At 45.2% G+C, this 144,179-nt stretch overlaps 1 protein-coding gene across 1 annotated transcript; it reads left to right on the forward strand.

The window, feature by feature from the left end:
- The first annotated feature begins 10,610 nt into the window (after positions 1-10,610).
- GPR78 (G protein-coupled receptor 78) lies at positions 10,611-100,784 on the forward strand. The gene is made up of 3 exons (XM_073574559.1): positions 10,611-12,198; positions 23,609-23,722; positions 87,770-100,784. Exons 1-3 carry the CDS (start codon positions 11,531-11,533, stop codon positions 88,005-88,007), a joined length of 1,020 nt encoding a protein of 339 aa, XP_073430660.1. The 5' UTR covers positions 10,611-11,530; the 3' UTR covers positions 88,008-100,784.
- The last annotated feature ends 43,395 nt before the right edge of the window (positions 100,785-144,179 follow it).

The following is a 144,179-nucleotide window of genomic DNA, read 5'->3' on the forward strand; positions in this document are numbered from 1 at the left end:
CAACGTTAGTGATGGGGATCACTGATTACAATTATTACCCGCGAACAATGATTTCTCAGTAAGTGCAGGTCAACCGCAGTTCCAGAATTAGGCCTAACCGTCATTCCTGAAAAAATGAAAAACTTACGTGTGCAAACCACAGGTGCTGTAGCTTGCTTAACAGCTCGCCAGCCGTTCTCACGCCCAGTATGAATTACACGTGATTGCACAAAGGTGAGAAAGGGTACCGTATCCCCAGATAACATGTATGGATAGCGTACACATTCAAAATATATGTCTATACATCAGGAGGCAGGCTCAGACGGTGTTAGGCCCAGTATGGATTGCACGTGATTGCACAAAGGTTAGAAAGGGTACCGTATCCCCAGATAACATGTATGGATAGCGTACACATTCAAAATATATGTCTATACATCAGGAGGCAGGCTCAGACGGTGTTAGGCCCAGTATGGATTGCACGTGATTGCACAAAGGTTAGAAAGGGTACCGTATCCCCAGATAACATGTATGGATAGCGTACACATTCAAAATATATGTCTATACATCAGGAGGCAGGCTCAGACGGTGTTAGGCCCAGTATGGATTGCACGTGATTGCACAAAGGTTAGAAAGGGTACCGTATCCCCAGATAACATGTATGGATAGCGTACACATTCAAAATATATGTCTATACATCAGGAGGCAGGCTCAAATGGTGTCAGGCACAGTATGGATTTGACGACCCAGACTACACAGCGGAGGAGCAGGGAGAGGTAAAGATTGAAAATGCTGGGGCCCTGCCCAAGCAAGGGGGACCCACTCGTGGGCGTCGGTACTGGCACTGGGCCCCTCATAGTACGGCGGTGTGTCTGACGGCGGGTGTGCACCACCACCGTCAGAGACACTTGATTGCACTGTGAGGGACCCTGTGCCAGTGCCCGCGCCCAAGAGTCGGCCTACCCACTTGTCCAGGGCAATGGCACTCGGTGTCGTGCGCTAGGTGGTGACCCCGGCCATGGGGGGGGAGGCAGCACAGTTAGGGAGTTTTTGAAAGTGGCATATGTTGATGTTGGACATTCAGCTGATGCAAAAGGCGAAATAGGTCAAGTCCCAGGAAGAGGTGGACCAAAGCAAGCCATTTTTCTGTCACCCTATGTGTCATCAGGGGAAGGTGGGACAAAATCCTTGGAAACCCATGCATGGTTCATTTTAATGAAGGTTAGATCATCCACATTTTGGGTTGACAGACGGGTCCTTTTTTCTGTCAGGATTGATCCAGCTGCACTGAAGACTCTTTCCGATAGCACACTTGCAGCTGGGCAAGCGAGCTCCTGTAAGGCATATTGTGCCAATTCAGGCCAGGTGTCCAGTTTAGCGGCCCAATAGTCAAAGGGGAATGACCTATGTGGGAGAACATCGATATGGGAGGAAAAGTAGTTTGTAACCATAGTTGACAACTGCTGTCTCCTGTCACTTTCCATCGATGCAGTATTACCAGTTGTGTGAGCGGTACTTGAAAAATCAGTCCACAACATTGTCATGAAACCCCTGTCTCCAACGCCACTTCTGCTGTGTGCACCACGAACACCTCTGCCAAGCTGCCCCCGGCCCGTACGGCTCTTGTGAGAACCATCACCGCTGCTGTGTGCTGGGAATGCCTCAAGCAACCGATTTACCAGAGTTGCTTGTTTATTAGCCAATATTATGTCAAGGTTCTCCTGTGGCATGATGTTTTGTAATTTGCCTTTATAGCGTGGATCCAGGATGCTGGCCAACCAGTAGTCGTCATCGTTCATCATTTTGGCAATGCGGGGGTCCCTTTTTAGGATCTGCAAGGCATAATCTGACATGTGGACCAATGTTCCCGGTGTCAATGATGCACTGCGAGTGCTGGTTGGAAGAGCACTTTCTGGCAAATCCACATCCCTCCAGTCACGCACAAACCCTGTACCAGACCTTGCCACGCCAACATTTTCACTTGCCCCACGAGATGCATCCTCCTCCCCTAAGTAATCATCCCCATCATCCTCCTCCTCCTCCTCCTCCTCTTTTTCCTCCACCTCGTCCAGGAGAAGTCCCTGAGCAGACAATGGCTGAATGTCATCAAGGATTCCCTCCTCCTCTTCCTCCTCATCAACATTGGCTGCAGAAGCCTGCTCCTTAAGGTGCGTCAAAGTTTGCATGAGCAGACGCATAAGTGGGATGCTCATGCTTAGGATGGCGTCGTCTGCGCTTACCAGCCGTGTGCATTCCTCAAAACACTGAAGGACTTTACAGAGGTCTTTCAGCTTCGACCACTGCACACCTGTCAACTCCATGTCTGCTCTCAAAGTGCCTGGCCATGTATCCTCCCACAAATGCATTATGGCCTGCCTCTGCTCGCACAGCCGCTCCACCATGTGCAGGGTGGAGTTCCACCTTGTTGCAATGTCGATAATGAGGCGGTGGTTGGGAAGGTGGAGCAATCGCTGCTGCTTCTGTATACGAACGGAGTGTACAGGCAACCGGCGGATGTGCGCGCACAGTATTCACACCTTCTGGAGCAGGGCTGTTAACTCCGGATAATTTTTGAGGAAGCACTGCACCACCAGGTTCGAGGTGTGAGCCAAGCAAGGTATGTGGCTGAGTTTTGAAAGGGCTATGGCTGCCACAAAATTACGCCCGTTATCACTAACTACCTTGCCTGCCTCAAGATGTACACTGCCCAGCCATGACTCAGTTTGTCGCTTCAAGTACTCGGCCAGCACCTCGGCGGTGTGTCTGTTGCCCAAACACATCATCTGCAACACAGCCTGCTGACGCTTTCCACTAGCTGCTCGATAGGGGGACACCTCGTGTGCAACAGTGGCAGCTGCAGATGGAGTGCTCGTACGACTGCGCTCTGTGGACGAGCTTTCGCTTCTGGAGGAGGAGCAGGAGGAGGAGGGTCGAACGCCTACAGCCAACTGTTCCCTATACCGTGGGCTAGACAGCACTGTCCCACCACCGCTGTCCCCTGTGGACCCTGCATCCACCACATTAACCCAGTGCGCAGTGATGGACACGTAACGGCCCTGGCCATGCCGACTGGTCCATGCATCAGTTGTGAGGTGCACCTTTCCGCTCACTGACTGCTTGAGTGCATGGACAATGCGGTCTTTCACATGATGGTGGAGGGCTGGGATGGCTTTGCGAGAGAAGAAGTGGCGACTGGGTAGGTCATAGCGTGGTACTGCATAGGCCATGAGTTCCCGGAAAGCTGCGCTTTCCACCAACCGAAAGGGCATCATCTCAAACGAGATTAGTTTGGCAATGTGGGCGTTCAAACCCAGTGTACGCGGATGAGAGACTGAGTACTTTCTTGACCTACTCATAGTGTCTGGGAGGGTGAGCTGGACTTGAGAGCTGCATATGGTGGAAGTAGCGGTGGACAGGGCGGACTGAGAGAGGGTTGATGATGGTGATGGAGTTGGTGTTCTTTCTGATGGCCTAGAATCAGTCTTTCGTTGATATAACAGTGGGATTCCCTGACTGCTGTGGCCTTGCAACGACACCTCAACATTTGCTGCTGTGCTAACCGGTGGGCTTACAGTGGGGGAAACAATGTTGCGTTGCTGACTACCTTCGTTGTGATCAGTTGCACATGTGGCACTTGAGGTTTGGTGTTGTGTCCACGCTTGCAAGTGCATGCTGGTTAAATGTCTAAGCATGCAACTGGTATTCAAATTTTTCAGATTTTTCCCTCGGCTAAAGGTCTTTGCGCACTTCTTACAGGTAACCTTGGCCTGATCATGAGGATTTTGTTCAAAAAAGTGCCACACTGCACTCTTCCTACTTTGGCAGACATTTTGCGGCCTAGCACGCTGTGATGTTTTGACCCTCTGGACAAGCTGTCCAGCAACTCTTTTGATTTTTGGAACCTGTCTTTGGAGTGCTCCGGGCCTGCCAGATAACAGCTGTTGCGATGTCGATGTCTGCTGTGGATGCTCCTCATCTGAGCTATTGGAAGCAGCACCCTCTTCCCCCAATGGATGCCAATCTGGGTCAACAACTGGGTCATCCATCACCTACTCTTCTATGTCATGTGCACCTTCCTCTGTGTCACCGTGTATGGTGGTATAGTGTGCGGGAAGGGGCACCTGAGTCTCATCAGGGTCAGAATCTGGCTCTGTACACTGCGAGGACAATGTAGTGCTCTGAGTGAATGTACCAGCAGAATCATCCATCAGCGGCTGTGCATCAGTGCACTCCATGTCAGATTCATCTTGGCCTGGGTAATTCACCATTTCACTTGATAATCCAGGCATGGTATGTGAAAACAGCTCCATGGAGTAATCAGTAGTATGGCCTGCGTCATCCTTCAATCTTGGTTGGGGTGAAGGACACAAGGAAAGTTGTGGTTCATGAACATGAGCCTCCAATGACGACTCAGTGCTTTTACTTTTTACAACTGAAGAAGAGGAGGCGATAGAGCTGGAGGCTGAGTCAGCAATGTAAGACAAAACTTTTTCCTGATGCTCTGGCTTTAAAAGCAGTTTGCCAACTCCTAGAAAACTAAGCCTTCGAAGCCTTATGGAGCCAGACGATGGCGCAGGCTCAACACCTCCTGCATTCGGTCCTATTTTGCTCTTGCCACTACCATCAGATCCACCACCAACACCATCATTACCAGCTGCCAACCCCCGCCCAATTCCACGGCCTCCTCCACCAGCCTTCCTCATTTTTGGTAGAAATGTAGACAAAATCCAACAAACTATATAGTAATGTAAAACAAGGTACAAGGTGTCTATAGGACAGGGGAGATTTTGAATTTCTGCTCACACTACTGGACACTGGACACTTTTGGATTGTGTGAGGCCCACTGAATATCTGAGCGCTATGTCACAGGCTCGATGGCACAGCTGTGACCAAAGTGACTAGAGGATAAGTGAGATTTTGAATTTCTGCAGACACTGGACACTTTTGGATTGTGTGAGGCCCACTGAATATCTGAGCGCTATGTCACAGGCTCGATGGCACAGCTGTGACCAAAGTGACTAGAGGATAAGTGAGATTTTGAATTTCTGCAGACACTGGACACTTTTGGATTGTGTGAGGCCCACTGAATATCTGAGCGCTATGTCACAGGCTCGATGGCACAGCTGTGACCAAAGTGACTAGAGGATAAGTGAGATTTTGAATTTCTGCAGACACTTGTGGACACTGGACACTTTTGGATTGTGTGAGGCCCACTGAATATCTGTGCTATGTCACAGGCTCGATGGCACAGCTGTGACCAAAGTGACTAGAGGATAAGTGAGATTTTGAATTTCTGCAGACACTGGACACTTTTGGATTGTGTGAGGCCCACTGAATATCTGAGCGCTATGTCACAGGCTCGATGGCACAGCTGTGACCAAAGTGACTAGAGGATAAGTGAGATTTTGAATTTCTGCAGACACTTGTGGACACTGGACACTTTTGGATTGTGTGAGGCCCACTGAATATCTGAGTGCTATGTCACAGGCTCGATGGCACAGCTGTGACCAAAGTGACTAGAGGATAAGTGAGATTTTGAATTTCTGCAGACACTGGACACTTTTGGATTGTGTGAGGCCCACTGAATATCTGAGCGCTATGTCACAGGCTCGATGGCACAGCTGTGACCAAAGTGACTAGAGGATAAGTGAGATTTTGAATTTCTGCAGACACTTGTGGACACTTTTGGATTGTGTGAGGCCCACTGAATATCTGAGCGCTATGTCACAGGCTCAATGGCACAGCTGTGACCAAAGTGACTAGAGGATAAGTGAGATTTTGAATTTCTGCAGACACTTGTGGACACTGGACACTTTTGGATTGTGTGAGGCCCACTGAATATCTGAGCGCTATGTCACAGGCTCGATGGCACAGCTGTGACAAAAGTGACTAGAGGACAAGGGAGATTTTGAATTTCTGCAGACACTTGTGGACACTGGACACTTTTGGATTGTGTGAGGCCCACTGAATATCTGAGCGCTATGTCACAGGCAGAAATTGGCTAGTGTATCACAAACTACAAGGTGTATGTAGAATTGGGCAGAATAGGAATCTCCCTAGAGTGCAGGTCTGTAAGAACGGAACATGTCCTCGACTTATTCTCACAGAGTGACACAGATAGCTTCACTGTGGCTGTGATAACAGCCGTTACACGGTACTGTGTGAGGAGCGTACACCGCTGTATGGTGTGAAAAAATGCACGCTCAGTACCTCAGCAGGACAAAAAAAAAAATATGGATTGCTTTTAAAAAAGCAGTTTGCAGAACAGTGGGTAAACAGCAATGCAGCTGTCAGGAAGCCTTAGAAGGCAGCCCAACAACCAACCCCACTGATACACCACAATATAGCCTCCCCTTGCACTGCACACACAGTGACTGGTGTGTTGTACAGGCACAATCGCTAGCAGCAGAAGCAGTTTTTTTTTCTTCTTCCCTGCCTAACGCTCTCCCTACAGAATCAGCAGCAACCTCTCCCTATGCTAAGATCGGCAGAAGTAAGATGGCGGTCGGCGTGCACGCCCTTTTATACCCCCTGTGACGCCCACCAAAGCAAGCCAATCACTTGCATGCCCTTCTGAAAGATGGTGGTGACCCGTGCCTATGTCATCACGTTGCCCACAGTGTCCGTGGATCCTGATTGGCTGAAAAAGAGCGCAAAACAAACTTTTGAAACGCGACTTTGGCGCGTACATCGCTGACCTCGTGGCCGACCTCATCCTAGGGTCGGGTTTTGTTTCATGAAACCCGACTTTGCCAAAAGTCGGCGACTTTTGAAATTGACCGACCCGTTTCGCTCAACTCTACTGATCGCCATTTGCAATCAGCTGGGAGCATTGCCATTGGCTTTATAGTAATTTTCCTCTGCAGTGGTCATTGAGATGATACAGGTGATGGTACCTTAATGTGATATTTGGATGAGTTAAGTCCTCAAGAGTGAGAGTTGCTGATTGTTATCATTTCTTCAATTAACAGCCAATAGTTTCCATATTTCCTATTAATGCAGATGAATAATGACTCTCTTTGTCCAACCGCTTTAGGGAAGTGCACCCTTGAATATTTATTAAAGGTGAACCTGTCCTGTCCTGACCATGTAAGAAAAAGCTATTAACCAGTGGGTTAAACTGGAGGTTAATAGTGTTCTGAAGCTGCCTGATGCCCACACTGAGAGCACCGATGCCAGGAACAAATTAACTTTATTCCTCCCAGGAGCTTCCGGTTTTTAGTCATTGAGGTGTAGCTTCAGTAATCACTCAGTTCATAGGAGCAGTGGCTCTGACTAATAACCAGCTCTACAATGAATCACTGCTGAGCTGACTGTCAGTCAGTGTCAGGGGCATAGTTACAGCCACTTCTCACTATGAACTGAGCTGTGACTGAAGACGGCCTCAATGACTGAAAGCTGGAGACTGTCAGGTGGGAATAAAGTTAATTTCTTTCGGGTAGCGGGGCTTTCAGTACTGGCGCCAGGCGGCTTCAGAGCGCTATTAGCCTGCAGATTAATCTCAGATCTGCAGGGTAATAGCATTTTTTCACAGGATAGGTTCCCTTTAAAGGGAATCTGTCACCGGAAGTTGGCGGCCTATGTAAATGGCCTGTGTCCGGTCCGATGTGCGGTGTTTCTTCTTTTTTTCTCCACCCCATCTGTGGCCCCAGTCCGTGATCTTTTCCGGAATTCTAGTAGTTCTACTCCATAGTTCGCGCGTGCGCAAAGCAATCTTGCTTCGCGCACGTGCGGTATGCTTTGCCCAACTGCGGGCAAAGCCGAAAATCATTACTGCGCATGCGCCGGTACACTATGTCCTGGAACACAGCAAAATACTTCTGGGACATAGTGAACCGGCACATGCGCAGTAATGATTTTCGGCTTTGTTCGCAGTTGGGCAAAGCATACTGCGTGTGCGCGAAGCAAGATTGCTTTGTGCACGCGTGAACTATGGAGTAGAACTACTAGAATTCCAGAAAAGACCATCGGAATGAACACAGGCCATTTCCGGTGACAGATTCCCTTTAAATCTGTGTATATGAGCATGTAGTTTCGTGTCTTAATATATGCACCTACCACCATTCTCTTTGGAATCCAGCACCGTTTTGCTCCACTTTTGAGAGACGTCAATGCTCTTCAGACTCTCTGGGTCACATTGAGCACGTGACTGGGAAGTGACTTTTACAATATAAGCCTATGAAGCATCAGAAAAGTATAGTACTCACATTATATAAGAGACTTCCGGCTCACGCATAGAGCAGGGAGTGATCTGGAGAGTCTGAAGAGCAGTGATGTTACTGAGAAGAGGAGCGGAATGGAGCTGGGCATCAGATAGACCAGCAGTCGGTGAGGATTTTAATCCCTTCACAACATGTGCCATACATGTACTGTGCATGTCGTGTCCCTCCCTTTAATATGGGCTTCAGCGTTGGGGCCCACATCTTTCCTGGCACATGTCAGCTGTTTTGAACTGCTGATATGTGCCCCTAACAGCCGCGGGTAGAATTGTGATCCACTCGTGGCTGTTAACCCAATAAATGCCGCTGTCAATCTCTGATAGCGGCATTTAATGTGATCGCGACGGAAGCGTGTCAATAATCACGCCCATCGACACCCGTGTCACATGACCGTGGGTCGTTGATGGGTTGGCATGACATCCCGGGGTATGCAGGAGACCCCTGTGGTTGTCAGTGCCGGATTGATATGAGTGCCGCCCAGCTGTCGGCGCTCATAGCAAGTGAGCATTTCTCCAAGACACAGGCGATCTGATCATCGCCAGTGTGTAGCAGAGGCGATCAGACTATTGAAGCATGCAAAAAGTGAAAGAAAAGTTTTTAAAAAAATAAAAAACAAAAGTTCAAATCACTCCCCCATTCACCCCATTCAAAATTAAACAATAAAAAAACACATATTTCGTATAGCCACTTAAAGAATCGCCCAATCTATCAATATATAAAGCAAATTAATCCTAGCGGTAAATGGCGTAGCAAAAAAAGGTCAAAATTACAGAATTACGCTTTTTTGGTTGCCGCAACATTGCGTTAAAATGCAATAAAGGGCAATCAAAAGATCGTATCCACACCAAAATGATATCATCAAAAACATCAGCTCGGTATGAAAAAAATAAGCCCCCACCCAACCTGAGATCACGAAAAATGGAGACGCTATGGGTCTCGGAAAATGACACAATTTCTCTTTCTTTTTTTTGTTAACAAACTTTGGATTTTTTTTTCACCATTTAAATAAAAAACCTATAGATGTTTGGTATCTACGAACTTGTAATGACTCGGAGAATCATAATGGCGGGTCAGTTTTAGCATTTGGTTGATATGGCAAAAAAACAAATCCAAAAACTGTTGCGCATTTGCACTTTATTTGTAATTTCACCGAACTTGGAATTTTTTTTCTCGTTTTCGAGTACACGATATGGTAAAACCAATGGTGTCGTTCAAAAGTACAACTTGTCCTGCAAAAAAACAAACCCTGATATAGCCATATTAATGGAAAAATAAAAAAAGTTACAGCTCTGGGAAGAAGGGGAGGGAAAAAGAGAAATGCAAAAACGAAAAAGGGCTGTGGCGTGAAGGGGTTAATACACTCACACTACATTACATGCACATATACACAGATTTAATGCTTCTTGAGTGGGATCCTTCAAAGGTGAAGAAAATTAAGATAACTCAGCAACTATTTATTATAGAGTGTTGACTAGTAAATCACAGATTTTAATTGTTAAAAGAGTGGTCTCCAATAGTGACGAGTGTGCTCGTTACTCGAGTTTCCCGAGCATGCTCGGGTGTCCTCCGAGTATTTTGGCGTGCTCGGAGATTATGTTTTAGTCCCTGCGGCTGAATGATTTGCGGCTGCTAGACAGCCTGAATACATGTGGAGATTCCCTAACAAACAGGCATTACTTGCATGTATTCAGGCTGTCTAGCAGCTGCAAATCATGCAGTTGCGAGAACTGAAACATAATCTCCGAGCACGCCCGAAATAGTCGGAGGGCACCAGAGCATGATCGGAAAACTCGAGTAACGAGCACACTTGCTCATCACTAGTCTCCAACATGTGACCCTCCGGCTGATGCCAAATTAGGGTATGTGCACACGTTGCGGATTACCCTGCGGATTTTTCCGTGCGGATTTGGCCAAATCTGCAGGTAAATCCGCAGGTCAAATGACTTGCGTTTTACCTGCAGATTTAGCGCAGATTTTGTGCGGATTTCCTCTTCGTTTTGACACCTGTGGATTCCTATAAAGGAGCAGGTCTCAAAATGCGGTGGATCCGCACAAAGAATTGACATGCTGTGGATATAAATCTGCAGAAAATCCGCAGTATGTGCACAGCGTTTTTGGTTGTAGATAGACTTTACTGGTGCTGTACAACGCAGCAGAATCTTCAACGTGTGCACAGACCCTTACAACCGTCAGCATTAGAGAAGAACGAATCCTTTTGAAATTTGAAATTGCTGACTTTGCAATACTGGAAAACTTTTTTTTTTTTTTTGGAAAATACATATGTGATATTCTTATTTGTTTGGAGGTGGATAGTTTTTATTTTGGGATCCTCCAAAATCGAAACGCAAAGTGTTCCAATTCCGGTGGAACAGCGAATTTCAGGAAATTTGACTCAAATTCGATCCTCTGCAGATCGCTAGCTAGCATGATGGGGGTTGTAGTTTTGCAACAGTTACAGGCTGAAAACCTGATCTTCTTTATGACATCGGTGCTGACATTGAGCTGTGGAACGAGTTCACACGAAATGACTGAGGACGACGATCCTATCTTTTATATATGAATCTTTCCATTTGATCAGCCCTACACAAGCACCAACCCTTTAACGAGCGGCTAATGAGTCCGCACTGAGACTTGTATTTATAACGAGGAGTGAAATAAATACTTAACGGGATCTGACTTATTACAGTATTCAGATGTCCTTAATTACAATCCCTGTTAAAACACTAGAAAATGTGCCAGCTATTGAAGAATGAATGAGGTGCAGTATTCTTTCGGTTACATTGCAGCAGGGTTAGTGTCATCCATTGTGTCAGCATTATGACTAAGTAGCAGTGATCCTGCAGACAAGGAGTGAGTGGTGATGTGCTTGTCTTGCCTTTGTCAGCTCTGCTGTCCTGCGCATGAGTCAGGCTTTGTAGGCAGAGAGAGGAGAAGGTGTGCCACTCACTCACAACTGCTTGCCTGCTTTCTTGCAAAGACCATTTAAGAAACAACTGCTTTTTTATTATTATTATTATTATTATTATTATTATTATTATTATTATTATTTCCAGGGTGATCTATGGAATGATTGCACTCACTTGGATTTCAGGAGCAGCAGCAGGAAGCAGCCACTTGCTTGCACTGAAATGGGACCTGGGCTTCTTGGCATCTTCAGGACCTTGGACAGCAGCAGCAGAAGCAGCACCATCATAAAGAACAGAACCTGGGGGAGTCAGATCATCCTGTCCTAACCCCACAGAGGAAGCATGTAGAGAAGCCAGCCTACTAATTCATCCTGCTAATTCAATGAGTGCTGTTAAAAAAAAATCAGGCTAATGGATAGATGCTAAGAAATGCTCTTGGCAGAGATTCTGCTGGCTGGTTTACTCCTAGTGGTCTTCATCGTCTCCCTGCTGGCTAACCTCCTGGTGCTGGTATGCTTCTTGTACAGTGCAGAGATAAGGAAGCAGGTCTCTGGGATATTTCTGGTCAACCTCTCACTCTGCAACCTCCTTCTGACTACCCTCAACATGCCCTCCACTTTCCTGGCTATCTTACATCATCAACAGCCATTCAGTGACTGCATCTGTAAAGCACTGGGATTTTTGGAAACTTTTTTGACTTCTAACACCATGCTCAGCATGGCAGCTCTCAGCATAGACAAATGGATCGCTGTGGTTTTCCCCTTAAGTTACACCAGCAAGATGAGGTATAAGGATGCAGTGATCATGATGGGGTACACCTGGCTGCACTCACTCACCTTCCCCCTGGTCTCTCTCTTCCTATCCTGGTTAGACTACAGTAGCATGTACGCCTCCTGTACCTTGCATGTCCAAGACGCCCCCGAGACAAGGCGCTTTATGGCGTTCACCATCGTGTTCCATGCCGCCAGTTTCATGCTCTCACTGGTTATATTATGTTTCACTTATTTAAAGGTGCTGAAAGTGGCACGGTTCCACTGCAGGAGGATAGACATTATTACCATGCAAACCCTTGTACTGCTTGTAGACATCCACCCCAGGTAACTCCATTTTTCTCATACCTTTACAGATATTGTATATATGATGCATGCCGGTTATATAGCTTACCTTAAGTTGTCTATAAAGTTGGCCAACAGCAAGAATGGAACAAGGAACGTGCAAAAAACCCTACAGGAATGGACATCCTCCCACACCCATAGGATCCCAGTACCCGAAATATATCCATTTATCTGCTATATGGCTGTGAATGATGCCTCTCCAGGTGCTATCTGTCAAAGGTTCCTATGATTAAAATATATATATATATAAATTAAATTTAACTTGTTGTTAAACTTGTTGGCAACTTAAAGGTTAAAAAACTATAGACGTCAATTTTTCTACTATTATGGCTGTGCACGATGCCATCTGTCACCCAAAGGTTGCCATGATAAAAACAAAAATTATATATATTAAATATACCCTTTTTTACTATAAGAATGCCCCCTGCTAGGAGCCCGGTGTCCCCTAAAGGTGAAAAGACTATGTACATGAAATATGGCAGTGAATGATGCCTCTGCCAGGTGCCATGTGTCACCCAGGGGTTCCCATGATAATATACAGTGTATATAGATATATATATATATTCTAAACTATAATGGCTGTGCACGATGCCTCAATGCCTCTGCCATTGCCATCTGTCATCTACAAAAACTATATATATGAAATACGGTATATCTTTTTTTTTTTTTTTTTCCTCTATGGCTGTGATTTATGCCTCTGCCAGGTGACATATGTCACCCAAACGGTCCCATGATAATATATATATATATATACATATATATACTGTATATTTATATTAAATATACACTTTTGTATTAGAAGGAGTCACCCAAAGGTTCCCATGTAAAAAAAATATATATACATTAAACATACTATTTTAAACGAAGGATGCCTCCACCCTGTGTCATCATCTACCCATAGGCGCCCATGTTTTAATTTTTTTTAAAAATAAAATTAGCATCCATTTTTATGTACAGTATGGCACCTGACTGTATTAAATTGTTATAAGAGAAACTGTGTAACTCAACACTAATGAATACAGACACATCTGTAATGCTGGATTATTCTCTATACAGAGAAGAAAATCACCATACAGTCCACACAAATCGATACATTAGAACAGTCTGTATACTTCTGGTAATGATGGGGCTCTGTATAGTTTCCTGTATATGCTGCTGGTAATGATGGGGCTCTGTATAGTTTCCTGTATATGCTGCTGGTAATGATGGGGCTCTGTATAGTTTTCTGTATACACTGCTGGTAATGATAGTTTTCAGTATACACTGCTGGTAATGATGGGGCTCTGTATGGTTTCCTGTATATGCTGCTGGTAATGATGGGGCTCTGTATAGTTTTCTGTATACACTGCTGGTAATGATGGGGCTCTGTATAGTTTTCTGTATACACTGCTGGTAATGATAGTTTTCAGTATACACTGCTGGTAATGATGGGGCTCTGTATGGTTTCCTGTATACACTGCTGGTAATGATTGGGCTCTGTATGGTTTTCTGTATACACTGCATGTAATGATGGGGCTCTGTATAGTTTTATGTATACACTGCTGGTAATGATGGGGCTCTGTATAGTTTTCTGTATACACTGCTGATATTGATGGGGCTCTGTATAGTTTTCTGTATACACTGCTGGTAATGATGGGGCTTAGTATAGTTTTCTGTATACACTGCTGGTAATGATGGAGCTCTGTATAGTTTCCTGTATACTGTTTGCTGCTGGTAATGATTAGGCTCTGTATGGTTTCCTGTATACACTCCTGGTAATGATGGGGCTCTGTATAGTTTTCTGTATACACTGCATGTAATGATGGGGCTCTGTATAGTTTTATGTATACACTGCTGATAATGATGGGGCTCTGTATAGTTTTCTGTATACACTGCTGGTAATGATGGGGCTTTGTATAGTTTTCTGTATACACTGCTGGTAATGATGGAGCTCTGTATAGTTTCCTGTATATGCTGCTGGCAATGATGGGGCTCTGTATGGTTTCCTGTATATGCTGCTGGTAATGATGGGGCTCTGTATGGTTTCCTGTATGTGCTGCTGGTAATGATGGGGCTCTGTATAGTTTTTTGAATACACTGCTGGTAATGATGGGGCTCTGTATGGTTTTCTGTATACACTGCAGGTAATGATGGGGCTCCGTATAGTTTTCTGCATACACTGCTGTTATGATGGGGCTCTGTATAGTTTTCTGTATACACTGCTGGTAATGATGGGGCTCTGTATAGTTTTCTGTATAAACTGCAGGTAATAATGGGGCTCTGTATAGTTTTCTGTATACACTGCTGGTAATGATGGGGCTCTGTATAGTTTTCTGTATACACTGCTGGTAATGATGGAGCTCTGTATAGTTTTATGTATACACTGCTGGTAATGATGGAGCTCTGTATAGTTTTCTGTATACACTGCATGTAATGATGGGGCTCTGTATAGTTTTCTGTATACACTGCTGGTAATGATGCAGCTCTGTATAGTTTTCTGTATACTCTGCTGGTAATGATGGAGCTCTGTATAGTTTTCTGTATACACTGCTGGTAATGATGGGGCTCTGTATAGTTTTCTGTATACACTGCTGGTAATGATGGGGCTCTGTATGGTTTCCTGTATACACTGCTGGTAATGATTGGGCTCTGTATGGTTTTCTGTATACACTGCATGTAATGATGGGGCTCTGTATAGTTTTATGTATACACTGCTGGTAATGATGGGGCTCTGTATAGTTTTCTGTATACACTGCTGATAATGATGGGGCTCTGTATAGTTTTCTGTATACACTGCTGGTAATGATGGGGCTTAGTATAGTTTTCTGTATACACTGCTGGTAATGATGGAGCTCTGTATAGTTTCCTGTATACTGTTTGCTGCTGGTAATGATTGGGCTCTGTATGGTTTCCTGTATACACTCCTGGTAATGATGGGGCTCTGTATAGTTTTTTGTATACACTGCATGTAAAGATGGGGCTCTGTATAGTTTTATGTATACACTGCTGATAATGATGGGGCTCTGTATAGTTTTCTGTATACACTGCTGGTAATGATGGGGCTTTGTATAGTTTTCTGTATACACTGCTGGTAATGATGGAGCTCTGTATAGTTTCCTGTATATGCTGCTGGCAATGATGGGGCTCTGTATGGTTTCCTGTATATGCTGCTGGTAATGATGGGGCTCTGTATGGTTTCCTGTATGTGCTGCTGGTAATGATGGGGCTCTGTATAGTTTTTTGTATACACTGCTGGTAATGATGGGGCTCTGTATGGTTTTCTGTATACACTGCAGGTAATGATGGGGCTCCGTATAGTTTTCTGCATACACTGCTGTTATGATGGGGCTCTGTATAGTTTTCTGTATACACTGCTGGTAATGATGGGGCTCTGTATAGTTTTCTGTATAAACTGCAGGTAATAATGGGGCTCTGTATAGTTTTCTGTATACACTGCTGGTAATGATGGGGCTCTGTATAGTTTTCTGTATACACTGCTGGTAATGATGGAGCTCTGTATAGTTTTATGTATACACTGCTGGTAATGATGGAGCTCTGTATAGTTTTCTGTATACACTGCTGGTAATGATGGGGCTCTGTATAGTTTTCTGTATACACTGCTGGTAATGATGGAGCTCTGTATAGTTTTCTGTATACTCTGCTGGTAATGATGGAGCTCTGTATAGTTTTCTGTATACACTGCTGGTAATGATGGGGCTCCGTATGGTTTTCTGTATACACTGCAGGTAATGATGGGGCTCCGTATAGTTTTCTGCATACACTGCTGTTATGATGGGGCTCTGTATAGTTTTCTGTATACACTGCTGGTAATGATGGGGCTCTGTATAGTTTTCTGTATAAACTGCAGGTAATAATGGGGCTCTGTATAGTTTTCTGTATACACTGCTGGTAATGATGGGGCTCTGTATAGTTTTCTGTATACACTGCTGGTAATGATGGAGCTCTGTATAGTTTTATGTATACACTGCTGGTAATGATGGAGCTCTGTATAGTTTTCTGTATACTCTGCTGGTAATGATGGAGCTCTGTATAGTTTTCTGTATACACTGCTGGTAATGATGGGGCTCTGTATGGTTTCCTGTATACACTGCTGGTAATGATTGGGCTCTGTATGGTTTCCTGTATACACTCCTGGTAATGATTGGGCTCTGTATAGTTTTCTGTATACACTGCATGTAATGATGTGGCTCTGTATAGTTTTCTGTATACACTGCTGGTAATGATGGGGCTCTGTATAGTTTTCTGTATACACTGCTGGTAATGATGGGGCTCTGTATAGTTTTCTGTATACACTGCTGATAATGATGGGGCTCTGTATAGTTTTCTGTATACACTGCTGGTAATGATGGGGCTTTGTATAGTTTTCTGTATACACTGCTGGTAATGATGGAGCTCTGTATAGTTTCCTGTATATGCTGCTGGCAATGATGGGGCTCTGTATGGTTTCCTGTATATGCTGCTGGTAATGATGGGGCTCTGTATGGTTTCCTGTATGTGCTGCTGGTAATGATGGGGCTCTGTATAGTTTTCTGTATACACTGCTGGTAATGATGGGGCTCTGTATGGTTTTCTGTATACACTGCAGGTAATGATGGGGCTCCGTATAGTTTTCTGCATACACTGCTGTTATGATGGGGCTCTGTATAGTTTTCTGTATACACTGCTGGTAATGATGGGGCTCTGTATAGTTTTCTGTATAAACTGCAGGTAATAATGGGGCTCTGTATAGTTTTCTGTATACACTGCTGGTAATGATGGGGCTCTGTATAGTTTTCTGTATACACTGCTGGTAATGATGGAGCTCTGTATAGTTTTATGTATACACTGCTGGTAATGATGGAGCTCTGTATAGTTTTCTGTATACACTGCTGGTAATGATGGGGCTCTGTATAGTTTTCTGTATACACTGCTGGTAATGATGGAGCTCTGTATAGTTTTCTGTATACTCTGCTGGTAATGATGGAGCTCTGTATAGTTTTCTGTATACACTGCTGGTAATGATGGGGCTCTGTATAGTTTTCTGTATACACTGCTGGTAATGATGGGGCTCTGTATAGTTTTCTGTATACTCTGCTGGTAATGATGGAGCTCTGTATAGTTTTCTGTATACACTGCTGGTAATGATGGGGCTCTGTATAGTTTTCTGTATACACTGCTGGTAATGATGGAGCTCTGTATAGTTTTCTGTATACACTGCTGGTAATGATGGGGCTCTGTATAGTTTTCTGTATACACTGCTGGAAATGATGGAGCTCTGTATAGTTTTCTGTATACACTGCTGGTAATGATGGGGCTCTGTATAGTTTTCTGTATAAACTGCAGGTAATGATGGGGCTCTGTATAGTTTTCTGTATACACTGCTGGTAATGATGGGGCTCTGTATAGTTTTCTGTATACACTGCTGGTAATGATGGAGCTCTGTATAGTTTTCTGTATACACTGCTGGTAATGATGGAGCTCTGTATAGTTTTCTGTATACACTGCTGGTAATGATGGGGCTCTGTATAGCTTTCTGTATACACTGCTGGTAATGATGGGGCTCTGTATAATTTTCTGTATAGTCTCCACAAATAGATAGAGGTAGCAGAGCTGAAATACTTTCCAAGAACTCTTTGGGGCTGCCCGTCTTAGTTTTGCTCTCAGCTGTGAGTTTACTTTGAGCCCAATGTAAAATACAGAGAAAATGAAGACACCTTGGCAATATCAGCTCTGCTACCTCTGTGTGTGTGAATGAGGCTGAACTTTTTAGTTACCAGATGTAATTGAGGATCAGTATTAAGAATAAATATGACACAGTTATAATTAAGATACATGGAAATCCATTCATTCTATGAAAAGCAAGAGAAAAAACATCATATTTATTTATTATGATTTATTATATTATATTGAAAGTGTTGCATTATGTTCAATATTAATATATTACAATTTCTATTTGTTATGGTCCTATTTTAGTATATTTATGTTATATTTCTGTATTAGGACATAAATATTGTTAAAGCGTTTCCTTTATTATTTCTGTTCAAACTGCTACATGTATAAAAGTGTAAACCCTACATCCACCTCCTCAGCAGAGTAGCAGAGCTGAATTTGTCCTTGAACTGCTTCCTTTATGAAGTGAGTTAAGGTAATGTCAAAGCTTCGCTGCAGTCCTGTGTGAAACCATAATATTGTACTGAGGTCACATAGTGCCATACAGCACAGTGTGATTCTGATGAATGATAGGGCAGTCTTATTAAGTCAATTACTTTATACAACTATTCATTTTAATCCCCTATCTTTCAATATTATCTATCTATCTATTTGTCTCCTAGCTATCTATCTGTCTCCTAGCTATCTGTTTCCTATCTATCTGTCTGTTAAGTTGTATGGTCTCTGTGGATGATTGGCTGAATAGCCTCCAGTCCACAGCCATGGCCCCGGTTGGAACCCGAGATTCGGCATCAGTGCCCCAACCCTCGCCTCGCTTGGGAAAGCCGCCCAGGTACAGTGACGATCCCAAACTTTGCAGGGGATTTTTGAACTAATGCCACCTCCACTTTAAACTACTACCTCAGCAATATCCCACCGATCGGGCTTAAGTGGCGTTTGTTGTTTCTCACCTAGAGGCGGATGCTTTGGCATGGATAAATCTGTTGTTGAATGAGATGATCCTGTGGTGTCATAGTTATCTCTATTTTTGGAGACCTTTAATAGAGTATTCGACAAGCCGGGTCATTTGGCTTCTACCACTGAGTCTCTCTTTAATCTCCATCAAGGCTCGCTCACTGTAGGTCAATATGTCATGCGCTTTCGCATGTTGGCTTCTGAGCTGGGCTGGAATAACGAGGCACTAGTATTTCAGCCTTTTGGCGGGGACTGTTGGGACGCATTAAGGACAAGCTTGCAGGATGAGATACTCTAGTTTCTCTGGAGGATTTAATTTCTCTCGCTACTCGCATCGACCTGCGGTTCCAGGAGCATTCTCGTGAAGCCATTCGTGAGAGGAGATCTGGTCGCCCATCTTTTGATTTAAGGCCATTTTGTCCACGTTCCGTGGAGTCATCGCCCTCCACTGCTACAGAACTGATGCAAGTGCATCGGCGAAAAGTGGCGGAGCAATGATGCAAGGAAAGACGTGCACAGGGTCTCTGTTTCTATTGCGGGGGTGCTTCATATTTGCTTCGTTCCTGTCCTGAGCGTCTGGGAAACTCCATCTAGGACAGGTAAGGGAGGCCTCCCTACGTGTAAATGATTCCTCTCTACCCCTAATTTTGTCAGTTCAACTTTCTTTAGGTTCCAAACACTACTCTATGGAGGGTTATGTGTATTTGGGCACTGCAGGTAACTTCATTAAGCAAGAAGAAGTCAAGAAGTACCGTTTTCCTGTCAGGACCTTGGAGAACCCTCTATTAATTTCTTCGGTGGACAGCAGACCTTTACCAGAGACTTTCATGAAGGTTACCGAAGAGGTGGAGTTACAAGTGGGCCTCCTGCATCAGGAAAGGATAGCCTTTTATGTTCTCTCTAACTTGTCCCACACTCTTCTTCTTGGACTCCCGTGGTTAAGGGCACATGAGCTGACTCTTGACTGGCGCTCGGGGGGACGTACTTTCTTGGGGCCTGTCCTGCCAGAAGTGTCTACTGCTGGTTCGACCACTTCGCCTCTCACGTCCTCTTTCCGCTTCCACGGGGTTACCAGCCGCATACTGGTCCTTCACAGACGTCTTCAGCAAAAAGGAGGCAGAAAGTCTTCCTCCACATCGACCGTATGTCTGCCAGATTGAGCTCATTCCTGGCGCCACCCCTCCTAGGGGCATAACATATCTGCTGTCCCCAACTGAGACCCAGGCGATGTCGGACTATGTCCAGGAGAATTTGGCCAGGGCTTTATTCAGAAATCCTCTTCGCCCGCCGGGGCCCGATTCTTTTTCGTCAAAAAGAAATATGGCTCTCTTCGTCCCTGTATTAACTACAGAGGCCTGAATGACGTCACAGTGAAGAACAAGTATCCACTACCGCTGATCCCAGAGCTTTTTGATCATTTGAGAGAAGCACACATCTTCACTAAACTTGATCTTCGTGGAGCCTATAATTTGATTCGTATTCGCTCCGGGGAAGAGTGGAAGACGGCGTTCAATACTCGTGATGGGCACAACAAGTATTTGGTCATGCCCTTTGGACTCTGTAATGCTTCCGCAGTCTTCCAGGAGTTTGTCACTGATATTTTTCATGACCTTTTGTACTCCTGTGATGTGGAATATTTGGATGAAAACCTCGTATTACCTCTGGACCTATCGTCCCATAGACGGAATATTCGATAAGTGTTGCTACGTTTGAGAGAGAACCGTCTCTATGCCAAATTTGAAAAATGTATTTTCGAACAGACGTCTTTACCATTTTTGGGATACATCATCTCCAACGCGGGGTTAAGGATGATTCCCTTGAAAGTGTCCGCCATCCTCAACTTGTCGCTACCTCTCGGAGTTAGGGCCATTCAACGATTCCTCTGTTTTGCAAACTATTACCAGCAGTTCATAGCTCATTTCTTCTCTCTGACCACACCAATCTCAGCACTAATATTCAAAGGAGCCAACCCCAACGTTTGGTCTACAGAGGCTAAGGATGCCTTTCTGTCCTTGAAACAGGCGTTTGCAACCGCCCCTGTGCTCCATCTCACTGAAGCGAGCAGGCCATTCGTCCTCGAGGTGGACGCTTCCTCTACTGGAGCTGGGCCAGTGCTGTCTCAGAAGTCTCCGTCTGGTCACCTAGTCACCTGCGCTTTTTTCTCCAAGGCGTTCACTACAGCTGAGCGCAATTACTCCATCGGTGACAAAGAACTGTTGGCCTTTAAGTTAGCTCTATAGGAGTGGCGGTATCTGCTCGAGGGGGCGGTTCATCCCTTTGTAATTTTTTCCGACAGAGGCTCAATCCCCGAAAAGCTAGGTGGTCCATGTTTTTCTCTCACTTCGACTTTGAGCTTCACTTTCGGCCAGGCAACAAGAACATCAAGGCGGATGCTCTGCCCAGCCGGCTGACACTGAAGAGGACCCATCTAAAATCATTGATCCTTCCTGGATTATCTCTTTGGTTCCTCTAAGTCCTGCTGCCCTACCCCCAGGAAAGAAGCTTGTCGCCGAAGGAGACAAAACGAGGGTGTTACTCTGCGGTCATTCCTCTAAGTTTTCTGGTCCGGTTGGAGTGAAGAAGACTCTCTCCTTCTTATCTCTCGCCATTATTGGTGGCCCTCCATCAAGATGTGAAAGACTTCATCTCTTCCTGTCCTTCCTGTGCTAAAAACAAGATTCCAAGGCAATTGCCTGTTGGGTCCCCTGCAGCCTTTTCTGATACCATCTACTCCATAGCAACATATAGCGATGGACTTCATCACAGACCTTCCTCGCTCCTCGGGGTGTATGGTCATTCTAGTGGTTGTGGACCAGTTTTCCAAGATGGCTCACTTTGTCCCTCTGCCTGGTTTACCCTCGGCACACGAGTTGGCCAGAACTTTTATTAGTCATATTTTCAAAATCCATGGGTTCCCGCAACACATCCTGTCTGACAGAGGAATATAATTTACTTTCCAGTTCTGGAGAGCCCTCTGTAAGCTTATAGATGCAATGTTGGACTTCTCCTCTGCCTATCAACCACAGACCAATGGCCAGGTGGAACGTATCAACCAGATCCTGACGTCTTACCTTCGACATTTTTCCAATGCCCACCAGGACAATTGGGTCAATCTTCCTTAGGGAGAGTTTGTGTACAACAATCACCCCAGCGAGGCATCCACCAAGTCTCCTTTTTTTGCTGTTTCTGGACTACATCCTAATATGCCTTTACCAGTTCATCCAGTCTCTAGTATGCCTGCAGCCGACTCTCTGTCCATAGAGTTCTCGAAGATTTGGGAAGAGACCAAAAGAGCCCTGGTTAATGCGGGAGATAGGATGAAGAGATATGCTGACAAACGGCGCCTGGACTCTCCTCCTTATCGTCCCGGTGATAAAGTCTGGCTCGCTACCAAGTATGTCAGACTCAAGATACCTTTGTACAAGCTGGGTCCCCGATACATTGGTCCTTTCGAGATTCTGGCTCGAATTAATGACACGGCCTACAAATTGAGGTTGCCTGCCTTACTTCGGATTCATAATTCCTTCCATACCTCCCTCTTCAAGTCGGCGGTGTTCAACCATTTCCACTCCTCGTCCAGTAGCACTTCTCGCCCTTTTTGCATTGGGGATGTTTTTGAGGTGAAGGTTATACTTGCCATGAAGAAAGTAAGAGGGAGAACATATTTCTTAATTAACTCGAAGGGTTTTGGTCCTGAGGAGGGGTCGTGGGAACCCCAGGAGAGCATCTCTGCACCCCGTATCCTTGGGAGGTTTCTTTCCAGCCTTAAGAAGGGGGGAGTAGAGAGGGGGGTACTGTTCCATCCACCCGGCCCCACGATACTTATCTGGGCTCCTGCAGTACCGTTGGATGGGGTCTGTGCCGTGCCTCACTGGTATCTTCGGGATTCCGTTATCCGCGCATGTACAGAGGGTCCCGGTGGCTCATTCCTTCTGCTCGGCATTCTGGAGGAGGATCGTGACTTGGAAGCTCTGCCCTGTCATGGCGGCCTCCACCGGGTATATCAGACTGCCTTCTGTCCAGGGTAAGCACCTGAGTATCACCTGTGTGTCCTGGTGGTACCATTTGGTATCGCCTCTGACATTCCTGCACTCTGGTCTCCTCTGCCCTGTACACTTCCCAGCGTGTGCTGTGCCCTGACCTCAGCCCTGTACGCTTCACAGCATGATCTCTGCCCTGTCCTCGGCTTTGTACGCTTCCCAGTGTGCGCTCTGCCCTGTCCCCAGCCCATTGCATCTACCAGTGTGCGCTCTGTCCTGCCCTGATCTCGGAACATCTTCAGCCTATGCTCTGCCCAGTCCTGGTCCTGTTGCCAGAGATCCTAGTTCTGTTCCTGCCCCGTGTCCTCGGCTTTCCTGGTCTTGCTCTACCGCTCTTGCTACCAGTCCCTTACGCGCTCCCAGTCCTATCTATCTATCTCTCTATCATCTATCTCCTATCTATCTATCTATCTATCTATCTATCTATCTATCTATCTATCTATCTACTATCTGTCCATCTATCTCCTATCTATTATCTTTTTATCTATCTGTCTATTATCTATCTATCTATCTATCTATCTATTTATCTTTCTATCTATCTATCTATCATCGATCTGTCTATTATCTATTATATTAGACATTTAATTGTATTACTAAATGACTGGGTAACTTTGTACATGTCCATGTTCTTCTGTAATACTGTCACAATGGTGACTTATTATTTTCTCCTAATATGTGACACGTAGTGTATGTCCCCCTGTATTTTGGCTGATGTTCCTGTGTAATCATACAGCGCCTCTACCTTGCAGCGTGAAGCAGAGATGTCTAAGTGAGCAAAAAAGAAGAAGGCAACGGGCTACAAAGAAAATCAGCATTTTTATAGGCTCTTTTGTGGTGTGCTTTGCGCCCTACGTTTTCACAAGGTCAGTATGACTTTTCATGTCTGCAATAAATGAGTAGATAGCATGTAACTAAAAGGAGCATTGAATGCATGCAGTCTTAGAAATGATGGGTTGGCCTCTTCTGAAAATGTCAGTTTTTCCTTTATAGCAGTTGTTTCTACATGTTGTAGGGAATCATGGCCAAGGTGCCTAGAAGAATGACCAACAAGTCTAAATTTATTCCAACACTTTTATATACTGAAGATGGAAAGACAGAAAAAAAACAATAGCTTTACAAAATTCTTCTTCCAAATTTTCTCTTGTAGATTTCCAGCTTCCCAACTTTCCTTCCCCAACCCCCCTACGAAAATTTTCAAAACAAAGAATAATTTGTGAAGTGCGGGAAGTGTGCAGCTGGCTACAGAGGCACAGTGACTGCCGAAATGAGCGGTGAACATGTGCGAGGTTTAGGCTAGTTTCACACTTGCGTTAGGAGGCACAGCGCACGACCGCCGTGCAGCTCCGCCCCCTGCTGCACCCCCTCCGGTCAGCTCCTCCTATCGGCGCACGATGCTGCATGCGACCTGCATACCCTATCGTTAGCATTGGGTATGCAGGCCGTGCGCTGGAAAGATTTTGACAGCACATTCGCCCTTTTGACGGTACGCTGAGCACACAAAAATGCAACATGGTGTGTTTGGCACACGTCAGCGCACCGTCAAAAGGGCACATGCGCCGTCAAAATCATACCAGCACATGGCCTGCGTACCCAATGCTAACGATAGAGTACACAGGTTGCATGCTGCGTCATGTGCCCATAGGAGGAGCCGACCGGAGGGGGCATGGCAGGGGGCGGAGCTGCACGGTGGCCATGCGCTGCACCTCCTAACGCAAGTGTGAAACTAGCCTTACGTGAACTGGCAATAGCATGGCAAGGGCATGATAACATGGAAAGAGAGCCGACTTCTTACCATAAAAGTACTTTTGCCGAATGGAAAAGCTGGACATTTGAAGCTGGACCTGTATTTTGTAGTATTAGTGCCCGAAAGTCAACGCCAGTTGTGGTGCTGCTTGTGGCCTCCCCTTTCTTATTGCCAGATGCCATAATAAGGTGGTATATATATTTTTTTTACATTACAGCATCCATTACCACTGTCACCTTTTTTCCCATACATTGTCATTGTTTTCAACCACAATTCCCCCTTTCCCAAAGACCACTGAATAAGAAGTGCTACGTATTTCTTTTGCATATTTTAACACAATTAATCCCAAAAAGGACTGAACAAGAAATGCCCAAAAAGTCTCAAAAACGCAGTACAGTAGCTTGTGAGAGGCACACTTATTTAGATTTGTTTTCCCCAGCAGAAATGCACTAATAATGCATGTAATTGACACATGAAGTTTTGTCAATGCCAAATACTAGGAAGAATCAAAAGCAAAGCAGCTTTATATAAAACATGACACACTAACAAGACACAAAAAACTCAGTTTCAAAACGAGATAAAAACACGTGAAAAAAAAAATAATTAACCTAATTGACTTAATAGATGCAGAAGTGCTACAGAAAATCAGCAACATCAAAAACTCACTAAAAGCTCATCGTGGGAATGGAGCCTAAAAGTGTGGCACAAATTCAATTTGCATCAAATCAATTTGCTCTTCTCTAGCAATATATAACACTAGCTGAAGAGCGCGGCGTTGCCTGGGCATAGTAACCAACTGTGGTTAGTTATAACAAATTATAATGATTATATTGCACATAAAAACATTTCACATCATATATTCAACACTACAGATTTGCAACACAAATTAACTAAACGATTACCCAAGTATTGATAGTATTTTATTTTCAACTCATTCAAGAGCCTTTTGATAAACAACATTTTTGGTTTTTCCTTTCGGTGCAAAGATGAACAGATTTTTGGCAGTTCCAACTCTTGAACTGATCACTTAAAGTTGACCCTGAGAAAGGCATGGAGATTGCAAATCGATCCCTACTACTTTCAAGGACTGTCCCTGAGCATTGCTAATAGACATTGCAAATAGCAGTTGAACTTGAAACTGGAGGCATTTAAAATCAAAAAGCAAAACAGATGGAATGAGTGGAATTCTTGGAATGAAAATGTCCTCTCCTTTGGCAAATCCTGTTTCTGAGCTGTGTATCTAACTCTATACTGTGTGATAATGTCTGCTGAGCTGTGTACCTAGTCCTCTCCTGTGTGATATTTTCTGCTGAGCCGTGTATCTAATCCTATCGTGTGTGTTACTGACTGCTCAGCCATGTATCTAATCCTATCCTGTGTGATACTGACTGCTGAGCCATGTATCTGTTCCTATCCTGTGTGATACTGACTGCTGAGCTGTGTATCTAATCCTCTCCTGTGTGATACTGACTGCTGAGCTGTGTATCTAATCCTATCCTGTGTGATATTGTCTGCTGAGCCGTGTATCTAATACTATTCTGTGTGATACTGTGTGCTGAGCTGCGTATCTAATCCTATCCTGTGTGATACTGTCTGCTGAGCCGTGTATCTATTCCTATCCTGTGTGATACTGACTGCTGAGCTGTGTATCTAATCCTATCCTGTGTGATACTGACTTCTGAGCTGTGTATCTAATCCTATCCTGTGTGATACTGACTGCTGAGCCGTGTACCTAATCCTATCCTGTGTGATACTGGGCTCCCCCTGCAGTCTGTGTCAGAGGGTGGTCTGTGTTGGTAATAAATTGTGCTATTTCCAGCTTTACAGAAGGACGATAACACCATAGAAATGATAAGAATAAGAGGCCTCAGTTATCACAACTGTCTACAAAGAAAACTGTTGCTGATAGCAACCAATCACAGCTCATTTTTGATCTTTTAAACAGCTCTGGGACAGCGTGGCGAGTTTTGAGTGGTGACTTTTGTGTTTCGACTTTTATGTGGCGAGGTTGGTGTATGTGTGGTGAAATGTGTGCTGAGGGTGGTATATGTGTTGAAGCACGTGGTAGTGTGTGGCGCATTTTGTGTGTGTGTTCATATCCCCGTGTGTGGTGAGTATCCCATGTCAGGGCCCCACCTTAGCAACTGTACGGTATATACTTTTTGGCGCCTTCACCTTAGCAACTGTACGGTATATACTCTTTGACGCCATCGCTCTTATTCTTTAAGTCCCCCTTGCTCACATCTGGCAGCTGTCAATTTGCCTCCAACACTTTTCCTTTCACTTTTTCCCAATTATGTAGATAGGGGCAAAATTGTTTGGTGATTTGGAATGCGTGGGGTTAAAATTTCACCTCACAACATAGCCTATGACGCTCTCGGGGTCCAGACGTGTGACTGTGCAAAATTTTGTGGCTGTAGCTATGACGGTGCAGATGCCAATCCCGGACATACACACATACATACACACACACATTGAGCTTTATATATTAGATTATATTAATGTATTATAAATAGGTTTTCAGGTTGGATATGGAAGTTAATTTAATGTTTTTATATTTTTTAATAACACTATTATTATTACTCACTGTTTATTCTTCACAATCAGATCACTTTGATGCTAATGTTATCTGCATTAAACGCTGGCGCTCCACACAAAGATAGGAAACTGGGAAATAATTGAATGATGGATGATGGCATGAATTTGTTGTTGTCTCTGGCTAAATTAGTACAACACTGTGATTGATCTAAATGTTGTGACATTCCCAGTGACCACGGTCCAGCAGATCTACGACTACAATGCTCATAACCTGTCAGGGCTGTGAATAGTATCTTCTTCACAATAGGTCTACTGACAAACCAAGACTTTATTAGTTCCCTCTTCGATAAAACCATGATGAGTGTTCAATTCAGAGATTAAACATGCGTAGATGAGAAAATCTGTGAAAATTCACATTGCCGAGCATTCCCCTATTAGCCAGGTGTCATGATTCAGGTTGGATCTCACAGATTAAATGCACAAAGTAACCTTTTTTTTCCTTTGGATGTGTGCCAAAGGTGGTTTTACCCCCGGTGGCCATTAGGGTCATTGCACTGTGGTGGTTTCACTTGTAGTTTTCCCCCCAGTGGCCATTAGGGTCATTGCACTCTGGTTACCTTAGTTTGTGCACGTGATTATGTAACAGGTGTGATTGCTCTATAAAAGAGTGTCAGGTGTGTCAATCACTGTTGGTGATAGTTCCTCATTTGCAAGCAAGTCTGGGTGAAGAATGGAGCTGAAGGAGAGTCATGGGCAGCCCAGTCAGAGTGCTGGAGTAGCAGCTATGGTGTCTGCAAGGAGGGCTGGCATGGCTTGGTGGAGTGTCATCTATGGTGTCTGCAAGGAGGGCTGGCATTGCTTGGTGGAGTGGCAGCTATGGTGTAGAGCTGCACTCAGGATGCTGGACTCAGCTGCTGGAAAGCTGGACTCAAAATGTTGGACTCTTTGGCAGAAAAGCAGGACTCATTTGCTGGACTCTGTTTCTGGACAGCTGCACACAGGTGGTGGACTCTGTTTGCTCCATGGCTGCACTATGGTGTTAGATCCAGTCGGAGGAAAAGATGCACGCAGGTGGTGGGCTCTGTTGCTGGGAGCGTAAGCAACAGAGCAAAGCTAAGTGGTGTTTCCCCTGTTTTGTCTCTTTTCCTTTTCCTTATGTGTGTTTAGTGCAGTGGTGGGATTAGTTTCCGCACTGACCATTTCTATAGTGAGGGTTTAGGTGCAGGGCAAGTCAGCGTTTTTAGGTTCCTGATCATCGCCCTGTGCGGAACCGGCCTAGAGAACGTTAGGAGTGTAGAGACACTGACTCAGGGGAGTGCAGGAGGTCTCCACTTCCCCATTCCCTATCGCAGGGCCACCATTGTTATTGTTACCCAGGTTTTCCCTATTCCCTTTGTCTTATTGTATTAGTTACCGGCCTGCGGGCCGCGTCACATAGGACAATTACACGTGCCGCGTCCTGTTGTATTAGTTACCGGCCTGCCGGCCATGTCACTCAGGAAAGGGCACGTGACATCAGGATTCCTATTATGGAGCCACATAACCTACATATAAGATCATAAAGGCTGATATAAGGTTCAAAATTTTAGTTTCCTTCTGATCACATGGATAAAATGTAGATTGATAGTAGAAAGGTCGTCAGTCAACTAAAGTGAATGAAATGTTAAAAGGACATGAAAAAAATGGGACACAACAAAAATTCTGAGTAATTGATATCAAACTGACCCGTGAGAGATAAATATCACTAAAATTGAAGGATTAGCCCTACCTATGAATACTGAGTAGTAATATGTATGTTCTATTGTTTCTACTATCAGAAACTGAGCGAGTATACGCGTTACACAAGTTTTCCCGAGCATGCTCCGGTGATCTCCGAGTATTTTGGCGTGCTCGGAGATTTAGTTTGTGTTGCCGCAGCTGCATGATTTACGGCTGCTAGACAGCCTGAATACATGTGGGGTTGCCTGTTTGTTAGGAAATCCTCACATGTATTCAGGCTGTCTAGCAGCCGCAAATCATGCAGCTGTGTTGACTGAAACTAAATCTCCGAGCACGCCAAAATAATCGGAGATCACCCCAGCATGCTCGGAAAACTCGAGTAACGAGCATACTCGCTCATCACTATCCCTGATGCAAAATTTGGTAATGGTCCCCCATTAACATGTGGGTCAGATGTACAGACCCCTATAGCATTCTAGATATTTTAAAGCCATATGTTTTCGTACCCACTTTCCATAAAAAAGGACTAGAGATAACATAAATCTCATGGAAAACACAGCAATACACAGTAGTCATACAGTTAGAAAATAACAAATATCACCATATTGTTTATTTAACAGGTCCGCTATACCAAGGCCACTATACCAATAACAAACCACATAAAGGGGATAAATACCGACCCATATTGACCAAATATTATCACCCATAGTGTCTTATAGCCACCATCATAATTCTGAACAAAATCTTCTATATCAAGAATAATATGCCAAAAATGCCATATACAGTGTCATGTAAAAGTTTGGCCACCCCTGGTCAAAATTACTGTTATTGTGAACAGTTAAGCAAGTTAAAGATGAAATGATCTCTAAAACAACTAAAGTTAAAGATGACACATTTCCTTTGCATTTTAGGAAAAAAAAAGTATCATTTAATATATTTTAAAAATTACAAAAAGGAAAATGGTCCTATATAAAAGTTTGTGCACTCTTGGAGATTTGTGTGTCCAGATAACTTTTTACCAATGTTTCACACCCTAATTAGCATGTTAGAGTTATGGCTTGTTCACTATCATCATTAGGAAAGAGCAGGAGATTCAAATTTCCCAGCTTTATTAAAACCCAGCCTCCTCTAACCTTGTGCAAAAAAATAGCAGTAATGGGTTCTTCTAAGCAGCTGACTAGCACTCTGAAAATAAAAATGGAGGAGGCCCACAAAGCAGGAGAAGACTATAAGAAGATAGAAAAGCGTTTTCAAGTTGCACTTTCCTCAATTTGAAATGTAATTAAGAAATGGCAGCTATCAGGAACAGTGGTGGTCAAGATAAGTTCTGGAACACCAAGCAAAATTTCAGTGAGAGCTGCTCATAGGATTGCTAGAAAGGCAAGTCAGAATCCCCGCTTGACTGAAAAAGACATTCAGAAAGATTTCGCAGACTCTGGATTTGTGGTACATTGTTCTACTGTTCAGAGACACCTGCACAAACATGACATTCATGGAAGAGTCATCAGAAGGAAACCTCTCCTGCATCCTCACCATAAATGTCAGTGTTCGAAGTATGCAAGAGAACAATGATCAAAGGTATATGAGAAGAAAAAAGTGCACAGAATTTCAGGAAAGGAACATCTCGCCAACCAATAAGCATGGGTGTAGATCAATCATGCTTTGGGGTTGTGTTGCAGCCAATGGCAATGTTAACATTTCACGAGTAGAGGGAAGAATGGATTCAATGAAATTTCAACAAATTCATGATGCAAACATAACACCATCTGTAAAAAAAGTAATAATGTCACCCTTTCTGGCTCCGTTATTTAATAATGTCCATTGTAGAGAACAGCAAAACCAAACTTAAAAATTAAAAGTTAGTGTCCAATGCTAAACACCAAACACAGATTTCTCCCAGAAGTCAAGAGAGAGAAAGATTTCTTCTAGCTGTAAAGTTCGGGTCCCTTGTTCTGATGCTCTTCTCCAACACGTTTAGAAAAAAGCAAAAACACTATTCTTTTCACCAGTCCTTGCTCCCAGGTGTTGGCATTGGCGGGCCACCTTCCTACCCGGACCCATTACACCCTTGCTTTCATGAGGCCACCACTCATTGTTGAATATATAGTACATATTGTGAACATTTACAGAACTCTGCGCTACATTCACTGTACGACACTAAGGGGATGAAGGGTAGAAAAAACGGTGATATATGATAAGAATTAGGAAGTGAAAAATGCAAGTGGAAGATACTGTAGAAGATGTCTCCTGCATATTACTGATAATTTATGATATTTTATGATCTTTAAAACCGGCAAACGGATATGACTGGGATGTACAGAATGCAACCGAAGGCTGAATTGTTAGAGGGGTATTACCTTTACAAGAACTGACAGATATTTCTAGACTATGCTATCTCTTCATAATTAGTGGGAGTCTTATGAAACCCCATCTGATCCTCTGAAAGAGGAGAAGTCACTGTCCACTCGTTGTGTTGTTTTCCATCTTCTTTTTGTAAGGGAACAGTGATATTATTATAAGTTGAACAAAAAAATTAGCACCGAATCCATGGCAAATCTACATCTGCATCTGTTCCATGTGGATTTATGGCAGATTTTGATGCAGATCTGCACTGTCTATAAGGTCTTTTTCACATGTCTGATTTTCTTGTATGAATGCTGTCATCCGTGGTTTTCATGGATAGCACCCGTACCTATGACATTCTGTGTGGTTATGCACATGTCCATTTTTTTTCTCAGACAGAGTGTGGTCTGATTTTCACGGACTGACAGAAAGGAGAAGGTGGAGAACCTTTCTTTTCTCCACATTCGAGAAAAACTGATGCCACTCTGAGCAAACTCTAACCAGAATAATTGGACCATTTTTCTTGTATGTGTAGAAAACGGTCATGTGATCCTTCACAATGCCATTGTGAAATACCCTAGCATTCATTGACATACTGCAGATTTAAATCCTCATTAGTGTTGAGCATTCCGATACTGCAAATATCGGGTTTCGGCCGATATTCGCTGTATCGGAATTCTGATACCGAGTACCGATATTTTTACAATGTCGGATACCGGAATTCGAAGTTCCCATAATGCAATGAGCCAGTGTAGTGGCTGTGATTGGCTGCTGAAATGATGTCATCATGATGCACGGTCTGTGCGCATCATGATGCGCGGTCTGTGCGGGCCTGCCGGGGGTCTGTGCGGGCCTGCCGGGGGTCTGTGCGGGCTGCTGGGGGTCTGTGCGGGCTGCCGGGGGTTTGTGCGGGCCTGCCGTGGGGTCTGTACGGGCCTGCCTGGGGTCTGTGCGGACTGCCTGGGGTCTGTGCGGGCCTGCCGGGGGTCTGTACGGGCCTGCCGGGGGTCTGTGCAGGCTGCCGGGGGTCTGTGTGGGCTGCCAGGGGGTCTGTGCGGGCCTGCCGGGGGTCTGTGCGGGCTGCCGGGGGTCTGTGCGGGCCTGCCGGGGGTTGTGTGTGTGTGCAGGCATCGTCCGATGGGACTACAAGTCCCATCGGGCGATGCCTGCTACAATGACAGTGATTGACACATTAGCCAATGATGGGACAGTAGTAGTCCCATCATCCGGCTAATGTGTTGAATGTAAAAAAAAAAAAACATACATACTACATACATACTACATATATGCAACATTCATACAACATACATACATACTACATATATACTACATTCATACAACATACATTCATACTACATACATACTACATTCATACAACATACATACTACATATATACTACATACATACTACATACTACATACTTACTACATACATACAGCTTGCTACATACATACAACATACATACTACATACAATACATTCATGCAATACATACATATAGACATACAGTACATATAACATAGAGTACATACTCACCATCACTTGTCACTTTGATCCCTGAAGCCAGTGTCATCTTTAAAAAATATTAAACAAACAACCGATATACTCCCTGATCCACAGAAATCCACGAGTGTCCCACGACGATCTCCTGCAGTGCATCACTGAGAGGCTACTATAGTTCACTGGTCTCACTTTATGGCAAAAGCTGCGTGGGAAGTTTCTCACACAGCAATGCCAAAAGTGAGACTAGGGACTACTTTTTTCACAGTGGCGGAGGAATACAGTGCGGAAGGATACCTACCACCCATCATTGTATTCCTGGGGCCCCTAGAGAGTGGTGGCATCAGCTGATGCTGCTGTTCTCCACGGGAGATCGTCGTGGAGCACTCGTGGATTTCTGTGGATCAGGGAGTATATTGCTTGTTTGTTATTTTAATATTTTTTAAAGATGACACTGGCTTCGGGGATCAAAGTGACAAGTGATGGTGAGTATGTACTCTATGTTATATGTACTGTATGTCTATATGTATGTATTGTATGAATGTATTGTATGTAGTATGTAGTATGTATGTAGTATGTATGTTGTATGTCTGTTTCATGTTTTATGTATGTAGTATGTATGTAGTATGTACTATGTATGTATGTATGTTGTATGAATGTATTATATATGTAGTATGTATGCAGTATGTATGTATGTTGTATGAATGAAGTATATATGTAGTATGTATATAGTATGTAGTATGTATGTATGTTGTATGAATGTAGTATATATGTAGTATGTATGTAGTATGTTTGTTGTATGAATGTAGTATATATGAAGTATGTATGTAGTATGTATGTATGTTGTATGAATGTAGTATATATGTAGTATGTATGTAGTATGTATGTATGTTGTATGAATGTAGTATATATGAAGTATGTATGTAGTATGTATGTATGTTGTATGAATGAAGTATATATGTAGTATGTATGTAGTATGTATGTATGTTGTATGAATGTTGTATATATGTAGTATGTATGTAGTATGTATGTTTTTTTTTTTACATTCAACACATTAGCCGGATGATGGGACTACTACTATTCCATCATTGGCTAATGTGTCAATCACTGTCATTGTAGCAGGCATAGCCCGATGGGACTTGCAGTCCCATCGTACGATGCCTGCACACACACAACCCTTGGCAGGCCCGCACAGACCCCCGACAGCCCGCACAGACCCTCGGCAGCCTGCACAGACCCCCGGTAGGCCCGCACAGACCCCCAGTAGCCCACACAGACCCTGGCAGGCCCGCACAGACCCCCGGCAGCCCGCACAGACCCCCGGCAGGCCCGCACAGACCCCCGGCAGGCCCGCACAGACCCCCGAGAGGCCCGTACAGACCCCGCCCGCACACGCAGACACACACAGTGTCCGCCCACGCACCGCCCACACTCTTCCCCCCCTCCCGAACTGGATGTGCAAGTAAAGAAAGGGTTTTTTAATTCCGATATTTCTGTCCCATTGACTTGCATGGGGTTTCCGATATCGGAATCGGCGATACCCGATACTTTTTGGGTATCGGTCCGAACCAATCCTATCCGATATTTCTCAATATCGGAAAGTATCGCTTAACACTAATCCTCATTCAAACATTCATGATTTTTTGCGGGTACGCAAATAGCAGTCCAAGTGTCATCAGTATTTTGGATCTGAGCTCCATCAATGTTTGGTCAGGTTTTATCATCTCATCAGAGTTTCATCAGTGATTTGGTGCATTTTTGATGTTGCAGATTTTTTTGCAGCATTTCTGCACTAGTCATCTAAATTAGGTTACTTGCGTTTTTACGTGCTTTTTTTAACATGCGTTTTTATGGCTTTTTTCTGCTTCGCTTTTCTATAAGTCCCGTGCACTTTCCACTTTGCTGGAACTGTAGGGTGCTGTATTTTGTAAGCATGCAAAAATACACAGCATCGAGTACTCACCAAAAATTCATCATGGGAACTTAACCTTAGACTATGTGTACACTAGGGGGACCGCAAAAAATCGATGTCGGAATTTTGTCCGTCTGGACCCCACAAAACGATTCCCCTTTCCAGATATTGAGATAGCCAAAATTTGATCTCGATCAAACGACGTTAACCCGTGCCGCTCGTCGCTCAAAGTTTGAAAAAATCCAAATTGAGGTATTTTAAGATTTAGGTATTTTGCATAGTCTGTTAGACTATAAAGAATGTGACAACAACATTGCAGAAATAGCCCTGACCAAATTTTCGAACCATTTGTGGTATTTGAATGCAGAGTTGGTGGGATTATCATTTTTTGATCCCACCATTACAGACAATGAAAAGTTGTTAATGGCTAATAAATTGCTCAGTAGCACAGATGAACCATCAGAGCACGCTAGGGTTGTAAATCCAAAAGTTAGGAAAGAAAAATTAAGAGGTAGGAAGTAACCGACTTTAACGACCTTCTGACAAAAGATGAAGAACAAAAGCAATATGTCCTGCAAGTTGTAAGCAAATGCCGAGCATTATATTCTGACGTTTCAAAAACTACTTTAACAAAAGCTCTAGAATAGATTAGATAACTATGTAAAGTTATCAACTCATGTAGGTTAGCGTGCTCTGATGGTTCATCTGTGCTACTGAGCAATTTAATTGGTGGGATCAAAAAACGATAATCCCACCAACTCTGCATTCAAATACCAGAAATGGTTCGAAAATTTGGTCAGGGCTATTTCTGCAATGTTGTTGTCACATTCTTTATAGTCTAACAGACTATGCAAAATACCTAAATCTTAAAATACCTCAATTTGGATTTTTTCAAACTTTGAGCGACGAGCGGCACGGGTTAACGTCCTTTGATCGAGCTCAAATTTTGGCTATCTCAATATCTGGAAAAGGGAATAGTTTTGTGGGGTCCAGACGAACAAGATTCTGACATTTTTTCACCCCCATATGAGATCCGGTCACCCTAGTGCACACGGTGTCTTTTTCGGCTTTTTCAGGCCAGTTGGAATCCACCTAAACAAAGTGTAGTAAAAGCGCCCCATAGAATGGGCATAGCGCACAGCAACGTAAAAATGACATTTCAGAGCACATGCTCCATTTCATGTCATATATTTTAACTACTTCAGAGTTTGGAAATACTGAAGTTCTTCCTTCTTTCCTTCTTTTCATAGTATAAAGTAATAGATGCCAGCAAAACTGTTGGTGAAGCTTCAGGAAAATGATTGTCAGTGGCAAGGTACCCGCACAAATGACAAAAATGCACCAAAGAAGATGCTTCAGGAAAAACATTGCTGACATTTTCTTTGAGTCTCTTCTGCCACAAAAACTATGCGGGTACTCCGGCATCCATAAGACTACATGTGCTCATATGATTGGAGATCATGCAGACGGCCATATTTTTGGTTTGAGTGCAATTCGACAAAACATTTGATTGCACCTGGGCCAGTGTTAAACTATGGGGCCATGCACGATTTTCTTCTCCGTAAACGCTAAGCTCTGCTATGTAAAGCACATGTGATCGGATGATCGCAGCTTTAAGCCTCTAAGGATACGTTTCCACTTACCGGATTATCGGCGCTTTGGACGGAGCGCTAACCCCGCTCTGCCCAAAGCCCCACCCCTTCTGTATGCGTGGTGATTCCGGATGTGCTCATTGAACACATCCGGAATCGCCGCAGCGTATCCATAGTGTAAGCTATTTACCTGGCGGAAACTGAGCATCTCCGCAAGGTAAACAGACATGCTGCGGTCTAAAAAGATGCACCACATGTCCAGTTTAGCGGGTGTGTCACCCACGTAATCGGACAAATAGTTTCATAAAATCCCCTCCACTATGCTGGAACATCTGGCTGCTGTTGATTAAACGCTGCGGCAGGACACAGCGTTCAATCCACAGCAAATACTGAATGTTTCCTCTACGTAGAAACATGCCCTTAAGGGGACTATTGAAAACAGAAAAAAAGATAATTTTTTAAAAAAAATATGTAAATAAAAATAAAAGTTCAAATCACCCTCTTTTTGCCGTATTGAAAATAAAACAATAAAAGAATACAAATATTTGATATCTTTGTGTTCATAAATGTCCGATCTATCAAAATATAAAATAAATTAATCTGATTTAGTAAACGGCATAACGAGAAAAATAAATCAAAACGACATAATATCGGTTTCTTTTGCCAAGGAAACATTGCAATAAAATGCAATTACAGGTGATCAAAACATCATATCCAATTCAGAATGGTATCAATAAAAACTGCAGCTCAGGGCATAAAAAATAATCCCTCACCCAGACCCAGATCCCCAAAAATGGAAACTCGGCAAATGGCAACATAAACATTTTTACAAATTTCGATACATTTTTTCACCACTTAATCCCTTAGTGACAGAGCCAATTTGGTACCGTATTTTTCGTACCATAAGACGCACTTTTTCCCCAAAAATTTTTTGGGCAAGTGGGGGGTGCGTCTTATGGTCGCAATATACTTACATCCGTCCATGGCTGGTGGCTGGTGCGGGTGCCGCGGGGCTCTTTGGTGCGGTAATGGCAGCGGGCTGTTCTCTGGTGCAGGGGTAGCGGCTCTCTGTGCTCCGTGAGGGGCTCCACCGGCATTTCCTCGACGCCTGGAGGCCCCCGCACATCCATTGCTGGCTGCTGCCATGTTGCGGTGGCCTCCGGGAACATGGACGCCGGGAAGATGGCCGCCGGTCCGGGGACGGTGCATGCGCAGGTTCAGATCTCGTCCCGAGATCTCAGGGGATGAGATCTCATTGCCGAGATTTGAATCCCATCTCCCGATATCTCGGGATGAGATCTGAACCTGTGCATGCGCCGTCCCCGGACTGGCGGCCATCTTCCCGGCGTCCATGTTCCCGGAGGCCACCGCAACATGGCAGCAGCCAGCAACGGATGTGCGGGGGCCTCCGGGCTTAGAGGAAATGCCGGCAGAGCAGCTGCCACTGCACCAGAGCACAGCCCGCCGCCACTCTCACCCCACAGAGCCCACGTGCCCCAGCTGCCCCAGCCCAGCACAGCTGCCCCAGCCCAGCACAGCCCACCTGCCCCAGCACAGCCCACTTGCCCCAGCCCAGCACAGCCCACTTGCCCCAGCACAGCCCACCTGCCCCAGCACAACCATCCTGCCCCAGCACAGCCCACCTGCCCCAGCACAGAGCCGCCGCCACCGCACCAGCCTGGACCACTGAATGACCCCTGTGACCACTCCTCCACCTGTGCCAGATCCCTTCCCCGGTAAACTGAATTCAGACTGTAAGATGGACCCCCATTTGACACATTATTATTTTTTTCCCTATTTTCCTTCTGAAAATTGGGGTGCGTCTTATGGTCCGGTGCATCTTATAGTCCGAAAAATACGGTACTTAATGACAAAGCCAATTTTTACAATTATGACCACTGTCAGTTTGTGAGATTCTATCTCTGGAATGCTTCATCATAGCCCACTGATTCTGATTTTTTTTTATTGACATATTGTACTTCATGTTAGTGGTAAAATTTCTTCAATATAACTTGTGTTTATTTATGAAAAAAACGGAAATTTGGCAAAAATTTTAAAAATGTTTTTATTTTTTTTATTTTTGAACACTTAAATCAGAGAGTGATATCACACAAAATAGCTAATATATAACATTTCCTACATGTCTGCTTTACATGTGGATAATTTTGGAAACATTTTTTTTTGTTAGGGTTAAAAGTTGACTAGCGATTTCTTATTTTTTCAAAAAATTTACAAAACCATTTTTTTAGGGACCACCTCACATTTGAAGTCAGTTTGAGGGGGTCAATATAACAGAAAATACCCCAAAGTGACACCATTCTAAAAAGTACACCCCTCAAGGTGCGCAAAACCGCATTCAAGAAGATTATTAACCCTTCAGGTGCTTCACGAGAACTAAAGCAATGTGGAAGGAAAAATTGAACATATTATTTACTTTTTTCACAAAAAATTTATTTTGGAAACATTTTTTTTATTTTCACAAAGGTATCGGGAGAAAATGGACTATAAAATTTCTTGTGCAATTTCTCCACAGTAGGCCGATACCCATAATGTGGGAAAAAGCCACTGTTTGGGTGCATGGCAGGGCTCAGAAGGGAGGGAGCACTGTTGTTTGAGTTTTTGAATGCAAAATTGGCTGGAATCAATGGTGGCGCCCTGTCGCGTTTGGAGACCCCCCTGATGTAGCTAAATAGTGTAAACCCCAATTCTAACTCCAGCCCTAACCCCAACACACCCCTAACCCTAATCCCAACCCTAGCCATAACCCTAACTACAACCCCAACACACCTCTAACCCTAATCCCAACCCTAACCATAACCCTAACCACAAACCTAACCCTATCCCAAATCCCAACCCTAACCATAATCCCAACACTAGCCCCAACCCTAACCCTAACTTTAGCCCCAACTCTAACCCTAACTTTAGCCCCACCCCAACCCTAACTTTAGCCCCAACTCAAACCTTAACTTTAGCCCCAACCCTAACTGTTGTGAATTCTCTCTCTGGCTTCCCTCTGGTGATTACTGAAGGTAGTGGAGCTGGTCAGATTGACAGAGGGGTTGCGAGTTCTCTTTCTGGGCTCCCTCTGGTGGTTACTGGAGGTAGTGGAGCTGATCTGATTGACACAGGCTTGCCACCTGATAATGAGGAAGACAATTCGAGATCTGGGGTTTCTGATTGGGATTTAAGACAGCTGACTCGTTCTATCCCTGCTGATGAGTTTCTTCCTGTGCCTTCTGAGGTCTGATGTCTCCTGCTCTTTCCCTGCATGGTTCAGCTAAGTGGTTCATTTGCTATTCTGTTTGCATTTGATCTGGTTTTGTCTATCTCTGCTTTGTGCGGGTCAGGCAGCTCCGGATGGGGCTGTGCTGAATCACTGCCCATATGTTACTGCATGTGCCAGTTTGTTTTGTCCCCTGTTATATTGGTCTCTTTTTGCTTTGCTTTCAGAATATACCAGAGTGCTGATATAGTGGGGGCAAAGTCGTGCGACTTCAGTGTTTTTGTGCATCAGATGTGTTGGACTTTTTGCAGGGTTTTTTGCGTGATTGCAGACAGTGTCTTTCCTTTCCTATCCTGTCTAGCCAGTGTGGGCCCCATTGTTTGCTCAGTCTATTTTTCTGCCTGCGTTTGTGTTTTCATCTTGTCTCACCGACAATATATGTTTTGGGGCTATCTATTCCTTTGGGGTCTGCTCCGGGGCAGTTTAGATTTCCCCTTTCTTGCTTTAGGCTTAGTTAGCTCGCCGGCTGTGCCGAGGTGTCTAGGATCATCGTAGGTACGCTCCATGGCTACTGCTAGTTGTGTGGACAGGATCAGGGGTCTGCAATCTGCTTAGTTACCAACCTCTCTGGTTTTCTGTGGCTTAGCCTGGGCCTGCTATCCTCCTCGGTGTCCCAATCATGACACCTAACCCTAACTTTAGCCCAGCTCACTTTAGCCCAACTTACTTTAGCCCATCCCTAACCCTAATAGTAAAATGCATATGCGCCCACCATTTTCTCCCAGAACAAGATGCCGGGAGACTTCAAAGGGGGTTGCATGGACAACGGAGGTACCAGGCGGGAGCGGGAGAAGAATTAAATGGAAAATTGGACTTTTTTTTCCGGTCGCTGTTATACCGTTAATACTGGCGATCACATCACTAAGATTTGTAAAAACTGAGCTGAATCATGTTCTATGGGGTCTCAGCTACCCCTGGTAGCCGAGACTCTTTAGAAATTCCGACTCTGGGGGGTGCTATACACTTATTTCTCAACGCTGTTAAAAAGCAGCGCTGTGGCATAAGTACTCCTAACTGCCGCCACTAAAAGGTGTATCAACGGTTGTTAAGGGGTTAAATGGAAAAAAAATATACATATTTGGTATCTGCATAATCATACTGACCTGGGGAATCATGTTGCCAGGTTAGTTTTACCATAAATTGAACATGTTAAATAAAAAACTCAAAAAGCAATTGTGGAATTGCACTTTTTTTTTCTGTTTTCCAGTACACTATATGGTAAAGTCAATGGTGTTGTCCAAAAGTACAACTCGTCCTGCAAAAAACAAGCGCTTATATGGCCATATTGACAGAAAAATAAAAAAATCATGGCACTTGGAAGAAAGGGAGCGAGAAACCAGAAATTACAAAGTCATGAAGGAGTTAAAAAACGATGCAGGTTCAAGTATATATATATATATATATATATATATAGGTTTCCTATATACAGTATATACAGTGGGTAAAAAAGTATTTAGTCAGCCACCAATTGTGCAATTCTCCCACTTAAAAAGATGAGAGAGGTCTGTAATTGACATCATAGGTAGACCGCAACTATGAGAGTCAAAATGGGAAAACAAATCCAGAAAATCACCTTGTCTGATTTGGCAAGATTTATTTTGCAAATTATGGTGAAAATAAGTATTTGGTCAAGATTTCTGGCTCTCACAGATCTGTAACTTCTTCTTTAAGAGGCTCCTCTGTCCTCCACTCATTACCTGTAGGAATGGCACCTGTTTGAACTTGTTATCAGTATAAAAGACACCTGTCCACAACCTCAAACAATCACACTCCAAACTCCACTATGGTGAAGACCAAAGAGATGTCGAACGACACCAGAAACAAAATTGTAGGCCTGCACCAGGGTGGGAAGACTGAATCTGCAATAGGCAAGCAGCTTGGTGTGATGAAATCAACTGTGGGAGCAATAATAAGAAAATGGAAGACATACAAGACCACTGATGATCTCCCTCGATCTGGGGCCCCACGCAAGATCTCACCCTGTGAGGTCAGAATGATCACAAGAACAGTGAGCAAAAATCCCAGAACCACACAGGAGGACCTAGTGGATGACCTGCATAGAGCTGGGGCCACTGTAACAAAGGTTACCATCAGTAACACACTACACTGCCAGGGACTCAGATCCTGCAGTGCCAGACCTGTCCCCCTGCTTAAGCCAGTACATGTCTGGACCCGTCTGAAGTTTGCTAGAGAGCATTTGGATTATCCAGAAGAGCATTGGGAGAATGTCATATGGTTTGATGAAACCAAAGTAGAACTGTTTGGTAGAAACAAAACTCGTCATGTTTGGAGGAGACCGAATGCTGAGTTGCATCCAAAGAACACCATACCTACTGTGAAGCATGGGTTGGCAACATCATGCTTTGGGGCTATTTCTTTGCAAAGGGACCAGGACGACTGATCAGTGTACATGAAAGACTGAATGGGGCCATGTACCGTGAGATTTTGAGTGCAAACCTCCTTCCATCAGCAAGGGCATTGAAGATGAAAAGTGGATGGGTCTTTCAGCATGATAATGATCCCAAGCACACCGCCAGGGCAGCGAAGGAGTGGCTTCGTAAGAAGCATATGAAGGTTCTGGTGTTGCCTAGCCAGTCTCCAGATCTAAACCCCATAGAAAACCATTGGAGCGATTTCAAAGTTCGTGTTGCCCAGTGACAGGCCCAAAACATCACTGCTCTAGAGGAGGAATGGGCCAGCATACCACCAACAGTGTGAGCCAACCTTGTGAAGACTTACAGTTAGAGTTGAGCGACTTTTGGTTTTTTAGGGTCGAGTTTCGTTTCGTGAAACCCGACTTTTCCAAAAGTCGGGTCGAGCAAGATCGTCCGATTATAGGGAAAAGTCGGGGTCGTCCCGAAACACGAAACCCAATGTAAGTCAATGGGGAATAAAAGTCGGCAGTGAGAGGAGGACAGGAAACACACCTACAGTGCCCATTTGAATGCCAAAAGCATCAATTCTTCTTACTTAAGCTTGTCAACCTTAATTAACTTCATAATACAAGTTACGCACTGAAAAATGGGGGTTATTTGGCTAAAGTTGTGGGGGGGAGGGCTGGCTGCAGGTTTTCATGTGCCCTGGGCGAAAGAGCGCCCCTTTAACACATACCACAACTCATCATGCTCCGATACGGCAGAGAAATAGCGGTATAGTACAATGAAAAATACTTCACTTTTTACATCTCATGACGAGGCCCATCTATTTCTCCATACAGAATCATTGGTCCCATATAATGTTTGAAACAGTATATGATGAGCTCCACATAATGCTACAGTATATGTTGGTCCCCATGGATGAAGCTCCACTGTCTTATGGGCCCAAATAATGCTCCAAACATAATGGGCCCCATTTCTAATGCTCTAGTGTATAATGGGCCCTGTAAATGCTGCTCCAGTGTCTGATGTCCACCTTTGGAATGTTCCAGTGTATGGTGGGCCCCATCTATCATTCTCCAGAGTATAGTGCTCCCCAAAAATTGCTGTCCCAACATTGAAAACAATCAAATAAGTCTCCTCGCTAGGGAATCCCTGTACTTGTCTGGACTCCTCGTCGTCCCCATCTTCCATCTCACTGCACAGTATTTCAACTTTGCAAGTGCTGTGATCCTGAGCAAGCAGGGGGGGCCCACTCGCTGGCGACGGCACTGGCACAGGGCCCCTGATAGTACGGTGGTGTGTCTGATGGCGGGTGGGCCGAACCTGCACTTTCATCTGCAGCTTCCTCTTTGTCACCGTGTAAGATGGAACTGTATATGGGAAGGGTAACCTGAGTTTCATCAGGGTCAGATTCAGGTCGTGTAGCGTGCGAGGGGAATGTAGTGGTCTGGGTCAATGTACCAGCAGATTCATCGAGCAGTGGCTGGGCATCAGTGCACTTGTGTCGCCCCCAGGAGTACGGTCGCCACAGTGGCATTACGTTCTTCCTAGGGAGTGTGATGTCATGCTTGGGAGCAACGAACTATCTCTCTAGCAGGTTACCTGATTGGGCGGCGTTATTCCCACGAGTCATGACCCTCCAAGCAGCATTCATGAAGGCAAAGTGTTTGTTTTACGTGGGCAGTATGGTTGCAAAGCTGAACCTTAAAGGAATGTCCAGAAGGGCACCACCAGGAGTGGAGCCTACGGTTAAATTCGACTCCACCTGGGAAACCTCAACCATGCCAGCTACAGAACAGATGCACACATTGCAAGCTTAATTCCGTTAACGAACGAGACTCCATCATGCCCCGCGGTCAGAGTCCGGCTTACTAGAGGGACACGTGAGGCTCTGGCACATGAGATTGGCCAATAACTGGTGTGTCATGCCCTTACATGTCCGTGGCTGCATGTGCGCTACACTGAAAAGGCCAGCGTTTGTCACTTACAGGTGCAGATAACCCGCTGAACAACGTTAGTGATGGGGATCACTGATTACAATTATTACCCGCAAACAATGATTTCCCAGTAAGTGCAGGTCAACCGCAGTTCCGGAATTAGACCTAACCGTCATTCCTGAAAAAATGAAAAACTTACGTGTGCAAACCACAGGTGCTGTAGCTTGCTTAACAGCTCGCCAGCCGTTCTCACGCCCAGTATGGATTACACGTGATTGCACAAAGGTGAGAAAGGGTACCGTATCCCCAGATAACATGTATGGATAGCGTACACATTCAAAATATATGTCTATACATCAGGAGGCAGGCTCAGACGGTGTTAGGCCCAGTATGGATTGCACGTGATTGCACAAAGGTTAGAAAGGGTACAGTATCCCCGGATAACATGTATGGATAGCGTACACATTCAAAATATATGTCTATACATGAGGAGGCAGGCTCAGACGGTGTTAGGCCCAGTATGGATTGCACGTGATTGCACAAAGGTTAGAAAGGGTACCGTATCTCCGGATAACATGTATGGATAGCGTACACATTCAAAATATATGTCTATACATCAGGAGGCAGGCTCAGATGGTGTTAGGCCCAGTATGGATTGCACGTGATTGCACAAAGGTTAGAAAGGGTACCGTATCCCCGGATAACATGTATGGATAGCGTACACATTCAAAATATATGTCTATACATCAGGAGGCAGGCTCAGACGGTGTTAGGCCCAATATGGATTGCACGTGATTGCACAAAGGTTAGAAAGGGTACCGTATCCCCGGATAACATGTATGGATAGCGTACACATTCAAAATATATGTCTATACATCAGGAGGCAGGCTCAGACGGTGTTAGGCCCAGTATGGATTGCACGTGATTGCACAAAGGTTAGAAAGGGTACCGTATCCCCGGATAACATGTATGGATAGCGTACACATTCAAAATATATGTCTATACATCAGGAGGCAGGCTCAGACGGTGTTAGGCCCAGTATGGATTGCACGTGATTGCACAAAGGTTAGAAAGGGTACCGTATCCCCAGATAACATGTATGGATAGCGTACACATTCAAAATATATGTCTATACATCAGGAGGCAGGCTCAGACGGTGTTAGGCCCAGTATGGATTGCACGTGATTGCACAAAGGTTAGAAAGGGTACCGTATCCCCGGATAACATGTATGGATAGCGTACACATTCAAAATATATGTCTATACATCAGGAGGCAGGCTCAGACGGTGTTAGGCCCAGTATGGATTGCACGTGATTGCACAAAGGTTAGAAAGGGTACCGTATCCCCGGATAACATGTATGGATAGCGTACACATTCAAAATATATGTCTATACATCAGGAGGCAGGCTCAGACGGTGTTAGGACCAGTATGGATTGCACGTGATTGCACAAAGGTTAGAAAGGGTACCGTATCCCCAGATAACATGTATGGATAGCGTACACATTCAAAATATATGTCTATACATCAGGAGGCAGGCTCAGACAGTGTTAGGCCCAGTATGGATTGCACGTGATTGCACAAAGGTTAGAAAGGGTACCGTATCCCCGGATAACATGTATGGATAGCGTACACATTCAAAATATATGTCTATACATCAGGAGGCAGGCTCAGACGGTGTTAGGCCCAGTATGGATTGCACATGATTGCACAAAGGTTAGAAAGGGTACCGTATCCCCAGATAACATGTATGGATAGCGTACACATTCAAAATATATGTCTATACATCAGGAGGCAGGCTCAGACGGTGTTAGGCCCAGTATGGATTGCACGTGATTGCACAAAGGTTAGAAAGGGTACCGTATCCCCGGATAACATGTATGGATAGCGTACACATTCAAAATATATGTCTACATATCAGGAGGCAGGCTCAGACGGTGTTAGGCCCAGTATGGATTGCACGTGATTGCACAAAGGTTAGAAAGGGTACCGTATCCCCAGATAACATGTATGGATAGCGTACACATTCAAAATATATGTCTATACATCAGGAGGCAGGCTCAGACGGTGTTAGGCCCAGTATGGATTGCACAAAGGTTAGAAAGGGTACCGTATCCCCGGATAACATGTATGGATAGCGTACACATTGAAAATATATGTCTATACATCAGGAGGCAGGCTCAGATGGTGTTAGGCCCAGTATGGATTGCACGTGATTGCACAAAGGTTAGAAAGGGTACCGTATCCCCGGATAACATGTATGGATAGCGTACACATTCAAAATATATGTCTATACATCAGGAGGCAGGCTCAGACGGTGTTAGGCCCAGTATGGATTGCACGTGATTGCACAAAGGTTAGAAAGGGTACCGTATCCCCAGATAACATGTATGGATAGCGTACACATTCAAATTATATGTCTATACATCAGGAGGCAGGCTCAGACGGTGTTAGGCCCAGTATGGATTGCACGTGATTGCACAAAGGTTAGAAAGGGTACCGTTTCCCCGGATAACATGTATGGATAGCGTACACATTCAAAATATATGTCTATACATCAGGAGGCAGGCTCAGACGGTGTCAGGCACAGTATGGATTTGACGGCCCAGACTACACAGCAGAGGAGCAGGGAGAGGTAAAGATTGCAAATGCTGGGGCCCTGCACAAGCAAGGGGGACCCACTCATGGGCGTCGGTACTGGCACTGGGCCCCTCATAGTACGGCGGTGTGTCTGACGGCGGGTGTGCACCACCACCGTCAGAGACACTTGATTGCACTATGAAGGACCCTGTGCCAGTGCCCGCGCCCAAGAGTCAGCCTACCCACCTGTCCAGGGCAACGGCACTCGCACGGTGTCGTGCACTAGGTGGTGACCCCGGCCATGGGGGGGAGGCAGCACAGTTAGGGAGTTTTAGAAAGTGGCATATGTTGATGTTGGACATTCAGCTGATGCAAAAGGTGAAATAGGTCAAGTCCCAGGAAGAGGTGGACCAAAGCAAGCCATTTTTCTGTCACCCTATGTGTCATCAGGGGAAGGTGGGACAAAATCCTTGGAAACCCATGCGTGGATCATTTTAATGAAGGTTAGATCATCCACATTTTGGGTTGACAGACGGGTCCTTTTTTCTGTCAGGATTGATCCAGCTGCACTGAAGACTCTTTCCGATAGCACACTTGCAGCTGGACAAGCGAGCTCCTGTAAGGCATATTGTGCCAATTCAGGCCAGGTGTCCAGTTTAGCGGCCCAATAGTCAAAGGGGAATGACCTGTGTGGGAGAACATCGATATGGGAGGAAAAGTACTTTGTAACCATAGTTGACAACTGCTGTCTCCTGTCACTTTCCATCGATGCAGTATTACCAGTTGTGTGAGCGGTACTTGAAAAATCAGTCCACAACATTGTCATGAAACCCCTGTCTCCAACGCCACTTCTGCTGTGTGCACCACGAACACCTCTGCCAAGCTGCCCCCGGCCCGTACGGCTCGTGTGAGAACCATCACCGCTGCTGTGTGCTGGGAATGCCTCAAGCAACCGATTTACCAGAGTTGCTTGTTTATTAGCCAATATTACGTCAAGGTTCTCCTGTGGCATGATGTTTTGTAATTTGCCTTTATAGCGTGGATCCAGGATGCTGGCCAACCAGTAGTCATCATCGTTCATCATTTTGGCAATGCGGGGGTCCCTTTTTAGGATCTGCAAGGCATAATCTGACATGTGGGCCAATGTTCCCGGTGTCAATGATGCACTGCGAGTGCTGGTTGGAGGAGCACTTTCTGGCAAATCCACATCCCTCCAGTCACGCACAAACCCTGTACCAGACCTTGCCACGCCAACATTTTCACTTGCCCCACGAGATGCATCCTCCTCCCCTAAGTAATCATCCCCATCATCCTCCTCCTCCTCCTCTTCTTCCTCCACCTCGTCCAGGAGAGGTCCCTGAGCAGACAATGGCTGAATGTCATCAAGGATTCCCTCCTCCTCTTCCTCCTCATCAACATTGGCTGCAGAAGCCTGCTCCATAAGGTGCGTCAAAGTTTGCATGAGCAGACGCATAAGTGGGATGCTCATGCTTAGGATGGCGTCGTCTGCACTTACCAGCCGTGTGCATTCCTCAAAACACTGAAGGACTTTACAGAGGTCTTTCAGCTTCGACCACTGCACACCGGTCAACTCCATGTCTGCTCTCAAAGTGCCTGGCCGTGTATCCTCCCACAAATGCATTATGGCCTGCCTCTGCTCGCACAGCCGCTCCACCATGTGCAGGGTGGAGTTCCACCTTGTTGCAATGTCGATAATGAGGCGGTGGTTGGGAAGGTGGAGCAATCGCTGCAGCTTCTGCATACGAACGGAGTGTACAGGCGACCGGCGGATGTGCGTGCACAGTCTTCGCACCTTCTGGAGCAGGGCTGTTAACTCCGGATAATTTTTGAAGAAGCACTGCACCACCAGGTTCAAGGTGTGAGCCAAGCAAGGTATGTGGCTGAGTTTTGAAAGGGCTATGGCTGCCACAAAATTACGCCCGTTATCACTAACTACCTTGCCTGCCTCAAGATGTACACTGCCCAGCCATGACTCAGTTTGTCGCTGAAAGTACTCGGCCAGCACCTCGGCGGTGTGTCTGTCGCCCAAACACATCATCTGCAACACTGCCTGCTGACGCTTTCCACTAGCTGCTCGATAGGGGAACACCTCGTGTGCAACAGTGGCAGCTGCAGATGGAGTGCTCGTACGACTGCGCTCTGTGGACGAGCTTTCGCTTCTGGAGGAGGAGCAGGAGGAGGAGGGTCGAACGCCTACAGCCAACTGTTTCCTATACCGTGGGCTAGGCAGCACTGTCCCACCACCGCTGTCCCCTGTGGACCCTGCATCCACCACATTAACCCAGTGCGCAGTGATGGACACGTAACGGCCCTGGCCATGCCGACTGGACCATGCATCAGTTGTGAGGTGCACCTTTCCGCTCACTGACTGCTTGAGTGCATGGACAATGCGGTCTTTCACATGATGGTGGAGGGCTGGGATGGCTTTGCGAGAGAAGAAGTGGCGACTGGGTAGGTCATAGAGTGGTACTGCATAGGCCATGAGTTCGCGGAAAGCTGCGCTTTCCACCTACCGAAAGGGCATCATCTCAAACGAGATTATTTTGGCAATGTGGGCGTTCAAACCCAGTGTACGCGGATGAGAGACTGAGTACTTTCTTGACCTACTCATAGTGTCTGGGAGGGTGAGCTGGACTTGAGAGCTGCATATGGTGGAAGTAGCGGTGGACAGGGCGGACTGAGAGAGGGTTGATGATGGTGATGGAGTTGGTGTTCTTTCTGATGACCTAGAATCAGTCTTTCGTTGATATAACAGTGGGATTCCCTGACTGCTGTGGCCTTGCAACGACACCTCAACATTTGCTGCTGTGCTAACCGCCGGGCTTACAGTGGGGGAAACAATGTAGCGTTGCTGACTACCTTCATTTTGATCAGTTGCACATGTGGCACTTGAGGTTTGGTGTTGTGTCCACGCTTGCAAGTGCATGCTGGTTAAATGTCTAAGCATGCAACTGGTATTCAAATTTTTCAGATTTTTCCCTCGGCTAAAGGTCTTTGCGCACTTCTTACAGATAACCTTGGCCTGATCATGAGGATTTTGGTCAAAAAAGTGCCACACTGCACTCTTCCTACTTTGGAAGACATTTTGCGGCCTAGCACACTGTGATGTTTTGACCCTCTGGACAAGCTGTCCAGCAACTCTTTTGATGTTTGGAACCTGTCTTTGGAGTGCTCCGGGCCTGCCAGATAACAGCTGTTGCGATGTCGATGTCTGCTGTGGATGCTCCTCATCTGAGCTATTGGAAGCAGCACCCTCTTCCCCCAATGGATGCCAATCTGCGTCTACAACTGGGTCATCCATCACCTCCTCTTCTATGTCATGTGCACCTTCCTCTGTGTCACCGTGTATGGTGGTATAGTGTGCGGGAAGGGGCACCTGAGTCTCATCAGGGTCAGAATCTGGCTCTGTACACTGCGAGGACAATGTAGTGCTCTGAGTGAATGTACCAGCAGAATCATCCATCAGCGGCTGTGCATCAGTGCACTCCATGTCAGATTCATCTTGGCCTGGGTAATTCACCATTTCACTTGATAATCCAGGCATGGTATGTGAAAACAGCTCCATGGAGTAATCAGTAGTATGGCCTGCGTCATCCTTCAATCTTGGTTGGGGTGAAGGACACAAGGAAAGGTGTGGTTCATGAACATGAGCCTCCAATGACGACTCAGTGCTTTTACTTTTTACAACTGAAGAAGAGGAGGCGATAGAGCTGGAAGCTGAGTCAGCAATGTAAGACAAAACTTTTTCCTGATGCTCTGGCTTTAAAAGCGGTTTGCCAACTCCTAGAAAACTAAGCATTCGAGGCCTTATGTAGCCAGACGATGACGCAGGCTCAACACCTCCTGCATTCGGTCCTATTTTGCTCTTGCCACTACCATCAGATCCACCACCAACACCATCATTACCAGCTGTCAACCCCCGCCCAATTCCACGGCCTCTTCCACCAGCCTTCCTCATTTTTGGTAGAAATGTAGACAAAATCCAACAAACTATATAGTAATGTAAAACAAGGTACAAGGTGTCTATAGGACAGGGGAGATTTTGAATTTCTGCAGACACTTGTGGACACTGGACACTTTTGGATTGTGTGAGGCCCACTGAATATCTGAGCACTCTGTCACAGGCTCGATGGCACAGCTGTGACCAAAGTGACTAGAGGATAAGGGAGATTTTGAATTTCTGCACACACTTGTGGACACTGGACACTTTTGGATTGTGTGAGGCCCACTGAATATCTGAGCGCTCTGTCACAGGCTCGATGGCACAGCTGTGACCAAAGTGACTAGAGGATAAGGGAGATTTTGAATTTCTGCACACACTTGTGGACACTGGACACTTTTGGATTGTGTGAGGCCCACTGAATATCTGAGCGCTCTGTCACAGGCTCGATGGCACAGCTGTGACCAAAGTGACTAGAGGATAAGGGAGATTTTGAATTTCAGCAGACACTTGTGGACACTGGACACTTTTGGATTGTGTGAGGCCCAATGAATATCTGAGCACTATGTGACAGGCTCGATGGCACAGCTGTGACAAAAGTGATGAGAGGATAAGGGAGATTTTGAATTTCTGCAGACACTTGTGGACACTGGACACTTTTGGATTGTGTGAGGCCCACTGATATCTGAGCGCTATGTGACAGGCTCGATGGCACAGCTGTGACCAAAGTGACTAGAGGATAAGGGAGATTTTGAATTTCAGCAGACACTTGTGGACACTGGACACTTTTGGATTGTGTGAGGCCCACTGATATCTGTGCGCTATGTCACAGGCTCGATGGCACAGCTGTGACAAAAGTGACTAGAGGATAAGTGAGATTTTGAATTTCAGCAGCCCCTATTGGCACTGGACACTTTTGGATTGTGTGAGGCCCAATGAATATCTGAGCGCTATGTGACAGGCTCGATGGCACAGCTGTGACAAAAGTGACTAGAGGATAAGGGAGATTTTGAATTTCTGCAGACACTTGTGGACACTGGACACTTTTGGATTGTGTGAGGCCCACTGATATCTGAGCGCTATGTCACAGGCTCGATGGCACAGCTGTGACAAAAGTGACTAGAGGATAAGGGAGATTTTGAATTTCTGCAGACACTTGTGGACACTGGACACTTTTGGATTGTGTGAGGCCCACTGATATCTGAGCGCTATGTCACAGGCTCGATGGCACAGCTGTGACAAAAGTGACTAGAGGATAAGGGAGATTTTGAATTTCTGCAGACACTTGTGGACACTGGACACTTTTGGATTGTGTGAGGCCCACTGATATCTGAGCGCTATGTCACAGGCTCGATGGCACAGCTGTGACAAAAATGACGAGAGTATAAGGGAGATTTTGAATTTCTGCAGACACTTGTGGACACTGGACACTTTTAGATTGTGTGAGGCCCACTGATATCTGAGCGCTATGTCACAGGCTCGATGGCACAGCTGTGACAAAAGTGACTAGAGGATAAGGGAGATTTTGAATTTCTGCAGACACTTGTGGACACTGGACACTTTTGGATTGTGTGAGGCCCAATGATTATGTGAGCGCTATGTGACAGGCTCGATGGCACAGCTGTGACCAAAGTGACTAGAGGATAAGGGAGATTTTGAATTTCTGCACACACTTGTGGACACTGGACACTTTTGGATTGTGTGAGGCCCACTGAATATCTGAGCGCTCTGTCACAGGCTCGATGGCACAGCTGTGACCAAAGTGACTAGAGGATAAGGGAGATTTTGAATTTCTGCACACACTTGTGGACACTGGACACTTTTGGATTGTGTGAGGCCCACTGAATATCTGAGCGCTCTGTCACAGGCTCGATGGCACAGCTGTGACCAAAGTGACTAGAGGATAAGGGAGATTTTGAATTTCAGCAGACACTTGTGGACACTGGACACTTTTGGATTGTGTGAGGCCCAATGAATATCTGAGCACTATGTGACAGGCTCGATGGCACAGCTGTGACAAAAGTGATGAGAGGATAAGGGAGATTTTGAATTTCTGCAGACACTTGTGGACACTGGACACTTTTGGATTGTGTGAGGCCCACTGATATCTGAGCGCTATGTGACAGGCTCGATGGCACAGCTGTGACCAAAGTGACTAGAGGATAAGGGAGATTTTGAATTTCAGCAGACACTTGTGGACACTGGACACTTTTGGATTGTGTGAGGCCCACTGATATCTGTGCGCTATGTCACAGGCTCGATGGCACAGCTGTGACAAAAGTGACTAGAGGATAAGTGAGATTTTGAATTTCAGCAGCCCCTATTGGCACTGGACACTTTTGGATTGTGTGAGGCCCAATGAATATCTGAGCGCTATGTGACAGGCTCGATGGCACAGCTGTGACAAAAGTGACTAGAGGATAAATGAGATTTTGAATTTCTGCAGACACTTGTGGACACTGGACACTTTTGGATTGTGTGAGGCCCACTGATATCTGAGCGCTATGTCACAGGCTCGATGGCACAGCTGTGACAAAAGTGACTAGAGGATAAGGGAGATTTTGAATTTCTGCAGACACTTGTGGACACTGGACACTTTTGGATTGTGTGAGGCCCACTGATATCTGAGCGCTATGTCACAGGCTCGATGGCACAGCTGTGACAAAAGTGACTAGAGGATAAGGGAGATTTTGAATTTCTGCAGACACTTGTGGACACTGGACACTTTTGGATTGTGTGAGGCCCACTGATATCTGAGCGCTATGTCACAGGCTCGATGGCACAGCTGTGACAAAAATGACGAGAGTATAAGGGAGATTTTGAATTTCTGCAGACACTTGTGGACACTGGACACTTTTAGATTGTGTGAGGCCCACTGATATCTGAGCGCTATGTCACAGGCTCGATGGCACAGCTGTGACAAAAGTGACTAGAGGATAAGGGAGATTTTGAATTTCTGCAGACACTTGTGGACACTGGACACTTTTGGATTGTGTGAGGCCCAATGATTATGTGAGCGCTATGTGACAGGCTCGATGGCACAGCTGTGACAAAAGTGACGAGAGGATAAGGGAGATTTTGAATTTCTGCAGACACTTGTGGACACTGGACACTTTTGGATTGTGTGAGGCCCACTGATATCTGAGCGCTATGTCACAGGCTCGATGGCACAGCTGTGACAAAAGTGACTAGAGGATAAGGGAGATTTTGAATTTCAGCAGACACTTGTGGACACTGGACACTTTTGGATTGTGTGAGGCCCAATGAATATCTGAGCGCTATGTGACAGGCTCGATGGCACAGCTGTGGCAAAAGTGACGAGAGGATAAGGGAGATTTTGAATTTCTGCAGACACTTGTGGACACTGGACACTTTTGGATTGTGTGAGGCCCACTGATATCTGAGCGCTATGTCACAGGCTCGATGGCACAGCTGTGACAAAAGTGACTAGAGGATAAGGGAGATTTTGAATTTCAGCAGACACTTGTGGACACTGGACACTTTTGGATTGTGTGAGGCCCACTGAATATCTGATCGCTCTGTCACAGGCTCGATGGCACAGCTGTGACCAAAGTGACTAGAGGATAAGGGAGATTTTGAATTTCTGCACACACTTGTGGACACTGGACACTTATGGATTGTGTGAGGCCCACTGAATATCACAGCGCTATGTCACAGGCAGAAATTGGCTAGTGTATCACAAACTACAAGGTGTATATAGAATTGGGCAGAATAGGCATCTCCCTAGAGTGCAGGTCTGTTAGAACGGAACATGTCCTCGTTTTATTCTCACAGAGTGACACACTGATAGCTTCACTGTGGCTGTGATAACAGCCGTTACACGGTACTGTGTGAGGAGCGTACACCGCTGTATGGTGTGAAAAAATGCACGCTCAGTACCTCAGCAGGACAAAAAAAAAAATTGGGATTGCTTTTAAAAAAGCAGTTTGCGGAGCAGTGGGTAAACAGCAATGCAGGAATGTCAGGAAGCCTTAGAAGGCAGCCCAACAACCAACACCACTGATACACCACTATATAGCCTCCCCTTGCACTGCACACACAGTGACTGATGTGTTGTACAGGCAAAATCGCTAGCAGCAGAAGCAGTTTTTTTTTCTTCTCAGCAGGAGAAAAAAAAAAATTGGGATTTCTTTTAAAAAAGCAGTTTGCGGAGCAGTGGGTAAACAGCAATGCAGGAATGTCAGGAAGCCTTAGAAGGCAGCCCAACAACCAACACCACTGATACACCACTATATAGCCTCCCCTTGCACTGCACACACAGTGACTGATGTGTTGTACAGGCAAAATCGCTAGCAGCAGAAGCAGTTTTTTTTTTCTTCTCAGCAGGACAAAAAAAAATATTGGGATTGCTTTTAAAAAAGCAGTTTGCGGAGCAGTGGGTAAACAGCAATGCAGAAATGTCAGGAAGCCTTAGAAGGCAGCCCAACAACCAACACCACTGATACACCACTATATAGCCTCCCCTTGCACTGCACACACAGTGACTGATGTGTTGTACAGGCAAAATCGCTAGCAGCAGAAGCAGTTTTTTTTTTCTTCTCAGCAGGAGAAAAAAAAAAATTGGGATTGCTTTTAAAAAAGCAGTTTGCGGAGCAGTGGGTAAACAGCAATGCAGGAATGTCAGGAAGCCTTAGAAGGCAGCCCAACAACCAACACCACTGATACACCACTATATAGCCTCCCCTTGCACTGCACACACAGTGACTGGTGTGTTGTGCAGGCAAAATCGCTAGCAGCAGAAGCAGTTTTTGGTGTCTTCTTCCCTGCCTAGCGCTCTCCCTACAAAATCAGCAGCAGCAGCAGCAGCTCTCCCTATTCTGAGATCAGCATGAGTAACATGGCGGTCGGCGTGTACGCCCTTTTATACCCCCTGTGACGCCCCCCAAAGCAAGCCAATCACTTGCATGCCCTTCTGAAAGATGGTGGTGACCCGTGCCTATGTCATCACGTTGCCCACAGTGTCCGTGGATCCTGATTGGCTGAAAAAGAGCGCAAAACAAACTTTTGAAACGCGACTTTGGCGCGTAAGTCGCCGACCTCGTGGCCGACCTCATCCTAGGGTCGGGTTTCGTTTCATGAAACCCGACTTTGCCAAAAGTCGGCGACTTTTGAAATTTTTCGACCCGTTTCGCTCAACTCTACTTACAGTAAATATTTGACCACTGTCATTGCCAACAAAGGATATATAACAAAATATTGAGATGAACTTTTGTTAATGACCAAATACTTATTTTCCACCATAATTTGCAAAATAAATCTTGCCAAATCAGACAAGGTGATTTACTGGATTTGTTTTCTCATTTTGACTCTCATAGTTGTGGTCTACCTATGATGTCAATTACAGGCCTCTCTCATGTTTTTAAGTGGGAGAACTTGCACAATTAGCAGCTGACTAAATACTGTTTTCCCCACTGTACCAAATAGTTTTGGGCTCAGCAGAAAGCATGCCAATCGAAAGCTACAGCTGGAGCTGATTTTAGACTCATGTGCAAACAGTTCCCAAATAAAACTTGAGCGCTAACGGGTAGATGTGCTCCACATTCCTGCAACTTCTAATTACGCAGCTAATGCAACGGTATATTTAGATAAATGACTTTTTTTAGGCTTATAGATAGAATTAATTTTCTATTTCTACTTGTATGTGAGTAAAATGTGTAGAATCGGTATCTTTTAATTGCTCAGTAATCCAAGGGCCATTTCAATCTCAGGAGACAAAGGAAACAATAATAATCTAATTACAGTGAAGACAATGAGACAATTCTTCAAATACGATGTAATTGAATGCTACTAAAGTCTATGGATATGTGAACAATGAGACTTTTTGCTGAGTGTTTGTAGCCGAAACTGAGCAGAAACTCTGCAAATTCTCATCCAAAACTCCTTCAAAACTTTTTACTGTTTTTTCTTTTGCACCTAATTCATTATTCTTTTTGCACCTTGTTTTAAGTCCGCTTTATATGTGCTCGCCTGCCTTTTTTTATTTTGCTTGTGGGCTGAGTTTAGAAATTTCAAAGTCGTACAGTTTGGCGCAACTCCACTTCAGTCCTACCCCGATGTATTTTTTAGTGAACCAATATTTTGTCATTTTTGCCTCATTTTGGAAAATGTGGGACTTTTTTTGAACTAAAAAATAGCAAAAATAGTTCAAGGCAGAAAAAAAATACCATTTTTCTTTTTAACCCCTTCATGCCGGAGCCCATTTTCGCTTTTACATTTATGTTTTAGAGCCATAACTAGAGTTGAGCGATACCAGCCGATACTTGAAAATATCGGATCGGAATGGATCGGCCGATCTTAAAAAAAAGTATCGGTATCGCCGATTCCGATACCGGGAACCAATGCAAGTCAATGGGGCCAAAATATCGGAATTAAAAAAAAACCTTTCTTTCCTTGTAGGTTAATTCTACATGAAGAAAAACAACTAAGAATAATGTAGAATGTATTGTGGGAGGTGGAGGAGACATTAAAGCCATAGAGGTTTAGCCCAATCAAATGGAATAGCAGGAATTAAACTTTTTTTTTTAAAGATGTTAGGAGTTACAAAGATATTGACTATGTTAGCCTCATTTATATTTTGCCAGACATGTATGTCTTCTTCTTCTACTTCCTTTTTTTACATTCTTCTTCTTCTTCTTCTACTTCCTTTTTTTACATTCTTCTTCTTCTTCTTCTACTTCCTTTTTTTACATTCTTCTTCTTATTCCTTTTTTTACATTCTTCTTCTTCTTCTTCTACTTCCTTTTTTTACATTCTTCTTCTTCTTCTTCTTCTTCTTCTTCTTCTTCTTCTTCTTCTTCTTCTTCTTCTTCTTCTTCTTCCTTTTCTTACATTCTTCATATTCTTCTTATTCAACAATTATTATTCTACATATTCAGCTTCTTCATCTTCTTCCTATTCTTCTTCATCATATTCTTGTTTGTGTCAGGCATTCCTGTAGTTGTTATCTAGAAAAGTTAGAAGTTTACACCTTCCGTTCTGCCTGTCACAAAAGATTTACAACAGGATTTGTCCGCGTTCAGTTTGGCCTGCAGAAGCAGGCCTTTTCCAGGGGCACCACGAGGAGGAACGGACTCACCCCCATACACTGCTTAGTCTTCTTCTGCTTATAAATAAGATAATATCATTTGCTCAGAGTATTAGTCTTATGCTTAATGTTCTTCTGCTTTGTTTTTTTTATGCTTCTTTGTCTTCTCTCTCTTGTTGTTCTGCATCTTGGTGGTTGTCTTCCTGTTCTTTGTCCTCTTGAACCAGCTGACGGTACTGGCACCCGGAGGGGCAGCAGAAGGAACAAGAGCCAATGGCACTACCGAGGACCAGCTGACGGTGCTGGAACCCGGTTACTAAGCAGGAGGTACCTGTGCTACAAAGCACTACCAAGGACCAGCAGACGTTGCCGGAACTCGGATACCGAGATGGAGGCACCTAGGCCAAACGCTCTGACGAGAACCAGCTGACGGTGCTGGAACCCGGAGGGGTAGCATAAGCTGCAAGAGCAAATGGAAATAGCGAGGACCAGCTGACAGTGCTGGCACCCGGAGGGGCAGCAGAAGGAATAAGAGCCAATGGCACAACCGAGGACCAGCTGACGGTGCTGGAACCCGGTTACTAAGCAGGAGGTACCTGTGCTACAAAGCACTACCAAGGACCAGCAGACGTTGCCGGAACTCGGATACCGAGATGGAGGCACCTAGGCCAAAGGCTCTGACGAGAACCAGCTGACGGTGCTGGAACCCGGAGGGGTAGCATAAGCTGCAAGAGCAAATGGAAATAGCGAGGACCAGCTGACAGTGCTGGCACCCGGAGGGGCAGCAGAAGGAATAAGAGCCAATGGCACAACCGAGGACCAGCTGACGGTGCTGGAACCCGGTTACTAAGCAGGAGGTACCTGTGCTACAAAGCACTACCAAGGACCAGCAGACGTTGCTGGAACTCGGATACCGAGATGGAGGCACCTAGGCCAAAGGCTCTGATGAGAACCAGCTGACGGTGCTGGAACCCGGAGGGGTATCAGAAGTTACCCCTGAAAAGCAAAGTTGGCATGCCGCAAGCTGGCCGCAGTTACCGAATCACACAGTCCTACAGGGGGTGCTTGTCCTACTGGCACTATGGAACAAACCTTTCTTACCAGAACCCGCAGTCCACATAGGAAGCACCTAAACTGCTGGCACCCTAGCCTCGGCTAACCCAACCGCAACACGACATGGCAACTTGGGGTGGCAAACTGACATTGACACTTCCCGGAAACAGCAGGCAGGGCTGGAACCAAGCTGGGCAGGAGGGAGTACCCGTGCCAAAGTCAGTTATGAGCAGCAACTGGCGATGTTGGAGCCCAGGACAAGCACTTAGCAGGCTGAGGCCTGATGTGCTGTCAATTGGGAGGCAGCAGGACAGATTGCCATCAAAACAGCAGGGGAACAGCTGACGTTACTGAACCCCACAAACACAGGAGCTAGTGTTTTACTCTGTGAAGACGGCACTTCCGAGCAACAACTGGCTGTGTTGAAGCCCAGGGACAAGCACGGAGCAGGCTTAGGCTGCATTGAAGAAATTTTAAGATCGGTTGTAGACTACTAATTTGAACCAAGCTCCACTTAGGCCTGTGGATTCACTGATTTTCGTATTTCCCCTGTCCTCCAACCCCGCCAGTTACAGCTCCGAAGTGGCGTCTGCACAATCCACACTTGTTCCTGTGTTACAGGTGTTCAGTCCGGTCAGTTAATCCCCTGATGTGTGTCCGGCAATGTCGCCTGCTCTGTCCACATTCCGATAATGGGAATGTGGACAGAGCAGGCGACATTGCCGGACACACATCAGGGGATTAACTGATCGGACTGAACACCTGTAACACAGGAACAAGTGTGGATTGTGCAGACGCCACTTCGGAGCTGTAACTGGCAGGGTTGGAGGACAGGGGAAATACGAGAGACAGTGGAGCCACAGGCCTAATTGGAGCACGGTTAAAAATCAGTAGTGGTACGACTGTGTAGGCAGCAGGAGACTTTGCCATCCACACAGCAGGGGATCAGCTGACATTACTGAACCCCACTGAGACACGGGAGCAAGTATCTCTTTCCGTGTGGAAGGCACTTCCGAACTACAACTGGCTGTGTTGAAGCCCAGGAAATAGGAGGGTGTAGGCAGAGGCCTACTGAATTTTGAATGAGGTGACAGCAGGAGAGACTGCCATCCACACAGCAGGGGATCAGCTGACGTTACTGAACCCCACTGAGACACGGGAGCAAGTGTCTCTTTCCGTGTGGACGGCACTTCCGAACTACAACTGGCTGTGTTGAAGCCCAGGAAATAGGAGGGTGTAGGCAGAGGCCTACTGTATTTTGAATGAGTTTACAGCAGGAGAGACTGCCATCCACACAGCAGGGGATCAGCTGACGTTACTGAACCCCACTGAGACACGGGAGCAAGTATCTCTTTCCGTGTGGACGGCACTTCCGAACTACAACTGGCTGTGTTGAAGCCCAGGAAATAGGAGGGTGTAGGCAGAGGCCTACTGAATTTTGAATGAGGTGACAGCAGGAGAGACTGCCATCCACACAGCAGGGGATCAGCTGACGTTACTGAACCCCACTGAGACACGGGAGCAAGTATCTCTTTCCGTGTGGACGGCACTTCCGAACTACAACTGGCTGTGTTGAAGCCCAGGAAATAGGAGGGTGTAGGCAGAGGCCTACTGAATTTTGAATGAGGTGACAGCAGGAGAGACTGCCATCCACACAGCAGGGGATCAGCTGACGTTACTGAACCCCACTGAGACACGGGAGCAAGTATCTCTTTCCGTGTGGACGGCACTTCCGAACTACAACTGGCTGTGTTGAAGCCCAGGAAATAGGAGGGTGTAGGCAGAGGCCTACTGTATTTTGAATGAGTTTACAGCAGGAGAGACTGCCATCCACACAGCAGGGGATCAGCTGACGTTACTGAACCCCACTGAGACACGGGAGCAAGTGTCTCTTTCCGTGTGGACGGCACTTCCGAACTACAACTGGCTGTGTTGAAGCCCAGGAAATAGGAGGGTGTAGGCAGAGGCCTACTGTATTTTGAATGAGTTTACAGCAGGAGAGACTGCCATCCACACAGCAGGGGATCAGCTGACGTTACTGAACCCCACTGAGACACGGGAGCAAGTATCTCTTTCCGTGTGGACGGCACTTCCGAACTACAACTGGCTGTGTTGAAGACCAGGAAATAGGAGGGTGTAGGCAGAGGCCTACTGAATTTTGAATGAGGTGACAGCAGGAGAGACTGCCATCCACACAGCAGGGGATCAGCTGACGTTACTGAACCCCACTGAGACACGGGAGCAAGTATCTCTTTCCGTGTGGACGGCACTTCCGAACTACAACTGGCTGTGTTGAAGCCCAGGAAATAGGAGGGTGTAGGCAGAGGCCTACTGTATTTTGAATGAGTTTACAGCAGGAGAGACTGCCATCCACACAGCAGGGGATCAGCTGACGTTACTGAACCCCACTGAGACACGGGAGCAAGTGTCTCTTTCCGTGTGGACGGCACTTCCGAACTACAACTGGCTGTGTTGAAGCCCAGGAAATAGGAGGGTGTAGGCAGAGGCCTACTGTATTTTGAATGAGTTTACAGCAGGAGAGACTGCCATCCACACAGCAGGGGATCAGCTGACGTTACTGAACCCCACTGAGACACGGGAGCAAGTATCTCTTTCCGTGTGGACGGCACTTCCGAACTACAACTGGCTGTGTTGAAGCCCAGGAAATAGGAGGGTGTAGGCAGAGGCCTACTGAATTTTGAATGAGGTGACAGCAGGAGAGACTGCCATCCACACAGCAGGGGATCAGCTGACGTTACTGAACCCCACTGAGACACGGGAGCAAGTATCTCTTTCCGTGTGGACGGCACTTCCGAACTACAACTGGCTGTGTTGAAGCCCAGGAAATAGGAGGGTGTAGGCAGAGGCCTACTGAATTTTGAATGAGGTGACAGCAGGAGAGACTGCCATCCACACAGCAGGGGATCAGCTGACGTTACTGAACCCCACTGAGACACGGGAGCAAGTATCTCTTTCCGTGTGGACGGCACTTCCGAACTACAACTGGCTGTGTTGAAGCCCAGGAAATAGGAGGGTGTAGGCAGAGGCCTACTGTATTTTGAATGAGTTTACAGCAGGAGAGACTGCCATCCACACAGCAGGGGATCAGCTGACGTTACTGAACCCCACTGAGACACGGGAGCAAGTGTCTCTTTCCGTGTGGACGGCACTTCCGAACTACAACTGGCTGTGTTGAAGCCCAGGAAATAGGAGGGTGTAGGCAGAGGCCTACTGTATTTTGAATGAGTTTACAGCAGGAGAGACTGCCATCCACACAGCAGGGGATCAGCTGACGTTACTGAACCCCACTGAGACACGGGAGCAAGTGTCTCTTTCCGTGTGGACGGCACTTCCGAACTACAACTGGCTGTGTTGAAGCCCAGGAAATAGGAGGGTGTAGGCAGAGGCCTACTGTATTTTGAATGAGTTTACAGCAGGAGAGACTGCCATCCACACAGCAGGGGATCAGCTGACGTTACTGAACCCCACTGAGACACGGGAGCAAGTGTCTCTTTCCGTGTGGACGGCACTTCCGAACTACAACTGGCTGTGTTGAAGCCCAGGAAATAGGAGGGTGTAGGCAGAGGCCTACTGTATTTTGAATGAGTTTACAGCAGGAGAGACTGCCATCCACACAGCAGGGGATCAGCTGACGTTACTGAACCCCACTGAGACACGGGAGCAAGTATCTCTTTCCGTGTGGACGGCACTTCCGAACTACAACTGGCTGTGTTGAAGCCCAGGAAATAGGAGGGTGTAGGCAGAGGCCTACTGTCTTTGTAATGCGGAGACAGCAGGAGAGACTGCCATCTCCACAGCAGGGGAACAGCTGGCAGTGCTGAACCCCACTAACACTTGAACGAATGTGTTTGGCTCTGTGGAGACGACACTTCTGAACACCAACTGACGCTGTTGGAGCCCAGGATTAGGCGAGGAGCAGGCTGGGGCCTACTGGATTTTGGCAGGTGAAGGCAGCAGGAGACTTGCCATCTCCACAGCAGGGGAACAGCTGGCAGTGCTGAACCCCACTAACACTTGAACGAATGTGTTTGGTTCTGTGGAGACGACACTTCTGAACACCAACTGACGCTGTTGGAGCCCAGGATTAGGCGAGGAGCAGGCTGGGGCCTACTGGATTTTGGCAGGTGAAGGCAGCAGGAGACTTGCCATCTCCACAGCAGGGGAACAGCTGGCAGTGCTGAACCCCACTAACACTTGAACGAATGTGTTTGGTTCTGTGGAGACGACACTTCTGAACACCAACTGACGCTGTTGGAGCCCAGGATTAGGCGAGGAGCAGGCTGGGGCCTACTGGATTTTGGCAGGTGAAGGCAGCAGGAGACTTGCCATCTCCACAGCAGGGGAACAGCTGGCAGTGCTGAACCCCACTAACACTTGAACGAATGTGTTTGGCTCTGTGGAGACGACACTTCTGAACACCAACTGACGCTGTTGGAGCCCAGGATTAGGCGAGGAGCAGGCTGGGGCCTACTGGATTTGGGCAGGTGAAGGCAGCAGGAGACTTGCCATCTCCACAGCAGGGGAACAGCTGGCAGTGCTGAACCCCACTAACACTTGAACGAACGTGTTTGGCTCTGTGGAGACGACACTTCTGAACACCAACTGACGCTGTTGGAGCCCAGGATTAGGCGAGGAGCAGGCTGGGGCCTACTGGATTTTGGCAGGTGAAGGCAGCAGGAGACTTGCCATCTCCACAGCAGGGGAACAGCTGGCAGTGCTGAACCCCACTAACACTTGAACGAATGTGTTTGGCTCTGTGGAGACGACACTTCTGAACACCAACTGACGCTGTTGGAGCCCAGGATTAGGCGAGGAGCAGGCTGGGGCCTACTGGATTTTGGCAGGTGAATGCAGCAGGAGACTTGCCATCTCCACAGCAGGGGAACAGCTGGCAGTGCTGAACCCCACTAACACTTGAACGAATGTGTTTGGCTCTGTGGAGACGACACTTCTGAACACCAACTGACGCTGTTGGAGCCCAGGATTAGGCGAGGAGCAGGCTGGGGCCTACTGGATTTGGGCAGGTGAAGGCAGCAGGAGACTTGCCATCTCCACAGCAGGGGAACAGCTGGCAGTGCTGAACCCCACTAACACTTGAACGAATGTGTTTGGCTCTGTGGAGACGACACTTCTGAACACCAACTGACGCTGTTGGTGCCCAGGATTACGCATGCCGCATGCAGAGGCCAATGGGCAGCGGTTTTTATGGAGGTTGTGGACTACTACTGATTCTAACCATGCTCCACTTAGGCCTCTGGCTCCACTGTCTCTACTATTTACCCTGGCCTCCAACCCCGCCAGCTACATCTCTGAAGTGGCGTCAGCACAATCTACACTTGTTCCTGTGTTACTGGTGCTCAGTCCCATCAGTTGATCCCCTGATGTTTGTCCGGCAAGTTCGCCAGCTCTGTCCTCATTCCCACTACTGGTTATGGGAATGTGGACAGAGCAGGAGACCTTGCCGGACACACATCAGGGGATAAACTGATGGGACTGAGCCACAGGAACACAGGAACAAGTGTAGATTGTGCTGACGCCACTTCAGAGATGTAGATGGCGGGGTTGGAGGTCAGGGGAAATAGTAGAGACAGTGGAGCCAGAGACCTAAGTTGGGCACGGTTAAAAATCAGTAGTGGTTTGAATGTTGATGGAGCTGGTGACTCTGCCGTCCACACAGCAGGGGATCAGCTGGCATTACTGAACCCCAGTAACACAGGAGCTAGTGTGTTTCTCTGTGCAGACGACACATCTGAGCGACAACTGGCTGTGTTGAAGCACAGGGATTATAGTTCAGGTGGTAGAAAAATGAACACACCAGCAGACCTGGATACAGTTGCCAACCACTAATTTAGTCTGTAAGAGGAATGGCAAAGTCTTTGGAGATCCAGGCCTTGTTCATTTTCAGAAAAGTCAGCCGGTCAACATTATCGGAAGATAGTCGCGTGCGACGGTCTGTTAGTACACCACCTGCGGCACTAAAGACACGTTCCGATAATACACTGGCAGCAGGGCAAGCCAGCACCTCCAATGCATACTGGCTAAGCTCTGGCCATGTATCCAGCTTAGAGACCCAAAACTTGAAGGGGGAAGAGCCATCTGGGAGTACAGCGACAGGGCAAGACATGTAGTCTGACACCATCTGACGGAAGCGTTGCCTCCTGCTGACTCGAGGCGTCGCTGATGGTGTAGACAATTGTGGTGGACACACAAAACTTTGCCACATTTGGGCCATAGTGGTCTTGCCTTGTGCTGCGGCACTGCCTCTGCTCCCTCTTTGTGCAGAGTTTCCTCCACTGCCTCGACGCACAGAGCTGCTTTGTAAAGCACTTGCAACAATGCTGTCGGGTGGAATGGAAAACATTATGGACTGCACCAGTGACTCTTCGTACTCCCGCATTTTACGCTCCCGGTTCAACGTTGGTATGAGCCTTTGTACGCTGTCCCGGTAGCGAGGATCTAGGAGGGTGTACACCCAATAATCAGCCGAGACGAGAATGTGGGCGATGCGGCGGTCGTTTCTCAGGCACTGCAGCATGAAATCAACCATGTGCTGCAGACTCCCAACTGCCAAAGAACCGCTGTCCCCTGTTTGAGGCGTGACCTCGACCTGCTCTGCATCACCCCACCCTCGCTGTACATACTGAGTAGAGGTTTGTGTACCTCCCTCCTCTGGAGAGATGTCTTCCTCCTCCATCGACTCCTCCTCATCCTCCTCACAAAGTGTCCCCTGCCTAGGCCTTTGTGAGGAAACACGTAGCGCAGACTGTCCAGAAGCAGATGGCATTTGGGACTCCTCATCCTCCACCTCTTCTGAAACCTCATCCCTTAGTGCTTGCAGTGTTTGTTGAAGCAGGCAGATAAGGGGGACAGTCATGCTGACTAGTGCATCATCTGCACTCGCCATCCGCGTGGATTCATCGAAGGCACGCAAAACGAGGCAGATGTCCTTCATAGAGGCCCACTCAATGGTGCTGAAGTGTGAACGGCGCACAGTGCGACTTGTTTGCGCCTGATGCAGCTGGTACTCCATGACTGCTGCCTGCTGCTCACACAACCGCTCCAACATATGTAACGTTGAATTCCACCGGGTGGGTAGGTCACATATGATGCGATGTTCTGGAAGGCCAAATCGTCGCTGCAGAGCAGCGAGGCGCGATCTTGCCGTGCTGGAACGTCGCAAGTGAGCGCACTCTATGCGGACCTTGTGCAACAGTGCATCAAGATCCGGATAGTCCCTCAGAAAGCTCTGCACGACCAAGTTAAGAACATGTGCCAGACATGGGATGTGTGTGAGGTTGCCTAGGCCAAGAGCTGCCACCAGATTTCGGCCATTGTCACACACTACCAAGCCCGGCTGGAGATTCGCTGGCCCAAACCACACATCGCTCTCCAGCTTGATAGCATTCCAGAGCTCCTGCGCTGTGTGGCTTCGATTCCCCAAAGAAATTAATTTGAGTACAGCCTGTTGACGTTTGGCCACGGCTGTGCTCATATCGGTCGTAACAGGCTCCTGCTCTGCTGTTTCTGAGGAACTTGAGTAGGAGGAGGAGTCTATGTGTACAGACTGGAGTCCTGCAATCCGTGGCGTTGGAAGAACACGTACAGCGCCACTCTCCAGATCCGTACCCGGCTCCACAACATTGACCCAGTGGGCAGTGAGGGAAAGGTATCGTCCCTGTCCATGGTTACTGGTCCACGCATCGGTGGTCAGGTGGACCTTGCTACTAACGGCGTTTAGTAGCGCATGTTTTATTTTGCCCTCAACATGTTTCTGCAGGGCAGGGACGGCTCGCCTGCTGAAATAAAAGCGGCTGGGCACGTTGTATTGGGGGACTGCCAATGCCATTAAGTCCCGGAAGGTGTCAGTGTCCACCAGCCTGAATGACAGCATTTCAACTGCCAGAAGTTTGGCAATGCCAGCATTCAGAGACTGTGCTCGGGGATGGTTTGCCGAGTAAGGGCGCCTTTTATCCCATGCCTGTGCTACCGATGGCTGTGATGGATGGGAACGTGCTGTTATGGGTGGAATCTGACAGGGTCTCCGGACAACAGTGGCAGAGGTTCTTCCTTGGCGATCCTGTGAGGAAGCCGAACCAGCAGTGTGTGAGCTGGAGGAAGAGGGCCCAACACGAACTGAAGAGGTGGTAGGTGGTGCTGTACGTTGGCCTACGTCTTGAGGGTGTCTATGCAACTCCAACTCGTGCTTGGTGCGTACATGTTTCCACATATTTGTGGTATTGAGGTTGCTGACATTTCTCCCTCTTTTGACTCTCTGATGACACAGCTTGCATTTGACAAAGCAAATGTCATCTGCAACTGTGTCAAAAAAGGACCACGCACTGCAACTCTTGTGAGCGCCCGGTTTGCCTTTGGAAGGAGGAATGCTCCTAACGGGTGCCGAAGTGGAGGGTACAGGCAACCAAGTCTTCCCCCTCCCTCTGCCTCTTGTTTTGGCCGGTAGGGGAATCTCTTCCTCCGAGCTGCTCCCACCACCTTCCTGTTGCTCACGCCATGATGGGTCAAGGACCTCATCATCTTCCCTCCCCTCTTCAAACAGCTGCTTCTCCGGGGTTGTCTCGCCAGCACCGTACGCACCAGAAAGTGGCAACTGAGTCTCGTCATCATCTGATGCGTACTGAGGTGTGCTGACCATAGGCACTGGCCCACTCGCCTCTTCAGATTCAGAGGGACAAAGAAGTTGCGCATCACTGCATACTCCCTCTTCTTCACATTCAGGAATGCTGCTTGGCTGGCCCCCTCTTTCCAAGCCAACAGATTCCGAGAACAGAAGTAGAGATTGTGATGGCTCCTGTCCATGTCTCTCTGACTGCCTGGGCACTTTGGCAGGTGGTGAAGAGACAGATGGTTGCTCTTCGGTGCTCTGACCCTGAGAGGATGCGGAAGTAATTGAAGTCGATGCGTTAGCTGCCATCCATCCGACAACGGCTTCAATTTGTTCCTCCCGCAGCAGTGGGGTACGTTGAGGTCCTACAAAGCTGCGCATAAAGGACTGTTGCCTGCTAAAACTGGGGGATGCTGATCCACTGGTGCCCGCAGCAGGCCCAGAATCCCCACGTCCTCTACCTGTAGAATCCCCACGTCCTCTCCCTGCAGAATCCCCACGTCCTCTCCCTGCTGAAACTCCACGCCCACGCCCACGCCCCCGCGCCTTACTCCCTGCCTTCTTCATCTTGCAAGACTGCTTAAGATAGGCAAAAAAGGACAAAGGGGGGCCTTAGTGTGCTTATTCCTGAACAGCTGGTTACAGGTACAAGAAACACTAATTTTATGAAGTGTGTGTGTGTGGACTAGACTTTAATAGGAGCTGATGTGGCCTACACAAGTTCAAAATGTAGTGTTTGGTGAACTTTTTATGTGGTTTCTTTGTTTGAAACAAACTCAAAGTATGAGAACAAAGAATTGAAACTGATAGTATCACCAACTTTTTGGAGCTATTACAATGCAGGCAGGTAACCTACAATGCAAAAGATGAGGCTCCAAAAAAATTGGGTAATACTAATCTGGCTGCGCCGGCAGGGCACAAGCCAGAAAAAAAGGCTCCTCTATCTACTCCTATATAGTGTTTGCAACCAACCAATGTTGATGGATACGGATGGATGCACACTAATAGGAGAAGAAAAAATGAGCTGCACTCAGAGACAAATATGTGTGAGGCAGTGACGCACGTTGAGCGTCCTACAACCAGACGTAGCTGCAGGACACTCTACTCAGCGTGAGCTGCACTCACACACAGTCAGAGACCTCTCAGACAGCCGTCAACAGTGCAGCTAAGTGGGCACTGGCACTGACAGGCTGCAGAAAGGCTCCGCTGTGTACTCCTATATAGTGTTTGCAACCACCGTAGATGGAGACGGATGGATGCACACTAATAGAAGAAAAAATGAGCTGCACTCAAATAAAAATATGTGTGAGGCAGTGACGCACGCTGAGCGTCCTACAGCCAGACGTAGCTGCAGGACACACTACTCAGCATGAGCTGCACTCACACACAGTCAGAGACCTCTCAGACAGCCGTGAACAGTGCAGCAAAGTGGACACTAGCACTGAAAGGCTGCAGAAAGGCTCCGCTGTCTACTACTAGTGTTTGCAACCAACGTATATGGATACGGATGGAAGCACACTAGATTGAAATTATTTAAAAAATGCAGCTCAAAAAATAAAAGATGTATGAGGCAGCAGTGATCACACTGGGTGGCCTACAGCCTGACGTGGCTGCAGGACCCACTCCACAGCGTGAGCTGCACTCACACAGCCCTTGCAGACAGCTGTGAAAACAGCGCTGCTAGGGAAAAGCAAGCTACAGTGGTGGTTTATGTAGCCTGGATAAAGCACAATATTGTTTTTAGAATCGCTATTTCTAACTGTCCCTCACAGTCTTCTACAGCAGCCTGTCCCTAACTGAATTCACAGCAGAGTGACCAGAAATGGCGGCTGCGGTGGCTTTTATAGTGCATCATGACATCATTTCGGCAGCCAATCACAGCCATGCCAATAGTTAACATGCCTACATGCCTAACAGGATGTGCCCACACTTCGGAGGATTCCCATTGGCTTAATCAAAGCAAGCAGGCTCATAGCATGATGGGAACTTCCTATTCCGATTCCGATCCCGGAATCCGATATGAAAAAAGTATCGGAATTAAGTATCGGAATTCCGATACCGCTGATATCGGCCGATACCCGATACTTGCGGTATCGGAATGCTCAACACTAGCCATAACTTTTTTTTTTTTGCAGAAGCAATTGTACTTTTGAACGACACCATTCATTTTACCATATCGTGTATTGGAAAGCGGGAAAACAATTCCAAGCACGGTGAAATTGCAAAATATAAGCAATTCCATAATTGTTTTTTCTTAATCATGTTCAACAAATGCTAAAACTGTCCTGCCATTATGATTCTCCAGGTCATTACGAGTTCAAAGTAACAAACATGTCTAGGTTCTTTTTTAAGTGGTGAAAAAAAATCGAAAGTTTGTTAAAAAAAATTGCGTCATTTTCCGAGACCCGTAGTGTCTCCATTTTTCATGATCTGGGGTTGGGTGAGGACTTATTTTTTGCATGCCAAGCTGACATTTTTTATGATACCATTTTGGTGTAGATACGATCTTTTGATCACCCGTTATTGTTGCATTTTGATGCAATTTTGCGGCGACCAAAAAACGTAATTCTGGCATTTTGACAGTTGTTTTCTTTATGCCGTTTACCGATCGGATTAATACTTTTTATATCTTGATAGATCAAGTGATTTTTAGCAGGGTGATACTAAATATGTTTTCTTTTAAATTTTTTTAATTGTTTTGTTTTGAATGGGGCGAAAGGAGATGATTTGGACTTTTATATTTTTATTTTTTTTAATATTTTTAAAAAACTTTTTTTGCTTTTCACTTGCTTCAATAGTCTTCATGGGAGACTAGAAATTGCAATCTTCTGATCGACTCGAGATGGACAGCGGCATTTAACAGGTTAAGATTTGTAAGCCTTATCTCACTTCTAAACTTTTTTAAGCTGATTTATAGCCACACTAAAGTTCCACTTTCAACTTGTTAAAAATAAGCTTAGAAGATATTTCAGGAAAAGAAAGATAAGAGTTAGAGGCCCTTCCATAGACGAGCTTACCAATGGAGTCACAGTAAACCCATATTAGAAAGTTGCTATGTACTATGATACATAGAGGCTGTAGAAGCCAAACTGTCAAGTATTTTTTTATTAAATTACAAAGCTTTTTGAAAACTTTTTGAGGGTATTTACTGTGAGTTTATTATTCAGGATATTATGATAATTAACTTCATGGATTCGCTGAGCAGTTGATGTTTTTATACAATAATCTGGATGAAAGTTGCCAAGAATTTCTTGGCAAGCCATTTAGATGCACACAAGTTTGTTGATTAATGTTTTTTCTACCACAGCTTATTTTGCTGATTAAAACCCCAGAGTAATGAATTGACCTGAAAATCACTTTTATGTGTTTGTGAATACTAATTAACTATGCATGATGGAGAGGCACCTAGACAAGTGGGTGTGATTTTCATGCCTCTGCTAATCCCCATCAGACTTAGTGTCTGCTGTGTAACCTGAAAATAATGCAGCTAAATTCTTCTTTGGAAAAGAACAAATCCATATTTCCATAAATCCACCCGATATGAGAATTATTACTCCTACAGTACACTTCTATTTTAGTTTATTGGGATGTTATTTGATATGCCAACACAAAGTGACAAGCATTTGTGAAGTGTAAAGGAAAATATACAGTACATGGTTTTGTAATGACAATGTTGACGTCCCTGTATGGTCCCTCTCCCTCCTCTGGGCATGAGCACCGACATACCGCCCTGGCCGCTTTGCAGTGTGTTCTTGCTGCCGTGGCTTCCTACTCACCTGGACCTGTGCTCAATGCACTCACGCGCTCCCTGCTTTGTGCGCACACATGCTCCCCACTTCTTAATGGGGCAGCGCACGTTCCCTGGAAATACCTATATACAATACCACAGAGGTGTCAGGTATTTAAGGCAATCTTCCCTATAGGGAGGTGCCTGAGCAATGCTTCCCCTTGGGTAGTTAGTGTTGGTGAAACTAGTCTGTTGACAGGTCCTTGTCCCTGTTCTAGTTAACTGTGCTGTCTAAACCAAAACCTGTTCCTGTTACCTGTGCTGTCTGAATCTAAAACCGTTTCGGTAGGACCTGAACCAGAAACCGTTCCAGAGATACCTGAACCTGTAACCACTCCAGCAATACCTGAACCTGAAACTGCTTCAGTGGTACCTGAGCCTGTAACCGATCCAGCAATACCTGAATCGGAAACCACTCCTGTGGTACCTGAATCTGTAACCGCTCTGGCAGTGAACTTAAATCGGCTCCTGTTGTACCTGAACCTGAATCCTCTCCAGCAGTACCTGAACCTGTAACTGGTGTGGTAATACATGAGCCTTAAACCTCTCTGGCGGTAATGGAACCTGTAACCACTCTGGCAGTACAGGGGACTGCCCTTTGAATGGTACCTGACACCTACCTGAAGCTCAAGCCAAGATCCACTGCCAAGAGCTCAAGCAAAAACCAGGTGGTTGCTTAGTCACGCCCCTGCAGGGTAAGCCCAGCCAATGGCGCAATGGGTCCATGATCCGCTTGAGAGACAGGTTTTGTAATTATTTTAAAAATATAAATCTTATATTTGTTATGTGCATTTGTATTCAGCCCTGCGATTACTGCTGCAAATCTTTTGGGGTATGTCTCTACCAGCTTTACACATTTAAAAGCTAAAATTTTTGCCAATTCTCTGCAAACTCGCTGTAGCTCAGTGAGTTTGGATGGAGGCGTCTGTGAACTGCAGTTTTCAAGTCTTGCTGCAGATTCTCAATTGGATTTAGGTCTGGACTATGACTGGGCCATTCACAGACATGAATATGTTTTTGTCTGAACTATTCTATTGTAGCTATGGCAGTAAATTTAAGGTTGTTGTCATGCTGGAAGGTGTACTATGCCCCAGTCCAATGTATTTTGCAAATTTTCCACTAGGATTGCCCTGTATTTTAATTTTATTCCATCTATCTTTGCATCAACTCTGACTATTTTTCCTTTCCATGCTGAAGGAAAGTATCCCCGCAGCATAATGATGCCACCAACATGTGTGATTGCGGGGATGGTGTTTTCAGGGTGATGTGCAGTGTTAATTTTTTGGCACACATAGCACTTTGCATTTTTGCCCCAAAAGTTCTACTTTGGTCTCATCTGACCAGTGCACTGTCTTCCACATGTTAGTGTAAGCTGGCCCCCAGCGGTAGTCGTGTGAGTGGGCAACCCTCTCCACATTGGAGCTAGTTACAGGAAATTGAGTGTTGTGGGTGTGTGACATTATTCCTGGACCTGCTACCTCCATCTTAATTTTCAGCACACTTACTGCAACCCAACTCCATTTTCCCTTTTCGATCAATGAGCCAGACCAGTCTTTTTCAACAATGTCCATTTTATACATGGCCCCACTGGTGAGCGGGGATAACAGATTATACATTCTTCTTCTCCATGTTACACACAATAATCCGATTCCTTTCTTAAAGTTACAATTTGCATTTTGTTCCCAACAACAGGTAATGCAGGGGGCATGGGGAGAAGTTGGAATTACCTGCATTTTCTTAGGGGTAGGGTCATACGGATCCATGTGTGTCGCTATGATCCCAATACCCTGAGTCTTTGCCTATATCAGTCCTAAGGGGCTCTCGTTGAGATAATGCTCCCTGTTTCAGTACTCACAGCAGGGCTTTACCTCTTCCCAAGTGCCCCTTTTCCAGTGGACTGTACATTTCCTGGACTTATAAGTTTTCCTTTCTGCAGGGGTCCCCAATTGCCTGTGATGTCCTGCCACCTCTGTAACTAGCTTCTTTCCATGTTGAGCCTTGTAGATCCACAATTGATAACCCTGTTTTCTCCCTTTCATCTCCTCTCCAATACACAGTCTACTCAAAACTCACTACTTACTTCCTATATCCCTAAAAACCTTCCCACTAGCTCTCTTATATTGCCACCACCTCCACTTACTGGGTGCGGTCTTGCAATTAACCCTGAAGTAACTGGACACACACACTGGCCAAAGGGATAAAACACATTTTTATATATTGTAAGCAGAAATATAACCATCATACAAATCATATACACATAACTTTCTGCACACTTGCCTCAACACCTTGTTAAGGGGGCCAGGACTCCTTGTCCATCCTCTTACACTAGCAGTGCCCATTACATGGCTTTTTGCAAACTACAAATGGGACGTCTTATGACTTGCTTTCAAAAATGGCCACTCCTCCATAAAGGCCTGCGGAGTGTATGACTAATAGGTGTCCTGTGGACAGATTTTCCCTCCTGAGCTGTGAATCTCTGAAGCTCCTCCAGAGTGACCATGAGCTTCTTGGCTGCTTCTCTAGTTAGTGCTGTCCTTGCTTGGAATGTCAGTTTAGGTTTGCAGTTGTGTCATACTCCTTCATTTTTGGATGACAAATTGAACAGTGCTTCCTGTCTTGTTCAAAGCTTGGGTTATTTCTTTATAACCTTATGCTGCTTTATTCTTCTCAGCAACTTTTTCCCTGACCTAAAACAAAACTGAAAGAAATGAACTGGTAGTATGCATGCAATGTGAAAGTACATGTTCACACTGGCCACTAAACAGACAAAACCTAAGATAAAAACAAAATAAATGATTAAATACCCTGCAGTAAGTAAATACATAGCAATAGTGCATGAAAATAACATAGGGTACTCAGTTAACATTAGTTTGATCAAAAAAAGTAAAAGCCATGCCACCACATCAAGGTGACCAAACTTGGAACAATCCTATCCTCTATTATTAAAACCTTACCATATGTGAAATAGCATAAATGTGAATAAGGGCCGAGCAGGACCAAGGCCTCGACTAATGTACACCCAGCAGTGGGAAACTACATAAACGTAATGTCCAGCTCAAAGAAATGGGAGGCCACATCCTTACCTGTACTTAGTGCAATAACCTAAGTCGAAACTGAAAGAAATGAACTGGAATTAACAGCACCATGAAAACCAAAGAACACAGCTATTTGGTGTGTTCCTTGGTTTTCAAGATGCTATTTGATCTATAATGTTCACAGAATCACAAAGAAACCTCTCAGGCCTTCACAGAACAGCTGTAGTTAGACTGAGAATAAATTACACACAGGTGGACTCAATCTACTAATTATGTGACTTCTGGTGGCAATTGGTCATTCGGGATTTTATTTAAGGTATCAGACTACAGGGGCTGAATGCACATCACAATGCACGTCACGATTTTCAGATGTATATTTTTAAAATAATTAGAAAACCATGTATCATTTCCATTGCACTTCACAATACTATTTGAGTGAGGTTCCATAAGACAGAGAGGTAGCAGCAGGGGCGGAGCAGTGGGTCACAGGAGGCGAGAGATGACTGCTGCAGATAACAACTGTGCTAAAGAGAAATGAATATTCACTGCTCTCCACCCCCATGGAGAGCAGTTAATATTCATTTCTCTTTAATAGTAGGGGGCACACGTGATCGCTTAGCTGCTGCAGGGTGAGCATTACTCCTTTTCCAGTCTGAGCCCTTTGAAGTCTAAACATGGAGTGTCCATTGCAAGTTCTAAATAATCTTCCAGAATTTAATGGGGTGTCTAGATCAGAAGGATCTCAAATGGTAAAATCAAAGGGGTTAATAGGATCCAATCATTTTCAAAATAATGTGCCTGGTAGGCAGTTCCATCTATCTCAATAATACCATGAAATTCCAAACAACAGTTTTCAGTAAAATCTACATATTAGTTACAGCTGGTCCTGCTTCGCAAATACTATCGCCGAGCAAACCTTTGTAGAATCTAGGCCACACATATATTTTACCTTGTTTGCCATATTCTCTCCACAAGCTTTCATTTCTTGAAAGATAATTTAGCAATTTATATGGATTCTAAAGTGTAAGCCGATGGGGCTTCTGTAATTGGGGATTTAGCATATTGATTAGTTAATGTATTCTTAAATGTTGTTTGTGGCTATTTGTCTGGAGAAGACATCTATAATTATTGAATTTTATTCTCACTGCCAGTCTAGGAAAAGTTATAGTAGGATAATAACAGTAAACAAAATCTCAAAATAGTGGTGTAATAAACTGTGAAATATTAAAAATGCATAAACTGCCTCATATACAAGTACAATGTAAAGCACAAAACTTTTCAAAGGAGTTTTATGAGATTTTAGAAATCCTTCTATATTAGTGAACAGCATATACTATAATGCCATGGTGTACTGGTATTGCCTGTATAAGTGAGAGTAGTCTAGTCAGGTCCCAGTACCTATAAGAGTTTATACAGACCCCCAAAAAACATTAATGAGTTTAAAAGAGTAACTTATATAACTTTCCAATGTAGTTCAATTATCCCGGGGGTTCCCTGATCATCAGATTGTTTCTTCATCCGAGGTTTGGCCGCTCCACTTAGAATAGTAAGCCCTGGCTGACTTCTCATTTATTGACTAAGCCAGCCCCACTCTGCCATGACCATTGCATAGACAGAAAAGGGGTCTGCCTAAGCTTGTGAAATGAGCTGGACAACCAGACCCCGTCACACATTGCTCCAGGAACTTGCCAACACAGGAAGGGTTTGTGTTAAAAACATGACTGGAAGCTGATCTGCTGAACCTGGAATAAGAGGAGCAAACTGAGCACCTTAAATATTTACACACTATATATATAACTGACTGTTTACAGCTAATTTTTGCAATCACAAAAAAAATTTGGATGACCGGGGCTAGATAACACCTTTAATATTTAACAGTAAGGGAAAAAGTGATGGAATATTTGTCACAATTATAATTCTTGTGATCTGGACACAACTGTTCTCTGATTGGTAAACATAATTCAACTTTTGGCAAAATTTGCTATGCAGCTCCCCAGGTTAGCAATTTTCAGGTTTGCCGGGTTCACTGAAGCTTGTGAAACTCCAGATAACAATACAATACCATTTGCAATGTTGAAAAAAAACCAGGATACATGAACGTGTTAAATTGAATTACAAAAATCGACGCGTTTCTGATGTTAAACTATTTTTCAAGTTTGCAAGTTTTATAAACATTGCTAACTTTTATGCTGGACTCGCTTTTACTCTATTACAGTTTTAACGTTATACTAAAAAGATGAGGAGAGGCTTTTGTCTAGTTGATTGTATTGTTTGGCGTTTTTTAGCACAATTTTCGGTCCCAATGAGGTATCAGATAGTTCGATTTAGATACATTGATGCCATCTAGTTGGGTGATTTTTTTTTAACATGAAGGGATTTGATATTATCAATCACCTGATCTTGGAAGCATCTCAAAAGCTAAAAAGGGCCAAAAAAAGTTTGTGTTATGAACTGGTCACTGAGGAGGATGGCAGGAATAGGCCAGGCCACCAGGAAACCAGAAAGGTTGGTAACTTAGCGGATTGCAGACCCCTAATTCTAACAACACAACTAGTAGTAGCCGTGGGGTGTACCTACGACGCCCTAGATGCCTCGGCACAGCCGGAGAGCTAACTAAGCCTAAAGCAAGAAAGGTGAAATCTAAACTGCCCCGGAGTAGAACCCCAAAGGAATAGATAGCCCCCAAACATATATTGTCGGTGAGACAAGATGAGGCACAAACACAGGTAGAAAATAGACTGAGCTAATGATGGGGCCCAACCTGTCTAGACAGGATAGGACAGGAAAGACACTGTCTGCAATCACGCAAAAACCCTAAAAAAAATCCAACACGACTGATGTACAAAAACACTGAGGTCTCATGACCTCTCCCCCACTATATCAGCATTCTGGTCTAAACTGGCAGCAAAGCAAAAGGGACTAATATAACAGGGGACTGAACAAACTGACACAAGCTGTAACATATGAAGCGGGGTCCAGCACTGCCCCAGCAGGGAGCACGCTGAACCCTGACAGCAAAGCAGAAAGCAGAAAAAGGCAAAACCAGATCAGATGCAAAGGATTAACAAAAGAACCACTTAACTGAAAAATGCAGGATCAGGCAGGAGACAGCAGACCTCAAAATGAACAGGAAGAAACAATCACCAGCAGCAACTGAGGGAAGCCTGCTCACCTAAATACTCCCAATCAGTAACCCCAGATTTCCAATCATCCTCGTCAGGTGGCAGACCTCTGTCAATCCGGCCAGCTCCACTACCCACAGTAACCACCAGAGAGAGCCCTGAATCAGAAGTAAGAGAATTCACAACAAGTTTGGATTGAAACATTTGTTGCTATCTAATATATAATTGCCAATCGGCTCTGTCACAGCTTCCGGGGATTGTGTCGCTTTCCCACAATCCACCGCGGCCGGAAGCTGTGACAAAAATGACACCGCCATATTGGAACACCCAAGTTATGGGTATTCCGATATGGCGGCCGGGATTAAATGAGCGGCGTGGGATTCAAATCCCCCGCCCCGCCGACTGAGCCATTGAGCGTTGCAGCGCAGGATTTGAATCCCTCGCCAAGCTGCGCGGCTCCACTCATTGGCTGAGCCGCCCACCGGCTGAGGCTTGGTGGGGATTCAAATCTCGCGCGGCACCGCTCATTGGCTCAGCCAGTGGGGCGGAGGATTGCATACTTACCTGACCGGGAGGAGCATTGCCGCGACACTTCTCTTCTCACCAGAGACCAGCAGGAGTGCGCTATCCGGCACCGTTTTACTGAGGACACATTTGCAGTGTGTCTTCAGCAATATGGAGCCGGACAGGGTGGTATGGGCATCCGCGTAATCCGGCGCCACACTCTTCCCCCAACACTCCTCTCCCGGCCTCCGGCAGAGTGTGATAGCGCTGGAGCTCAGGGAAGAGAGGTGAGTATAAATGTTTTTGGTTTTTTTGTATGTGTGCAGTTTAATAGGGGTTAGGGGGACCATACATATGAAGATAGGGGGGTGAGGGGACCCTACATACCAGGACAGGGGGTGAGGGGACCATGTGTACCAGGATTGGGGGGTGAGAGGGCCATGCATACCAGGATTGGGGGGTCAGAGGTAGCATGCACACCAGGATAGGTGGTGAGGGACCATGCATACCAGGATTGGGGGGTCATGGGACCATGCATATCAGGAAAGGGGGGCGAGAGGACCATGCATACCAGGATTGGGGGGGTGAGAGGACCATGCATACCAGGATAGGGGGGGTTCGGGGACCATGTGTCATGATCCATGCTGGATCAGGACATATAAAAAGCACAGGTAACCTTTTTTTCCCCTAAGCTGTGCTTAAGTTTGGTTTTTGCCCCCGGTGGCGATTAGGATTATTGCACTGTGGTGTCGTTTGTTCTAAGTTTGCCCCTGGTGGTGGTGAGCGTCATTGCACTCTAGTTTCCTTAGTTAAGTGCACATGATTATAATGCAGGTGTGATTGCTGGCTCTGCTATAAAAGAGTCACAGGTGTTGCAATCAGTGTTGGTGATAGTGTTCATTTCAACCATCCTTGGTGGAGGAAGGAGCTGGAGAGCGTTCCTTGCCTTGTAGCTCTGACAGAGCTTGGTGGCAGCGATTCAGGAGGAGAGCTGCATGCTGGTGGTGGACTCTTTTGCCAGGAGCAAGTGCTACAGAGTAAAGCGTGGTGTTTCCCTGTTTGTGTTTTTCCTTAGTGTGTATTAGTACAGCGGTGGGGCCAGTGCCTGCACCACCCAGCTCCCTAGCAAGGGATAGGTGTAGGGTGTGCTAGGGCGACAGGTTCCTGATCGACGCCCGGTGCGGAACCTGCATAGGGAACGTTAGGAGCATTAGGGACACTGACTTAGGGGAGTGCAGAAGGTCTCCACGTCCCCTTTCCCTATCGCAGGGCCCACCATTGTAACTGTTTCGTTACCCCTTGTCTTGTCATTTTAGTTACCGGAGCGCCAGGGGCGTTCAGCCAATGAGCGGTGCCACGTGGCTTTGGCGGGGGATTCAAATCCCGCGTGGCACCGCTCATTGGCTCAGCCGGCGGGGTGGGTGATTCAAATCCCCCACCAAAGCTGCGCGGATGTTCATTTCACCGCACTCCCGATGCAATAGCATCGGGCCTATTTCTAGTATAGCATAAAGTAGAAATGTTGCTTTGTTTGGCCACACAAATTTGTGCTGTAATTTATAACTTTGAGGGCCTTTTTGACCATGTGCTGCAAGAAAAGGGTTCGCAAATCATGGCTCTACCAGAAAAGAAGAAAACTATCATAATTGTGCCATCTATTGGATGTAGCTATAAGTCAATAACTAACCTTCTAACAAGACTTGCAACATGACTAGGATCGGAGCCAAGCAAGCAGACAGCGGATCTGAGTACTTCCTCCTCATGTAGCCCTTGACATAGCTTTGTGGACTGATTGCCTGTGTATGAGGACTTTAGAAGGTATGAAAATTTGGTCTTTTTAAGGCTCTTTAAATAGTGGTAGAAACTGCTGTCATCCTTCTTAAGGGAGACTTATTTTGCAAGCCCAGTAGGGACTAAAAATTAAAAAGGACCTATCACTTGCCATAAATATGTAAATTGTCTTATCTTGATGCTGTAGATAAGCCACTGATGGCTGTGGCTGCATCTCATAGGCCAAAAATGAGGTGACAGATTCCCTTTAACTCTAATTTTTTTGTAGTTTTTTTAAACTCTTTCTGTGGCCACAAATTTCATTTTGGCTTTGATGTGGTCTGTGATCATAAATTAGCACAGAGAAAATTAAAAAAAGACAAACAAGTTATCAACTCTCCCGTCAGAACGAGACCTCTAACGCATTCTCAGATAACTCATTCCGTAGCCAGCAATATACAATGCAGAGTAGAGTCTATAGAAGGCACACCGGGCAACATTTTTAATAAAATACATTTTCAAAAATCAGTTGGTAACGTTTCTGTCTTTTATGCCTCATTTACTCAAATTGAGGAGCACATTTTCAATCACCTAGCTCAGGCATTTGACGAGTCGGATCATGTCTTGTGAGATGACTCTGCGATGCATCCAGATCATCGACCTGCCAGTTATCGCCAATTATCACAAACTAAGGCCTCTTTCACACATCAGGTTTTCGCCGTCAGGCGCGATCCGGCGCTTTTGACAGAAACCGGATCCGGCGAAATGCAATGCCGGATCCGGTTTCCCCCCCATTGACTTGCATTTGCGCCGGATCGCGCCGGATGGCCATGCGTTTCATCCGGTTATCGCCGGATCCGGCAATGTGTCGCAATGTGTCGCGATCCGGCGTCTGGAAAAAACGTCTACTGTAACGTTTTTTGTCTCCGGCGAAAAAGCCGGACACGCCGGATCCGGCGCGTCCGGCTTTTTCACACAATGAAAGCCTATGAGCGCCGCAATGCACCGGATCCGGCGAAAGCCGGATCCGGTGGCCGGATCCGGTTTTTTTGGTCTGAGCATGCTCAGTAGCTCTGCCCACAGGAGATATATAAAAGCAAGACAATGGGACCCTCAGCCACACCCAACATGCCACCCAAGACAGCAACCAGGCGCAGGAGAAGGCAGCAGACATCTGCAGCAGCAGCACCATCAGCAACACCCCAAATGGAGCAGCATGCTGAACGGGAGGGGAGTCCAGAAGCAGATGAGAGACGGTAATTATCAAATCCCCCATTCCTCCAAACTAGGGCCATGGAATATCAAGATATTCATTGGCCCTTTGTTTCTCTTTATTCAACAGCCGCCAAAGAGATGCAGCAGCAGCACCATCAGCAACACCCCAAATGGAGCAGCATGCTGAACGGGAGGGGAGTCCAGAAGCAGATGAGAGACGGTAATTATCAAATCCCCCATTCCTCCAAACTAGGGCCATGGAATATCAAGATATTCATTGGCCCTTTGTTTCTCTTTATTCAACAGCCGCCAAAGAGATGCAGCAGCAGCAGCAGCAGCAGAAATGGCATCACTGGCAGCAACAATACCCACAGCCATGGAGTCTGGCCATCAACAGGACAGCACATCTTCTTCTGGGAGCCCTCCCTCGCATCGTCAGCGTTTGACGGTAAGTTTTTATTTCCAAAATCCATCATCTCTGTAATATATGTCTATTCATTGCCTTTTATTTCAAAACAGGAATCACAAGATGAAGAGGAGCTCCCAGAAGAAGAAGGAAGGGGTGGACAGACGCTTGGAGTGGGCTCACAATTCGTAAGTTTTTTGCATCAAACGCAGAAACACAACATCACACTACACACAACACATAGAAAACAATGTTCTGCAGACCACACACAGCAAACAAATGCCTACATCCAAAGACATAACATTTTTTGTTTTCTTCTCTAGTCTTCCCAATCTGGTGCTCGGCCAAGAGGTCCTCGCAGTGCCTCCCAGGGTCGTCGGCGACAGCAACGCGGCGGTCACCAGCGTGTAAGTATAAATATTTTTGCTTTGTTTTTTGGCACTTTTTATTTCATTTCTTTTGTGGAGGCTAATTATGTTATTTTTGTCTTTTTCTTTAACAGCCTTCACAGCGTGCTCCCGACTCTGACGGTGAGGATGGAGGGATTGATGTGGACCGCCTCATCGATCTCGTCAGAGAAAGGGAGCCGCTCTGGAATATGGCTGACCGCCGCCACGCTGACCTGATCATTACCCGACGACTCTGGGAGGAAATCTGTTCTCTCCTTGTGGGCCGCTGGGAGGACCTCGAAGCTCGGGACCAGATTAAAGAGCGTAAGTATATACAGTAACGGTTGCTTGATGTAAACCAGTGTTTCCCGAACTCCAGTCCTCGTGGTCCCCACGGATCATGTGTTCAGGATTTCTATTTACTATTGAAATCCTGAAAACATGACCCCTGGGGACCATGAGGACTGGAGTTTGTGAAACACTGATGTTGTATACTAACCACTCCTTTCTCGTTTCAGGGAACAGAATTGTGAATCGGTGGCGGTCTGTGAGGGATCGTTTCAAGAAGGAGTTCAATAAAGAGATGCGGGCCCCGAGTGGATCTGGAGGACGCAGGAGCAAGTACAAGTACGCACAAGCCCTGTCGTTCCTCCGGGAAACAATGCTCACCAGAAGGTAAATATTACACACCACATGTGAAAAAGATGTAACTTTTTTTTTCAGCCAGGGCCATACCATGTCAGTATTTTAAGTGTTTTTTTTTCTCTTTATTCCACAGCACGGTGAGCAGCACTCGGGAGCCTGCACGATTGGACCCTTCTGAGGCGATCCCTGAGGAGACCGGCACCGAGGGACACTTCGACCGCCCCGGTACATCTGCACCTTCCCTGCCTTCCCACACATTCGACCCATCTGTCCCATCCACCAGCACAGGAGCATCGTGGCCGCCTACATTACATGAAGCTGCTGGTGAGGAGATCGCTTTCCCTTTACCCCACCCTTCTGCCCCTGCCGCCTCTAGTACACCTGCGGGTACTGGGCGGCAGCGGCAGAGGGGTCAGGAAAAGAGTTATGCGCAAGAGTTATTGCATCTGAATGCATCTTTCCAGAACTGTCTCAAAGTCTTGTCAGAGCAAATCTCCGCAGGCTTTCAGCAGATCAACTCCAGCATTCTGGAGGTGAAGACACTTCTGCAAACCATGCATTCAGAAGCAAGATCTTCGCCAAACCACACCTTTTTCAGGTCTGTTGTGGAGCGCATGGAAACGCTCTCTCCTGCCCAGCAGATGCATGTAATGCATTCGTGCCACGGTGCTCTACAGCAGGTTATCTCCCAACCTCCACCTCCCACCACTGTAGTTCCTCCACCTGCACCCCCTCCAGCCACTTTCCATCCTCCCCCTCCTATTACATCTGCACCCACTCCAGCCACTTTTCATCCTCCCCCTCCTACTACATACCAGCAACCTGCCCAGTACCAGCAACCTCCCCAGTACCAGCAACCTCCCCAGTACCAGTCATCTCCCCACTTCCAGTAACCTGCCCCGTACCAAACTCCTTCCCCGTACCAAACTCCTTCCCCGTACCAAACTCCTTCCCCATACAACTTTCCATCAACATCATCTGCTCCTACAGTCCCTGCCCAACCCTCCACTCCACCACCCACCACCTCTTCTGCTTCCCACATGTCCACCCATTCTGTAGTTTTTTCCACACCTTCACCTCTAACTGTTCCTTCCCCACCACGATCCCAGTCCTCTCTCCACACACCCAGTGTCGAAGTGTCCCGCAGCCCCTCCAGCAGTATTTCCACCCCACAATACACAGATTTGTAATGTGTGTTTTTTAATAAAAATGCCCATTGGGTTTAAAACCTTTATTAAAAAAGTTTTTTGCACTTTAAAAACATTTTACAAAAAAAAAAAAAATTTTAAATAAAAGTTAAATTATCGTTTCACAATGGTTGTCTGTCTTTTCTTTCTGCGGCGAACTATGTTTAAAAAAAAGGTTAAATACAGGGTATTTCAAAGGTAAAAAGGTATTCAAAACCAGGTATAACTGTGGGTAAATTTTAGCTTTTTGCCACAGTTGTGTTCCTGGTTGTGTTTGAAGCAAAGTATTTCACCTAAAAAGTTGTGTTTATTGTTGGTGATTTCCTAACAATGTATACAACTTTTGTTAAAAGGTGAAATACTTTGCATAAAACACAACCAGGTACACACCTGTGGCCTAAAGCTAAAAATAGTAGACCATGACAAGATAGCCAACTTTGGTTGGCAAAGGTATATACTGTTGGTCCAGAAGGTACACAAGTTTGGTTAGGGCACAAATCTTTCACACTCTGTCATCCTGCCAGTGTACTCTGCCTTGAGGGGCCACAAGGGTCAATTTTAAAAACCGGATCCGGCGTAATCCGTCGAAAAAACGGATAGAAAAACGGATGAACCGGATGAGACGGATCCGGTTTTGTCTGTCAAGAACAAGACGGATCCGGCAGAAAACCGGATCCGGCACATCAGGTTTTACAAAACATTTGCCGGATCCGGCATTCCGGCACGACGCCGGATCGCGCCTGACGCCGAAAACCTGATGTGTGAAAGTAGCCTTAGAGGGACAGAATGCTTGAACTGAGAGACCTTGGTTTATCACTCATGCCAAGATGTCAGCATTGTTCAACATTGCATGTGGTTAGGAGAACTATAAAGAACAGGAATGACAGCAAAGGTAGACAGAGGCGATCCTCTGCACGGACAACTCACCAGATTAGAAGAATGGCGCATAGTGAGGAATTCTGTACTACAAGTTAAACTGGACATCAAGAGAAAGAAGCATCAGGAAATGCCTGCATTTGTTACCAATAACATCTTTTTTAGTGTTTTTTTGGCCAATTCCTGAGTGGATTTTTACCATTTTTGACCATGTGAAATTTTATTGAGCATTTTCTTGGTGTCTTTTCTTACTGAACATTTTCTGGTGCTTTTTTTAAGTCCAGTCAATAATAACCATAAACAAAAAGAAACAGCTTAAAGCAAAAACACTGACAAAATTCTCAAAAAGATGCCCAGGCATCTTCTGGTCGTATTTTTAGCCTTACTATTACCTTTTATTATAAAGTAGAGTGTCTTCAGAGCAGAAAACACCTGAATAATGATTGAATCACTTAATTTAATTGGTGGAAAACTGAAGCAGTTAAAATATGATCAAAAGACTGAACTAGTATTCAACCCCTTGACTTTTTAGCTATTTTTGTCATACTACAACCTGTGCTTAAAATTTTTTGTAATCCGAGTTGCGTGTGATGCATCAGCACTAAATATGCAAAGTTGGTGAGGTGGACACTAGTGATGAGCGAGCATGCTCGACACTGCTCAGCGCTCGCCTGGGCATCTCACTGCTTGAGATGCTAGGAGCTTGCCGAGTATTTGGAGTATTTGCGGGGATGCTCGGTGGGAGCTCGCGTCCACCTCCTTGCATGTTTGGCGCTCTTTACAGAGCCACTGAACATGCAGGGATTGTCTGCCACACACTGTAATGCCACAGCCATGTTGTTTGTGGCATTACAGTGATTGGCTGGCCGCACAGCATCTTCAGGTCTATTTGAGACGTGTCTCTGCAATGCTCATCACCGTCAGCTCCGGAATCAGGCAGTGTAGGGAGAGTTGCTGCTGAGCTAGGGAGAGATTTGCTTGTGTGTTAGTGTAGGTATACCACAATATCAGACACATATTCATCTCAACAAACAATCATTCTGAGGACTAATAAAGCTGCATAGGTATTAGTTCTAGGCAGGCAGGCAGTGTATGTGGCAGACTTAGTGCATATAGCAAGAGAGTCCATTCCAGTTCTGTGGGCAGCTTAATGTACATGTAATTAATAAAAGATTATTTTTTGGAAAAAAATGGCGTGGGCTCCCGAGCAATTTTCGTAACCAGCAGAGGGAAAGCCGATGGCCGAGGGCCGATGTTTATAGCCTGGGAAAGGGGTAATACCCATGGAGCTTCCCAGGCTATTAATGTTAGCTCAGAACTGTATACTTAGCCTTTACCGGCTATTAAAATGGGGATCCCCCCAAAAAAAATGATGTGGGGTCTCCCTATAATTAATAACCAGCAAAGGCTATGCAGACAGCTGAGGGCTGATATTAATAGTCTAGAAAGGGGCCATGGATACTGGCCCCCAGGCTAAAAACATCATCTCTCAGCTGTCCCAGAAAAGGCGCATCTCTAAGATGCGCCAATTCTGGCACTTTGCCTCGCACTTCCCACTTGCTCTGTAGCGGTTGCAAGTGAGGTAATAGTTGGGGGATTGATATCACCTTTATATTGTCCAGTGAAATCAAACCCATGGCTTAGTAATGGAGAAGTGTCTATAAAGAGGATTTGCTAGCAGGTCACCATTAAGTACTGAATTTGCTTTGTTAGAAGTAGGAATCTTTAACCAAATGCAGAAAAAGTTTAAGGCTAAGTGCACACATTGCGGATTTTGATGCGGATCCGCAGCATTTTTGGACACGCAGAATTGCATCAAATCCGCAGTGTAGTGCACAACCACTGTTAGTGAATGGTAAATTAAGAATTGCTGTTCACATGCTGTGGAAAAATCAGCGCAGATTTGCAGAGTTTTTTTCTCTGCAGCATGTCAGTTCTTTCTGCGGATCCTTGTCTCTCTTTCTCTCCTCCAGACCAGAAGGGCAAGGGTTCCATTCCCAGTACCACCTATCAAATCCACACAGCAAAAACGCATTAAAATCCGCAAAAAATCTGCATCAATTCCGCATGAAATCCGCAAGCCTTTTGCCCTGTGTTTTCTGCGAAGAGATGTGGATTCTCTGCAAAAAATTCTGCAGGCTAATCTGCAACATGTGCACATACCCTAAGGTGGATTCATTTGTATCTCCACTTACACTTTGTTAGATGTATTTAATTTTGGCAAAAGAATACTTCAATTTTAAAAGTTAAAAAATATATTTTTTCTCTGTACTATGGCATTTTGATGTTGTTGTCAGTTTCCCCCTGTTTTTAACATTGTGATTCAATTAAAATATTTTATATTGTTCCATTTGGATTTCTTTTGGTTTATTAATTTTTGAGTAGGTTTAGTTAGAAATGTTGTCAAATCAAAATTTTAGTTTTATTTATTTGCAGTTTATTTGCAGTATTTGTCATTTCAGATCAAACTATACCAAAAAGCATATATGGGAAGATCTTTGAAATATAACTCCATTGACACCTTTGTATCTTCTATCTGTTGCTTCATTCCTTAGAAATTAGCATTTTATTTAATTATTTTTGTTGTTTATTAACGGGTATCTATAATTCCAGACCAAACACTACCCAAAAGAATATATGGGCAGGTCTTTGAAATATAACTCTATTGATACCTTTGTATCCTTTGTATCTTCTATCTGTTCATGTATTCCATAGAAATTAGCATTTTAATTCATAGGCAAATGAGACATTAATTGCTCTGGCCATGAAACACCACACAAGCATCTTTAGCTTAATTGACAGCTCACTCCCTGTGCAAGGTCAGGCAACGGTCAAGGAAATCAGAGAGTGAATTATCAATTAGACTAAAAATGGTGGTGCTGGGTAGGAAAACAATAGTGCAGTGGCACCATTATGTTCTCTGTCACACTGGAAGCACTTAAAACCTCATCTGCATATGAAGTAAAATGCCAATTTAGAGAAAATGCAGCAACAGATAGAAGATATAAAGGTGTCAATGGATTTACATTTCAAAGACCTGCATGCCCATATTTGCAGTTTGGAGGGGGGGTGATCTTAATGACAGTTTCCTTTTAAATGTAATAAAAATGTGAGTTTTGTACTATGTATATAATTGTGGAGAAAGAGAAAAAGCAGGATGGCACTCACCGTTTTGTACTATATATATAATTGTGGAGAAAGAGAAAAAGCAGGATGGCACTCACCGTTCGTGTGAATCAAATCACTTTATTTCACATACACAAGGCATCGGCATAGGCACGGGAGCAATGTGCTGGAAGACGGACAACAGCCGTTTCGCACTCAATGCGCTTCCAAAGCGCGAAACGGCTGTTGTCCGTCTTCCAGCACATTGCTCCCGTGCCTATGCAGATGCCTTGTGTATGTGAAATAAAGTGATTTGATTCACATGAACGGTGAGTGCCATCCTGCTTTTTCTCTTTCTCCACAACGAAATGTTCTGTTTTTTCAATATGGGATTGAGCACCCGTTCCAAGTGGGATTAAGGTGTTTTTTATTAATGTGAAAAATATATGTGCAGACATTCAGGGTATTTATCCACACAACGGTGCCGGATATCTATTTTCTCAAATTGTGGACTATGTATATAATGTTTAGTGCTGAAGAGAATAGTTAGCGGGACCTCACACTGGGGGGTCCGTATATCCGTATACTGACTATATATAAACATGTCTGATCAGAGCTCCTGTGTTCTTCATGTCTTCCAGGTTAATAGAGCTTCTTCCATATATAAAAATAAACAGCTATTGGGGTATTGTAAGTAAGTGCCTGGCCTACAGTAAAGCTGCCGCAGATCCCTTCGTCTACTCGCTTCTCCGTCAGCAATATAAGAAGGTTCTGCTCAACATCATCAACAGGATACTGAAGAGAGAACTATATCCCTCATCTGGATACAACAGCTCGCTGGACACTGAGAATGACTACTGTTTGCACAGGGCCAGCTAAGGAGGACATCCTAGAAACCTACACTACTAAGCCAGCGCTCAGCAAAGTGTCAGCTCTCGTTTTCTTTTAAAGATGTCACATCGGATATAAGGACACTAGACATGGAATGCAAGTTGATCAAGTGTCATTATAGTTGTGAAAGGGCCTAAATGTACAGACACAAAGCAAACAGCTCTTCTTCTGCCCCCATGACAAAACTCCTTGTCCTGTGTCTATACAGTCGTTTTACAGGGTCAAAGGTTGGGAAGACCCAAAAGATGAGCAAGATAGTACTCAATAATGCTATATAAGTGAGCTGATCGAAATCAACGTCCTCATTTACTGGCATAAATGGAAGCAAATATGTGTGTGTATATATGTATATATACACATAGATGAGGCTCCATGCATAAATAGCTATGGAACTGTGGATTACCAGAACACTTTAAGTGTTGAGCGCAGAACCAGGGGCCCTGAAGACTGAAAGGGGTTGACCAGGCTAAAGACAATCTTGATCGTAGGCTCGACTTCTGAGAAAAAAAATAAATGTCATATGCACATTACCATGGATCCATTACTGTTTGCTCTTTGGTCTGTGATGGAACCAGAAGTGATGACATCACCATTCCCCAGAGACACAAGAGCTGGGACGTGTGATTGGCTGCAGCGGTCTTCTATAAAAGGGGAACGGTAACGTCATTCCTTTCAGTGCAGACCACACTGCAGCGTCCTTTGATACATGCAGGTAACAGCAGGTGACTGAGTATGACAGATTTTGCTATTTTTGCAGAAGCCTCCGGTTTTGATTGTATTTAGCCTGGACAATGACTTTAAGGTCTATAACTTCAAGAACTGATAAGCATAGACGTTAGCTATTGAAATGGAAACTTTCATTGACCCACTTCGTGCTTCCTAAATTTCTATTTTGCATGTACAGTACAGCTATTTGCCCGCTTTCTCATGGTACCAGTTGGTTACAAGTTCAGTCTTGGAGACCAGTACTTTCCTGGTTTTGTGAGGACATTTGCATTCTACATCTAAAATTTCCAATCTTTTCTTTCCAAAAGAGGGGCATTTGAGAAATTAGTTTGGTCTAATATTAATATATATAATATTATTGTAGATGATGATGATGATGATGATAATGGCGCTTGTGGTCCTTCGATTAAAAACATTTTGCTATATTTAGGTGCTTCTTTCCCCATACCTCAGAATGAGGAGGCTGGGACAATTGAATATTGATGGAAATCTGCTCTAGCTCAATGACTTTCAGCATATTAGTCGTTAGTCAAGTGATCCATACTGACTTAAAATCTTCATGAGAGATGAGAATATCGATTCACAGGACACTAGTTCAGCAGCCAGGTCAGAATTCCACGACTGATAGACTGGAGCCTTGGGAGCCACTTCCTACCTGCCAACATAAAATACAACTCCTATTTTGATTAGTTGGCTTGGTGCAACATCATTGGGGCGACGTGACACAACATTATGCCAGGCCGGCTAAATAAAAATGAGGAGCTGAATATGTCAGCAGGTAGGAGGCGGTTCCCAAGGCTCACATCCAGCCGCCATTATCTCTCTGGACAATTATATTGGTGTGTTAGGTTGTATTTGTCAGGTTAAAGATCACGCAGTAAAGAAAAGTTATGAACATAATGGAACGAGAATGTGGATCAGTTCTCCATAGAGGTCAGATTTAAAATGGACTTTTTAATGTCTTTTAGAAGAAGATGGTCTATGTCTCCTTTTCACTAGTGTTCATTTAAGGGTTTACCAAACTCAGACTTTCCTATGTCTAGAGGAGAGCAGAGTCAATACCAACATGTCTACTGATAACTTCCATGATGTGTGCGCAATTGGCATGTTTGGGGAATCTGGATAGGATTGGTGCACAATATATGCCGATCGAGAACTTGCACCGGCAGGTATCAGTACATATGACATCACCGGCCTTGGTCACCTCCCAATACAGAAGAGAGTTGACCTGGATTAGCATCCTATACGCTAATGTTTGCTGTATGCTTTATTAGTGCTACCAAACCCAAAGGGGTTGACTACCCCTTTTCTATGTTGAGTTTACCTTAGTATAAAAATAAAGCATAGCCACCACCGATCCTCCACTGTGCGGTCCCTAAAAATGCCCAGGTCTCGCTGTTGCTCTCCTTACATGCAGCCAGTCCTGTTAAAGCGGCCTTGTGACTGCTGCAGCTAATTATTTCTCTTAGTGTTGATGCATGTCCCTAAAAGAAGAAGATGGAAGGAGACCGGCAGGTTGGGTAAGAAGGGTAGGGGATCAGTAGACAAGCTTGCTTGCATTCTTACTTGTAGATTATACTGTGACCCTTTAAAGCATAGGAAAAATTGGTGGAAACACCTTTTTCTAAAAATGTATTATTCATTAATACGCAGCTTTTTGTAGAAATTGATTTGGGTGGACATGAATTGTGGAAAGAGATGTCTAGAATGAAAATAAAAAGTACCTGTTTGGGGGGTCCATATAATTTCCTTTAAAATAATACATTATTGTATGTGCTTCAACCTTTAGCTCTCTGGCTGTTGAGGAACTGCAACTCCCTATGCATCCTCCCGTTGGAGGATTCTAGGATATACTGAGAGCGGTCGTTTTGCAAAAGTTGGAGAAGTGCTGGTTGTAGAGCACTAATTTATAAGTTTTTTTTATATAGAAATAGGTTTGTTATATGATATTTTTTGGCTACAGATATTTCGGCACCTATTCATCTCAGTCGTGAGACTAGGCTTCTACTTGATAATTAGATACCTTCTCATCTCTTATATATTTCTACACAATTTATTTGCACTTTAGTAGGCAACTACTGCAACCTAAACTAACCATTTTATTTGACTTCCGCCCTAAAGTCGACTGGGTTAAGTTGCAATATGAAAAATGGCCTACGGAAAAAGTGGGGCAGTTTCTTGCAGAGAGTAGCCAAGTTTATTGTCAGTCTCACACAGCCTTCTTAACACGCTGTAATTGCATTCACACATCCGTGTACAAAATGTCTTCTACCATCATCACTTGATAAAATATTCAGAGAAATGAAATATTCCTTCAAGAAACTTAATTGCCCTCTCTTAAATTTGGAAACTAGATCCATTACATTTTATATAATCATAATTACATCATTATTATATGAGAATGTCCATGTACAGTCAGGCTACATGCAAAATGTATTTTTTTATGAATATATTTTATAAAGAACTGATCACAACTCTGTTAGTATTATGGAAATGGAACAGTTGTCCTCCAAAATAGATGTTATTCAAAATAGAAATTACACACTGTATATAAGACCACCCCTTCGACAACTGTCATGTACCCATCCACTACTTCTTCAGCTCTCTTAAGTACAAGACCACTCCTTCCTACCTCTCTAATGTTCAAGACCACTCCTTCCTACCTCTCTAATGTTCAAGACCACTCCTTCTCCACCTCTCTAATGTTCAAGACCACTCCTTCTCCATCTCTCTAATGTTCAAGACCACTCCTTCTCTATCTCTCTAATGTTCAAGACCACTCCTTCTCCACCTCTCTAATGTTCAAGACCACGCCTCCATCTCTCTATTGTTCAAGACCACTCCTCCATCTCTCTAATGTTCAAGACCACTCTTCATCTCTCTAATGTTCAAGACCACTCCTTCTCCACCTCTCTAATGTTCAAGACCACTCCTCCATCTCTCTGATGTTCAAGACCACTCCTTCTCCACCTCTCTAATGTTCAAGACCACTCCTTCTACATCTCTCTTATGTTCAAGACCACTCCTTCTCCACCTCTCTAATGTTCATGACAACTCCTTCTCCACCTCTCTAATGTTCAAGACCACTCCTTCTCCATCTCTCCAATGTTCAAGACCACTCCTTCTCCACCTCTCTAATGTTCAAGACCACTCAGTTTCCAGCTATTTTATGTAACCAATCTCTCCTCCAGCTCTCTTGTGTAACAGACTACCCTTCTCCAGCTTTCTAAATTAACAGACCTCTCATTCTAAAGCTCTCTTATGTAACAGAACATGCCTTCTCCAGCTTTCTTATGTAACAGACCTCTCCTTTTCCTGCTCTCATATGACCCAGACCACTTCTTCTCCACTTTTATTACGTACAAGGCCATTCTTTCTCCAGGTCTCTTATATAACAGACCAGTCCTTCTCCAGCTCTATGATGTTCAAGACCACTCCTTCTCCATCTCTCTAATGTTCAAGACCACTCCTTCTCCAGCTCTCTAATGTTCAAGACAATTCCTTCTCCATCTCTCTAATGTTCAAGACCACTCCTTCTCCACCTCTCTAATGTTCAAGACCACTCCTTCTCCATCTCTCTAATGTTCAAGACCACTCCTTCTCCACCTCTCTAATGTTCATGACCACTCCTCCACCTCTCTAATGTTCAAGACCACTCCTTCTCCACCTCTCTAATGTTCAAGACCACTCCTACATCTTTCCAATGTTCAAGACCACTCCTTTTCCACCTCTATAATGTTCAAGACCACTCCTTCTCCACCTCTCTAATGTTCAAGACCACTCCTCCATCTTTCCAATGTTCAAGACCACTCCTTTTCCACCTCTATAATGTTCAAGACCACTCCTCCATCTCGCTAATGTTCAAAACCATTCTGTTTCCAGCTATTTTATGTAACCAATCTCTCCTCCAGCTCTCTTGTGTAACAGACTACCCTTCTCCAGCTTTCTAATTTACCAGACCTCTCATTCTCAAGCTCTCTTATGTAACAGATCATGCCTTCTCCAGCTTTCTTATGTAACATACCTCTCCTTTTCCTACTCACCTATGAACCAGACCACTTCTCCACTTTTATTACATACAAGGCCATTATTTCTCCAGGTCTCTTATATAACAGACCAGTCCTTCTCCAGCTCTATGATGTTCAAGACCACTCCTTCTCCATCTCTCTAATGTTCAAGACCACTCCTTCACCTCTCTAATGTTCAAGACCACTCCTTCTCATCTCTCTAATGTTCAAGACCACTCATCCACCTCTCTAATGTTCAAGACCACTCCTTCTCCATCTCTGTAATGTTCAAGAGCACTCCTTCTCCATCTCTCTAATGTTCAAGAGCACTCCTTCTCCACATCTCTAATGTTCATGACCACTCCTTCTCCACCTCTCCAATGTTCAAGACCACTCCTTCTCCACCTCTCTAATGTTCATGACCACTCCTCCACCTCTCTAATGTTCACGACCACTCCTCCACCTCTCTAATGTTCAAGACCACTCTTCTCCACCTCTCTAATGTTCAAGACCACTCCTCCATCTCTCCAATGTTCAAGACCACTCCTTCTCCACCTCTCTAATGTTCAAGACCACTCCTTCTCCACCTCTCTAATGTTCAAGACCACTCCTCCATCTCTCCAATGTTCAAGACCACTCCTCCATCTCTCTAATGTTCAAGACCACTCCTTCTCCATTTCTCTAATGTTCAAGACCACTCCTTCTCCACCTCTCTAATGTTCATGACCACTCCTTCTCCACCTCTCTAATGTTCAAGACGACTCATTCTCCATCTCTCCAATGTTCAAGACCACTCCTTCTCCACCTCTCTAATGTTCAAGACCACTCCTTCTCCATCTCTCTAATGTTCAAGACCACTCCTTCTCCACCTCTCTAATGTTCAAGACCACTTCTTCTCCATCTCTCTAATGTTCAAGACCACTCCTTCTCCATCTCTCTAATGTTCAAGACAACTCCTCCATCTCTCCAATGTTCAAGACCACTCCTTCTCCATTTCTCTAATGTTCAAGACCACTCCTTCTCCATCTCTCTAATGTTCAAGACCACTCCTTCTCCACCTCTCTAATGTTCAAGACCACTCCTTCTCCACCTCTCTAATGTTCAAGACCACTCCTTCTCCATCTCTCCAATGTTCAAGACCACTCCTCCATCTCTCTAATGTTCAAGACCACTCCTTCTCCATTTCTCTAATGTTCAAGACCACTCCTTCTCCACCTCTCTAATGTTCATGACCACTCCTTCTCCACCTCTCTAATGTTCAAGACGACTCATTCTCCATCTCTCCAATGTTCAAGACCACTCCTTCTCCACCTCTCTAATGTTCAAGACCACTCCTTCTCCATCTCTCTAATGTTCAAGACCACTCCTTCTCCACCTCTCTAATGTTCAAGACCACTTCTTCTCCATCTCTCTAATGTTCAAGACCACTCCTTCTCCATCTCTCTAATGTTCAAGACAACTCCTCCATCTCTCCAATGTTCAAGACCACTCCTTCTCCATTTCTCTAATGTTCAAGACCACTCCTTCTCCATCTCTCTAATGTTCAAGACCACTCCTTCTCCACCTCTCTAATGTTCAAGACCACTCCTTCTCCATCTCTCCAATGTTCAAGACCACTCCTCCATCTCTCTAATGTTCAAGACCACTCCTTCTCCATTTCTCTAATGTTCAAGACCACTCCTTCTCCACCTCTCTAATGTTCATGACCACTCCTTCTCCACCTCTCTAATGTTCACGACCACTCCTTCTCCACCTCTCTAATGTTCAAGACCACTCCTTCTCCACCTCTCTAATGTTCAAGACCACTCCTCCATCTCTCCAATGTTCAAGACCACTCCTTCTCCACCTCTCTAATGTTCAAGACCACTTCTTCTCCATCTCTCTAATGTTCAAGACCACTCCTTCTCCATCTCTCTAATGTTCAAGACAACTCCTTCTCCATCTCTCTAATGTTCAAGACCACTCCTTCTCCACCTCTCTAATGTTCATGACCACTCCTTCTCCACCTCTCTAATGTTCAAGACCACTCCTTCTCCATCTCTCCAATGTTCAAGACCACTCCTTCTCCACCTCTCTAATGTTCAAGACCACTCCTTCTCCATCTCTCTAATGTTCAAGACCCTCTGTTTCCAGCTATTTTATGTAACCAATCTCTCCTCCAGCTCTCTTGTGTAACAGACTACCCTTCTCCACCTTTCTAATTTACAGACCTCTCATTCTCAAGCTCTCTTATGTAACAGATCATGCCTTCTCCAGCTTTCTTATGTAACAGACCTCTCGTTTTCCGGCTCTCCTTTGAACCAGACCACATCTTCTCCACTTTTATTACATACAAGGCCATTCTTTCTCCAGGTCTCTTAAATAACAGACCAGTCCTTCTCCAGCTCTCTTATGTAACACTCCACTTATTCTACACCTCTTTTATGTAATAGACCTCTACTACTGCTCTCTTATTTAACATACCGTGCCTTTTCCAGCTCTCTTAAGTAACAGACCACCCATTCTACTTCTCTCTTATCTAACAGACCTCTCCTTCTCTAGGTCCCTTATATAACAGACCTCTCCTTCTCCGCCTCTCATGTAACAAACCACTCCTCCTTCGACTCTCTTACGTAACAGACCACTCCTTTTCTTATTCTTTAAAGGTATCAGACCTCTCCTTCTCCATCACTATTATGTAACAGATCACCCTTTCTCCACCTCTCCTATGTACAACACCACTCCTTCGCCAACTCTTTTATGAAACAGACTCCAATCTCTCCAACTCCCTGATGTATCAGTCCACTCCTTTTCCATCTCTCTTATGTACTAGAACAATGCTTTTCAACTCCAGTCTTCAAGTACTCCACACATGTAATGTTTTCAGTATATCCTTAATTTTGCACAGGTGTTGTAATTGTTGTCAAGTCCTCAAGTATTCAAGTATTGCCACAGATGTTCAATCTCTGACCTACTGTATATGTGTACTCGAGGCCTGGGATTGAAAACCACTGTACAAGGTCTTCTCCAGCTCTCTTATGTGTAAGGCCACTACCTTTCCAGTTCTCTAATGTAAAAGATTGATCCTTCCCTATGGCATAGGTTGGCCAGTTTGCCTCTTCTCCAACTTTTATTTGTGTTTCTAACCACGTTTTCCTTAATTTTCCTATAGTCAGAACTTCATATTCTCTGTACCAACTTTGCTTTCAATCTATACCATTTCTTTTTTACCCCATTTGAGTCTGAGACTACCACATCTGTCCAATGTTCTACACCAGTCATTCCTAACTTCCATTTATGATTCAAAGATATTGCTCAGAAAGAATACCAGTAGCAATATCTGATGTACTAACAATATTCTTATCATCTGATCACCCATACTATAAAATCCTGAATAAATATCATGCTACGGATGTACACCAAGTTATGTAGTGAAGTGTAGTCTGTAGAAGATGTTCCAAAGGTTACAAGCCAACTTGGATAATCTGAAATTGGAATCCACTCGGAAGATGAGATCAATGTAAAGTTATTCACCTGGATACTACTAATGAGGGTATCATATGTTCTACTGGGAGTGAAACTAGGAGAGTCACTTGTAGGGAAGGAGCTGGATAAACTTGTGTGTCACAAACTAAATAACATCAATTAATGTCAATCTGTGACTTCTAAAGTCATCAGGATATTATCATATATTACTTGAGGCCTGAACTAGAAGGACTGGGACCAAAATATTACCACCTTATAGAATGTTAGTGTGACTTCATCTGGAATATGCAGTCAGTTCTGGGCACCGAGTCATAGAAAGGATGCTCTGGAAATAGAAAAAGTACAAAAAAGAGCCACAAAACTTATAGGGAGGATCTTAGTTATTGTATTTATTTAGCAATGAAAAGAGATAAATAAGGGGGAACATGATTAACTTGTACAAGTACATAAATGGTCCATCCAAAAAGCATGATCAAAAGTGGTTTAATGTGAAATCTCTAAAGACTAGAGGGCATTCCCTCCTGCTGGAGAAAAGCAAGTTCAATCTCCAGAGGAGACAAGGCTCCTTTACCATGATAATGATTAATCTTAGGAACGACCAGAGTCTAAGAACTAACATTGGTTTAAAGAAAAACAAACGTAGATGCTCTTTTAGAAGTATAAATGTATAAAATTGTTGTTCTGAATATTGATCAAATGGATCTATTTTCAGGATCTGGAGGGAAACCTTTGCTCTTTAAGGGCAGATTGGTTAAATCATTATATCTATACCTTTTCCTTTCTTCTCACCATCCCTCAGTTGAATTTAAAGGACATGCGTCAACTTAACTATAGTAATATTTTAGGATTCGAACTTAGGCCTTACTAGACCACATTAAACTCCCAGTAATTCTCAGAACATGCTGTAAATCAAATCCAGAGGGAGTGTTGAAGACCTGAAGCTCGCCTCATCTTATCCTCTGCAGATTATACGAATGGCCAAGAGATTGGCCAAAATGTCATGAAACAGTCCCATCAATTCCTCAAATTAAATGCTATTTATCAGTGTGGAGCCCAAGGTTAATTTTTTCACAATTCTTCTACTGTATCTAGTATGTGTTTTCTGTACCAGATCATGAACCATTCTTATTTATTCTTCACATGGATCAATAGCACAGCGGGCTGCTCTATTTGACCCACTCTCAATATAATTTTTTTTTTCCTTTTTTTATCATCTATACTTGTCTTTAGTTGAAAATAAAAGTAACAAATCTAAATGTTCATAACTATTTAAAAACAAAAAGTTTGAATTCTGGAAGTAATCCATAGTTCAACTTTTCAGTGATCTTCTGCTGTTCGTCTATGTTGTCTTGTATATTATATATTCTAAATAATAAATGTTTCTTAGAAAATAATATATATATATTTTTTGCTAATCACTCTAGTAGATAGGCTGCAAAATACCACGTACGCGTTCTTGGGTTCCTTGTGCAGCTTATTTTTATCGAGTAACTGTAGATATAGAGAAATCAGGTATCTCAGGCTTCCCACATCATTACTACATCATGGCTTTCTATATATTTAGACTCCAAAGAAGTGTAATTATTCACAATGATCCAGTTTAACTGAATGTATCGTCTCTCCATATTGCTGTATTTTAGTAACATATTTGTACTTTTTGCCTTGGATTTTTGTGTATATTGTTCCTTAGAGAAATTTTGTACCGTAGAGCAAATATTTATTGTACATATTGTATCTCTTATTTTGCACTGACTGGTAGAAGAATCTCGTTATTTTTGGTACTGTGTTTCAGAATAATAAAGGAAATTGCTTAAAGGGGGGTTTTAAAGAAAAAAAAATATGTTAATGATCAATTCTTAAGAAATGGCCTTAGGTTAAAAGGAGGAAAGTGGGTCCAATTTCTGTATTGTCAGTAGAACAAAGACTACAACGAAGTACAGTCTGACATCGGAAAATAAGGTCCTAGCTAAAGACTATTATCAATAATGCCTTAAAGCGATTCCTTAATATATTCCGATAAGAAAGATCTAAAGATGGAGCTTTATTTTAAAGTGAACCTGCTCCCTACAAACTGTCATAAGACGAAGAGGAAAATGTAAGGGCTCATGTACATTGCCTGATGGTGGCCAATATAACTTCCACCAATTATCGTAGAAGCCAATTGGTGGTTGTTTAATGGCTTGTTTAGACAGGCCAACCACACTACCCATGCGCACAGAACAATCGGTAATAGATCGTTCTGTGCACATCGGCTGTCATTGCTGTCGGCAGCACTTGTGCGGTGTTCACTTGTTCTCTTTGATATTGTTGCTGAGAACAATGATTTTTCGCCCTACAAATGACCATTTTGGTCGTTCGGTGTCTGGCCTGTTTACACTAGTCGATTATTAGAAAACTAGCACCTCTAGGACCAATCGGTCATGACAATTGGCTGGTGTAAATGCGCCCAAAGTCCTGCTGAAGTTGGGCAGGCATCCAAAGACAGAATGGCCATTGTCCAAAGTGTTGAGATTCGTGTTACCTTTTTGCGTTAACTCTCCAGAGGGAATTGTCCAAAATTATTAAGACGTGGCTTTTTTATTCAGAAACCGTACCGCAGCTGTCCATACGTTGGGTCTGATCAATATTGCAACTCACAGACTCATTTCCCATTTATAATGTATTTATCTGTCAGAAAGTTGGTGCAGGTGTGTGGATCGGGCTCAGGAGCTGAGCCTGCTTCACGCATGGCAGCTCAGTCGCTGTTATTTAACAGCTTAACTTCTGGCAGCAGCATTTAAGAGGCATAATTTTGGTACGGCGTCTATTACCCCCCTTCTCTATGACACAAAAGTGTTGGGTGCCCGATGGAATGTGATAGTGGCTGGGCTCACATCTTAGTCCTCCTGCGAATCTGAGCAACAGGCTTGCCTTTATACAAGATCTTGATGTTATTACATAGCACAAGCAATCAAATGATCTTTATAAAAAATTAAAAAAATGATTTTACATAATTAATGTTACAAAATACAAACGTTTGAATCAATCCTTTTCCTAACTCAAAAAAAGAAATAAAAAAATAAAAATAAGCAAAACAAAAGCATATTTGTACATTCAGTATCAACCACAGCTATTAAAAATCCGATGTATCAAAATACAAAATAATTTCACCCATTCAGTAAACCTTGTAAAGAAAAAATGGATCCAAATGACAGGATCGACGTTCGGTTCCCGCACCTGCCCACGAAAATTCATTGCTAATGCAAAATTCTACTAGTAAAAACTAAAGCTTTGCATGCAAATAAAAGCACACAGCTCCATCAATGAAAAAAATGGCCTGATGGGGCTATTTTTCATTTTTTTTGTTTTTACTCCCCTTCTTTAAAGAGCTATAACTTTTTTACTCTTCCATCCACATTTTCACTATGTTTGTTAGTCCCCTTAGGGGACTTGAAGCTGCGATCATCTAATACAGCAGTGTATCAGCAATTCTATGTATAGCGGAAATCCTGATCTCCTATGAACGCCAACTAAACGTGACTTTCACAAGCAAGGAGCTCTTCCACAGACTTCTGGCTGTCATAACAACCCATCGGTGCCCTGTCATGGGCGCACCGATGGAGAAGTGGAATGATGCGCCCCCCCTTGCTGACACTTGTTAAATGCCGCTGTCAGAGACTGACATGGAATGGGATGGAGTTGAAATACAACACACAACTTATGGACACGTGTTCCACCATTTTTTGGAATAAACTAGCTATGACTTTTTAATTTTAGACACAATTTTAATTTTGAGATCAATTTCAGACATGAACTTTGTCTCCATGGAAGAAGAGGCTCCGAGTCACCGGCACTGATGCCGGATATTGATATGCAGTAGATATTTCCAGTGACAAAACTGCGGAGGCAGCCATATTGGGTGATGACAAAACTGCAGAGGCAGCCATATTGGCTGATGACAAAACTGCGGAGGCAGCCATATTGGGTGATGACAAAACTGCGGAGGCAGCCATATTGGGCGCCTAACAAAAATCAGTAGAATACAGTATATCATGTTGGTGGCTCTAAGCCAACAGGACTTGTCTCAGTGATGTCATTGATTCCTAGTGATCAGATAAGCTACAACCTTATGAATGCCGGTAGAGCACCTTTAAATGGCGGCCTATACAGTATATAGGAGGCAGGAAACTTCACAGGCAACTAACGAAAAAAAAAAGTATATATTACGACCAGATGTAATGAGGTTTATTTTTTTAATGAAACGTGCACGCCTGCGATAACTGGTGATACTTTGATGAAGACGGTAATATATAATACATGGCGGATATTCTAGGAGCTGCAGTAGCGGCAGAGAACGTCTCTTCTGGAGGAGGGATACTACATGTAAGTGTTAGACCGGAGCGTTTTGTGCCAAAAAGAGTTTTGATGATCCATTATCACAGAAAACCTACAATCTGGTGAAGTGAGGTAATTTGTCACGTCAGTTGTAGGAATTTATTCTTTTTGAGATAATGTAAGTGAATTTTTTTGTGATGCAGATTGTCCTATAATTTCTGTAATGGAATAAAAAAAACTTATTTATCAGAGAGTTTTATATATTTTGTGTTTGTGTTTTTAACTGATATGAGACAAATCATGTTTTTAAGTTCCTCTTAAAGGAGCTGTTTATCCTTATAGAAATAGCTAACGTCTTCCTTTTTTTCAACAAAAGGTGTGTTGGGGTCCAATACCATGCATTGATTCATGTCCCAATATCTCATAATAGTATTCAATTTTTCCCTCATGGTTCATAAAAATCTTTTGTAAATCTATCATTTTCATTGATATAAATTTGATTTGCTCTTCTTAAACTTCATGGTTATTTCTTTAAAGGGAATCTGTCAGCAAATTTTTACTAAGCATTATGATATAGAGGTAAACACCCTGATTCCAGTGATGTCTCACTTACTTTACTGGGTGCAGCAGTTGTGATAAAATCACAGTTTTCTCTGCTGCAGATGTTGCAGAGCTCTGAATGTTAAGCCTTGCATAACCCCGCCCAAACCACTGATTGGAAGTTTTCTGTGTACACTATGCATGGGCAGAAAGCTGCCAATCAGAGGTGGGGGTATGGTTGGACCAGGAGGCATGAGACACCTAGTCCTGTAGTGATAATCTGCTGATAAAACACTGATTTTATTGAAGCAGCAAAACACAGCCCAGTAAGTGACACATCATTGGAATCAGGACCTCTGCCCTTACATTATGTTGCTCTCAGATTACATAGAAAAAAAACTGCTGACAGATTCCCTTTAAAGTAATTTTCTGTGACCTATGGTCAGGTCTGTATTTTTAACTCTATGCAAGTAACAACAGCAATGTTGAACAGTTCTTTGTTATGAAGCATATAATAATGGCCAAAGTGTTTCTTCTGTGTCAAAGATGTATTCTTTTATCCAAGAGCATCGGTCAGTCTGATCAGAGTGTGAGCATAGTGTGATCCGATTCTCCCAGATGAGATGATGGAGACCAAACTTTCTCCACCTTCTCCATTCTGCCAGTCCATGAAAATCGAACTGCACTCGATGTCATCCAAGTGCAATCTGATCGTTTTCACGGACTCCTTGATTTGAAAGGCCAAGTACGATCCAAATTTCTGATAAAACTCGGGCATGCATAGATTTCTTCCCCCGAATCGGCTCTGTCCAAGAAAAAAGTTGGACAATGTGCACGGCCCCATAGAATAACATTGGTCTGAGTGCGATATTTTGTCGGCTCACTCTCAATAATACGGTCATCTGCGTGAGCCCAAAAGGAGAAGAATTCAAAAAAAAGTTCTAATTAATAAATATTTATCTTTTATAATAAATTCTGAATATTTCTAATTGACACCTATCCAGCATGGCACACAGGTTTCCTGCCAACTCCAGAACTGTCTCGTATTTTGAAACATGTTTTAAGCTGCTTTGTGCCTCTAAATCCTTTGTGGCAGCTCGAGTCCAAACTGTGCTGTAACATGTATAATGCATGCGATGTCTGGCCTCAGTCCTAATAACCTTCCTCCGAGCCGCTTGCCAGCACATCTATTGTTCCCTTAGCTTAGCATAGATGCGCTAAGTGGTTCTCTGTGAGAGTGATCAGCAGGAGACAGGCCCTTCTGTCTTCTCTGCAGTTGGAAGAGACATGCAGTACTTTTAGGCTAAAGCCTAGCTTATAATGAACTAATAGACATATCCTGCCAGTACTGCAAGATTGGCTGCCAAGCCATACATAAAGGTCTGTCAAAGCAGGGGAAACTACAGAAAAAGGCAAATTTCCAAGGGCTGAATGCACACACTGACAATTCCAGAATATTTATTCGGTTGCCAAATGGGCAGGTATAGAGGGTCCGTCCACAGGTAGAAATTGTACTCAGATTAAGAGGTTACATGTTCAGCAGAAGAAGCACAGTTATACTTAGAGAAGCAAGGCTGACAGATCATACTTCCATGGTACAGGCAGATCGCGTTGTGACATTTTTTGCATTTTGCCACCGGTTTCAAAGGTGCAGGTGGTGCTCCTTTGGCTTTTGGGAGGCAGGAAAGGTGGTGATTTTTCTCAATCAACTTTGGGATGAAATCTTTTAAGCCCGACATACAAGCTAGAGGGGATTCCACTCGTCTTCAGACTTCTTCGACATAGCTCTCCACTCACCAGTTCATTAGCCAATGTTTTCAGGTAAATTCTTCTTCATAGTGGTTCCAGTTGACTCTTGAGTTAAATCACTTGTGAATTAATACCACTTACATTCAACATCATGAAGAAGATGACCATTGGACATCGTTGGTGTTTCGATCAACACTGTAAGTGGCTTCTTGCTCCACTTGGCCTTTTTATCTTTTCCCAAATAATAGCTATTATCTTTATCTTGTTCATCTGTATCAGTCTTCTCCCCGTCCTGCTCTGTTCCCGAATCGCTTTTACATTCTTACTCCTCATCTTGAGATGTAATGAAACTCTCTTCCTGTAAATCTTTGCTCAGTGTGAGGTTATCCTCATCATTTAACATCAGATTCTTAATTAACAAGGGGGTTGGATAACTCATACATTTTAGTTATCAGCAGAGAATCTGAAGCGAGAGAGAGCATATGTTAGGTTGCAATGTGCCTTAGAGGCCACCCTCTTTTTTTTTTTATAAGAAAACCATTTTTATTTCCACAAACTTTGCATTATTCATTCATAAAACAAGCTAAATAAACAATTGTTTTGAATAAAAAGAGAAAATACTAACTTTCAAATGTGAGACGAGTTTAGGCGCAGTGAGTCTGAGCTGTGCTCTTCAGAAGCTCTGCTGTAACACAAAGAGATCAAAATTACAAGAGCATGTAAAGACAGAAAATAACTGGGAAGGGGGAGATTTTCTGATAAGTTGGAGAGGAGAGAGAAACAAAACTAGGGGTTAAGCCAGACAGAGAGGGTCCAGACAGACCAAACATCTGATTGTGCATCAGTGGCAGAGCAGGGCTGGGAGATGCTCACAGAGTGATTGTGGCATGGCAAGTGGCCATTACAAAAAGTTTTACAGTGAGAGGAACATGGAGTCTAGGCCAACCCCACAAAATGGAAGCATCTGATGTTGAAACGGGTACTATGTACTGGTCAAAATACTACTACACTGTAACACTTATAGACCTGCTGAAAATCATTCAAAACCAAACTGGATCCAGTGGGACTTTCCCAATTTGGCCGAGCAGTCCCACAGTCCTGGAAGGTCAGGACATGTCTGGAATTCCATTCACACTGTGCTATGTCTTCTCTCCGGCAAGCTTCATTGCTCCATAGCGTCTACCCATACTATATAAAAAAACATATTAAAAACGCTGCTTCACATCTGCATAAAAAAATCCATCAAATAAAGAGAGAAACGTATTGAATACAGCAAGCTTGCATTAACCAGACAAGACTATCATTGCTTTGTTTGGTGTGGACACCTGCAGAAAGCAAAAAACATAACATTTGTGGGAGTACATACACAATAAAGCAAGGTGTCATATAATGAAGCTTAAGGAAAAATGAAAACATTATGGCTTCTACAACTGAGTTACTGGGCAAAGAAAAATCATAGGTCCCAACCAGAGATGAGTGGATCGATTCAGAGGTGTCCATTCAATTGTCCAGGTCAGTGGTACCAGGTGCCTATACGGTATGTCCACAAAACTTTTATCTTCCGGCATCCCCGGAATGACATTTGATTTCTGAGGGCTGACTCAACATCATCGGTGTGACTGGGGATGCCAGAATGTAAGATTCGTGGGCCTCTCATCCAGCTGTAAGGGAGTAGGGAGCAGAAGATGTGGTTCATCAATGATCTATGGCACTCACAACCAAATGTCGCCATCTGCTGAGTGAAGTAAGTAGGGTGGAACTAAAAGATATAGGAAGCCTTTCTTTATGAATAAACCAGAAAGGGACGGTAGGTCAGGTGGTAGCTGTTGCGCAGTTATCAAATATAAAAAACTGGAGTCTAGAAAGGCTTTCACCGATGAGGATGAGTGGTTTGCAGTGCACACAGAGCTTCCAGAGGTGAGACCATCGCCTTCAGCGAAATTGAAGAATGGACCCGAAATCGAACCTCCATATGAAGCACCCGAAGGTCTGAGTGCCCCTGTAGAACCCTCGCAAGAGGATCCATGTAGGACTGAAGGCGACAATGCTGGTATTCCCCCTACTAGTTATGTGCAAGCTGATTTCATATGGCAAAGAATTATACAAAAGACTCATTAGTGTGCTCAGTTACTGGCAACAATAGGACCACCCCCGAAGAATGTTAGGACATGTAAGGACTCCCCTCGCCCAAAGACTGTTGAGCTAAAATTAGAAAGGATCATAAGGAGGAGGGAGTGGAAGAAGTAGTTTGTCAACATTCTATGGGACTCACAACCAAATGTCTCCATCTGCTGAGTGAACTGAGAAGGGCAGAACTAAAAGATGGAGGAAACATTTCTGGAGGGATGAACTTGATGGGAACACAGGGTCAGGTGGTAGCTTTGGCACAGATATCAAATGTAAAAGTCTGGATAGAACTTCCGGTTCCGGCGCTGTGATGTGAGGACGCGGGAGACAGAGCTCCGTGCAACTCTCAGCTACAAAGACCGGCATAGAACACCCCACGGCCGTGAGAGAAAGTGGAAAGTGAGAGGCAGGGAGCAGGAGATATCGGTGTATGGAGCGGTACCTTCTCCCAAGTGGCGGCAAGCACTTAAAGCAAGGAGCTGCAGAGGGAGACCACACAGCACGGGACCATAAAATGGCGGCAGACGTGGGAAAAAGCGGTCTGCAGGAAGGTGAGCAGAGCCTGGAAGAGGAGGAGGAGGGGGAGAGGCAGATCGAAAAGTCGGCAGCCCAGCAGAGCAGCCAGATAACAGGCATGCATATAGACTATGATCGTTTGGCTGGGGCAGTGGCAGCGCACCTGGCAGACAGAATAAAAGAGTCCCTGGAGGCTATGGTGGGGGCTGCGCTATCCTCCATTAAAGAGCAGGTCACACAGCAGGGAACCAGGATGGCAGAGGCGGAACAAAGAATATCAACTGCAGAGGACGAGGTGATAACATTAAAGGAGCAGTTGAAGGAGATGGTGGAGGTCTCCCAGGCTATAAAAGACAAACTAGAAGATTTGGAAAACCGATCAAGGAGGAGCAATTTAAGGCTGGTAGGGTTGCCGGAATCTATAAGCATGCGACAATTGGATAACATTTGTGAAATAGAACTCCCCAAGGTGCTGGGTCTGACACATAAGTGCAGAGTGGAAAGAGCGCACAGAGTGGGTCCTGTAAGAGAGAGTCCAGGCATGTGGAGAACGAGCGGAAAGGAAGACAACGTGGGGACGACTGGCACAGCCAGACCGCGCCAAGTCATAATAAAATACCTGGAATATAAGGACAAAGAAGAGTTACTGCGAGCATTTAGAGGAAGGAGGATCCCATTGTTTTTACAAGGACATAAAGTATTGATATTCGGAGATTATTCGGCAGAGGTCACCCGGAAAAGGAAGACCTTCAGCAAGATCTGCACTACACTGTACCGCAAAGGTATAAAGTTCCAGTTGCTCTACCCTGCCCTACTGAGAGTGACAAGACAAGATGGATCTTTTTTTGTGACAAAGGACTTGAAAGAGGCGGAGAGATGGATGGAGGAGGCAGTGGAAAGTGACCAGACAAGAAAATCTTCAGGGAGGAGGGATGGTCGATGTGGGGAAAGTGAGGGGGAGGTTCAAGAAGAGGGACAGAATGAATGGAGGGAGAGGAGAGAGGAGGGGATGGAGCTCCATACGAAGAATCCCAAGGAAAGAAGATCGCCGTCACGCAAATCTGGAGACCGAGGCAGAGGAGCGCCTTGAGAGAGATTTTAAGGAGAAGATATATCACTTTGGACTGAACTGGGGGACTGGTGGGGGGGAATGATGGAAAGTAGAGGTAGATAATTTTTTTTTTTTTCCTTTTCTTGATCCATCACTTTGGTTCTCCCCTGCTATATGGTCTCTATGGATCCCGAGATCCTACCTACTTTGGGGGGTGGAGGAGCTTTGGCGTTCATGGGGGTCCGGGCTCCTCTTCCGAGTCTCTCTTTTGGGTGCTGGGAGGACCATACCGGAAGGAAGGAGAGGGAGACTGGGTTCAGAGGCACCGAATAAGGTGTATGGGAAAGGAGGGAGGGGGTATTGTATGTTGACAAGATTATTGACCAAGAAGGCCTTGCCTTGATATGGTGGGGAGCAGAAGAATGGGAGATAGGCTATGGGTAATTACTAATCAGTGAGCTGAGAGGGAATTGCGGAGCCAGGAGCATCACAGAAAAAATGGAAGTGAAGAGACGACTGACTGTAAAGGGGGGGATAGTTGAGGGGTTGTTAGTTGATAATAGATTTAGGATGAGCAGATGGGTTCAGGGAAAGCAATGCTATGGACACACCGAATGCTTGGAGGGATCACAATATCACACATATGAAAGACCACATGTCGACGTGAAATACTTGAGAAATTGGGACAATGGTTAAAATAGTGACATGGAATGTGAAAGGACTGAAGTCACCACATAAACGCATGATGATATTGAGGCAACTCAAAAGACTGAAAGTCGATATAGCATTACTACAGGAGACACACCTACCCCAGGGGGATTTCTTCCTTATGCAGAAACTATGGGTGGGAAAAGTAGTTGGGTCAGGCTCCCTGGGACGAAAGGCAGGGGTGATGATTCTAATTAACAAAAATTTTAATCACACGATAGTGTCTCAGAACAATGATGAAGAAGGGAGGTATATTCACATCAAGCTTACCAGTCCACAGGGAGAGTTTGATATATATAACATATACGCCCCTGAACAAACTTCATTTTTTAACTTTATCACTACTGAATTGGGAAAAGACACAGAACTCAAACGGATAGTCGGAGGGGACTTTAATGCAGTGGTTTCAAGGGGGGAAGATAAGAGATATAGTAGAGATGACGGCAGACCGATTAGGGAGGTAAAAGGATTAATGGTCAAGCTTTTGGAGGACACAAATTTAAAAGATAGTTGGAGAATGCTTCACCCAAATGACCGGGAATACTCTCATTACTCGCATCCACACGAAGCGTGGTCCAGGATTGATTACATTTTGGTAGACCATTTTCTGATGCATAGGGTAAGGGATGTGGCTATTGGAGATATGGTGATATCGGATCACAGCCCGGTGCTTCTAGAAATTACTGATACAACACTGAGGGGGACGGACTACTTGTGGAGGTTTCCGTCGTTTCTACTTAGAGACAAGGAATTTGCCAAAACACTGAACGATTGGTGGGAAGACTATAGCAGAAACAATAGTGAACATGAGGCGGATATAATGTTGTTCTGGGAAGCAGCAAAAACAGTATTAAGGGGAAGATTGATGGGACATGTAGCTAAACTTAGGAAACATACCCACAAACAATACCAGGCTGCAAGTGAGACCCTCAGAGAGAAGTATACATGGTATCTAGAAAACAAGACACAAGAGGCAAAGGAGGAGTGGAAAGCAGCAAGACAGGAATTTCAATCCTGGGCTGGGAAAAGGGAGGATCTGATACGATCACAGCAGGAAGTTGATTTACACAAATTTGGCAATAAGGCAGGGAGACTGTTGGCCAATCTGGCAAAAGGGCAATGACCAATGACTTTGATAACTAACATGACTAGACCGGACGGGAGCAAATCCACAAGCCCACAAGAGATTACCGAGATTCTGGGTGATTATTATGCAAAATTATATAGTAAGGGGGAAGAGACGGTTGGCAGGGAAAATGACTGGTTGAAAAACATAAAACTCACGCAAATTAATGCGGAAGAGCTGTCTAGATTGAACGCAGAAATAACATTAGAAGAAGTACAGACGGTAATAGGGGATCTGAACGTACACAAGGCACCGGGACCTGACGGGTTCAATGGGGAATTTTATAAAGTAATGAGAGAGCAGGTAGCACCGATCCTGACTAGAATGTATAACAAAATAATGGGAGGAGGGGGAATTTCGGGACACCTTAACACTGCGTACATAAAATTGATACCCAAGGGAGACAGAAATCTAGATAACCCAGCAAACTATAGGCCAATCTCATTGATAAACCAAGATCTCAAAATCTTGGCCAAATTGATGGCCAATAGATTGGCGGAGATACTACCAAACTTAATATTACCGGCACAATCGGGGTTCGTTAAGGGGAGGGCAGCGGTGACGAATGTGCGGAGGGCTATGCTGGTAATGGATGCCATTAGACATAGGGATCTTCAAAAGGAGGAGTGTCCAGCCATGGTCACACTTGATGCTGAGAAAGCGTTTGATAGCGTGAGGTGGTCATGGCTGGAGACGGTACTAGACAATATGGGGATACGGGGAGCCTTTCGTACATTCATAGGGGTATTGTATGCGAATTCTCAGGCGAGGGTGGCGACGCCCGGGTTCCTGTAGAGATCTTTCCCATTGAGCAAAGGGACTAGACAGGGATGTCCACTGTCACCCCTCCTGTTTAATCTGGCCATTGAGCCTTTGTCTAGACTGTTAAATGAAGGAGATTGTTTTGAAGGTATTAGGGTCGGGAAGGAACAATCGCGTTCAGCCCTATTTGCGGATGATATCATACTATTTATGAACAACCCTCAGAGGGATCTCCCAAAAGTGACACAACAGATAGAGGAGTTTGGGGGATTATCAGGCTTTAAATTGAACAGAGCAAAGTGTGAAATTTTGTTTCTGTGTGAGCAAAAGATGAAACTGATGGTTGCCGAGGGAACAAGAGATGGCATCTCTGGGATTCCGATAGCACGGTCTCACCTTAAATATTTGGGAATACAGATGGGACGTACAACAGCGTCAATATACGAATTGAACTACAAACCTTTGATACAAAAAATAGAACGGGAACTAAGGATGTGGGAGGGGCTGCCGCTATCATTACTAGGTAGAAATCATCTTTTGAAGATGATGAGTTTTCCAAAATTACTCTACCCAATGCAGACAATCCCCATGTTATTGAAGCATACAGACATAAATAGACTGAATAAAGCATTCTCGACATTCTTGTGGAGGGGGAAAAGACCGAGAATCAAAACGGAAAAATTAATGCAATCTTTGGAAAAAGGAGGCATCAAAATGCCAAATATTAGAGGGTATAACTTGGCATGCCTGATGAGGCACGTCATAGACTGGTTAAGGAAGACAAACGGACACTCAGACATACGTTTAGAGAGTGAGTTCTGTAGACCCTGGGATTTGGGGGTATTACTTCACACGTCATTGGCTAACATACCGAAGAAAATCAAACACTCACTGGTATGTAGAGATACGGTGATGGCTTGGAAAGCAGTAAGGAAAAAATTCGGTTTGTCCTGGAGAATCTCCAAACATCTAAATATATGGAAATTCCCAGATTTCCCAGCGGGAAGGGACAATAAATTATTTTCAGAATGGAGGAGTAAGGGGATAGAAGGGGTGACGGATCTATTACATGAAACGGAAAACAGGTGGCTGACATACCAGGAAATAGTGACAAAATATGGGCTATCCACATTCCAAATCCTTCAATACAAACAGATAGAAAAAGGTTTAATGTCACAATTGAGGGATGTTACTATGGAACAGGTGACAAATGACATGGACCGAATTATTATGAAAGATAGACATGATAATACTATTTCAGCATTATATAAAGCTATGAGAGAGGTTTTGATTCCAATATGCCCAGAACAAATCTGGAGAGCATGGGCAAGACAATTAGAGGACGTCGAAGTGGGGGACAAGATATTGCAGGGGTGGATGACAATGAGGAAGGAGGTGATTAATGAAGGGTGGAGGGATACACAATTTCGGTTGATACATAGAGCAATCTATGGTTTTAACATCCCAATCACACAACAGATAAGCAGAGTGATCCACTGTCCCAAATGTAAATGGCCAAAAACGGACTTGTTTCGTGGGATCTGGCAATGCCCAGAGAGCCAGAAATTCTGGAAAAGATTGCAAACATTTATACAAAAAGTGGGGAGTGTGGAAGTCGAAATGGATCCATTGCTGTGGATCTTCCATTATAGGAACAAGGGGCAAATAATTGCATGAGGGGGTGACCAGAGGCCCAAATTACCAAAATTGTTTCATGGAGCGGCTATGATAGGCAAAAGGGCTTTATTGTCCAAATGGCTGGAAGGAAGTGTGCCGTCAGAGGAAGAGGTGTTGAGGCAGATTAAATCATTACTCAGAATCGAACAGCTAGAGGCGGAAAGGAATAAGGAGGGCCTGACGGGTAAATTTTTCAAAAAATGGAGGAATTTCATAGTACAACAGTGTGGTGAAGAGGAAATAAGGAAAATAGTAACTCCCTTTAAGTATACAGAATGGTATATATTGGAAGATATCCATGGCAATTTGGGGAAATTGAAGGTGATTAATGAAGGGGAGATGTAAGGTCTGGGTGGGGACGGGGGCTGAAACATGTGATGCTATATCACAGAGGTGGTGCTTATAATCTGTGTTTTCCAAGTGGTCTAGGCATAAAGTGTGTGCGAAGTTGCGAGGGGGGTTACCGAAAATGTACGATGACTAGGGTTTGCTTAAGGGAGGGTTGGATGGGAGGAGGATAGGCTGAGTTATTGCTTGTTTATTGGAAATACGTTTTGATATATGAAACGGTGCATTGTTAATGAAAATTTGAAAATTTGAAATAAAGTTTGTGTTTAAAAAAAAAAAGTCTGGATATGGTAGAAAGCATGATCCAAGGGTGGCTGGAGACCGAGGCAGGCAAGACATTGCTGGTCAAACACCAAAGCTCAGACTTCGCCAGTAAAGACATGAGGCCCAGACTTCGTTGATCATCTGAAACCCAGTCTTCACCAGTCAAGACCCGATAGTCAGTCACCACAGATAAAGTACCAAAGGTCAGATGCTAATCATTGTACGAAGCCAGATATCTGCCATGGTGACAAGGAGACCCAAGTAAACCGAGCTGTTACTTTAAGCATAGATGTATGGTACAGGGTGTGGGCAAGGGCCACGCTTCAGAAGGAACTAAGGGCAGCTAGTGTGTTGAACAGATGAAAGTAGGTTACGGGATGCAGTGAGAGACAGAAGGCAGAGCAAGGGTTAACAAAATTTACAGTTTTAATTTAATAGGGGTTAACTTTTCGTAGGGAGATGAAAGGTTAAATGGGAGAATAGCAGTCCAATTATAAAGGATATGAAGAGTTAATAAACAAAGTGACAGCAGTTCTTTGGTGCACTTATCATGTCAGGGGTCCTTCAGACTGCAGGTACTACTTCAGAGGTTGATAGCGCCGACAACGGCTGGCATGGTGTTGGTCCAAGGAGATTCTGTTTGCAACGGCGGTCCATCTTATGGCAACAGCGGTTGGTCTCCGGCACCTTCCGCTGAGCCCCTAGTCCATGAGCATATGCGGCCAGAACAGGGGCAGGCTGGGATATGCCGGTAAGGAGTGCCGCAGATGTCTATCCAGTACCCGATTCTCTCTCTGTGGCATGTGCACTGCACTCATGGTCACGACACCTCACTCTCTGCCAGTTACCCGGCACACTGCATTTATCCCTCTGCAATCCCCGCTGGTGACGGCGGGAATACCAAGTTGCTCAAGGGACAGAGCACACCTCTTTCTATGCTGTGCACTGCCTGCTCTCGTCAAGACTGACTGCTTCCGCGCGTGCTGTCACTGTTCCCCGTCAGCCAAGCCCCCTGCTTCCAAGAGCATAGGTCTGTCCGGTCTCTTACTCCTTCCCCCGGACAACAGGGGACACAGCCCCGACAGTTCCGGACCCGGCACAGGACAGGTACCCACGTCCTGGTTCTTCTCTTTACACAGACACAGGGTGCTAAGCGACTTTCTTATGAAAAACTTGCGACCGGTGACCCCCATTAGTGCCAGTATAATAATCAGAAGTGCTTGAAGAGCATATTACAGTGACGGTCCTATCGCTGAGTTAACACAGAAAAATATTAACAGTCGCTTAATAAAGAGATGAATAGATAAAACATAGAACAAGAGAGTGCAATTGTTATACTGTTGTTTTTTTCATTTCATTATCATTATTATTGTGTGACTTGTTACCCTATATTCAAATAAAATCCTGTAGTTAACCCCTTTTCGACATCGGAAGTAACAGTACATCGATATCGGAATCCCTCCCTTTCATGTGGGCTCCGGCGCTGTGCCCACACTTTTCCAGGGACATATCAGCTGTTTTGAACAGCTGACATGTGTCCCCAATAGCTGTTGGTGGAATTGCCATCCATCTGCGCCTATTAACTAGTTAAATGCCGCTGTCAAACACTGCTAGCGGCATTTAACAAGCGCTTCCACCAAGCGCGCCGGAAATATACTCACCAGTGGCCCGCGTCATGTGATTGCGGGTCAAAGGTGTGTCGGCATGACAAACTATGGTCTCCTGGAGACCTCTATAGTTGTCAGTCCCAAATTGCTGTGAGCGCCACCTAGAGGTCGGCACTTATAGCAAGTCAGCAATTCTACTACATAGAGGCGATCTGATCATCGCCTCTATGTAGCAGAGCCAATCGAGTTGTGGCAGCTTCAACCTCATATGGAGACTATTGGAGCATGCCAGAAGTAAAAAAAAAAGTGTTTAAAAATATAAAAAATATAAAACATATATAAAAGTTCAAATCAACCCCCTTTCAAAATAAAACAATAAAAATAAAATCAAACATACACATATTAGGTATAACCACGTTCAGAATTGCCCGATCTATCAATAAAAGAAAGGATTAACCTGATCGCTAAACTGTGTAGTGAGAAAAAAAGTCAAAACGCCAGAATTACATTTTTTTCGGTCGCCGCGACATTGCATTAAATTGCAATAACGGTCGATCAAAAGATCGTAGCTGCACCAAAATGGTATCATTAAAAACGTCAGCCCGGCATGCAAAAAAATAAGCCTTCACTCAAGCCGTGAAGGTGGCTCTTCTGTTTCTGTCTTCAATGGAGACGCTACTGGTCTCGGAAAATGGCATAATTTTTTTTTTTTAGCAAAGTTTGGATTTTTTTTTCCACCACTTAGATAAAAAAGAACCTAGACATGTTTGGTGTCAATGAAACTCGCAGTGACCTGGAGAATCATTATGGCAGGTCAGTTTTAGCATTTAGTGGACCTAGCAAAAAAGACAAACAAAAAACAAGTGTGGGATTGCACTTTTTTTTTGCAATTTTACCACATTTGTTATTTTTTTTTCCCATTTTGTAGTACGCGACATGCTAAAAAGAATGGTGTTGCTCAAAAGTACAACTTGTCATGTAAAAAACAAGCCCTCACATGGCCCTATTGATGGAAAAGTAAAAAAAAAAGTTATGACTCTGGAAAGGAGGTGGAGCGAAAAACGAAAACGCAAAACCAAAAAAAGGGGTTAAATTTTCATTCTGAGTAGGAAAATAAATAGCTTTAGTTGACTAGTTTTGCATCATTATCTGTGTTGTTGTATCCCAGTAACCTGAACAGCAACTAGGTACCACTGACCTGGACATGGGGTCAGAATCCCTTGAATCATTCCCCTAATTTCCAAATGTCCAGGATACAATCCCAGATATGGGCCAACGTACAGCAGTCCCAGGCGATCTGTTAATAGTCCCTCCCGGCCTCCTCTGACATCTCCTGCCATGATAAAAAGAAATGATAATTGGTTGTGACTTGGGGATGACCAGGGCCGTGGTCACAATTTCCCGTGATGCGCTGAGCGCTCTGCATAGTTTGTCCCTCATTCTGTTCTGTAAGAGTTATGAGATTACAGTGCAGCTATAGAAAGTGATCAGAATGGGACGCGCTCTCTCTCTTTGAGTCTCTCAATTTTCCCGTCTTTTCATCTAGCTCAGACCGACATGACTTTTCCAGCAACGACTCACCTATAGAGATTACAACAAAGACATTTTCGACTTCTCATGATTCCAGCACCGTCGCCATATATTCCCTAAGAGTGTTGTTTGAGAATAAATGGAGAATTTTAAAATTTTAGCTCCTTTTTTATTTACAAATATTAATTTTATGGATTATAGATGTTTAGCCGGATTCGCACTCAGATGTAACCAGTATATAAACTGCAGTGATGTAAGTGTAGGTAATATATGTATATGTGACAATGGCGTCACCTGGTGGCAGTAACGAGCATTGCAGCATTGCTTTATAGTTTCTTTGTTATTTCTTGTTATTGATTGTTTTCTAATTTGTGTAATAGGAGTGCAGAAGAATAACTGTAAAAATAGATATTGCAGAACTGTCACCCAATAAAGTACAATGTGCCCATAATGGAGTATTGGTCAGATGAGGACACGTTATTAAGGCAGAGCCAAAACTAACCGCTCAAGAACTGAGTCAATTTGTAGGTTAATGACAGAGCCTCATTTTCCAAATCTGACCAGTGTCCCTTTATACGGTAATAACGCTGGTGATTCTGTGATTTTTATTTGTGATATGTTATACTTTATGGTAATGGTCTATTTTTGGCGATATTGTTTCTGTTTGCTTATGAACTAGCAAAAATTTACCCCAAAATTTGAAAATTTGGCAATTTTCAAACTTTAGATTTTTATAACCCTTAATCAAATAACATTTCCTATATGTCTACTTTACATCTGCATCATTTTTGAAACATATCTTTTTTTTTTGTTAGGAAGCTAGAAGGGTTAAACGTTTATCATTAATTTCACGTTTTCAAACAAAATTTCCAAAGCACTTTTTAGGGGCCAAATCACGTTTGAAGTGACTTTGACAGAAAACACCCAAAAGTGACACCATTCTAAAAATGTCAACCATCAAAATCCTCAAAACCACATTCAAGATGTTTATTAACCCTCAACAGAAAATTAAAGAAATGTGAAAGGAAAAAATGAACATTTTACTTTTTTCAAAAAAATGTTAATTTTGCCCCAATTTTTAATATTCGGAGTGGTAACAGGAGAAAATGGACCTAAACATTTGTTGTGCAATTTCTTCTGAGTTAAAACATGCCCATTTGAATTTTGAGCTTCGCCTGCCACCACCACCACTACATCCACTGCCATGTCATCATTATGCGGCCCTCACTTCATATTTTCAGAGAGCCAGCAGGTGCCATGAAACCTGAGTTTTGTGAGCTCCACAATTCATTTTGGCCTCCGGATCCCAATGCAGCCATTGTCATAGTGGGTGAAGCCGCTGTAAGGTGAATATATCACAGGAGGTTTGGGAGCTGTGTGATCAATGCCTGTAAATTGGATTCTACCCGACATGAAAAGCATTAGAATTAAATTCTGAATACAGTGTATGCAAGCGAGGGCCAGTATTGTGGTCAGTCTGTCAGGCCTGAGACCCATGTCAGGAACATGTACAAGCCTCATTTTACTTGGAAGCAGCCTCCTCAAGGGAAAGAGACCAGAGTGCCATGAACCAATCTGCACAAGCCTAAGCAGTTCTTCTGGAAACTACCCAACCAGGCAGAATGTGTATTTTGCATGATTTTGAGCAACAGCTGAGAAATTACAGGATATGTCCCAGAGAGTGTTAAGGTCTGTGGAGTGTATTTCTCAGGTGATAGGCAGTGCTACAGAGCTCAGGTAAAGGCCTTAGCGTGGCAACGACCATGGTCCAATATGTGTAAGGCTGCCGCCTGAATAGGTCTGTGGAGCATATTAACCCAGTCTCTTAGGCATGCTTAAAATGTACAGAAACTGGCCAATACACCACCACCATTTTTTGTAAGTACCCAATGTCTCCTTGGACTCTTGATAGTGGGAAGGAAGACCAGGTTGAGGATTCAGAGATCCAACCTATTGGCTACTGATACAGGACCATGTGGAAAACTTTGTGGTGCTGCTTATCAACACACTGGAGCCTTTGTTTGCCATACAACCCACAACATCCTTGCAGTTGTCTGGGTTTGTCAGTGGTGTAGCGCACTGAACAAATTTTGATAGGAGGCTAGAAAATGCCATGATAGTGGCAAATACTTAGCTTTTGGAGATTCTTGGTTGTTAGTCTGAAGATTCAAGTCCAGGGGCACTGTCCCGGCTGGTGACAGGCTCTTGATACAGCCGTAGACCGCAGAAGCAGATAGACGCCAGCAGGACCTGCTGGTAGAAGCCGGCGGTGGAACCCTCGTCAGCCGCGGTGGTGGATGCAGGCAGATAGAGATGATAAGCGCCAGCAAGACCTGGCGGTAGAGGCCGGTGGCGGACCCCTCGTCAGCCGCGGCGGTAGATGCAGGCACACAAGGTGAGCTCTGTATGAGCCTGATAGGACCTTGATGACGTTTTAGGTCACATGACGCGCGCAGTCACGTGATACCCACAGAGCTACGGAGTGCTGCAGGAGACAAATGCTACGCATTTCGGAATGACAATGGATTCCTTCGTCAAGTATTTGCCATTACCATCCACCTAACGACATCAAAGTCCTGCAATTATTCAGAGGGCCATATACAAGGGCTAAGCTGAAAACTACTTTAGCCGCACATTTCTGCAGTTAGAGGCCATTGGAGTCACCTCTGTCAGGTAATTGAGCTACTACTCGGGCCACTCGATTTTATTGAGACATTACACGTTAAGTCATTTATAGATTATGCACTTTAATACTTTAATCTCTTTTTGGTGTTATTATCACTGCATGGATATCGTTGTCACTAGTTCTTAGGGTTTTTGGAGCGCATTCCTGACACTACTATTTTGAGTCATTGTCTTACATTCACTATTTTTTAACCAGTTTCCCCTTTTTCTCTCTAGTTTGATCCACTACATTTATTCTTCAAACCGCTTATATATCTACTACCATATGAGTCATCTCCACATATAACAGGTATTTATCACTACCTCATTTTTGTATTGCTTCTTAGCGTGAGTATTACCTGTGTATACTTATTATTCAATTCCTTCCCACATGGTTTGGGAACTTACTTGCAGCTGAATCAATCATTATACACTAGTGACGCTCGTCAAATTTTGTTTTACATTATTTATTAGACTAATAGAAAAGAATTTTTATTTTGCCTTGCTGACACACTGCAACAGCGAAATAATGAAAATTATTGCCACTAGTAAATTGTGAAGTTTCGGTTATTTCTGCACGGATTGCACCAGTCGAACAACTGCTAGATTAAAATATGCTATTTATCTAACCAATAGATTTTTTGGGGGGATTTTTTAGACCGCCTTTATGAGACACACCAAGAGCAGGCTCAGAGAAATTACTGGTAAACAGTGACGTTTCCGTAGCTTAACAGGTATTGCGTCAGGCGCACCACTGCTAGATAAATATTAGCTATTTTAGCAAAAGACAAGGAATATTATTTAGCAATTAGCTTTTAAAATGGATGTGATTATATGCTGGCACTGAGGAATATTATTTAGCTGCAAAAAAATAATTTTTTATAGGCTGCTACACAGGAATACTATGTGTAGCGCCCGCATCTATGCCTACAATCCCTCTCTCCCTGCAGATACAACAGCGAACTTACCACCGAGGCTCCTGTACTGCCCCTTGCGGGTCTGCTGCAGCTCGGGGTGTGTCCACTCCTAGCAAGTCTCCAGGCACTGTGCTTAGGGCGCACGCACACTTTCTCTTTCTTAAAGTGGCCTCGCCCGTTCCTCTAAGGTGTCCCCAGCCAATTGCTGGAGGTCACTTACTATTTAAACCGCCTCTTCCAATATGGAGGTGCCTGTGCAATGTTGTGAGTTTGTTCCTAACACACTTGTCAGTTCTCAGGTCCCAGTACTTGCTTCTTAGCCTGCTGCACCCGCCAGTGCTTCCTTCAACAGTAGCTGAGTCTGCTGCAACCGCCAGTGCTTCCTTTAATGGTAACTGAGTCCTATGCACCCAACAGTGCTTCCCTCAATGGCAGTCAAGTCTGCAGCACTCGCCAGTGCTTCAGGCAATGGTAGCCAAGTCTGCTGCACCTGCCAATGCTCACTTCAACGGTAGTGGGGCCAGCTACATCCGCCAATGCTCACCTCAATGGCAGCTGTGCCAGCTGCACCCACTAGGGCTCACTTCAATGTCAGCCAAGCCAGCTGCACCCACCAGTGCTCACCTCAACGTCAGCCAAGGCACCTGCACCCACCAGTGCTCACCTCAAGGGCAGCCGAGCCAGCTGCACCTGCCAGTCCTCACCGCAAAGGCAGCAGAGCCAGCTGCACCCATCAGTGCTCATCTCAACAGCAGCCGAGCCAACAGCACCCGCCAGTGCTCACCTCAAGGGCAACCGAGTCAGCTGCACCCACCAGTGCTCATCTCTTCATCAGACTGTCCTGTCTGCACCTGCAGTTCCTGTCATCTACTCTGCATGCCTGCATCTGTGGGACATTCCCCCGGGCCATCCCAGCTACCCGTTCCTAGTGGTCAGCCACCATCTACCCAAGGTCAATCCTGGAATAGCACCTGGATCACCTCCCTAGTCTCTCCACGGACTGTGGTGTCGTTAGCTGCTGCATGTCCATGTTCGGATTGGGTGAGGCTCCTAGTCACGCCCCTCCAGGTCTTCCTTAGGCTTTGGCACAGTGGTTCCACCACCCAACCCGTTACATTATGTAGCTCCAAAAAAAATTGTTTGTATATGCTTGTACTACCTAATATTATTTGCCTCCAAAAAGAGATGATTTGCATCTTATGGTAGTGGATGAAACCCTCCCTTTTTCCCCATAATCCCACAGTTCCTCACACTAAACTATGCAACACAATGGTAACTAGCAGAGATCTCCAGTATGTACTTGCAATGATGATAACACTGCCTTTTACTCTCCCTCAAATTAAATCTCTCCCTACTCTATCTCCACCTAATAAAGAACTCCCTGCTGCGGGAAATACGTATTTCCGCTAAACACTAGCGTTTTGCAAGCGTAATTAGCTTGCAGAATACTAGCGCTTTCCAAGCGATCTGTAGCATCGCTTGGAAAACTGATTGACAGATTGGTCATACTTGTCAAACATAGTGTTTGACTAGTGTGACCAACTTTTTACAAGATAGGATGTTAAAAATAATTAAAAAAAAAAAAAATAGTTATTTTCACCTTCCAATGGCCCCCAATCTCCTCATCGGCGCCCCCGGCATCTTCCGGTCCCAGTGATGCTTTGTGCGAAGGACCTTTGTGACGTCACGCTCGCGAGAGTGCAATGTCATCTCAGGTGATTCGCGCAAAGCAGCACTGGGAACGGAAGATGGTGGCAGCGTGGCAGACATTTAGGAAGGCTCCAGCGGACGACGGAAGGTGAGAATATCACTATTTTTTATTTTTAATCTATTTTTTAAAGGAGTCTCCTCTCCTACAGACCCTGCGTACCATCCGCACATGAAGCACTCACTTTACGCATGGTGGGCATAGCCACATGCGTAAAGTGAGTATTTAAATGCAATCCTATGGGTGTGGAATCGCCGCGATTCCGCACAAAGAATGAACATGCTGCAGATTTTTCCGCTATGCGATTCTGCAGCGGCAAAATCTGCAGCATTAGCACAGCAATGCGAAATCCCATAGGATTGTATGGGATGTGTTTTCTTAGCATTTTCGCAGCGGAAAAATGCCGCGAAAACGCTAAAAAAACGCAACGTGTGCAAACAGCCTTAAATGAGCTTTTTGCAATGAATAACTCTCCCTATACGCTCCTAAAACTCTCTCTATGCTCACACTAGGCTCTCCGTATGCTTTTAGCCATTAAATATCCCCTATGGCGCTGTAAGGCCAGTCAATCACAGTAATGCCACACCAAAGATGGTGTATAACATTCCCAAAACGCATTAACATTTTTTGCTGGATTACATTTCTCATCCATATTACGTGGTTGCCGAGATCTGTTTCTGAGCATGCACCGCCCCCAGCGGCCATTTTGCCGGAGGCCACCGCATCACAGCAATGGAGCAGCGGAGCCTTTGGGCTATGAGGAAATGCCGGCGGAGCCCCCCATGCTGCACAAAGAGCCTCCGGCAGAGTCCCCCACGATGCACAAAGAGCCGCAGGGCGGAGCCCCCCCCATGCTGCACAAAGAGCCACTGCCGCCGCTCCCCCTAGCAAAGAGAGCCTCACAGAGCACCGCAAGTAGGTAAAAGGGATATGGTACTTCATTTACACCTTCCCAGTGAGGCGCCCCCTCACCTCGTCATCGGGACCACTCTTCAGCACCGCCCTATAAGACGACACCTGGCGAATAAGAAGACCCCCTACTTTTAAGAAGATTTTACATTTTAGTTGGAAAAGTTGGGGGTCGTCTTATACACCCAGTCGTCTTATAGGCCGGAAAATACAGTAACTAAAAAAAATATATATTCCCGATCAAATTCTTTTTTTTTGTAAATAAGAAAAAAACAGTAAAAGTACACATATTTAGTATCGCCATGTCCATAACGACCCGCCTTATAAAACTGTCCGAATAGTTATCCCCTTTAGTGAACCCCTTCAAAAAAGAAAGAAAACAAGGCAAAAAACAATGCTTTATCATCATACCGCCAAACAAAAAGTGCCATAACACGAGATCAAAAAGATGGATATAAATAACCATGATACCGCTGAAAACGTCATCTTGTTCCGCAAAAACGAGCCACCATACAGCATCATCAGCAAAAAAAATGAAAAGTTATACCTCGCAGAATAAATCGATGCAAAAATAATTATTTTTTATAGAATCATAGAATCGTAGAGTTGGACGGGACCTCCTGGGCCATCTGGTCCAACCCCCTGCTCAAAGCAGGATTCGCTAAATCATCCCAGTCAGATGTATAAAATTGTTTTTATTGTATAAAAGTACCAAAACATAAAAAAGATATAAATGAGGTATCGCTGTAATTGTACGGACCTGAAGAATAAAACAGCTTTATCAATTTTACCAAATGCAGAACGGTGTAAATGCACCCACCAAAAGAAATTCATGAAATGCTGGTTTTTGTTCATTCTGCCTCCCAAAAATCGGAATAAAAAGCGATCAAAAAATGTCATGTGACTGAAAATGGTACCAATAAAAATGTCAACTCGTCCCGCCAAAAATAAGATTTCACATGACTCTGTGGGTCAAAATATGAAAAGTTATAGCTCTCGAAATGTGGTGATGCAAAAACTATTATTTTCAATAAAAAGCGTCTTTTAGCGTGTGACAGCTGCCAAACATAAAAACCCGCTATAAATAGTAAATCAAACCCCCCGTTATCACCCCCTTAGTTAGGGAAAAATAATAAAATTTAAAAATATGTATTTATTTCCACTTTCCCATTAGGGTTAGGGCTAGGGTTGAGGCTAGGGTTAGGGTTGGAATTAGAGTTAGGGGTGTGTTGGGGTTAGGGATGGAGTTAGAATTGGGGGGTTTCCACTGTTCAGGCACATCAGGGGCTCTCCTAATGAAACATTGCATCTGACCTTAATTCCAGCCAATTCTGCGTTGAAAAAGTCAAACGGTGCTCCTTCCCTTCCAAGCTCTGCCACGCTCCCAAACAGTGGTTTACCCCCACATATGGGGTATCTGCCTACTCAGGACAAATAGCACAACAACTTTTGGGGTCCATTTTCTCCTGATACCCTTGGGAAAATAAAAAATTGTGGGCAAAAATATCATTTTTGTGGAAAAAAATTTGATTTTTTATTTTTATGGCTCTACGTTATAAACTTCTGTGAAGCACTTGTGGGTTCAAAGTGCTGACCACTAGGGTTGAGCATTCCGATACCGCAAGTATCGGGTATCGGCCGATTTTCACTGTTTCAAAATTCCGATACTTTTAGCATATCGAATACCAGAATCGGAAGTTCCCATAATGCTATGAGTCAGTTTGATTTATTTCAGCCAATGACAATCCTCAGAAGTGTGGGCACATCCTGTTAGGCATGTAGGCATGTTAACTAATGGCATGGATGTGATTGGCTGCTGAAATGATGTCATGATGCACTATAAAAGCCGCTGCCGCCATTTTGGGTTCACTCTGCTGTGAATTCAGTTAGGGACAGGCTGCTGTTGAAGACTCTGAGGGACAGTTGGAGATAGCGATTTTCAAAATCATATTGTGCTTTACCCAGGCTACATAAAAACCACTGTAGCTTTCTTTTGCCTTGCAGCAGTATTCACAGCTGTCTGCAAGGTCTGTGTGAGTGCAGCTCACGCTGAGCAGTGTGTCCTGCAGCCACGTCTGGTTGTAGGCCGCTCATCGTGTGTCACTGCCTCATGCATATTTTTCTTTTTTGCTGCTCATTTTTCATTCTCCTATTAGTGTGCATCCATCCGTATCCATCTACATTGGTTGGTTGCAAACACTATAGGAGTAGACAGCGGAGCCTCTCTGCAGCCTTTCAGTGCTAGTGCCCAGTTTTCTGCACTGTTCACGGCTGTCTGAGAGGTCTCTGTGTGTGAGTGCAGCTCACGCTGTAGTGTGTCCTACAGATACGTCTGGTTGTAGGCCGCTTAGCGTGCGTCACTGCCTCACACATATTTTTCCTTTATTGCAGCTCATTTTTCATTCTCCTATTAGTGTGCATCCATCCGTATCCATCTACATTGGTTGGTTACAAACACTATATAGGAGTAGATAGAGGAGCCAGATTAGTATTACCCTATTTTTTGCAGCCTCATCTTTTGCATTGCAGGTTACCTTCCTGCATTGTAATAGCTCCAAAAAGTTTGTGATACTATTGCTTTCAAATCTTTGGTCACATCCTTTTTGTTTTTTTGAAAAAACAAAAACAAAATAAAGTTCACCAAACACTCCATTTGACAGTTGTGTAGGCCACATTAGCTCATATTAAAGTGTAGTCCACACACACACTTTATAAAATTAGTGTTTCTTATACCTGTTAGCAGCTGTTCAGGAATAAGCACATTAAGCTCCCCCTTTGTACTTTTCTGCCTATCTTTATCAGTCTACCAAGATGACGGCAGGGAGTAAGGCACGTGGGCATGGGCGTGGAGTTTCAGCAGGTAGAGGACGTGGGGATTCTGCAGGGAGAGGACGTGGGGATTCTGTGCCTGCTGCGGGCACCAGTGAGTCAACATCCCCCAGTTTTACCAGACAACAGTCCTTTATGCGCAGCTTTGTAGGACCTCGCCGTACCCCACTGCTGTGGGAGAAACAAATTGAAGCCGTTGTCAGATGGATGGCAGCTAACGCATCGACTTCAATGACTTCCACATCCTCTCAGGGCCAGAGCACTGAAGAGCAACCATCTCTCTGTTCACCACCTGCCAAAGTGCCCAGGCACTCAGAGAGCCCTGGACAGGAGCCATCACAGTCTTTACTTCTGTTGTCTGAATCTGTTGGCTTGGAAAGAGGGGGCCAGCCAAGCAGCATTCAAGAATGTGAAGAAGAGGGAGTATGCAGTGATGTGCAACTGCTTTGTCCCTCTGAATCTGAAGAGGCAGGTGGACAAGTGCCTATGGTCAGCACACCTCAGTATGCATTAGATGATGACGAGACTCAGGTGCCACTTTCTGGTGTGTACGGTGTTGGCGAGACTACGCAGCAGAAGCAGGTGTTGGAAGAGGGGAGTGTAGATGAGGTCCTTGACCCATCATGGCGTGAGGAACAGGAAGGTGGTGGGAGCAGCTCTGAGTAAGAGATTCCCCGAACGGCCAAAACAGGAGGGAGAGGGAGCGGGCAGACTTGGTTGCCTGTAGCCTCCACTTCGGCACCCGTTAGGAGCATTCCTCTTCCAAAAGCCAAAATGGGTGCTCCCAAGACTTGCAGTGTGTGGTCCTTTTTTGACACAGTTGCAGATGACATTTGCTTTGTCAAATGCAAGCTGTGTCATCAGAGAGTCAAAAGAGGGAAAAATGTCAGCAACCTCAATACCACTAATATGTGGAAACATGTGCGGACCAAGCACGAGCTGGAGTTACACAGACACACTGAAGACGTAGGCCAATGTACAGCACCACCTACTACCTCTTCAGCTCGTGTTGGGGCCTCTTCCTCCAGCTCACACACAGCTGGTTCGGCTTCCTCACAGGATCGCCAAGGAAGAACCTCTGGAACTGTTGTCCAGAGACCCAGTGACATTCCACTCACAGCACCACGTTCCCAGTCATCCTCACACTCCCAGGCCACTCTACAGCCATCGGTAGCACAGGCATGGGATAAAAGGCGGCCATACTCGGCAAACCATCCCTGAGCACAGGCTCTGAATGCTGGCATTGCCAAACTACTGGCCCTTGAAATGCTCTCATTCAGGCTGGTGGAGACTGAAACCTTTCGGAACTTCATGGCATTGGCAGTCCCACAATACACCGTGCCCAGACGCTTTTATTTCAGCAGGCAAGCCGTCCCTGCCCTGCCAAAGCATGTGGAGGGAAAAATAAAACATGCACTACTAAACGCCGTCAGTAGCAAGGTCCACCTGACCACCGATGCGTGGACCAGTAACCATGGACAGGGACGATACCTTTCCCTCACTGCCCATTGGTTCAATGTTGTGGATTCGGGTACAGATCTGGAGAGTGGCGCTGTACGTGTTCTGCCAACTCCACGGATTGCAGGAATCCAGTCTGTACACATTGACTCCTCCTCCTACTCAAGTTCCTCAGAATCAGCGCTGCAGGAGCCTGTTACGACCGATATGAGCACAGCCGTGGCCAAACGTCAACAGGCCATACTGAAATTAATTTCTTTGGGGAATTGAAGCCACTCAGCGCAGGAGCGCTGGAATGCCATCAAGCAGGAGAGCGACGTGTGGTTTCTGCCAGCGAAACTCCAGCCAGGCTTGGTAGTGTGTGACAATGGCCGAAATCTGGTGGCAGCTCTGGGCCTAGGCAACCTCACTCACATCCCATGTCTGGCACATGTGCTCAACTTGGTCGTGCAGAGCTTTCTGAGGGACTATCCGGATCTTGATGCACTGCTGCACAAGTTCCACATAGAGTGCGCTCACTTGCGGCGTTCCAGCACGGCAAAATCGCGCCTTGCAGCTCTGCAGCGCCGATTATGCCTTCTGGAACATCGCATCATATGAGACCTACCCACCAGGTGGAATTCAATGTTACATATGTTGGAGCGGTTGTGTGAGCAGCAGGCTGCAGTAATGGAGTACCAGCTGCATCAGGCGCAAACAAGTCGCACTGTGCGCCGGTCACACTTCAGCACCACTGAGTGGGCCTCTATGAAGGACATCTACCTCGTTTTGCGTGCCTTCGATGATTCCACGCAGATGGCGAGTGCAGATGATGCACTAGTCAGCATGATTGTCCCCCTTATCTGCCTGCTTCAAAAAACACTGCAAGCACTAAGGGAGGAGGTTTTGGAAGAGGTGGAGGATGAGGAGTCACAAATGCCATCTGCTTCTGGACAGTCTGTGCTATGTGGTTCCTCACAAAGGCCTAGGCAGGGGACACTTTGTAAGGAGGATGAGGAGAAGTCAATGGAGGAGGAAGACTTCTCTCCAGAGGAGGGAGGTACACAATGTTCCAGTCGGTATGTACAGCGAGGGTGGGGTGATGCAGAGCAGGCAGAGATGATGACTCAAGCAGGGGACAGCGCTTCTTGGGCAGTTGGGAATCTGCAGCACATGGTTGATTTCATGCTGCAGTGCCTGAGAAACGACCGCCGCATCGCCCACATTCTCAACACGGCTGATTATTGGATGTACACTCTCCTAGATCCTCGTTACCGGGAAAACTTACAAAGCCTCATAACTAGAGTTGAGCGACTTTTGGTTTTTTATGGTCGAGTTTCGTTTCGTGAAACCCGACTTTTCCAAAAGTCGGGTCGAGCAAGATCGGCCGATTATAGGGAAAAGTCGGGGTCGTCCCGAAACACGAAACCCAATGTAAGTCAATGGGGAATAAAAGTCGGCAGTGAGAGGAGGACAGGAAACACACCTACAGTGCTCATTTGAATGCCAAAAGCATCAATTCTTCTTACTTAAGCTGGTCAACCTTAATTAACTTCATAATACAAGTTGCGCACTGAAAAATGGGGGTTAATTGGCTAAAGTTGTGGGGGGGTAGGGCTGGCTCCAGGTTTTCATGTGCCCTGGGCGAAAAAGCGCCCCTTTAACACATACCACAACTCATCATGCTCTGATACGGCAGAGAAATAGCGGTATAGTACAATGAAAAATACTTCATTTTTTACATCTCATGACGAGGCCCATCTATTTCTCCATACAGAATCATTGGTCCCATATAATGTTTGAAACAGTATATGATGCGCTCCACATAATGCTACAGTATATGTTGGTCCCCATGGATGAAGCTCCACTGTCTTATGGGCCCAAATAATGCTCCAAACATAATGGGCCCCATTTCTAATGCTCTAGTGTATAATGGGCCCTGTAAATGCTGCTCCAGTGTCTGATGTCCACCTTTGGAATGTTCCAGTGTATGGTGGGCCCCATCTATCATTATCCAGAGTATAGTGCTCCCCAAAAATTGCTGTCCCAACATTGAAAACAATGAAATAAGTCTCCTCGCTAGGGAATCCCTGTACTAGTCTGGACTCCTCGTCGTCCCCATCTTCCATCTCACTGCACAGTATTTCAACCTTGCAAGTGCTGTGATCCTGAGCAAGCAGGGGGGGCCCACTCGTTGGCAACAGCACTGGCACAGGGCCCCTGATAGTACGGTGGTGTGTCTGATGGCGGGTGGGCCGAACCTGCACTTTCATCTGCAGCTTCCTCTTTGTCACCGTGTAAGATGGAACTGTATATGGGAAGGGTAACCTGAGTTTCATCAGGGTCAGATTCAGGCCGGGTAGCGTGCGAGGGGAATGTAGTGGTCTGGGTCAATGTACCAGCAGATTCATCGAGCAGTGGCTGGGCATCAGTGCACTTGTGTCGCCCCCAGGAGTACGGTCACCACAGTGGCATTACCTTCCTCCTAGGGAGTGTGATGTCATGCTTGGGAGCAACGAAGGATCTCTCTAGCAGGTTAACTGATTGGGCGGCGTTATTCCCACGAGTCATGACCCTCCAAACAGCGTTCATGAAGGCAAAGTGTTTGTTTTACGTGGGCAGTATGGTTGCAAAGCTGAACCTTAAAGGAATGTCCAGAAGGGCACCACCAGGAGTGGAGCCTACGGCGTAATTTGACTCAACACGGGCAACCTCAACCATGCCAGCTACAGAACAGATGCACACATTGCAAGCTTAATTCCGTTAACGAACGAGACTCCGTCATGCCCCGCGGTCCGAGTCCGGCTTACTAGAGGGAAATGTGAGGCTCTGGCACATGAGATTGGCCAATAACTGGTGTGTCATGCCCTTACATGTCCGTGGCTGCATGTGCGCTACACTGAAAAGGCCAGCGTTTGTCGCTTACAGGTGCAGATAACCCTCTGAACAACGTTAGTGATGGGGATCACTGATTACAATTATTACTCGCGAACGATGATTTCCCAGTAAGTGCAGGTCAACCGCAGTTCCGGAATTAGGTCTAACCGTCATTCCTGAAAAAAATGAAAAACTTATGTGTGCAAACCACAGGTGCTGTAGCTTGCTTAACAGCTCGCCAGCCGTTCTCACGCCCAGTATGGGTTACACGTGATTGCACAAAGGTGAGAAAGGGTACCGTATCCCCGGATAACATGTATGGATAGCGTACACATTCAAAAGATATGTCTATACATCAGGAGGCAGGCTCAGACGGTGTAAGGCCCAGTATGGCTTGCAAGTGATTGCACAAAGGTGAGAAAGGGTACCGTATCCCCGGATAACATGTATGGATAGCGTACACATTCAAAAGAAATGTCTATACATCAGGAGGCAGGCTCAGACGGTGTTAGGCCCAGTATGGCTTGCACGTGATTGCACAAAGGTGAGAAAGGGTACCGTATCCCCGGATAACATGTATGGATAGCGTACACATTCAAAAGATATGTCTATACATCAGGAGGCAGGCTCAGACGGTGTTAGGCCCAGTATGGCTTGCAAGTGATTGCACAAAGGTGAGAAAGGGTACCGTATCCCCGGATAACATGTATGGAAAGCGTACACATTCAAAAGAAATGTCTATACATCAGGAGGCAGGCTCAGACGGTGTTAGGCCCAGTATGGCTTGCACGTGATTGCACAAAGGTGAGAAAGGGTACCGTATCCCCGGATAACATGTATGGATAGCGTACACATTCAAAAGATATGTCTATACATCAGGAGGCAGGCTCAGACGGTGTAAGGCCCAGTATGGCTTGCAAGTGATTGCACAAAGGTGAGAAAGGGTACCGTATCCCCGGATAACATGTATGGATAGCGTACACATTCAAAAGATATGTCTATACATCAGGAGGCAGGCTCAGACGGTGTAAGGCCCAGTATGGCATGCAAGTGATTGCACAAAGGTGAGAAAGGGTACCGTATCCCCGGATAACATGTATGGATAGCATACACATTCAAAAGATATGTCTATACATCAGGAGGCAGGCTCAGATGGTGTAAGGCCCAGTATGGCTTGCAAATGATTGCACAAAGGTGAGAAAGGGTACCGTATCCCCGGATAACATGTATGGATAGCGTACACATTCAAAAGATATGTCTATACATCAGGAGGCAGGCTCAGACGGTGTAAGGCCCAGTATGGCTTGCAAGTGATTGCACAAAGGTGAGAAAGGGTACCGTATCCCCGGATAACATGTATGGATAGCGTACACATTCAAAAGAAATGTCTATACATCAGGAGGCAGGCTCAGACGGTGTTAGGCCCAGTATGGCTTGCACGTGATTGCACAAAGGTGAGAAAGGGTACCGTATCCCCGGATAACATGTATGGATAGCGTACACATTCAAAAGATATGTCTATACATCAGGAGGCAGGCTCAGACGGTGTAAGGCCCAGTATGGCTTGCAAGTGATTGCACAAAGGTGAGAAAGGGTACCGTATCCCCGGATAACATGTATGGAAAGCGTACACATTCAAAAGAAATGTCTATACATCAGGAGGCAGGCTCAGACGGTGTTAGGCCCAGTATGGCTTGCACGTGATTGCACAAAGGTGAGAAAGGGTACCGTATCCCCGGATAACATGTATGGATAGCGTACACATTCAAAAGATATGTCTATACATCAGGAGGCAGGCTCAGACGGTGTAAGGCCCAGTATGGCTTGCAAGTGATTGCACAAAGGTGAGAAAGGGTACCGTATCCCCGGATAACATGTATGGATAGCGTACACATTCAAAAGATATGTCTATACATCAGGAGGCAGGCTCAGACGGTGTAAGGCCCAGTATGGCTTGCAAGTGATTGCACAAAGGTGAGAAAGGGTACCGTATCCCCGGATAACATGTATGGATAGCGTACACATTCAAAAGATATGTCTATACATCAGGAGGCAGGCTCAGACGGTGTCAGGCACAGTATGGATTTGACGGCCCAGACTACACAGCGGAGGAGCAGGGAGATGTAAAGATTGCAAATGCTGGGGCCCTGCCCAAGCAAGGGGGCCCACTCGTGGGCGTCGGTACTGGCACTGGGCCCCTCATAGTACGGCGGTGTGTCTGACGGCGGGTGTGCACCACCACCGTCAGAGACACTTGATTGCACTATGAGGGACCCAGTGCCAGTGCCAGTGCCCGCGCCCAAGAGTCGGCCTACCCACCTGTCCAGGGCAACGGCACTCGCACGGTGTCATGCGCTAGGTTGTGACCCCGGCCATGGGGGGGAGGCAGCACAGTTAGGGAGTTTTAGAAAGTGGCATATGTTGATGTTGGACATTCAGCTGATGCAAAAGGCGAAATAGGTCAAGTCCCAGGAAGAGGTGGACCAAAGCAAGCCATTTTTCTGTCACCCTATGTGTCATCAGGGGAAGGTGGGACAAAATCCTTGGAAACCCATGCATGGTTCATTTTAATGAAGGTTAGATCATCCACATTTTGGGTTGACAGACAGGTCCTTTTTTCTGTCAGGATTGATCCAGCTGCACTGAAGACTCTTTCCGATAGCACACTTGCAGCTGGGCAAGCGAGCTCCTGTAAGGCATATTGTGCCAATTCAGGCCAGGTGTCCAGTTTAGCAGCCCAATAGTCAAAGGGGAATGACCTGTGTGGGAGAACATCGATATGGGAGGAAAAAAAGTTTGTAACCATAGTTGACAACTGCTGTCTCCTGTCACTTTCCATCGTTGCTGTATTACCAGTTGTGTGAGCGGTACTTGAAAAATCAGTCCACAACATTGTCATGAAACCCCTGTCTCCAACGCCACTTCTGCTGTGTGCACCATGAACACCTCTGCCAAGCTGCCCCCGGCCCGTACGGCTCGTGTGAGAACCATCACCGCTGCTGTGTGCTGGGAATGCCTCAAGCAACCGATTTACCAGAGTTGCTTGTTTATTAGCCAATATTAGGTCAAGGTTCTCCTGTGGCATGATGTTTTGTAATTTGCCTTTATAGCGTGGATCCAGGATGCTGGCCAACCAGTAGTCGTCATCGTTCATCATTTTGGCAATGCGGGGGTCCCTTTTTAGGATCCGCAAGGCATAATCTGACATGTGGGCCAATGTTCCCGGTGTCAATGATGCACTGCGAGTGCTGGTTGGAGGAGCACTTTCTGGCAAATCCACATCCCTCCAGTCACGCACAAACCCTGTACCAGACCTTGCCACGCCAACATTTTCACTTGCCCCACGAGATGCATCGTCCTCCCCTAAGTAATCATCCCCATCATCATCATCCTCCTCCTCTTCTTCCTCCAACTCGTCCAGGAGAGGTCCCTGAGCAGACAATGGCTGAATGTCATCAAGGATTCCCTCCACCTCTTCCTCCTCGTCAACATTGGCTGCAGACGCCTGTTCCTTAAGGTGCGTCAAAGTTTGCATGAGCAGACGCATAAATGGGATGCTCATGCTTAGGATGGCGTCGTCTGCTCTTACCAGCCGTGTGCATTCCTCAAAACACTGAAGGACTTTATAGAGGTCTTTCAGCTTCGACCACTGCACACCTGTCAACTCCATGTCTGCTCTCAAAGTGCCTGGCCGTGTATCCTCCCACAAATGCATTATGGCCTGCCTCTGCTCGCACAGCCACTCCACCATGTGCAGGGTGGAGTTCCACCTTGTTGCAATGTCGATAATGAGGCGGTGGTTGGGAAGGTGGAGCAATCGCTGCAGCTTCTGCATACGAACGGAGTGTACAGGCGACCGGTGGATGTGCGAGCACAGTCTTCGCACCTTATGGAGCAGGGCTGTTAACTCCGGATAATTTTTGAGGAAGCACTGCACCACCAGGTTCAAGGTGTGAGCCAAGCAAGGTATGTGGCTGAGTTTTGAAAGGGCTATGGCTGCCACAAAATTACGGCCGTTATCACTAACTACCTTGCCTGCCTCAAGATGTACACTGCCCAGCCATGACTCAGTTTGTCGCTTCAAGTACTCGGCCAGCACCTCGGCGGTGTGTCTGTCGCCCAAACACATCATCTGCAACACAGCCTGCTGATGCTTTCCACTAGCTGCTCGATAGGGGGACACCTCGTGTGCAACAGTGGCAGCTGCAGATGGAGTGCTCGTACGACTGCGCTCTGTGAACGAGCTTTCGCTTCTGGAGGAGGAGGAGGAGGGTGGAACGCCTACAGCCAACTGTTTCCTATACCGTGGGCTAGGCAGCACTGTCCCACCACCGCTGTCCCCTGTGGACCCTGCATCCACCACATTAACCCAGTGCGCAGTGATGGACACGTAATGGCCCTGGCCATGCCGACTGGACCATGCATCAGTTGTGAGGTGCACCTTTCCACTCACTGACTGCTTGAGTGCATGGACAATGCGGTCTTTCACATGATGGTGGAGGGCTGGGATGGCTTTGCGAGAGAAGAAGTGGCGACTGGGTGGGTCATAGCGTGGTACTGCATAGGCCATGAGTTCGCGGAAAGCTGCGCTTTCCACCAACCGATAGGGCATCATCTCAAACGAGATTAGTTTGGCAATGTGGGCGTTCAAACCCAGTGTACGCGGATGAGAGACTGAGTACTTTCTTGACCTACTCATAGCGTCTGGGAGGGTGAGCTAGACTTGAGAGCTGCATATGGTGGAAGTAGCGGTGGACAGGGCGGACTGAGAGAGGGTTGATGATGGTGATGGAGTTGGTGTTCTTTCTGATGGCCTAGATTCAGTATTTCGTTGATATAACAGTGGGATTCCCTGACTGCTGTGGCCTTGCAACGACACCTCAACATTTGCTGCTGTGCTAACCGGTGGGCTTACAGTGGGGGAAACAATGTAGCGTTGCTGACTACCTTCTTTGTGATCAGTTGCACATGTGGAAATTGAGGTTTGGTGTTGTGTCCACGCTTGCAAGTTCATGCTGGTTAAAAGTCTAAGCATGCAACTGGTATTCAAATTTTTCAGATTTTTCCCTCGGCTAAAGGTCTTTGCGCACTTCTTACAGATAACCTTGGCCTGATCATGAGGATTTTGTTCAAAAAAGTGCCACACTGCACTCTTCCTACTTTGGCAGACATTTTGCGGCCTAGCACGCTGTGATGTTCTGACCCTCTGGACAAGCTGTCCAGCAACTCTTTTGATTTTTGGAACTTGTCTTTGGAGTGCTCCGGGCCTGCCAGATAACAGCTGTTGCGATGTTGATGTCTGCTGTGGATGCTCCTCATCTGAGCTATTGGAAGCAGCACCCTCTTCCCCCAATGGATGCCAATCTGGGTCAACAACTGGGTCATCCATCACCTCCTCTTCAATGTCATGTGCACCTTCCTCTGTGTCACCGTGTATGGTGGTATAGTGTGCGGGAAGGGGCACCTGAGTCTCATCAGGGTTAGAATCTGGCTCTATACACTGCGAGGTCAATGTAGTGCTCTGAGTGAATGTACCAGCAGAATCATCTATCAGCGGCTGTGCATCAGTGCACTCCATGTCAGATTCATCTTGGCCTGGGTAATTCACCATTTCACTTGATAATCCAGGCATGGTATGTGAAAACAGCTCCATGGAGTAATCAGTAGTATGGCCTGCGTCATCCTTCAATCTTGGTTGTGGTGAAGGACACAAGGAAAGGTTTGGTTCTTGAACATGAACCTCCAATGACGACTCAGTGCTTTTACTTTTTACAACTTCAGAAGAGGAGGCGATAGAGCTGGAGGCTGAGTCAGCAATGTAAGACAAAACTTTTTCCTGATGCTCTGGCGTTAAAAGCGGTTTGCCAACTCCTAGAAAACTAAGCCTTCGAAGCCTTATGGAGCCAGACGATGATGCAGGCTCAACACCTCCTGCATTCGGTCCTATTTTGCTTTTGCCACTACCATCAGATCCACCACCAACACCATCATTACCAGCTGCCAACCCCCGCCCAATTCCACGGCCTCTTCCACCAGCCTTCCTCATTTTTGGTAGAAATGTAGACAAAATCCTACAAACTATATAGTAATGTAAAACAAGGTACAAGGTGTCTATAGGACAGGGGAGATTTAGATTTTCTGCAGACACTTGTGGACACTGGACACTTGGATTGTGTGAGGCCCACTGAATATCACAGCGCTATGTCACAGGCTCGATGCAGCAGGTGTGAAAAAAGTGACTACAGGATAAGGGAGATTTTGAATTTCTGCAGACACTTGTGGACACTGGACACTTGGATTGTGTGAGGCCCACTGAATATCACAGTGCTATGTCACAGGCTCGATGGCACAGGTGTGAAAAAAGTGACTACAGGATAAGGGAGATTTTGAATTTCTGCAGACACTTGTGGACACTGGACACTTGGATTGTGTGAGGCCAACTGAATATCACAGTGCTATGTCACAGGCTCGATGGCACAGGTGTGAAAAAAGTGACTACAGGATAAGGGAGATTTTGAATTTCTGGGAGATTTTGAATTTCTGCAGACACTTGTGGACACTGGACACTTGGATTGTGTGAGGCCCACTGAATATCACAGCGCTATGTCACAGGCTCGATGGCACAGGTGTGAAAAAAGTGACTACAGGATAAGGGAGATTTTGAATTTCTGCAGACACTTGTGGACACTGGACACTTGGATTGTGTGAGGCCCACTGAATATCACAGCACTATGTCACAGGCTCGATGCAGCAGGTGTGAAAAAAGTGACTACAGGATAAGGGAGATTTTGAATTTCTGCAGACACTTGTGGACACTGGACACTTGGATTGTGTGAGGGCCACTGAATATCACAGTGCTATGTCACAGGCTCGATGGCACAAATGTGAAAAAAGTGACTACAGGATAAGGGAGATTGTTAATTTCTGGGAGGTTTTGAATTTCTGCAGACACTTGTGGACACTGGACACTTGGATTGTGTGAGGCCCACTGAATATCACAGCGCTATGTCACAGGCTCGATGGCACAGGTGTGAAAAAAGTGACTACAGGATAAGGGAGATTTTGAATTTCTGCAGACACTTGTGGACACTGGACACTTGGATTGTGTGAGGCCCACTGAATATCACAGCACTATGTCACAGGCTCGATGCAGCAGGTGTGAAAAAAGTGACTACAGGATAAGGGAGATTTTGAATTTCTGCAGACACTTGTGGACACTGGACACTTGAATTGTGTGAGGGCCACTGAATATCACAGTGCTATGTCACAGGCTCGATGGCACAAATGTGAAAAAAGTGACTACAGGATAAGGGAGATTGTTAATTTCTGGGAGGTTTTGAATTTCTGCAGACACTTGTGGACACTGGACACTTGGATTGTGTGAGGCCCACTGAATATCACAGCGCTATGTCACAGGCTCGATGGCACAGGTGTGAAAAAAGTGACTACAGGATAAGGGAGATTTTAAATTTCTGCAGACACTTGTGGACACTGGACACTTGGATTGTGTGAGGCCCACTGAATATCACAGCGCTATGTCACAGGCTCGATGGCACAGGTGTGAAAAAAGTGACTACAGGATAAGGGAGATTTTGAATTTCTGCAGACACTTGTGGACACTGGACACTTTTGGATTGTGTGAGGCCCAATGAATATCAGAGCGCTATGTCACAGGCTCGATGCAGCAGGTGTGAAAAAAGTGACTACAGGATAAGGGAGATTTTGAATTTCTGCAGACACTGGACACTTTTGGATTGTGTGAGGCCCAATGAATATCAGAGCGCTATGTCACAGGCTCGATGCAGCAGGTGTGAAAAACGTGACTACAGGATAAGGGAGATTTTGAATTTCTACAGACACTTGTGCACACTGGACACTTTTGGATTGTGTGAGGCCCACTGAATATCAGAGCGCTATGTCACAGGCTCGATGGCACAGGTGTGAAAAAAGTGAATTGTATAATTGGGCAGAATAGGAATCTCCCTAGAGTGTAGGTCTGTAAGAACGGAACAAGTCCTCCACTTATCCTTCCACAGTGACACAAAGATAGCTTCACTGTGGCTGTGATAACAGCCGTTACACGGTACTGTGTGAGGAGTGTACACCGCTGTATGGTGTGAATAAATGCACGCTCAGTACCTTAGCAGGACAAAAAAAAAATTGGGATTGCTTTTAAAAAAGCAGTTTGCAGAGCAGTGGGGAAACAGCAATGCAGCTGTCAGGAAGCCTTAGAAGGCAGCCTAACAACCAACACTGCTGATCCACCACAATATAGCCTCCCCTTGCACTGTACACACAGTGACTGGTGTGTTGCACAGGCAAAATCGCTAGCAGCAGAAGCAGTTTTTTTGTCTTCTTCCCTGCCTAATGCTCTCCCTACAGAATCAGCAACCTCTCCCTATGCTAAGATCGGCAGAAGTAAGATGGCGGTCGGCGTGCACGCCCTTTTATAACCCCTGTGACGCCCACCAAAGCAAGCCAATCACTTGCATGCCCTTCTGAAAGATGGTGGCGACCCCTGCCTATGTCATCACGTTGCCCACAGTGTCCGTGGATCCTGATTGGCTGAAAAAGAGCGCTAAACAAATTTTTGAAACGCGACTTTGGCGCGTAAGTCGCCGACCTCGTGGCCGACCTCATCCTAGGGTCGGGTTTCGTTTCATGAAACCCGACTTTGCCAAAAGTCGGCGACTTTTGAAATTGTTCGACCCGTTTCGCTCAACTCTACTCATAACACCGTTGAACCGGGAGCGTAAAAAAATGCGGGAGTACCAAGACACACTGGTGCAGTCCATCATGTTCTCCATTCCACCCGAGAGCAGTGCTGCTAGTGCTTTACAAAGCAGCTCTGTGCGTCGAGGCAGTGGAGGAAGCTCTGCACAAAGAGGGAGCAGAGGCAGCGCCTCAGCACAAGGCAAGTCCAGTATGGCCCAAATGTGGCAAAGTTTTGTGTGTCCGCCACAAATGTCTACACCATCACAGAAGGCTCCACTCAGCAAGAGGCAACGTTTCCGTCAGATGGTGACAGACTACATGTCTTGCCCTGTCAGTGTACTCCAAGACGGCTCTTCCCCCTTCAAGTTTTGGGTCTCTAAGCTGGATACATGGCCAGAGCTTAGCCAGTATGCATTGGAGGTGCTGGCTTGCCCTGCTGCCAGTGTATTATCGTCTTTAGTGCCGCAGGTGGTGTACTAACAGACCGTTGCACGCGACTATCCTCCGATAACGTTGACCGGCTTATTTTCTGAAAATGAACAAGGCCTGGATCTCGCCAGAATTTGCCAGTCCTCTTCCAGAATAAATAATTGGTTGGCAACAGTATCCAGGTCTCCTGTTGTGTTCATGTTTCTACCACCTGAACTGTAATCCCTGGGCTTCAACACAGCCAGTTGTTGCTCAGAAGTGCAAAAAGCACAGAGAAAAACACTAGCTCCTGTGTTAGTGGGGTTCAGTAACGCCAGCTGCTCCCCTGCTGTGTGGATGGCAAAGTCTCCTGCTCCCTCCACATTCAAGCTACTACTGATTTTTAACCGTACTCCACTTAGGCCTCTGGCTCCACTGTCTCTAGTATTTCCCCTAGCTTCCAACCCCGCCAGTTGCTGCTCTGAAGTTGCGTCTGCACAATCCACACTTGTTCCTGTGTTACTGGGGCTCAGTCACGTCAGTTGATCCCCTGATGTGTGTCTGGCAATGTCTCCAGCTCTGTCCACATTACCAGTAACACAGGAACAAGTGTTCATTGTGCAGACGCCAATTCTGAGCAGCAACTGGTGGGGTTGGAGGCCAGGGGAAATACTAGAGACGGAGTGGAACCAGAGGCCTAGTTGGAGCACGTTTGAAATCAGTAGTAGTCTACAACAGATATTAAACTTGATGAAATTAGGCCTCAGCCTACACCCTGATTGACCCTGGGCTCAAACGTCGCCAGTTGCTGCTCAGAAGTGTCTTTGGCACGGGTACTCCCTCCAGCCCAGCCTGTTTCCAGCACGCCTGCTGTTTCCGGATAGTGTCAACGTCACTTTGCCACCGACTCGTTGTCCTGTCGTGCTGCGGTCGGGTTAGCCGAGTCTATGGTGCCTGCAGTTTAGGTGCTTCCTATGTGGGCTGTGGGTTCTAGTAATAAAGGCTGGTTCCGTAGTGCCAATAGGACAAGCACCCCCTGTAGCACTGTGGGTTTCGGTAACTGCGGCCTGCTCCTGGTTACAGCACCGTCAACTGGTTCTCGGCAGTGCCTTTGACCGAGGTGCCTCCTTCTCGATATCCGAGTTCCAGCAACGTCTGCTGGTCCTTGGTAGTGCTTTCTAGCACAGGTACCTCCTGCTTAGTAACCGTGTTCCAGCACCGTCAGCTGGTCCACGGTTGTGCCATTGGCTCTTGTTCCTTCAGCTGCCACTCTGGGTTCCAGCACCGTCAGCTGGTTCTCGGTAGTTCCATTGACTCTTGTAGGTTCTGCTACCCATCCGGTTTCCAGCACCGTCAGCTGGTTCTCTGCAGTGTCTTTGGCATGGGTACTCCCTCCTGCCCAGCCTGGTTCCAGCACGCCTGCTGTTTCCGGGTAGTGTCAACGTCACTTTGCCATCGACTCATTGTCCTGTCGTGCTGCGGTCGGGTTAGCAGAGTCTCTGGTGCCTGCAGTTTAGGTGCTTCCTATGTGGGCTGTGGGTTCTGGTATTAAAGGCTGGTTCCGTAGTGCCAATATGACAAGCACCCCCTGTAGGACTGTGGGTTTCAGGTAACTGCGGCCGGCTCGCGGCCTTGCAACTTTGTCTTTTTCATGGGTACCTTCTGCTACCCATCCGGGTTCCAGTACTGTCAGCTGGTTCTCGGAAGTGCCTTTGGCCTAGGTGCCTCCTTCTCGGTATCCGAGTTCCAGCAACGTCTGCTGGTCCTTGGAAGTGCTTTCTAGCACAGTTACCTCCTGCTTAGTAACCGTGTTCCAGCACCGTCAGCTGGTCCACGGTTGTGCCATTGGCTCTTGTTCCTTCTGCTGCCCCTCCGGGTTCCAGCACCGTCAGCTGGTCCTCGCTAGTTCCATTGGCTCTTGCAACTTCTGCTACACATCTGGGTTCCAGCACCGTCAGCTGGTTCTCGGCAGTGCCATTGGCTGAGGTGCCTCCTTCTTGGTATCCGAGTTCCAGCAACGTCTGCTGGTCCTTGGTAGTGCTTTGTAGCACAGGTACTTCCTGCTTAGTAACTCTGTTCCAGCACCGTCAGCTGGTCCACAGTTGTGCCATTGGCTCTTGTTCCTTCAGCTGCCACTCTGGGTTCCAGCACCGTCAGCTGGTTCTCGGCAGTGCCTTTGGCCGAGGTGCCTCCTTCTCGGTATCCGAGTTCCAGCAACATCTGCTGGTCCTTGGTAGTGCTTTGTAGCACAGGTACCACCTGCTTAGTAACCGTGTTCCAGCACCGTCAGCTGGTCCACAGTTGTGCCATTGGCTCTTGTTCCTTCAGCTGCCACTCTGGGTTCCAGCACCGTCAGCTGTTTCTCGGCAGTGCCTTTGGCCGAGGTGCCTCCTTCTCGGTATCCGAGTTCCAACAATGTCTGCTGGTCCTTGGTAGTGCTTTCTAGCACAGGTACCTCCTGCTTAGTAACCGTGTTCCAGCACCGTCAGCTGGTCCACGGGTGTGCCATTGGCTCTTGTTCCTTCTGCTGCCCCTCCGGGTTCCAGCACCGTCAGCTGGTCCTCGCTAGTTCCATTGGCTCTTGCAGCTTCTGCTACCCATCCGGGTTCCAGCACCGTCAGCTGGTTCTCAGCAGTTCCTCAGTCTGCTACTTTTCCAAGTTCGAGCTTGTGGAAATGGTTTTTGGTTCTCTCTCTGGATCTCCCTGACAACGACCCTGAAGACAACGACCCTGAATACCACACTGAAGAAGACCAAAAAGATGACCCTGAAGAAGATGACCAAGAGGACAAAGATCATGAAGACAACCACCAAGATGCAGAACAACAAGAGACAGAAGACCAAGAAGCAGAAAAACCAAAAGCAGAAGAACATTAATCATAAGACTAAAAAACAGAGCAAATGATATTATCTAAATTATAAGCAGAAGAAGACTAAGCAGTGTATGGGGGTGAGTCCGTTCCTTCTCGTGGTGCCCCTGGAAAATGCCTGTTGCTGCAGGCCAAACTGAACGTGGACAAATCCTGTTGTAAATCTTTTGTGACAGGCAGAATGGAAGGTGTAATCTTCAAACTTTTATAGATAGCAACTACAGAAATGCCTGTCATAAACCAGGGGAAGAGTCTTGAGGAGATCATTTGCATATTCCCAGTGCCTTCTGGGATAAGTGAAGAGTCTCCGCGAGCTCAGCGATCACTGGGTTTTGGCCGTTGCAGCTGAAAAGAGGAAATCGGAAAACCAGGGGAAGAGTCTTGAGGAGATCATTTGCATATTCCCAGTGCCTTCTGGGATAAGTGAAGAGTCTCCGCGAGCTCAACGATCACTGGGTTTTGGCCGTTGCAGCTGAAAAGAGGAAATCGGAAAACCGCGCTCCGAATTTTGGCACATCTTTCATCGTTTTTAAGAAATCTCAATATGGAAGAGGCCAGGAGCCATTTGGTGAGCTGCATTTCTTGCTACATGTTCACAGACTTACTAGTGGAAAAGCCAAACTTCACATGCCACAAATGCAAGCTTGTATCCCTGTTGGAGGAAAAGTTGCAAAATCTCGAAGAGAGGTTAGCTGCGTTGAAGATCATTATGGAAGGTGAAGAGCTCTTGGACAGAGCAGAATTATCTCTTCATGTTACAGAAAGAGAAGAAATTCGAAGTGCACCTGAAGAAACAGAGGAATGGAGACATGTGACCCAGAGAAGCAGGAGGATCAGGAGGCAGTCAGCACCCATACTTCTCAGGAACCAGTACCAGGCTCTCATGCAGGAAAATGATGAAGAAATACATCAGGATAAGACTTTGCCAACAGACAGCAACCTTGTACGCCTTCAGAGTCCTCCAGGATGGAGAAAGAAAAATGTTGTGAAGAAGAAACAGAGAGTGGTGGTCATGGGGGATTCCCTGTTGAGAGGAACAGAGGCCGCTATCTGCAGACCGGATATAACTTCAAGAGAAATGTGCTGTCTTCCAGGTGCAAAAATTAAAGATGTGTCTGACAGGATATCAGGACTCTTCAGACCTACAGATGACTACCCATTCCTGCTACTACATGTGGGGACAAATGACACCGCAAGAAATGACCTGGAAACCATCTGCAGAGACTTTGAAGACTTAGGCAAGAAAGTGAAAGAACTGGGAGCGCAGGTGGTCTTCTCTTCCATCCTCCCAGTGGATGGCCATGGAACAAGGAGGTGGAATAAGATTCTGCAGGTGAACAACTGGCTACGTCGATGGTGCCGTCAGCAATGATTTGGATTTCTGGATCATGGAGTGAATTACTTATACGATGGACTACTTGCTAGAGATGGGGTGCACCTTACGAAGACTGGAAAGCATGTATTTGGAAGTCGCCTTGCTACACTTGTAAGGAGAGCTTTAAACTAGAACAACATGGGAAGGGAAGCAAAAGACCAGAAAAAGCCATACACCTGACAAATGCTATTGAGAACTCTGCTATTAGAAGTGGAAAGGAAGAACAAAGACAAAAGAATCTAATTAATAAAAATATTGGAGAAAGAGAAACCAATCACAAACTAAAATGTTTCTATACTAATGCACAAAGCATGGGCAACAAACAAGGAGAATTGGAACTATTAACACAGGAAAAGAAATATGATGTCATTGGAATCACTGAAACTTGGTGGGACGATACACATGATTGGAATACAAGACTAGAAGGATACAACTTATTTGCAAGAAACAGACTTGATAAGCGAGGAGGAGGTGTCGCATTGTATGTTAGAAACGCGTATATCTGCACAGAGATTGAAGCTTCAGAGACTGGGAGTTCTGTGGAAGCTGTTTGTTTAAGAATACAAGGACAGAACAATGGAAAGGACACCATTGTAGGCATTTACTACAGGCCGCCTGTGCAAGCTGAAGATATGGATGAACTCTTTATGCATCAAATGGCAAAGTTCTCCCAAAAATATGACATAGTTGTCATGGGAGATTTCAACTATCCGGACATTTGTTGGGAATCTCTCTCAGGCAAAACTAACAGGTCACGGAAATTCTTATCCTCTCTTGCTGACAACTTCCAAAAGGTAGGGGTGAAAACAAGGGGAACTGCTACCTTGGATCTAATCCTTACAAACAGGGAGGAAATGGTTGAGGAGGTAAAAGTGGCTGGGACCCTAGGAGGTAGCGACCATGCTATTTTAGAATTTTGGATAACTAGAGGAGGAAGACCTGTGAAGACTCAGACGTCAAGGTTAGATTTCAGAAAGGCAGATTTTAAGGGATTCAGAAAGAGAATTGGAGGGATCCAATGGCTGGATATCCTTAGAGACAAAAATGTCCAGGAAGGATGGGAGATCTTGAAAAATGAAATTCTCAAAGCACAATTGTTAACAATTCCGAAAAGAGGGAAGAATAGGAAGCATTTAAGAAAGCCAGGATGGATGAACACAAAACTTAAGCACATGCTAAAAAGGAAGAAAAAAATGTTTATAAAATGGAAAGAGGGAGGCATACCTAAAGAAGAATATAATGCTGTCTGCAGACCCTGCAGGGCACAAATCAGATTACTAAAGCTGAAAATGAATTGAGGCTTGCAAGAGATGTCAAAAGCAATAATAAAGGATTTTGGGGATATGTCAAAAGTAAAAGAAAAGTCAAAGATGCTCTATGATTTTTACAGGATGAAAATGATGAAATGGTAAGACAGCATGTTGAGAAGGCTGAACTTTTAAATTCCTATTTTGCATCTGTTTTCTCTCAGAAAGGAAATGTTACATCAACTGTTCTTCACTGTCCTATTAAGGGAATAGAAGAATCCAGGATATCTATAAACAGAAAGATAGTGAGGAAACACTTAGCTAACCTAAATGAATTCAAGTCTCCAGGTCCAGATGAATTACATCCCAGAGTACTGAAGGAGATAGCAGAAGACATTTTTGAACCCATCTCCATAATCTTTGAAAATTCTTGGAGAACAGGAGAAGTGCCAGAAGACTGGAGAAGAGCAAATGTTGTTCCTATCTTCAAAAAGGGGAAGAAGGTGGACCCAGGCAACTATAGGCCAGTGAGTCTGACTTCTATACCAGGAAAGATCTTTGAACAAATTATTAAACATGTATGTCAGTACCTGGATAAGAATGAAGTGATTAAACAGAGTCAGCATGGGTTTGTAACTAATAAGTCATGTCAGACTAACTTAATTTCCTTCTATGACGGAATCACTGATTGGGTGGATCAAGGAAATGCTGTAGATATAGTATATCTTGACTTCAGCAAAGCATTTGACAAAGTCTCTCATACAATCCTTATTAAAAAAATGACTAAGTATGGAATGGACAAGGCAACTGTTAGGTGGATTCATAACTGGCTTAGTGATCGGACACAAAGAGTGGTCGTAAATGGCTGCACATCCAGTTGGAAGAATGTCTCAAGTGGGGTACCACAGGGCTCTGTCCTGGGCCCTGTATTGTTCAACATCTTTATCAACGATTTAGATGAAGGAATTGAGGGTAAACTGATTAAATTTGCTGATGACACCAAGCTAGGTGGGATAGCTAATACTAGAGAAGAGAGAGAGAGGATTCAAAAAGATATAAATAAACTGGAGAAGTGGGCAGCAACTAACAGAATGGTTTTTAACAGGGAGAAATGCAAAGTACTACATCTGGGCAATAAAAATGGAAAAAGCATATACAGAATGGGAGGAATAGGGCTAAGTGACAGCACATGTGAAAAAGACTTGGGTATACTAATAGATCACAGACTGAATATGAGTCAACAGTGTGATGGAGCAGCAAAAAAGGCAAATGCAATTCTAGGATGTATTAACAGAAGCATACAGTCTAGATCACGTGAAGTCATTATTTCCCTCTACTCCTCTTTGGTCAGACCTCATCTGAAATATTGTGTCCAGTTTTGGGCACCACATTTTAAAAAAGACATCAACAAACTGGAGCATGTTCAGAAAAGAGCGACCAAAATGGTGACCGGTTTGCAAACCCTGTCTTATGAGGAAAGGTTGCAGGATTTGGGAATGTTTAGTTTGCAAAAGAGAAGACTGAGAGGAGACTTAATAGCTGTCTACGAATATCTAAAGGGCTGTCACATTGTAGAAGGATCAACTTTATTCTCATTTGCACAAGGAAAGACTAGAAGCAATGGGATGAAACTGAATGGGAGGAGACACAGATTAGATATTAGAAAAAACTTTTTGACAGTTAGAGT

The sequence above is a fragment of the Dendrobates tinctorius genome, unplaced genomic scaffold, assembly GCF_039654945.1.
Source record: "Dendrobates tinctorius isolate UK_male_01 unplaced genomic scaffold, ASM3965494v1 ptg000039l, whole genome shotgun sequence".
Classification (NCBI taxonomy): domain Eukaryota; kingdom Metazoa; phylum Chordata; class Amphibia; order Anura; family Dendrobatidae; genus Dendrobates; species Dendrobates tinctorius.

Bases quoted from the DNA above. Each gene is read 5' to 3' on its own strand.
- GPR78 (XM_073574559.1), top strand. From the start codon at position 11,531: ATGCTCTTGGCAGAGATTCTGCTGGCTGGTTTACTCCTAGTGGTCTTC. The intron at 12,199-23,608 runs GTAACTCCATTT...TCTACCTTGCAG, and splicing joins CTTGTAGACATCCACCCCAG to CGTGAAGCAGAGATGTCTAA. The intron at 23,723-87,769 runs GTCAGTATGACT...CATGTCTTCCAG, and splicing joins GCGCCCTACGTTTTCACAAG to GTTAATAGAGCTTCTTCCAT.